At 42.0% G+C, this 123,423-nt stretch overlaps 4 protein-coding genes and 1 long non-coding RNA gene across 6 annotated transcripts in view; 1 reads left to right on the top strand and 4 right to left on the bottom strand.

The window, feature by feature from the left end:
- Positions 1–7,637: 7,637 nt before the first annotated feature.
- Positions 7,638–8,224, bottom strand: LOC130134742 (uncharacterized). The gene is made up of 2 exons (XR_008814270.1): positions 8,057–8,224; positions 7,638–7,932 (listed from the first exon to the last, which is right to left on the bottom strand). It is a non-coding gene; the product is annotated as an uncharacterized LOC130134742 (long non-coding RNA).
- A 34,075-nt stretch (positions 8,225–42,299) lies between these two features.
- On the bottom strand, positions 42,300–93,623 carry LOC130134779 ((+)-alpha-terpineol synthase-like). Its single transcript, XM_056302459.1, has 7 exons — positions 93,381–93,623; positions 92,242–92,503; positions 43,741–44,116; positions 43,400–43,615; positions 42,955–43,093; positions 42,591–42,839; positions 42,300–42,458 (listed from the first exon to the last, which is right to left on the bottom strand). Exons 1-7 carry the CDS (start codon positions 93,621–93,623, stop codon positions 42,300–42,302), a joined length of 1,644 nt encoding a protein of 547 aa, XP_056158434.1.
- On the bottom strand, positions 57,256–58,386 carry LOC130134701 (alpha-terpineol synthase, chloroplastic-like). The gene is made up of 2 exons (XM_056302285.1): positions 58,152–58,386; positions 57,256–57,498 (listed from the first exon to the last, which is right to left on the bottom strand). Exons 1-2 carry the CDS (start codon positions 58,380–58,382, stop codon positions 57,388–57,390), a joined length of 342 nt encoding a protein of 113 aa, XP_056158260.1. The 5' UTR covers positions 58,383–58,386; the 3' UTR covers positions 57,256–57,387.
- A 12,690-nt stretch (positions 93,624–106,313) lies between the features above and the next one.
- Positions 106,314–109,186, bottom strand: LOC130134699 ((+)-alpha-terpineol synthase-like). Its single transcript, XM_056302279.1, has 7 exons — positions 108,947–109,186; positions 108,600–108,858; positions 108,142–108,517; positions 107,801–108,016; positions 107,355–107,493; positions 106,956–107,204; positions 106,314–106,849 (listed from the first exon to the last, which is right to left on the bottom strand). The coding sequence occupies exons 1-7, from the start codon at positions 109,184–109,186 to the stop codon at positions 106,547–106,549; spliced, it is 1,782 nt and encodes a 593-aa protein (XP_056158254.1). The 3' UTR covers positions 106,314–106,546.
- Positions 109,187–115,470: 6,284 nt separating this feature from the next.
- LOC130134700 (GTP-binding protein At2g22870-like) overlaps positions 115,471–123,423 on the top strand; it is an 8,239-nt gene continuing 286 nt past the window's right edge. Inside the window, exons 1-4 of one of the 2 annotated variants that reach the window (XM_056302281.1) lie at positions 115,471–116,043; positions 116,113–116,180; positions 116,794–117,019; positions 117,541–117,725. In XM_056302281.1, coding sequence (XP_056158256.1) covers positions 115,495–116,043; positions 116,113–116,180; positions 116,794–116,797 — 621 coding nt within the window. In that variant the 5' untranslated portion in view covers positions 115,471–115,494 and the 3' untranslated portion in view covers positions 116,798–117,019; positions 117,541–117,725. Of the gene's footprint in view, positions 116,044–116,112; positions 116,181–116,793; positions 117,020–117,540; positions 117,726–123,312 lie in introns of those variants that run through there. The other variant, XM_056302280.1, reaches the window with a different exon arrangement.

Below are 123,423 nucleotides of genomic sequence, written 5' to 3'. Positions count from 1 at the left end.
CGAATGAAATGTGAAATTTTTACTGAGATGAATGGCGTTTTGGCTATCGCAATGCACAACATACTCATCTTGCTTGTGCCCCAACTCTTGTAGAAATCTCTTCATTCACAAATCTCTTTGCTAGCTTCGGTGGTGGCTATGTACTCAACCTTCGTTGTGGATAATGCAAAGCACTTTTGCAATCTTGATTGCCAAGAGACAGCTCCACCTGCAAAAATCATCAAATAACATGACGTAGATCGCTTGTAATCTACATCTCCTGCTATGTCTGCATTGGTGAACCCTTCGAGCATCGGTTTTCCATCACCAAAATACAAACACAAACTAAATGTCCATTTAAGATACCTAAGTATCCACTTGATAGCCTCCCAATGTTGTTTGCCGGGGTTTGACATGTATCGGCTAACAATTCCAATAGCATACCCAATAACCGGTCGTGTGCACATCATCGCATACATGAGGCTTCCAACGGCAAAGGCATAAGGAATCTTTAGCATCTTTCCATTCTCCTTTTCACTTGAGGGAAACTGCCTCGTGTTAAGCTGAAAATAATTAGCCAAAGGCGAGCTGACTGCTCTGGCGTAGCTCATGTTGAATCTTTGCACAACTTTCTCTACATATCTCTCTTGGGATAATCACAACTTTTCACAAGCTTTATCGCGCAGTATCCTCATCCCAAGTATTTGCTTTGCTTGTCCAAGGTCCTTCATGGAAAATTCCTTGCTCAACTCCTCCTTGAGCTTCATGATTTTTTTGATATCATTACCCACAATTAGCATATCATCAACATATAATAATAATAAAAAAAATCAGAAAATCACTGTCATGGAACTTTGTGATGAACACGCAATGATCTCCCGTTGTCTTCTTGTATTCATTCCTCTCCATGAATGAATCAAATTTCTTGTACCATTGCCTTGGAGCTTGTTTGAGCTCATAGAGACTCTTCTTCGACTTGCATACAAGATTTTCTTTCCCTTTGGTCACAAAATCTTCGAGTTGCTCCATATATATCTCATCATCAAGATTGCCATGTAAGAATGCTATTTTTACGTCGAGTTGCTCGACCTCCAAGTTCAAGGTTGCGGCCAAACCAAGAACAACTAGAATGGATGGCATCTTTACAACAGGAGAGAAAATCTCCTCCTAATTAATTGCCTTTTGCTAACGAAACCCTTCATCACCAATCTTGCTTCGTAACGTGGTTTGGGGCTGTTTTTTGTAGCCTTTAACCTAAACACCCATTTGTTCTTGAGTGTTTTTTGGCCTTTTGGTAGCTTCACCAAAGCATAGGTGTGATTATCATGCAGGGATTGCATCTCTTATTGCATTGCTTTCATCCATTCCTTCTTGTGGATATCAATTTCCACTTCTTGTAAATTCTCGGGTTCTCCCCCATCAGTGAGAAACACATACTTTAGCGAGTATTTTATGTTAGGTTGCCTTTCTCTCGTTGATCTCCTTGGCTGCTCTTAAGGAACATCATCAACATCAATCGTTTCCTCCTCAACCTCATCATCAACTTCTGCTTCTTCTGCTTCTCCTTCTTCTTGAGCTTCCGCTCCAGCATCTCCACCATCTTCATTACTAATCTTGGCCTCAACTCCTTCGGCAGCCTCATCATTGGCTGCTGTCTCGGTTTGTGCTTGCTCAGTCGAATCATTCTCAACCTCTTTTTGTGTTTCTGCACCAACAGAATTTTGATGAGTCTATAGGCTCCAAGTCAACTAACTCTTCCTCCACACTTTGAGGTTCTTCGTACTTCTTGAGGTCTTTGATAGTTTGATCTTCAAAGAATACCACATCTCGGCTTCGAAACGCCTTCTTACTTTCGGGATCCCACAATCTATAGCCAAATCCTCGTGAGCATATCCCAAGAATATGCACTCCTTGGCCTTTCCATCTAGCTTGGCTCGTTCATCTCTTGGTATGTGTGAGAATGCCCTACAACCAAACACTCTCAAGTGACTGTAAGATGAATTCTTACCATTCTATACACTTTGTGGTGTCTCACCTTTGAGTGGAATCGAAGGTGACAAATTTATCAAATCTACCACCGTCCTCATTGCCTCCCCCGAAAAAGAGTTTGACAACTTCGCATGGGAGAGCATACACCTTATCCTCTCACATATTGTTCAATTCATCCTCTCGGCAACACCGTTGTGTTGGTGTCTTATGCACTATTTTCTCGAGCTTTATGCCATTAACTCTACAGTAATCCTCAAATGGCCCTCGGTATTCCCGCCATTGTTAGCCCTCACACTTCAATTTTCTGCCGGTCTCCCTTTCTAGTTTCGCGTGCAAACCCTTGAAGGTATCAAGAACTTAATCCTTTGTCTTCAATGCAGTAGCCCACACCTTCCTTGAAAAATCATCTATGAAGGTAACATAATAGAAAGCACCATCAGCAGTTCTCAAAGTCATAGCATAAACATCGGTATGTAACAAATCAAGTCGATTGGCCTTTTTCAATGGTGAAATTGATTTAAAGGCAACTCTATTATTTTTTCCTACCAATACAGTCTTCACAAGGATTTATAGAGGTACCTTTTATGTCCGGGAGTAAATTCTTCAATGTGAGAAACTTCATTCCATTCTCACTAATATGTCCAAGTCTTTTATGCCAAAGCTCGATAGATACCTCTCTCAATGCATTAACATCTCTGCCGCATAACTTCACTTGTATGGTATAGAGTGATATATTTTTCACTCCTCTTGCTACCACCAAGTTACCCTTGGTTAACTTCCACTTCCCTTTGCCGAAGTGACTCACATAACCATCATCATCTAGCTTTCCTATGGAGATCAGATTAAGGTGAATATCAGGGACATGCCTTAACTCTTTCAAGATCAGCTTGCATCCATTGTTAGTCTCGATCTCAACACTTCCTATGCCAACAATCTTTGACGAGCCATCATTATCCTTTCTCACGAGACCGAAATCTCCAGCTGTATATGAAGAGAAAAATTCTCTCTTGGGAGCTACATGAAAGAAGGCTCTGGAATCAACTACCCAAGTGGTATCCTGACATGTTAAGTTGATGCTCTTATCAGTGCAGATTGTTAAGAAAACTTCCTAATAGATTTTGATGATGACAAAACTATCCATGAGTAAAGTCTGATATATACTTTGAAGTAATGCTTTTGAAGTATTCTAAGTCCAAACAGTTATATTCTGAAAGTCCAGACTTTAAGTTTATCAGAAGAAGTAATCCAGGTTCTGCATTGCAGAAGACAAAGTTCAGACTTTGTGCAAAGAAGTAGAAGTATCGCAGTTTATATATTGGAATCAATATATTCAGAATTTACCAACAAACCACTCTGACTTCAAGTTCTGAGCGCAAAGACCTTATCCAGACGTTATCGCTTACTCAGAACGTAAACAACGACTAGTAATCTGGCTTGGATTTCACTAATAAAAAGAATTGATTGATTCGATCTTAAAAGGCTATTTTGCAAGGAATATTTATATAGCAAGATATCCTAAGTTGATTGACAATCAAATCTCACGACAAGTTTATTTCTAAATGGAGAAGCTCTACTTGTGAAAACCAAATCTCTGGTTATATTGGCAACCGGATTTAGCGAGATTATGATTTTATCACTCAACGGCTACTCAATCCTTTATATACAAATCTATCCAAGATGAAGATTGGAAGATGATCCTCTAAAGACTGTCCAGCGGCTAGTTTGAAAGTGGAGGAGTATAAAAGGAGACAAATCGTCGAAGAGCAGTAGTAGATAGACGAATCCAGAATTATCCATTTCAAAGTCTGAGCAAACTCTGACAAGTTTTTTACTTGTCTTTCTCGAGCTTAAATCTGTGATCTTGAGAGACTGGTTATAAGAGAGATAGAGTGATCCTTCTGAATATTACTCATAACTTGTAATCTCTTGATCGATCAGCTAGTGGAATCCAGCTAGTAAACTGTTAGTGTGGGAGAGTGGACGTAGGCTTGATCTAAGCCGAATCACTATACATATCTGTGTGCATATTCTCTGTTCCCTAAATCTCTTTATTGCTCATTTGTCTGTTTGCCATTCAAAATCTGACTAAAATCTGAATGTTGTTCAGACTTTGCTTGAGTCAATTATTTCCGCATTAAAATTGATCAATTTGAATTCAATTCACCTATTCACCCCCCTCTAGGTGATATTTGCTAGTCTCATCATGGATAACCATCATGTCTTCATAAACTATAGTGACATTTGTAGCTTGTGCTTCAACTTGCTTCTTAGCTGCCTTCGATCGACAATCTCTAATGAGATGCTCGGTTTTTCCACAATGAAAACAAGCCCTCTTCTCAACCCTTGGCCTTGAGGTTGAATGACCTTTAAGTCCACGGCTTTTGCTCCTCCCACAATCTACTTTCTTCCCTTGTTAATTGAAACAAGAGTTTTATCACCATGGTTATAGTAACCATCATCCTTGCGCCTTTGCTCTTCACTTAGCAATCTGTTCTTCACTAACTCCATGGTCAAGGCTCCATGGAATTGTGAATTGACACAAATTAAGGTGTCCTAGTTTTTTGGCATAGAACCTGTCAGGAAGTGTGCATGCAATTTCAGAGTGATCATCCTCTCCATTGCATTGATTTGATTTACCAGCCCTTCCGTAGTGCCTACGTGTTCAGACACACTTGTTCCATCTTTGTACTCCATACGCGACACCTTCTTTATCAGGGTTGCTATGTTTCGAGATGCATTCCTCGCATATGTCCGCTCTAGATTTTTCCACAAATCATAAGCATTGTCTTCTTGGGTGAAGTTTTGAAAGATGCTTTGATCGAACCACCTTGTAATGGTGCCAACACATCTTTTGTTGAGGATAGTCCACTCATCCTCCTTCTCCTCCTCTTCTTCTAGTGTTAATATTGGGGCTTTTGAGGAATCTTCTCCTTCCTCTCCAGGTTTTGCTAATTTAGGAACTAGTGCTAGAGTCTTTACCATGCCCTTTGGAGGCATTCTTGTCTTGATTGGTATTTCCAAGCCTTAGATATAGAGATGATCCTCCATCTTGCACTCCACATTGTATAATTCGTAGCCGTGGGCATGATCATGTTGACCTTGTCTTCTGATATCTTTTACAACCTCTGCTTTGATACCACTTTGTTGAAAATTAAGTCAGATCGCAATCAATCGCAGCAAAATTCTAACTGTCAAAATCGCGCAAGATGTCATCGTATATTCTCTTCGTAGAAAAACGTAAGTAGCACAGTAAAAGAACAATGATACACCAGAAGTTTTTACATGGAAAACCCAATATGAGAAAAATCGCGGGACGTTGGTCTAGAAACTGCTCCACTATAATCAAAGGATTACAATTAACACTCTAATGGTGTTTCTCTAACAATAAATCCTTACAATTGTCACAAAACACATCTTCACTTGAACTCTCAAGATATCTCGTGTTTACATACATTGTTGAAGACTCTTGTGATATCTCTAGAGTATTTTCTGGTGCACACAAAAAAAAACCTCCACCCAAGCCCTTCTGTTTATAGCGGTAGATCTCCACCCAAGTTAGGAATCCACCCTAATTGATTGACAATCACCTCCTAATTAGAAATCTCCCCCGATTTATTAGAATTCCACTAATTGGGCAATCGCTAAAATTGATTCCATCCTGGTATTCTTTCTAAATAAGGCTTTTTATTTAGATTTTTTCCTTTTTAGCATCCTCCTATAATAGGACTCCTTCTTATTAGGTATTTGTGATGAGCAATCTTCGGATATTTCAAATCGACTCCCGAATATGTTGGGCTGCTCCCCACAAAAAGAAAATGCTTTATATAGAAGAAAAGAAAAATCGATCAACTTTGACCAACGTTGGTTCAATGCAATTTGAAACGGTGGCTGTGTAGAAAGTTTTCTTCTACCATTGAGTTTTATTGAAATGGTGTCACAAAGGATTCTCCAAGGTTCAGAATGGCGCGAGGCTATTTCAGAAGGTTGAAATGTCGATGAATTAAATTGGATTGCGTATTTTCTTCTTCTCGAACAATACTACTATCTTTCTATATATTTTTTTTTTCGGATCACTTAAGGGTTACTTTTTAAAAAAAACGATCATTTAAGTGCCAATTCCAATTTGGTTGCCGGAAATCCGACGTGGCCATATTTTATTAATTTCTTAGATTGACGTGGCTTGCCGGCGTGCCTAGTCAGCATATATTTCCCTAAACGACGTCGTCTACAAGTTTGCCCAAATATAAACCCTTAATCGCCAATTGAAGGAAATTCCCAAATTTGAAACTCTAATGACTATTCAATCGAAAATTGAAACCCTAATTCGGTTTGCCCCCAAAATTAACAGCTTAATTTTGCAAATGGAGAGCAGTAGCATGAGGAGTGGCTCAAATTTGTTTCAACGAAGCGAAGAAGATAAATATTATTGTTATTGTTGGCGATTGTAACTGGGCTGCATCAGATGACCGAGTAATGAGCTTCAGTCACAATGACGCTGCATATGCGAGGCCAAAACACTACAAATCAGGCCAGAGATGCTGGGGTATTCCTATAACTGCCTGGATTTGATCGGCCGCCGGTGTTGCTAGAATGGGGGTGATATCACAGGAGCAACTGGACCAGGCTGATTTACTGTGGCAGGGACCGATTTAAAGGGTTGGAGCCCTACCGGGATTGCTGAATCTCGTCTATTGGTTGCTGATGTTATTGGAAATTTGTTGCTGTGTCAGTGGTGGCAGGGGATGCACGAACAAGTATTGACGAATGTGAGGACGAAACTGAGGTTCTGCAAAACGATGTCCGGGCAAAGTGCGGATGGAAATCGAAACTCGCTGGTGCAGTGGTAACCAAACGTAGTGGCAGGGCGACAGCGAGCGAATGATAGTGACAGGGAGTCGTTTGGCTTGGGAGTCGAGCGTTGAACGATGGTGGACCCTCCGAGCCCCATTTTGAGAGTTTCAAGGGCGACGTTGTTTTTCACCTAGGAGAGTGGTGCGATGTCGCTTTTACACAACCCAGCCACGTTGGATGGTGCTGCGTCATTTTTATTATTCACGTGGATGGACGAAGGATAGTAGAAGTGTCAAAAGTTATGTTTATTATTCACGTGGATGGAAGAAGGATAGTAGAAGTGTCAAAAGTTATGTACGACGCTCATTTTAGTGCAAAAAGTTTTTTTTCGGATCACTCAAGTGCCATTTTTTAAAAAACACGATCACTTAAGTGCAAACTCCGATTTGGATCGTCGAAAATCCGACGTGGCTATATTTTATTATTTTCTCAGTCTTCCGTGGCTCGTCGACGTGTCTAGTCAGCATATAGCCTCTAAACGACGTCGTTTAAAAGTTGTAAATAGTGATCATTTGAGTGGCAATTTTTTTTAAAAGAGATCACTTAAGTGTCAGTCGTTGTTAAAAAGTGATCACTTCAGTGCCAATCGTTGTTAAAAAGTGATCGTTTCAGTGCCAAACACCGGCCCAAACAAGCAGCAACTAGCTGCACCACCTTGTGTAGCTCGACCAATAAGCACTAGCACTAACTTTGCACCAACAGCACATAGCTGGTGAATCTTGTGCTTGCACTAGCACATACAATAGTTGGTGCAAGCAAAACCAGCAAAACTAACACACCAGCACAACCAAAAGCAATATATAGAAATGGCAAAAACATAGACAAAATAAAGTCCATTGAAATTAAACTTAGTCTTTACATTTGGTCAATTTGAATAACGCACTAAAACATCTCAACATCCAGGGGTTGGCTTCCCACCAAACAAAAATATTCAACTCAACACTTAACAATATCAACCCCATCAATCTCTGCATCAACGCTTCTCTTCCCTAGGCCAAGACCCTCCGCTTCAAGGAACGGCTATTGCCGCTGTTGCTGCGCTTTGCCTTCTTAATCTCCACTCTGATCTTGTTCAGGCCAATCACGACTTGCCTCTTCTTCCTGCTCCTGATCCTGCATGCATTGCATAGAGATTGCAGGACCAAAGCACAAATCGATCATAAGCTGCGTCAAAATCAAAACAACTATCGAGCGGTGAAGTAATCTTTGCTGGCTTATCATTCTCCATCACATTGACAAACTCAACCTCAAGGGGAGCTTCACTAGTGTCAGAATCATTCAAGTCTTGAGATGAAACATTTTGAATGCATTTTCCCTCCATGTTGACCTTCCTCGTGATCTTTTCTTCTACAAGTCTCCCACAAAATCCCAAATATACTATATTAAAAGGGATTAAACAAAGTATTATCTCCAGGATAGAATCATTGCCAAAGACAACTCCAGAGGGCCTTTTTGCCCCTTTTTAGGCCAAAACTGACAGAGGCCCCAGTTACAAGTATAGAACTAATAATAACATGACAGATCAAAAGCCCGTTGTAGGCCAATGAAACTCCATATTAGCAGAAAAGTTAAAGAGCTCAAAAAAGAAATTGCTTATAAAGCTTCCTTAATTGTGAAATGGAATATTAGCCAACTTAAGCTAACATAATTCAAAAAAATTTCAAAGGGCGTAAATTTTCTTCTTCGAAAGCAATAAGAGACACTGTTTTATGAAAGAGATGAAGTTAGAAACACGCATTGGAGCAACCTAACCAATGCAAACCAAATCGAGTGATTTCAGCTGCCTAACCAATGCAAGAATTTCGAGATCTTGATGAGATGGTCTCGCATGAAGTCCCGATCAATGCGGCCACTAACCTTTTCACCCATATCTGGCATTTGTGTCAACTCTTCGTAAGATCTAGTAGCTCTTCGAAGTCGGCGAAGTACGACAAACCTTTGCGATTGCCGAGAGACAACCCCCAAGCATCGGGATTGGGGGTGAAGAAGCGATCGCACTGTGAAATCTACTGAACTGAAGTAGGAAGAAGGAGGCTGAAGCGAATCAAACCCATAATGATGGATCAAGAGAGAGAGGTCAGTGATGATCTTGAGGAAGCTAAAAATGGAGCCGAAAAGCACACACAAAGCAAGAGAGAGAGCGAAACTCTATAGAGAGAGGGGCAAAAATCCACGTGGATTGGATTTTTTTAACAAATATGCCAACTCAGCTTATTTTTTTAATTATAAAAGCCACGTAATTATTTTGGCTAGAATTTCTCGCCGTTGGCACTTAAGTGATTGTTTTTCTCTGATTTGACACTTAAGTGAGTCGGTGAGAACTTTTGGCACTAAAGTGAGCGCCGTACACAACTTTTGACACTTCTAGTGTCCTTCTTCCCAAGTTTAATTATAAAAGCCACGTAATATTTTTGATCGAAATTTCTCGCCGAAGGTACTTAAGTGATTGTTTTTTCTCCAATTTGGCATTTGAGCGAGTTGGCAAAAACTTTTAGTACTAAAGTGAGCGCCATATGAAACTTTTGGCGCTTTTTGTGTCCTTATGCAAAAAAAGAGAGTGGGTCATTGTCTTCTTATGTGAGACATTATATCTTAAAGTCAATACTTCCATTAAAGCCAATAATAGAAATATAACTATCTTGTAGAAACTTTCTTGAAAAGAAGGCAGAAGGATACTAGAAGTGTCAAAAGTTGTGCTCGGCGCTCACTTTAGTGTCAAAAGTTTTCGACGGATCACTTAAGTGCCAAATCGGACATAAAACGATTACCTAAGTGCCTCCGACGAGAAATTCCGATCAAAATGATTCCGTGGCTTTTATAATTAATTTTTTTTATCCAACTTTGGCATTTTTATATTACAAATGAGTCCATGTCAGATTTTTATATTAAAGACTGAGTCGCCTATCTCCCCCTCCTTGCTGGTTTTCATGTTGCTCTTAATCGCATAGTTGAGCTTTGATCGCCGGATCCCGCCGATCCGCTCTAATCAGCATCACATCCGGCGACCTCGTCTTCTCTCCCAGTAGGAACATCATATCCTTGAACCTCATTTTTCTGCAACAGCATCGAATCAGGTCTCTCAAGGGAAACGCTGCTACTGGGGTCTGCTTCTCGGTGTCTCTTGCCCTTCAGCGATATCCAACTCTTCTTTCTCACTCGTCTTTGCGTTCACAACTCTCCTCATCGTCAATTTGAGTCTAGTTCGAGCTGTTATGGTTGCCGTTGAACACCATCCAACGCCATTTTTCTTCATTACCTTATTTCGCCATTTGGTATGGATTTCTACTAATGTCATATTATGCAATCAAAAACTTACTCTAGTTTTGCATATAAGATCCTCACCTAAGACACTCATCATGTGTTCGACGGAATGCCGAAACCAGATTTGCATAAATTTGGGCAAAAGAACACTACAAGTGCCATAACTTGTGTACGGCGCTCACTTTTGTGCCATAAGTTTTTTTTGGATCACTTTAGTGCTAAAATTTTTTAAAAACGATCACTTAAGTGCCAACTCCAGTGCCGTACACAATTTTTCGCCGGAAATCCGACGTGGCATTTTTTTTATGGGAAAAAACCATCAAAAACCCCAAACTTTGCCATCTGCGACACATTTACCCCGAACTTTTTTTTGTGACACCAAAAATCCCGAACTTTGCTTTTTGTGACACATTTACCCCAATGTATTTAGTCCATGGGCATTTTCGTCTTTTTTGCTTTTTCTTTTTTTTTTTCTTTTTTTTTCCTTTCCGGCGAGGGGGGGCCTCGCCGGCGTCGGGCGAGGGCTGCCCTCGCCGGATCCGGCGAGGGGGGCCCTCGTCGGCGTCGAGCGAGGGCGGCCCTCGCCAGATCCGGCGAGGGCGGCCCTCGCCGGCGTCGAGCGAGGTTCGCCCTCGCTTGGCGAGCGAGGCGGCCTCGCCCGACTCGAGCGAAGTCGACTGTCGCCGGCGTCGGGTGAGGGTCGACCTCGCTCAGCCGGCGAGGCCGCCCTCGCTCGCCCCGGCGAGGGCCGCCCGTCGCTCGCCGGCGAGGGCGACCCTCGCCGGCGTCGGCGAGGTCCGCCGCGCGGGCGAGCGAGGGCGGCCTCACCCGATCTGGTGAGGTCGACCTCGCCGGCGGCCGATCGAGGGCGGCCCTCGCCGGCGTCGGGCGAGGTCGCCCTCGCTCGGGCGAACGAGGGCGGCCCTCGCCGATCCGGCGAGGGCGGCCCTCGCCGGCGTCGGCGAGGGTCGCCTCGCCCGGGCGAGCGAGGGCGGCCTCGCCCGATCTGGCGAGGTCGACCCTCGCCGGCATCGGCGAGGGTCGCCCGCCGGGCGAGCGAGGGCGGCCCCGCCCGACGCCGGCGAGGACCGCCTCGCCGGATCGGGCGAGGACGGCCCTCGCCGGCGCCGAGCGAGGGTCGCTCGCCCGATCCGGCGAGGGCCGCCCTCGCCGACGCCGGCGAGGGCCGCCCTCGCTCGACGCCGGCGAGGGTCGACCTCGCCGGATCGGGCGAGGGCCGCCCTCGCTCGACGCCGGCGAGGGTCGACCTCGCCGATCGGGCGAGGGCCCCCTCGCCGATGCCGGCGAGGTCGACCTCGTCGATCGGGCGAGGCCGCCCTCGCTCGTCCAAGCGAGGGCGGACCTCGCCCGACGCCGGCGAGTGTCGCCGTCGCCCGGGCGAGCGAGGGCGGCCCTCGCCCGACTCAGCGAGGTCGACCCTCGCCCGACGCCAGCGAGGGTCGACCTCGCCTGAGTAGGGCGAGGGCCCCCCTCGCTCTCCCAGGCGAGGACGAACCTCGGTCGACGCCAGCGAGGGCCGCCCTCGTCGGATCTGGCGAGGGCCGCCCTCGCTCAACGCCGGCGAGGGCCAAATGAGGCGCGCACTATAATCCACATTTGAACCCGAAATTAACCCCAAACTCGGGCCGAATCATTCCAATACTTTCAGCCTTCATGCAGCACATTCCAAGTCATTACACCTCATTAAAATGATCCCGTTAGACCACCAAAACCGCCATGAAAACAGCCGCTATTCGGTCTTCAATTTACACCCGCCAAATTCACAATTTCGCCCAATTTGAGGCACCTATGCACAGCCACTTCACAGCACTATACGGGTCATTAAACCTCAACTAAATCATCACACTAAGCCCGTAAAATAGCCACAAGATTAGTACGAAAACAGCCACCATTTAGCTCGCAAATTTCACTCGCCAAAACCACAATTTTTGTCCAAATCACAACTCTCGTGATCAGCCACCACGCAGCACGTTATGGACCGCCAAACCTCAGTCAAATTATCAGTCTAGGTCACCAAATGCGCCACAAAATCAGCCCCTAACAGCCACCGTTTGGATCACAAGTTTCTCCCGCCAAGTCCACAATTTCTATCCGAATCGAAGCGCCCAAGCTCAGCCGACTCACAGCACAATACGGGACTCTAAATCTCAATTAAATCATCATGATTAACCACCAAAACAGCCACGATAACAGCCCTTAACAGCCTCCACCATTTAACCCCTAAATTAACCTAATTAACCCCTAAAACCCATCTAGAAACACACATTAGTCTAATTAGGATTTAGGGTTGTACTCACTTAGAATCCTAAGCTTTAATCAAGGCTGAATAAGCAGCAAGGGTGGTCAAGGCAGCAGTGGATCCGCGCCGGAACAGTGATGGCGAGCGGTGGCTCTGGTGAAGCCCTAGAGCGGCTGAGAAAGAGAGAGAGAGCAGGTGGGGGAGAGACACGGCGAGAGGGAGAGGGAGAGAGACGGAATGGTGATGGTGGTGAGGCGTGGGGCGGTGGCACCGACGGCGGCGAGCTGGTCGAGCGCGCAGCCGACGAGCTAGGGCGGCGGAGACTCGGCCAGAACAGGGGAGGAGTCGGGCGAAGAAAACAGGGGAAGGGAAAAGAGAGGGGGGTCGCGGCGGCGACGGCGCGGTCGGCGGCTGGGCGAGCGGCGGCGCAACTCGGTAGGAGCAACGGCGGCGCGAGGCGGTCGGCTTGGTGCGGCCAGGCGGAGGAAGAAGCAGAAGCGAAGCAGGAGTCGGGGCGAAGATACGAAGAAGAAAAGAAAAGGAAGAGGAAGAAAAGAAAAGAAAAGAAGAGAAGAGAGAGAGAGAAGGAAACGTGAGCGAAAAGTAGGGGAGGGGGTGTCTGAGGCATGGGCAGACGTGCGCAGACACGGCAGAGGGAGGAGAGAGAGAGAGAGAGAGGGGGAATAAATTTAAATGTTCAATCAAATAAATAATGCAATTCAACGGCCCATAATTAAAACCAACAACGTTCCGACGGTCCAAATTAATCCTAGAATATAATAAGGGACAAAGGCCAAGTTAATTAAATCAACTACCACGAGGGAGGTCTACTAGTCCAAATTCGCACCCGGTCAAAAACTCCCCTTTTTCCATTATTCCTGACAATCTCAACGCTGGCCACAACAATATCGACACCATCCAATTTATTTCATCCAGAAACTTCCGAAAATCGACTGCCAAGTTCGGGGTCTAAATAACGATCAAATTCGATCGAGTGCGATTCTAGCGAAATCTCTAATTTAAAAATAATAACCGAGAGTGATCAGTTCTCGGCGAGATTTTACTATAAGCACACTGACAAATTACACATTTTATAAATCACAAAAATGGGCCGAAATTCGGAATGTCACACAATGGAAAGCGGCAGCAGTGGCTGTCTTCTGGCTACTTGAGAATCAGGTGAGTCTACATAGGACCCGTGCAATGTAAGAAATCACACCCATTGAGAGCAAGTGATGTAAGAATAATTGTGACCCACGTGATGTTATTAATTAATGGTTTAATAAATTAAGTGCCAAAACATCTTGGTTATGAAAAAGATCAAAAGATGCATTTTTATTAAGAAGTTCCAGTTCCTCCGAAGAGGTGCGACTTTTATGAAATGGAACATGCTTTTATGGAAGACACCTATTGATAACCCATATAAATAGAGTCTGGTCCTCTCTCCATCCAAGAAGAACGAACGGTTGTATTCTATCCCCCATCAGATAAAATACGTTAGAGAGAAAAGTGGATTAAGAGAGAGATATCAAATTTCTACGTTTCTTCTATTTCTGCGACAATTATCTTCAAGGGCAACGCTATAGATAAATGTATGTCTTCATTCTTCTTATTGTGAAAATAATTAAGATATAATATCCTGGATTTCAGAATTTTTTCGCATAAAAGAATTACGTTATCTCTAACAGTTGGTATCTGAGCCATAGTTTAGGATCTTATGATTTTTCCAATTATTAAAAATATGTATGGTTTATGGATAAAGTTCGCCGAAGCTTGGACCTGCGTGGTTGTGCTAGTGTGGTCTCCAAAACCCACAGATTAATTTGGTCAAAGATGGGCTGTCGGAGGAGACCCGGGCGGAAGAAGGTTGGGCGGAAGCGGAAAATGGCCAATCACCCAATAAAGGCCTTAGGCAGGTAAGACCCACGTGCCACGTGCGAGGAGAGACGGGGGCGTGGAATCCACGCGCTCGCTCAGTAGTTGAGGCGCGTGCTGCCCCTTTGTGCTAAAGTAAGGTTATGCCCCTTTTGTGTAAATTTACGTTTCTGCCCTTGGCTGGTGATTTCTATTTCTGCCATTTATGAATTATTTATTGTTTTGCCATTGACCGAATTATTTACCATTTTGCCCTTGGTTGCTAAATTTTCGGTTCTGCCCCTAATGAATTCTGATTTTATAGTTTTGCTCTTATGCATTAATTTACGATTTTTCCCTAAGCATGCAATTTGGTGAATGTTTGTGAATGAAACAATTATTGTGCTTTACAATTTTAATAAATTCAATTATGAATGGTTTGTTAGTCACCAAAGTGGCCAAACCTTAAGGTATCTTGAATTTTTGAAATTGTATAAAGTTTCATTCAATTATCCATGATTAATTGATGCTTTGACTGATATTGATATATTACATATCCTTATTTGTGTCACGGGTATATTGAAGTTCATTTATTATAAGACTTTAGGGATTCACCCAAAAGTTAATGAATTTCTTATAATTTATGAATGTAATAGTTGGTAATTAATATGTCTTGTTAGATTTATTTGTATATCCAAAGATATCAAATAAATTTTAATGAGGTGTATTTATAATTACAAAATAAAAGTTATTAGCATCATTATGGTTTATTGTATGTTTGTCTACTGTAGGATCAACCAAAGGAGAATTATGATGTACATGTATTGTTTAATTTGAATATGATTATGTGATATTCTCAAAGCATTAATGTATGAGTATTGTCTTGCATATTTGTAGTATCTGTACCTGTTTCTCTTCATTCGCATGCTTCATCTGTTCCTTTATTCAATAGAATGAGTTTCCCTACTTGGAGTGAACAAGTCCAATTTCACCCAAGTGTCCTGGATCTTGATTTAGTAGTTCAAGTTGAGGAACCGGCTGCTATTACTAATGAGAGCATCGATAATGAAAAGTCTTTCTATAAAGCTTGGGAAAGATCGAACAGATTAAGCTTAATATTTATGCGGATAACAGTTGCGAACAACTTAAAGACCACTCTTCCCACAACTGTTGATAAGTCACTTGCTGGTACATTGATGAGTACTTTGATCACCATGAAATATGATGTTCACGTACCATGCATGAACATGTACTTGAGATGACAAACTTAGCGGCAAAATTAAGGACTATATGAATGAACGTGGATGAGTACTTTTTAGTATAGTTCATACTTAATTCATTGCCTCATGAACAATATGGACCATTTCAAGTAAATTACAACACCATAAATGACAAGTGGAATGTAAATAAATTGGCCAGTATGCTTGTTCAAGAGGAAACAGGGATAAAGAATCAAAAGACTCATTATGTTCATCTCTTAAGTCATTAAGAAGTTGAAAAGAATTCCAAAAGGATAGGTGGAAGGAGCAAGAAGAAATGTTTACACAACATGAATGACTCTTCTAAGCTGAAATCCACAAGAAGGAACGCAATATTATCGAATGTCACTTTTGTAATAAAATTGGACAATTCAAGAATGATTACCGGAAGCGTAAAGCTTGGTTTGAAAAGAAAGGTAAGCCTTGTGCTTTAGTATGTTTTGAATCAAACTTTATCGAAGTTCCTCATAATACTTGGTGGACTAATTCTAGTGCCACCACTCATGTTTCAAATATGTTGTAGGGATTTCTTTCGATCCAAACCATAAAGCCAAATGAGAAGTATGTGTTCACGGTTAATGGAAACAAAGCTCCAGTTGAAGGTATTGGCACTTATCGTTTGATCTTTGATAATGGGCATTATTTGGATTTGTTTCAAACCCTTTATGTACCTACATTTTCCCGCAATTTAGTTTCTTTGCCAAAACTTGATGTAGCGGGATTCTCTTTTAAGTTTGGTTGTGGATCTTTCAGTTTATATAAGAATAATAATTCTATTGGAACTGGAAATTTATGTGATGGTCTCTACAAGTTTAAACTTGATAATGCTTTTGTTGAAACTTTAATGACCTTGCATCATAATGTTGGCACTAAACGTAGTTTAATTGATGAGAATTCTGCCTACTTGTGGCATAAATGTTTGGGTCACGTATCCAAAGAAAGAATGTAAAGATTAGTGAAGAATGAAATTCTTCCGAATTTGGATCTTACTGATCTTGGAGTGTGTATTGATTGTATTAAAGGTAAACAAACAAAACACACTAAGAAAGGTGTCACAAGAAGCACAAAGCTTCTTCAAATTATACACAGTGATATATGTAGTCCTTTTGATGTTCCATCTTTTGGTGGAGAATGTTATTTTGTCATCTTTATTGATGATTTTTCATGTTATGGTTATATTTATCTATTGCATGATAAATCTCATTCAGTGAATGCACTTGAAGTATATATTAAAGAAGTCAAGAGGCAATTAGATAAAAAAATTGAAACTAGTAAGGTCGGATAGAGGTGGTGAATATTATGGAAAGTATGATGAATCGGAAAATATCTGGGTCCATTTGCTAAATTCCTTGAAAGACATGGTATTTTTGCTCAATACATGATGCCAGGTACATCACAACAAAATAGTGTAACAGAAAGGCATAATCGTACTTTAATGGAAATGGTTAGGAGTGTGATGAGTTATTCATATCGACCCTTATCATTGTGGATGTATGCATTAAAGACTTCTATATATTTATTAAACAGGGTTCCTAGTAAGGTAGTTCCAAAGACTCCCTTTGAACTGTGGATAGGAAGGAAACCTAGTTTACGACACTTGCATGTTTGGGGTTGTCCAACAGAAGTAAGAATTTACAATTCACATGAAAAGAAATTGGATTTAAGAACAACCAGTGGTTACTTCATTGGTTATGTAGAGAAATCTAAAGGGTATAGATTTTACTGTCATAATCATAGTACAAGAATTGTTGAATCTGGAAATGCTAGGTTCGTCGAAGATGTTGACATCAGTGGGAGTGAAAGAATGCGTGATGTTTGCATTCAAGATGCTAGGGTGAAAGTTCCTATACCTAAAACTTCTAAAGTTGTTCCTAGTATTATAGTTCAACCCGACAATAATCAAGAACAACAAATAAATGATCAAATACTCTATAAAAAAATTAACGTTATTGCTAATAGTGTGATTCTAAGACCACACAATAAACGTAACAGATATTCAAGTACATTTTGGCATCCATGATTATTATTGAACATTCAATATCCACTAAGAACTTGATCGGTTAATTTTAGTGATTGAATCAACTGTGGTGCCTGCCTTCTTCTCAATCATTTTCATGTCCTTTGTTCTCAACACAATTGAAATGGTTTGCATATTTTTCCTCGGAAAGTTTCCGTGTCATGGAAAGCTTTAAGGACCACGCGAGAGGAAAAGATGTGTTGCATCTTTAAAAGACGTGGAAGGAGCAGGTTCATTAATCATTTCTCTTCATATCCACGGTTATTATTAAACATTCAATTTCCACGAAAAACTTGATAGGTTTAATTTTAGTGATTGAATCAAATGTGATTCCTGCCTTCTTCTCTATGATTTTCATCTCCTTCTTTCCCAACATAATTGAAATGGTTTGCATACTTTTACTTGGAAAGTTTCCAGGTCACGAGAAGCTTTAAGGACTACGCGAGAGGGAAAGATGTGTCGCATCTTTACAAAACATCAAAGGAACAGGAACTCCATCATATCTCTCTTCATAGCAACTCAATTTAGACCTTAAAGAAGATTAGACGTGAGTTTGCAAAAAGAAAGGGATCGAAAGAATCATCCGGCGACTCTTAAAAGGACAATAATACCCAATAAAGTTAATGAATAAATTACTAAATTATGAAAACCAAATTTTATATTATAGAAATTGCTCTCGAGAGTAATTGCACATCCTTTGTACACAACAACCTTCTATGTATACATCTATCAATATTTAGATAATTCTTAGAAAAACTTAGTATCGGCCTAATAATGAAAAAAACTCTCCTATAATTGCAAACCTTTTTCAGATTTATAAGAATACACACGCACACACATATATAACTTTTGAGTCTCGAACCTTTTTCCGTTTGTTTTTTTTGGACTCTTTCAACAAATCGTGCGTCACGGGAAGCTTAAAGGACTACGTGAGAGGGAAAGATGCGTCGCATCTTTACAAAACATCAAAGAAACAGGAACTCCATCATATCTCTCTTCATATCAACTCAATTCAGACCTTAAAGAAGATTAGACGTAAATTTGCAAAAAGAAAAGGATCGAAAGAATCATCCGATGACTCTTGAAAGGACAATAATACCCAATAAAGTTAATGAATAAATTACTAAATTATGAAAACCAAATTTTATATTATAGAAATTACTCTCGACAGTAATTGCACATCCTTTGTACATGACAACCTTCTATGTATACATCTATCAATATTAAGATAATTCTTAGAAAAACTCAATATCGGCCTAATAATGAAAAAAACTCTCCTATAATTGCAAACCTTTTTCAGATTTATATATATATATAATACTTTTGAGTCTCGAACCTTTTTCTGTTTTTTTTTGGACTCCTTCGACAAATCGTGTGTCACGGGAAGCTTTAAGGACTACGTGAGAGGGAAAGATGCGTCACATCTTTACAAAACATCAAAGGAACAGGAACTCCATCATATCTCTCTTCATATCAACTCAATTCAGACCTTAAAGAAGATTAGACGTAAATTTGCAAAAAGAAAGGGATCAAAAGAATCATCCGATGACTCTTAAAAGGACAATAATGATAACATATCATCCTAAAATCTTTTAGGATAATCTCATATCATCCTAAAATCTTTTAGGATAATTTCCTCGATTTGAATTTAAAATTCTTTCCTCAATTTGAGGATACTTTCCTTGATTTAAGGAATCAATTTTGCCCTCATCATGTAACTATGTATCTATTTAAACGTATTTTGTATATCAATAGAAGAACAAGGAAAATCTAAAAAAATTCAAAGCTTCTTTTACTTTCTTTATGGTATCAGAGCATTCTGCATAATAGTATTATTTGTGATCCTGCTTCTTCTTCCTCGTGGCTGCCTCCAACAATTCTGAAGCTACTAGCGCTATCAGTACCCTAGTTCAATCCCCACCTATTGTGATTTCAAACATTTATAGCCTTGTCCCAATCAAACTGAATGCCTCCAATTATCTCCTTTGGAAATCCTTGTTCATGCCTATTTTGCATGGTCATCGCCTGATGTATCATGTTGATGGCTCTGTTTCTCCACCTTCATCTGATGATCCCACATATCCAACTTGGTTTGAAAAAGACCAGCTGCTATTATCGTGGATCAATGCCACATTAAGCGACTCTGCTCTTCCATATATCATCGAACTTACTTCTCCCAAGCAAGCATGGGATCTGCTCAATAATAAATATGCCTCTACAGCACCTGCCTATGTGATGTCCCTCAAACGGTTGCTTACTCGACTCAAGAAGGGCACTCAATCTATGGCTGATTATCTCCAGCAATTTAAGGTCATTTCTGACTAGCTGGCAGCCTGTGGCTCTCTCAAGCGAGGATGATTTGTTTATTCACATCCTCGATGGGCTACCAACATCATATCGACAATTCTGTTCCTCGGTTTGTATTCGTGCTAGGATATCGACCCTATCTTTTGAAGAACTTCATACCCTGTTAATCTGTGAGGATCTTTCTTTGACTAACGATACACCGCCTGCGGTTTCAGCTCAGTCTACTGCATTGATGGCTTCCAAACCTTTCAGGCCCAACAACTCTCGTCAATTCTCTCAGGGCCGCGGCCATGCACCATCTCATGGAACATTTCCTCCACGCCAGCAGTCCTCCACCTCCTCTGGAACGATGCAACAACGACCATCACCCCAAAGCCAACAAATCTCAAATTTTGGGTGTTCATTCACAATGTCAGATCTGCAATCGTATGAGTCATATTGCCATCGACTATTATCACCGAATGGACTATACCTATCAAGGCCGCCATCCACCAGAAAAACTTGCAGCAAATGGCTGCCACTGCCTCGACCCCACCCAACACTTGGTACACTGACACCGGAGCCATCCATCATCTCACCCCGGAACTCGAAAATCTCCAAATTTCAACTGCTTATGATGGTAATGACACTGTTAAGATAGGTAATGGCCACGGTATGCCCATTGCACATGTTGGTTCCACTACCCTTTCATCCTCTTCATCACCTCTTCACCTTAAATCTATATTTCATTGTCTCACAGCTTTACACAATTTACTCTCTGTTTATCGATTTTCCAAAGATAACAATTGTCTCTTTAACTTCGATGCCTCTAGTTTTTGTATTAAGGATAAGGTCACGGGGAGGATACTATATCAAGGGCCAGTTGAGAACGGCTTGTACCCACTTCACACTCCACCATCCTCCACCACCCCAAAAGCTCATTACAATTCCTCCATCACCTCGGACCAATGGCATGCTCGTCTCGGCCATCCCTCTAATGACATTCAACGGGCGATTTTCTCAGTCGCTTCTATTTCCAATAAATCGGGATCTCGCATTTGCTCTTCATGTCAGCGGGCGAAGAGTCACAAGCTTCCTTTTTTCAAGTCTTATTCTACCTCTAGACGTCCTCTAGAATTTTTACATTGTGATGTTTGGGGCCCTGCTCCCACATTATCTTGTTCTAATTATTCCTATTATGTTCTCTTTGTCGATGATTTTTCCAAATATTCATGGTTATTTCCTATGAGATTAAAATCTCACTTTTATGACATCTTTGTTAGTTTTAAAAAGCAAGTTGAAAATCTTTTGCGTCACACCATCACCATATTTCGCTTGGACGGTGTCACGCCCCGTACCCCACGAAGCGCGAGCATCCCATCTCCGGTCGTTTGTGATGCAACGCTCCCAGGATGGGTCGCCGACCCAACGCCCAATCAGAGATAAGTCACATGCGGAAACAACGTATATAAATATATATATACACCCGTACAAAACAACACACGTGAGACCAAGGTAGAACAGCCATCAAACAAGAATATACACTTGTACTATTATAGTGAAAGCCTTTTTCCACTATCCATTTGTACAACTCCAAAAACCTCAACATCAGTATTGAACTGCCACTATATCAAAAAGGGTAGGTGGCACAGGTGGTTAGGTTAACTAGGATATGAATGCTATTCAAAAAGAGACGGTCTTCGCTTCCCATGGTACCGGCCTGCTCTAGGGCTCCCAGTCAGGGTCGAACGACTCGATAGAATCATCTGGCAACTCCTCGGAGGCATCTTTACGGCTGGGGGTCTGAAAAGTTTCGATTTTCACAACCGTGAGACGAATCTCAGTGAGTTCAACCCCTAAACCTAGGCTAGGCTAGCATGCAATCTCCTGACCGGAAATGAATATTTGAAACCATAATGCAACAACAATCAAATAATTCTCTGACCCTGCAGGTTAGGCAGTTCGATATATAATAATCACGGCACGTACGTGGCACACATTATCACACGTACACCAATCACATGCTCATGCACCGAGTCTCACACACTCGCATGCCAGTCCATGCATGTTCATGCATGCAAATGTCGTCGACATGTCACGTGTATTTCCCGGCCCACTGGCCCACACTAGCACACTTGCCCAATTCATTATTATTACGATTCGAGTCATCAATTTTTCACGGCCCGGTGCGTCTAGCCTGCTTCAAAGTGCATGAGGCGCAGCAACCGATATGGCCCAGTGTCTCTAGCCTGCTTCAAAGTGCATGAGGCGCAACACTGTTCTCCTTGCGAACCAGAGCCTGCTTCAAAGTGCATGAGGATGGTCGCCTTCCGGACGTACCGGGCATCGTCCTGCTTCAAAGTGCATGAGGACGGTATCGACCCGAAGGTCCTTAGGTGATCACACAACTCATTATTATCTGAACCCAGCATATAACGCTTCAGGGTATTTTAGGTGATCACATGCTCATGGCAGACACGCATTCTCGCACAATTTCATCACATGCCTCACTCTTGGCATACGTAATGCGTGTCCATGTTATGCAATGCAATGCACCACGAGCACCAATATAATTCAGACACCCAATGTCTCAACACGTGCTTAATTGGCCCAATTAATACCGTGTGGCCTAACGTGCGATTCACAAATCAGTAATTCATTGTAAACCAAACAATGGCCAATCGCACTCCATAAAATCAGCCACACCACATACGACATAGCAGTACGAAATCAACCACAATTAAGCACAATTGACGTACAATCAGTCAACCCGGGCATACCCGGCAATTTCACTAACGAGCTCCTAAATTGGTCATTAAACCCCATTATCCTCCCCAATAATTTCTCATTGATCTACTACATTTTTCCTGATAACAATTTCTATCAAACAGTACACTAATTTTCCTCTGCCAGTACTAGCATTCCTAAACCAGTCCAGAAAAATGCACTATCAATCCTAATCCGGGTTTAGAAATTTTACTCACTTAATCCGAGGTCACGACGACGGGGAACGGCGGTCGATCACTGATGAACAGTGAAACCGACGGCGGAATTCCCGGCGACGGCGTGAACAGCGACCGTATGGACGCGGTGAACAGTACTCCGCACGGACTGCTACAGTACTTCCGTACGGACACTGTACAGACAGGTACGACCCGGCGTCGTACGGCGAGGTTGGATGGCTGGGTGTCGACGAAATGGCAATCGGAGCTCCGGCGAAGCTCCGGCGGCCCTATTTGCTGGACGGGAAAGAGAGAAAAAGAGGGAGAAAGAGAGAGAAAGGGAGACGGGGTGAGGGTGGTGATGCTGGTGGGTGATCGAACGAGGCAGCAACAGCGACGACCGGCGACCAGCAGCTCCGGCGGCGGTCCGACAAGCTCCGGCATGAACGGGCAAAAGAAAGAGAGAACGGTGGATGAGGAGGAAACGTGGGGGAGGGGCTGCTCTTGGGGTTGATCTGCCGAACGACGGAGGAGAGAGAGAGCTGGTCAGATCTTGTCAAAAATAGGGGCTTAGGTGGACACGTGTCGCCGATCCGAGCAATATGAGTAAAATGCCCCTAATCTAACGGTCTAAAATCAGCCTAATCTAATAATGGATGGGCAAAAAGGTCAATAGCCCTAATAATTCAGCTGATAAGCACTCTTGAATATCCCAAATAATTTTCCCAAAATTCGGAACTGAAAACGGCCCAGGGGCAAAACCGTCATTTTTCCGGTCCCGGGGCGAAATTCCAATTTTCGCACATACGTGTTCCATATGTGCGTGGCCAACATAATATGGCGTCGGATTCACGAAATTCACTTTCTAAGCCCTCGAAAATTGACTGCGAAGTTTCGGGAATAAAATAATATTATTTTCCAATTTTTGTCGAAATTCCAATTTTTGGCCATAACTACTCCTGGTATGCGTGGCCACCCAAAAATGGCGTCGGCCTCGAAAAATAACCTCATTTGGCCTCGAAAAGCAACGCTGGCGTCCCGAGAGGCAAAATCGTAATTTTTCACCCCCGGACCGAAATTCCAATTTTTACTCGTACTAACTCCAAACGTGTGTGGCCAGCGTAATACGACGTCAGATTCCCAAAAATAGTCTCTTAAGCCTTCGAAAATCGGCATCGAAATCCGGGCCCAATTCCGTGAACAAAACTCGCTAAAATTTCAATTTCAGGGTCTCTCACTAACGGGCGGCTGTTTAGGATCTACGCGTATCGACCTAGGGTTATTCGACTTACGACAGTCCCGATCATTGAGAGAATGATAAATCATCACTAGTTCCAGAGGTCGCGATCGTTCGGTTCAGGTTCAGGACTGGTTGGTCACGTGCACTTTCGGTCTTGCAGAATCACCTGCGATCCGATTGTACATCGTTGGCCTTGGCCAAACCAAATCCATCACCTTTCCTAAGATCGGCTCACGTTGGCCCAAAATATTCCCTCATCATATCTTGAGATCGGTGTCCCGTTCACTATCGAGTCCCTGGTCCACGTACCGTTTCCTAGTTAGCCATACCCCATTGGTTAGTATCCCAAGAGTGATCAGCTCCGGGCGAGACTTACAAAAATGAAATGCGAAATATTGTCAATTTTATTGATCCCGGAATTACATCGAAATTCGGGCTGTTACAGACGGTGGTGGCAAATTCACAAGTAATGCCTTCCACAATTTTCTTCAATCATATGGCATTACACATGAATATTCTTGCCCTCACACACCAGAACAAAATGGTGTTGTGGAACGCAAACACCATCACATCATCGAAACTGGCTTAGCTATGATGGCCCATGCTCATATGCCTTCTAAATTTTGGTTGGAAGCCTTCACCACAGCTATTTATTTGATTAACCGCATGCCCATACTTCAACATCACACTTGTTCTCCATATCAAGCTTTATTTCACACCCCTCTAGATTATTCACACTTACGAACATTTGGTTCTCTTTGCTTCCTATAGCTCCGACCTTACAAGGCTAACAAATTGGAACTTCGATCAACCCCTTGCTGTTTTATAGGCTATAGCCCCAATCATAAAGGTTATCGTTGTTTGGATCTCTTATCTGGTCGAGTATATATTTCTCGTCATGTGGTCTTTGATGAAATTAAGTTTTCTCACTCCCATATCACTCCCACTCGTTCTTCACATCTTCCACCTTATAGTCTTGATTTTTTTGGAGTAATTCAAACCGAGCATGCTCATTGTGATCCCTCCACCACTTTACAAGTCATTCTCAAATCCAACAACACCTCCCTGGTATCTTCTTCATCAACTACTGAACATATCGTGCAGACCTCTAGCCACTCCCTTCCTCCACCTATTGATAATCAACCTGTCCCTTCTTCTTCCACTCACCCAATGCAAACAAGATCTAAGTTTGGTATTACCAAACGAAAGGCCTTTTCCCATACCCTTCACCCACTTCCGATTGCATTTACTACCAACCATATCTCCGAACCAACATGTTACTCTCAAGCGGTTAAGGAACCTTAATGGCGTCATGCCATGGATTAAGAATTTACCTCTCTTCAATAGCAACAAACATGGTGTTTGGTCCCTTATGATCCTACTATGAACGTAGTGGGCTGCAAATGGGTGTTTCAAGTTAAACGAAATCCGGATGGCTCTATTAGTCGCTACAAGGCTCGCCTTGTTGCTAAAGGTTTCCATCAACAACCGGGTGTTGACTTGATCGATACCTTCAGTCCTGTGGTGAAACCTACCACCATTCAAATTATTTTATCTCTTGCAATCTTTCACAATTGGCCACTTTGACAATTGGATGTCGAATGTGCATTTTTACATGGTGATTTGCAAGAAACAGTGTTCATGTCCCAGCCTCCATGCTGTGTTGATCCGGGCAAACCTAATCATGTCAGTCGCATGAAAAAATCCATTTATGGCCTTCGTCAAGCCCCTCGAGCCTGGTATGAAAAGTTTAATTCAAAACTTCATGATTTTGGATTCGCCGTCTCCAACTCCGATCCATCATTATTCATCTTCCACCAAGGGCATATAACCGTATATCTCCTCTTGTACGTTGATGATATCATACTCACTGGCAATGATACTTCAGCGTTGCAGCAATTGATCTCACATCTTGGCCATCATTTCCGTATGAAGGATCTCGGACCTCTTTCTCATTTTCTTGGTGTTCAAATAACATGTAATTCGGAAGGCCTACAACTTAATCAGTCAAAGTATATTATGGGTGTTCTAAAGTGTGCAAATATGGACGGATGTAAACCAGTCCCAATGCATGCTGTGTCTCAAAAACTTGGCTACAATGATGACCCTCCATTATCGGATCCCACTCTTTATCGGAGTCTTGTTGGAGAACTGCAGTATGTTACTTTGACGCGTCCTGACATTTCCTTTGCCGTCAATCAAGTTTGCCAATTCCTAAAGTCTCCCACCGAGGATCGTCTTGTGGCGGTCAAACAAATTTTGCGTTATTTGAAAGGTACAATCACTTACAATCTTCACTTTCGTCCAGGCTAACACCAGTTTACTGCTTATTGCGACACCGACTGGGCAGGTTGCCCCATTGATCGACACTCTACTGGTGGGTTTTGTGTTTTCTTCGGTTCTAACCCCATTTCCTGGAGTGCAAAGAAACAGGCCATGGTGGCACGTTCTTCATCTGAAGCTGAGTACCGGTGTCTAGCTCACACTGCAGCTGAATTAGTTTGGCTATGTTCCTTGTTACATGAATTGCATTGCCCACTCCTTACGCCACTCACCATCTGGTGTGATAACGTTTCAGCAATCTCTCTCGCCTACAATCCAGTTTTCCATTCAAGAACGAAACATGTCCCTATCGATTTTCATTATGTCCGGGAACTAGTTGGGTGTAAGATTCTCACTGTTGAGTTCATCTCCAGCAAAGATCAAATTGCAGATTTGTTCACAAAAGGTCTAAGTTCTAATCGCATCAGATTTTTGCAGAGCAAGCTTCACCTTCAGCCAACCGTGCTCAGCTTGAGGGGGGATGATAACATATCATCCTAAAATCTTTTAGGATAATCTCATATCATCCTAAAATCTTTTAGGATAATTTCCTCGATTTGAATTTAAATTCTTTCCTCAATTTGAGGATACTTTCCTTGATTTAAGGAATCAATTTTGCCCTCATCATATAACTATGTATCTATTTAAACGTATTTTGTACGTCAACAGAAGAACAAGGAAAATTTAAAAAAATTCAAAGCTTCTTTTACTTTCTTTAAATAATAGCCAATAAAGTTAATGAATAAATTACTAAATTATGAAAGCCAAATTTTATATTATAGAAATTGCTCTCGAGAGTAATTGCACATCCTTTGTACACGACAACCTTCTATGTATACATCTATCAATATTCAGATAATTCTTAGAAAAACTCAGTATCGGTCTAATAATGAAAAAAACTCTCCTATAATTGCAAACCTTTTTCAGATTTATAAGAATATATATATAACTTTTGAGTCTCGAACCTTTTTCCATTTTTTTTTACTCCTTCGACAAATCGTGTGTCACAGGAAGCTTTAAGGACTACGAGAGAGGGAACAATGTGTCGCATCTTTACAAAACATCAAAAGAACAGGAACTCCATCATATCTCTCTTCATATCAACTCAATTCAGACCTTAAAGAAGATTAGATGTAAATTTGCAAAAAGCAAGGGATCGAAAGAATCATCCGGTGACTCTTAAAAGGACAATAATACCCAATAAAATTAATGAATAAATTACTAAATTATGAAAACCAAATTTTATATTATAGAAATTGCTCTCGAGAGTAATTGCGCATCCTTTGTACATGACAACCTTCTATGTATATATCTATCAATATTCAGATAATAGCTAGAAAAACTAGTATCGGCCTAATAATGAGAAAAACTCTCCTATAATTGCAAACCTTTTTCAGATTTATATATATAACTTTTGAGTCTCGAACCTTTTTCCGTTTTTTTTGGACTCCTTCGACAAATCGTGTGTCACGGGATGCTTTAAGAACTACGAGAGAGGGAAAGATGTGTCCAATCTTTACAAAACATCAAAGGAACATGAACTCCATCACATCTCTCTTCATATCAACTCAATTTAGACCTTAAAGAAGATTAGACGTTAATTTCCAAAAAGAAAGGGATTGAAAGAATCATCCGGTGACTCTTAAAAGGACAATAATACCCAATTAAGTTAATAAATAAATTACTAAATTATGAAAACCAAATTTTATATTATAGAAATTGCTCTCGAGAGTAATTGCACATCCTTTGTACACGACAACCTTTTATGTATACATCTATCAATATTCAGATAATTCTTAGAAAAACTCAGTATCGGCCTAATAATGAAAAAAACTCACCTATGATTGCAAAACTTTTTCAGATTTATAAGATTATATATATATAACTTTTGAGTCTCGAACCTTTTTCCGTTTTTTTTTGGACTCCTTCGACAAATCGTGTCTCACAGGAAGCTTTAAGGACTATGTGAGAGGGAAAGATGTGTCGAATCTTTACAAAACATCAAAGGAACAGGAACTCCATCATATCTCTCTTCATATCAACTCAATTCAGACCTTAAAGAAGATTAGACGTGAATTTGCAAAAAGAAAGGGATTGAAAGAATCATCCGGTGACTCTTAAAAGGACAATAATACCCAATTAAGTTAATGAATAAATTACTAAATTATGAAAACCAAATTTTATATTATAGAAATTGCTCTCGAGAGTAATTGCACATCCTTTGTACACGACAACCTTCTATGTATACATCTATCAATATTCAGATAATTCTTAGAAAAACTTAGTATCGGTCTAATAATGAAAAAAACTCTCCTATAATTGCAAACCTTTTTCAGATTTATAAGATTATATATATATATTTATATATATAAATATAACTTTTGAGTCTCGAACCTTTTTCCGTTTTTTTTGGCCTCCTTCGACAAATCGTGTGTCACGGGAAGCTTTAAAAACTACGCGAGAGGGAAAGATGTGTCGAATCTTTACAAAACATCAAAGGAACAGGAACTCCATCATATCTCTCTTCATATCAACTCAATTTAGACTTTAAAGAAGATTAGACGTGAATTTGCAAAAAGCAAGGGATCGAAAGAATCATCCGATGACTCTTAAAAGGACAATAATACCCAATAAAGTTAATGAATAAATTATTAAATTATGAAAACCAAATTTTATATTATAGAAATTGCTCTCAAGAGTAATTGCACATCCTTTGTACACAACAATCTTCTATGTATACATCTATCAATATCCAGATAATTCTTAGAAAAACTCAGTATCGGCCTGATAATGAAAAAAAACTCTCCTATAATTGCAAACCTTTTTCAGATTTATAAGATTATATATATAACTTTTGAGTCTCGAACCTTTTTTCCGTTTTGTTTTTGGACTCCTTCGACAAATTGTCATCACACTACTTTTAATTCATGATTGCTTTGGATGCTTGCTTGGGAGTTTGAGAGGTTGCGCATAAAGACAACATTCGAAAGTGGAGGATTTGGCATGGAGTTAGGCCCCATTGGGAACGCGAGGACAACCTAAATTCCTCGTCCCCTAAAGAGATGCTTCATAATCTCTCTTGTCCACGACTCCCATGTGCGACCTAAATTCCTAAGTACTTTCTTCCCTCCTTTTTTGGAGGAATGCGGGATATTTGCTAGGCCCTTGAGAAAAAAGAAAAGAAAATTTTGCTTTGTCGAGCCATGCATTTTCGTTCACATAATGGACTCTCACGCTTTCAAATATCGCATGACTTTAAGAGATCAATTGAAAAATTCTGACACTTAGGGTGCGCTCGTTTCGCAGAAAACGAATGATTTGGAAAATATTTTCCAAAAAATAATTGCTTGTATCGCTTACAAAACTAAATGAATGGAAAAAAATTTCATCGCCTACTAAAATAGTCAGGTATAGATTGTTATCGATAATGAAAATATTTTTCGTTGACTAATTTTTCTAAACAATATAATCAACCATTTTTCGGAAAATGTTTGAGAGTTATACTTATAGTTGTGTGCTTTTCCGAAGGTCGCGACTAGTGTTTTGTGAGTGAATGCTGTTGCTTGTTTCTTTTTCAACAAAAATCGGCTCAAAAAAGTCTCGGTGCTTATAGGCCTGCGCAATTAGTCCTTAATTGGACGAGCTCCTAATAGTTTTGTGAGGCCCAATCAAATATCAATTGGTCCAATTCTGGGGAGAATATAATCGAGTCGGTTATAGATTCTAAAAACTTTTGAATCGGGTTCAGGTAGGACTATTTCATTTTGGGTTCGGACCTATGCGCGAGAATCAAATTTTGGCCGATTGCGGGGAAACAGTTTAAAACATGGTTTTTCTTTGGGATAATGAAACAAACAGTCCATAAACTTTGTCCCAAGGTGCAACATCATCTTTGAATTTTTTATTTGTTCAATATAGTCATTTCCTAAATATTCTGTTTTCTCCCCGAACTGTCAATTAGTTCAATCTAGTCCCTCAATTTTTCATGAAAAAGTCAAAATTTTTCATAGTTACGCTATAGCCTGAATTCTAGAATATCTTTTCATTTCAATCCAATTCCTATATCGACAAAAATTTTGGCTATGCTTTTTGATTTTCATTAGTGTTGTACCAGGTTGATGTTCCTGTTATTTTAATTTACTAATTTACAGATTTAACAAAATTTAATTAAGAAACGTGAAACACAACAAATTAAAAATCTTATCTATCTAAAAAATCAGGAACATGATTTAGATTAATATAAGTATGGGAAATCTATAAATTAATTATTATAGTTATTAAATATTCTTATGAAAACACTTATATTAAAATGGAAGGAATATGAACTAAACCTAATATAACTCTAAATGAAGTTATATTTTTATAAAGATCATAAATTAAAATATACTTGAATGAAACTATAGTAATGTTTAAATTTCATATCGTTAAATGGACTGATATGAAATTTCTTGCTGGGGTGTTTAATTAAATAAGCAAAATGGAAAGATTGGAGTAAAAAAAAGAAAAAAAAAAGAGATATAACAATCACGAACGTTAGATATGGTCGTTGGGTCCAAAATCAAGAATTAAAAGAAGGGCACAAACAAATGCTCTTCACATGCAACGAGCTCTTGCAATTTTGTAGGACGGTTGTCATGACCTTCCTAGAGTTGAAACACCAAAGAAAAATTATTGGATTGTTAAGCAAATACTTAGCATGGCCTCTTCCAAGCCCATACTAATCGCAACTTTGAGTTTGTGATTTAATTAATGAAACATACAAATCAATTCAATTTGGAGTCGCCAATAATCTATTACAGATCGATTAGAGATGCTCTTGCAATTAGGTACATTTTCTCTTTATTTCAAAAATAATTGTTGACACCTAAATTTCGACCGACCATTTAATAACAATTTGCATAGAAAATTAGAGATTAAATTTTAACCCCTAAACAAAAATATTAAAATTGCATAGCATATAGTTTAAGTTCATATAGGTTAGTTACATTCCGTATCGGACCGGTGGTGGCCAGAAAGCTGAAAATTCATCGCGTAAACTGAGCTCGAGCACTCGGCTCACTCAAGGAATTGGGGGCCAAAATTCACAAGTCTAAAAGGCTTTGGTTGTTTTAATTTGAGCTTAAATCAGCCTGAATTAATTTACCCCATTTGGAATTAAAATAAAATTAAATGATAAAGCCTAAGTCTAAGCCCATTAGGATTATGAAGCCCAGTTAATTAACCTAGGGTTGCGATATAAATATGTCGTTATGCGTCATAATCAAACGGCTCTCATAATTTTCAGAGAACACAATTTTTGAGAGCAAGGAGGGCCATATAGTAGAACACACGGCCACAGGAAAGCGAGAAAGAAAAATCGCAGAGAGAGAGAGAGAGAGATTATTTCTGTTCTTTCCGCAGGAGGCTCAACTCACGAGGGTCAAGGTGGAGAGCAAAAGGTCTCCACGTTCTGCACTCACAGAGAAGCCAAAAGAAAAAAAAGCAGAGGATAATACAGAAAAGTGAGAAAAGGGAGAGTGTCATCTTCTTCCTTTGGCGTTCCCGCTTGGAGCTTCGATTTGCAACTCACCGGCGCCGACGAAGCCCAACGGAGCACCTGCACGACTACCGCGACACCTGCTTTCTTTGTCTTGGCGCTACCTGCCTACGCCGAAGACCAGCTGCATATGATGCACCCGACGACTCGTTGCAACCTCGGCACCTTCACAACAGGGCCGACACTTCCAGTGAGCACTTTCAAGCGAGATCTCGATTTTGCAGAGCAGTCCCGACACTAGCCACTGCTCAGTGTCCAGTTCCTTCCAAAAAAAGAAAAATCTCAGCAACCCAGCAAACGTCCAGCAAATCGGCTCCAACGTCTCGTCCGGCGAGGCCTCGTCGTGCCCAGTCCGCAAGCCAGCTGCCACGCCGCATCGACGCAGGCGAGACCCCAGTGACTACCCTTTTCGCTGTCTTTATTGCAGGTTTTGAGTTGCTCCCAGTAAGTCCATCCCAGCTTAGAGTCATTCGGTGGTCAAAGAAAAGGCATCCAACCAAGAGAGGTGGAAGTGAAAACCGTGAGCTAAGGTGTTGGGTTGCATGGCCAAAGTAAAACAGAGAGTTTCATCAGTGAATAGAGAATCCCAAGGTGTTGACCAGTGAGTTGTTGCTTTGTTACCTCACTTCGACGCCGATGAGCCAATTGTGACCCACCGCAAGCTTGACGCCAAGCCTGGTCACCGCCGATCCCGTGCAGTCCGTCCCACCGCCGCTCGTCCCGATCTGTAATCCCGATCCGCGAGTCCAAATTTGGAAATATCTCGAAATTAGGTAAGGATGTTATTCAATATTTTCAGAATATTTGGTTTCTTAATTTTCGGATGTTAGAATATTTTGTGAATATTGTGTGGATATTTAGATATCTTAGGATATTGTTTGCTCTATCTGCAATATTCTAAAACACTCAAAACGTATCTGGATGACTATCCGACCTTATCCATAAGGTACGATATGCGGTGATACGGAAATTGTTATCTCATCCATAACTACTTGGATGTGATAATCGATTTTATCTACTTTCCAAATTCGAGCAATCAGCTTTCCGTCGATATCTATAACCCTATAGATATGACCGTTAGTTCGATTCTCTTTCCTAATTCGAATTTGATAAGAAGAATATTGCGGATTGCGTGGATCGTTTGAATGTGATTGTTATCTTTGTTTGATTGCTCTTTTTTTTAAATAAAGAAAATCCAAAAATTTGTTAGTTAGATTTAAATTAGAAATTTTGCATGCTTAAAGAATCCTAAATATATCCAAGAGAGTAAGGTAATTATTTGATTTAAATTGGGATTTAGAGTAGCATATTTCCTGGTTTAAATTAGAAATTGTTTTAATCTTTGTGGATTATTTAGGATATTTAGATTTCGAATTTTAATAAAAATCCCAAAAAAAAGAATCACTTTAGGATAGATTGCATGTTGATTTGAGTATTTTTAATTCCGAATTTCATTGAAAAAAATACCAAAAATAAATCATTTGTCCGTCATTAGAATTAGGTCACGTCGTCGCATGACATATAGTTCGCATGCTAGGTTGCATTAATTGCATGTCATTTTTTGCACGTCATTGCATATAGGTTAGTTTGTATTTTAATAAAGCGCAAAACCCTAAAGAACACTTTGAGTGCCTTGCTTTGTTAATTAGAAATCATATTAGAATTGTCTGTGTGATTTTCTACTAATAATGCAGACGCTTGCGTTGTTTTAAGGTACGTCATTCTCCCAATCTTGCAATTTATTTACTGTTTTCTTAGGTGTTAAATTGGTGGTTTGCGCACCAGCATGAACACCTCACATGTTAGTGATTAGGTAATAAAATGGATCCAGACTGCCTACATAAATATTTTTGAAAAGAAAAGGTACGGAAAGGGCGTTAGACTAGATCTAGCGTAACCAAGTCCCCGAGCTTAGAATCTCTGGTTCGTAGGAATAAAACATATCTTCCTATGTTTTATTTAGGTTTCTAATCGACCTACCACAAATAGATTAGTGGCGACTCCAAGTATGAAAACTTTTGCATATTAAAAACTTAAACCCTAAGTCGCGAATTGGTAGAGCTTGGGAGGGCCCGAGTTAGGCTTAGTCTTAATAATCCATTAGCCTGAGAAATTTTAGGTCACGACAATAATCTTATAAATAGTCTTGGTCAATTTTATTCTTACACCACAACATGTGAGAGGTTTTTATGCGGGTGCACAATTATGAATGTAAAACTCAACAAATCAATGCGATAAATAAATTGCTAGAAAAAGACAAACAACCCTGATACATTCGTATCAAAGCAAAAGCGAGACTTTATTATCGTCCAGTACACCAAGTATTCAGCAAGATGTTAACTGAAAACCAAACAATAATGCATGACCTAAACATGATTCCTAAATGCAATGCCAATTAGTTATTTTTGGATTTTTCTTTCATAACGAGCATGATTTAATTTAAATTATAATAACATGCATTAATGAATTAGAATGAAATTCTAAATGACGTGCAAGCTATATCAATGACTTAAATGTAACCTACATGCTATCTTAATGACACTAGTTAGGATTAACTACGAATTAACCCTATTATTTAATTAGGTGAGATTTTTTTTTCATTTTAATTAAAATTAAATTATATGCAATGCATGAGATGCAATAATTAATTTACATGACATGGCCCTACAGTATATGATTACTAAATAATATGTAATATATGACATAGGAATTATAAAACTATTTCTATATGAGATATGCATGCTATTTTTTGTAGATTTTCTTTAAAAGCTAAAATAGAAAACTGCCTAAAAAATATGATGACCTAAATTTAATTAGGAAATAATTTATATTAAATCTCAGTCTAATCAGGTAATTTCCTAATTACTACATGATTTCCTAAAATATGTAATTCTATAGGAAACTTAGGTGGTGCAATATATTATCCTAAATGCAATGTAATATTTTTTTTTGTATTTTTATTATATGAATGTTTGCTAAATGAACAGAAAAACTTTTCACTCATCCTCGGGCACTGTTCATAGCAGGCGCCCAAGTTCTCTCTTGGTCTGGTTCTCGTTTACTGTACACCCGTCTGAATCTTCTGTGATTCTGGGTGTCTTGCTGGTCCGATTCGTCTGGAATTTGGAGGATAGGGGCGCAAGGTGATCCTCCCCATATACTCCTTGGATTTCTCGTACAGTGCTTTCTCTGGGTTGCACGAGCAGATCTGAGTTTGCTCGTTTGAGGATACTGTTCACCCGTCTGGGTTTGATGCGTTTCTGGTGTTCTGCTGGTTCAATTCTTCTGGAAATCGAAGGCTAGGGTCGCCGGGTAACACTTCTAAATATACTCCTCTGGCTCACCGTGCGGTGCACTCGTTTGTCTGGGCAAACAGATCTGGGTTTGCTCGACTATTTCTGCTGTCGGTACTGTTCATTGCCATTGAGTGCGATTGTTCACCCGAAAGGGTTCTGGAATTGCGGGGAGGTTAAGCTGCTGGCTGTGAGTTGCTAGATAGGAGTTTTCCTCTTTCCATTGCTATATGGATTTCTTGATATGAGGATTCCATGGCTGGGCAACTCGTTCCTATAGAGCCTCCTCGGCACTCGCAATCCTTGCCTTTGGCAAGCACCAAGCAATCAAAGACCCCAGTGCTCGGGTCCAATGTTCCGCCTGGTAATCTAATGCAGCCCACTTCGGGGGCTATAGTTAAACAGAAATCTCAATTGCCTGATGCTAATGTAGGGGGCTCTGCTTCTGCACATCCGGTTCATCCAAAACAGCGCCAACGAAGTAGAGGGCGTAGTAGGGTGAGGCATGCATCCAACTTGGCTCGGGCTGATTCCACTAGTGGGGGATCAGCAAGCCACCAGCAAGGCAGAGCCTTGGAAAGGCAAAGCCAAAATGATGGGCAATCACCAGCTAAAGTTCCTTCCCGGGAACCAATTCCGCAGACTACCCAAAGATCTTGGGCGGCTGTGGCAAAATCTGCAGAGAAAGGCTACAATCTCTCTTTCATCCCACCTACTATTGTAGATGGGAAACCAATTGTTAGAATTTCTCCGGAGATTCTTAGAGACACAAACCCAAAATGACAGGAATGCCTGGTGGGCTATTTTGTTGGGAAGAAACGCCCATTCAAGATGACTGAATCTGCAATCAAAAACATTTGGGGAGCACAAGTGGTGGATGTTCTTGCAAATGGAGATGGCTTTTTCTTCTTCCATATCCCGGATAGCACCTTTCGCCGGAAAATACTCGACAGCGGTCCTCTAACGATTCTTAGAGTTCCCATGATCCTACAGCAATGGCATCCGGATCTCAAGATGCAGAAAGACCAGCATGAGTCTCTCCCCGTTTGGGTCAAGCTGAGAAACATCCCCTATGCCCTTTGGTCCTCGTCTGGCATCAGTGCCGTGGCTAGTGCCATTGGCAAGCCCCTATATGTTGATGTCCAAACTGAGAAGATGAGGATGATCTCATTTGCCCGAGTTTGCATCCAGATCAAAGCAACTCAGAAGCTGATCGACTCAGTCGACGTCATTCTCAATGATGATACCTGGTCCATTAAGATCGAGTATGAATGGCGACCTATAGCTTGCTCAATATGTGGAACGTTTGGCCACAAGTGTGCGCTTCCCAGTCAAGATGTTTCTGGTGTTCAGAAGCCTCCAGCTCAAGATTTTCAGACAGAGGATGACCCTACTCCAGGCGAAGGTAAATGGGAAACTGTTGGCAAAAGACAAGTTGGGGTGCAATTAAAAGGCTCCGTTAAGGCATCTTCCTCAAACCAAGGACAGAGTTCCCCTCCCCCCAGGAACATTGTTGCCCCATTGGCTTCTCAACCTCCTCCCAATCCAGCTTTGAACTCCCTCGCTTCTTCGGACGATCTCGCTGATTCAGAGGAATCTGAAGCAGGTACAGCCAGTGATGTGGGTAGCGATGCAGACGATGATTCCCCATCGCATTCCCCTGTCCCTCAACCAGGAGCCCCTCAAGCCCCTCCCATGCCTGAATCGATGGTGCCTGTTCCTCGAAGTAGTCCTAATTCATCTAAGAAGGCCAACCCTAAAGCTCGAAAACGGGGTCTCCCTAAGAAGAGGTAACCTCGCCTCTTCCTGAACATATGTTTTTTGCCGTCTGGAATATTAGGGGCCTTATGGCCCCCTTGAAACAGGCTGAGATTAGATCATTAGTTAGATCTAAAAACCTTTTTTGCATTGGGATCCTGGAAACTAAGGTCAACCCAAACTCTTTTGATGCCATCTCGATGGGGCTACTTCCGGGTTGGTCTTGGACATCTAATTATAATTCCTCTCCTCGGGGTAGAATTTGGATTGGCTGGGACCCCCAGGTGGTACAAATAGATGTTCGCTCAGAATCCTCTCAGACTATTCACTTGGGCATGTGTATGTTGGCAATGAACATCTCTTTTCATGTGTCTATAATTTATGGTGAGCATACTTTTACTGCTCGTCGGGCCCTCTGGACTGATCTTGTTCAGACAAGTATGACTCTTGCTGATGAGCCTTGGCTAGTGGCTGGTGACTTCAACGCCATTCGGGACCACTCGGATAGAATGGGCAGCTCCAATGCTTGGATCCCAGTTTTTGATGAACTTGCATTGTGTTTAGATCAAGCTGGATTGGATGATCTTAGATATGTTGGCCATCGCTTTACTTGGTCGACATCTTCTGGTGCATCCTGTAAACAGAGAAAGATTGATAGAGTTCTTGTCAATGATAAGTGGAGTAGCACCTTCTCCTATTCGGAGGCTTCCTTTTTGGCTCCAGGAGTGTCCGATCACACTCCAATGATCGTTCGGATTATGATTCCATCTCCGTCCAAGAAGCCCTTCAAGTTTTTTAATTATTGGGTGTCTCACCCTTCCTTTCGGTCTATTGTTTCGCAGACATGGGAATCCCGGATCACTGGAACTCCTATGTTCATCTTGTGCCGCAAGCTGAAGACACTCAAAGTAAGACTCAAACAGCTTAATAAGGACTCGTTTTCAGATATTTCGGGCCGCACTACATAGGCAAGAGTGGCTTTGTCTGTAACTCAAGATGCTCTGGTTATTGACCCGTTAAACCTGTCCCTAGCTGAGTTGGAGAAGGATCAGCTTCAGGAATTCACGGCCCTTAGGCTCCAGGAGGAATCGTTCTTTAAACAAAAATCCAGGATCAAATGGCTGAAGGAAGGTAATAGGAATACCAAGTATTTCCACCATTATGTCAACAGAAGACATATCCTTAACCGTATAATCTCGGTTTCAGATGACAATGGAGCTACCCTTACTGATCCGACTCTTGTCCACAATCATATTGTTAATCACTTCTAGGATTTACTTGCTCCCAGCTCTTCGTGTGAGCTGCCTTCTTCCTTGGATATCCAGGAAGTGATTGGTCGGTCGCTCACTAAGGACCAGGTACAGTTTCTTACCCAGCAGGTCACTGAATTGGAAATCAAAAACACATTCTTCTCCCTTCCTAAGGGCAAAGCCCCGGGACCATATGGGTTTAATGTGGAATTCTTTCTAGAATCCTGGGAAATAGTTGGACCTTCGGTCATATTGGCGATTAATGATTTTTTCATTTCTGGCTCCCTTCTTAAGGAGACCAATGCCACCATCCTTACACTGGTGCCTAAGGTTCCCAATGCTTCGGCCTTGAATGACTTTAGGCCTATTGCTTGTTGCAATACGATTTACAAGTGCATTACCAAGATACTGGCTAACAGAATTGCATCGGTTTTGCCTTCGATAATTAGCCCTCCGCAGAATGCGTTCGTTAAAAAACGGAGAATAGGGGACAACATACTTATTGCCCAAGAGTTGTTTGCCGGATTCCATCACCAACCTTATTCGCCCAAGTGTGCTATCAAGGTAGATTTTCAAAAGGCATACGATACTGTTGACTGGGATTTCTTGCAGCGAACCTTACAAACATTTGGATTTCCCCGAGTGTTTATCAAGCTCCTAATGGAGTGTGTAACCACCCCGAAGTTCTCAGTTGCCATCAATGGGACTCTCAATGGTTTCTTCTCTAGTGGTAGAGGCATACGCCAAGGGGACCCCATATCTCCTTACTTATTTACACTAGTCATGGGAGTATTCACTGGCATTTTCAATGCTCAAACTCAGCTCCCAGGCTTCAAATTTTTCTGGCGGTGTAAGGCAACCAGACTTACGCATTTATTTTTTGCCGATGATGTCCTCTTGTTCGCGGAAGCAAACCTGGTATCGACCGCACTTCTGAAGGACGCCCTTGACCAGTTCTCTCGGTGGTCGGGTCTCCAGCCGATGTCAACAAGAGCGAAATCTTCTTCTCGGGAGGGACACCCCAATTGCGGGACCAAATACTGCAATCTTTCGGTTACCACAAAGGTACATTACCTTTTCGATATCTTGGTGTTCCTATATCTGCCTCTAGGTTGAGTAAGGCCGATTGTACATTACTTGTCAATTCCATTACGGCTCGCGCTCGATCCTGGGCCCATCGGTTTCTCTCTTTTGCGGGACGCCTACAGCTGATTAAATGCTTCTCAACACCATACATGTTTTTTGGGCTTCCATTTTCACTCTCCCCCGTTCGGTCATAGCGAGGATAGAACTGATTCTCAGACAGTTCCTTTGGAAAGGTCCTGATTTAGGGGTTGGTGGGGCCAAGGTATCCTGGAGTCGGGTATGCCTTCCCAAGCAAGAAGGCGGATTGGGCATTCGTAGACTCATTGATTGCAATCAAGCGGCTATGCTCAAACATATTTGGATCCTCTTCACGGACAAAGAATCCCTATGGTGTAAACGGATTCACTCAAATTTCCTCAAATCAAAGAATTTATGGGTTGTGTCCAAACCGACATTCTGCTCCTGGACGTGGAAAAAGATATTGGATTTACGCCAGACATTCCAATCGCAATTCAAATGGTGAATAGGTAATGGCAAGACCGCTTCTTTCTGGTTTGATTCTTGGCATCCAAAAGGCCCACTTCATTTGATCTTCTCGGATAGGGATATTTTCTATTCGGGTATCCCACGTTCGGCCTCGGTTTGTGAGTTCCTTTCTTCGGATTGGCACCATTCGAATGTATTGCAATCATTCAACTCTTGGGCATCTCCTCTCCCAATACTTAATACTGATACACCAGACCACTTTGTCTGGCTCGAACATTCGTCTGGTATTTTCTCTATTACCTCGGCTTGGGAATTGGTTCGGGCAAGAGGACAAGCGATTTTCTGGGACACCTTCATCTGGGACTGTCATATTGTACCGCGCCATGGTTTTTTGATGTGGTTGATGACCCTTAATAGGCTTCCCACGCAAGTATTCCTTCTGAACTATCATAGAATATCTGAAGGTCTATGCGTCTTCTGTCGCATTAGACCTGATTCGGTCGACCATCTGTTCTTTGGATGCAATGTTACGGGCTCCCTAGCGCAATATTGGGATTCTAATTGTCATCTTTCATGGCGTAATGGGTCCTGGAAAGAGAACCTCCGATGGGGTATGCGTTTCATTGGTGGAGATAGCTTTTATCACCGTATCTCTCGATTTGCTCTTGGGGCATTGTGCCATCTCATTTGGGTTGAACGGAATAATATCCTTTTCAGAAATAGCACCCTTTTTATGCCTGCTCTCCGCAATCATCTTGCCAAGGTAGTTAGAGACAAAGGCCTTTCTCTCAAGCCGGTTCAAGACAATCCTCGGAACAGAACGATTCAAGCCAGTTGGGGCATATTTGATTCTATATTCAGCTGACCCTCTTTTGTAGTCTTTGTTGGTGTTTTATGTTGGCTGCCGGGTAGCCTTCTCTGTATAGCGCTTCTTGTGCTTCCTTTGTTTGCCGCAACACCTTTCTAACTGTCGGGACACCTTTGTCTCTTCAGGTACGAGGTTTTTGTGTTCGGCCTCACTTGCTGTAAAATGCGCGTTGAAAAGTTATATACTACTTGCTTTAACCAAAAAAAAAATGTTTGCTAAATGAATAACATATGACATATAAGGCCTACATGATTGATGATATATTAAGACTTCGTTTATTTCTCGGAAAATGTGACATTTATGGAAAACGACAATATTTTTTGGTATTTCGCTGAAACCTGAAAATGAACTGGAAAATATTTTTCATTGTTTGGTAAGGAAAATTTGATTTGATTTTCTAAATAGACACAAATTATCGGGTGCTAGTGACTTGCACATAGGCAGCTGAAGAACTGGCTATGAGCACTTGGGTTTCGAGTCCGACCTCGATGAACTTCGACTCAGGTGCCAGGACTCGAGCCTAGCCTCGATAAACCCGGGCTCTAAGGTCTTGATCCTGGCCTCATTGGACCCGAGCACAAGAGTTGGGGGCTTGGGCTTGGGGACTATGGTCCTGGTCTCAACCTCAATGGACAAGGATCCAGCCTCGATGGACTTGGTTGCGGGCACTGGGGTCTCAAGCCTAGCTTTGATTGACTTGGGCAGGCGCCGGCATCTAAAACTTAGCCTAGATGGAATTGACCTGGGCCCAAGACTAGGGACTTGGGTCGGGATGTCGTCTCAAGTCCAAGTGCCGGGGTCCCAGGCGTGGGCACTGAGGTCCCGGACCCATACTCAATGGATACGGGAATGGGGCGTCGGGGACCCAAGCCCAGCCTTGATGGACTTGAGCCCGGGTGTGACCTCGATGGACACCGGCCCGGGCGCGGCCTCCATGGATGAGGGCCTAGGTGCTAGGGACCCGGACACTAGCACCGGGGTCATGAATCTGGGTTTGGGCGTTAGGTCTTGGGCCCAGGCGCTGTGGACTTGAGCCTGACCTCAATGGACCCGAGCTCGGGTGTTAGAGATTCGGGCATGAGCATCGTGGTTTAGGTGTATATCAAAGTGTTTTTCGATTATTAACTTAAACCAAAGGACGATATAGAAATATAGCACTATTGTTCATAATTATCAACATTTCAACCTTTTTGATGGTTTAGTGGACGAGCTGCAACTTCAACCGTCGTAGTCCAACGAGTACGAAATAGCCTCGCGCTGTTCTGGATATTGCGGCACCGTTTTGACCGAAACTCGATCCCACCGTTTCAAATTGCATTGTTTCGTCGTTGGTCAAAGCTGACCGGTTTTCTTTGTCGCTATATATTCATTTTCTTTCCAATTTTTTCTCCAATATAAAATATTCGACATATTTAGCATAATAATGAAGATAATCACAACAAATATTATTATCAATTACGTATATCAGCCACAACACAAAGCACGGAATAGCACGTGCTTCTCCGGCGAATTTTATGGAGCTCGTACAACGAACATCAATAGACTTCAATTACAACAATTTCAATGTCTTACAGCTTCCGGAGCCACCCCGAAAGCTAATAATAACACGTAAGATTATAGGCTCTCTCCAACAGCGACACCTTTGTAGTAATGCATCCCTAATCAAGGGGCACGGGTTCGAATAAAGCCGTAACAAGATGGTCCTTGGTTTCGTTATCGGGAAGGCCGTGTCCGTGTCCATATTGGTAAGCTCGTGCCAAGTTCAAACAAGCGCCGAGAAAAGGCGCGAACCCAGAAAATGGGTACTCCAGGTCTCGTGCACCAAATGCCACACGTGTTCCCGCGTGGCCTCTTCCGAAGCGCCGGTTTCATTTATGTAGCATTCGAGCACCTTGAAGTTGTCTCCTCGTGCCAATTCATACTGTGCATGGACGACATTGATGTTTTACAAACATAAGTCTCAAGAATAGCACGTCATTCTGAACACATCGATGATGTACTTTCTCTTCATAAGCGATTAATTACAAGAAGGATAAACGAAAAAGTAAGTTACCGATGAGGTACTGAGATCATTGTTGAGTCGAAGGATCTTGGCAGAACAATGCATGACACTCGGGATTTTCGACACGTAATCAAGTCCCTCTTCGGTCAATTTTTCCGTGGTTAGGAAATAGCTGCCCAACAGCATAATGAGCCCTCCGATTGAATCCACCGCATTGTCCATGTACTCCTTCAGTGTCGGTTTAATCCCCTTGTTGTACCAATTGACCTCCTTTATGTAGGCCTTGCATTCATCCGCCCACTGTAGGATTAAAATTCGAAAAGTGAGTTTCATTACGAAAGTTAGAAGTAGAAAAGCGAGTTGCCCTCCACGGGCTAGAAATTATTAGGCGAAAGATTTAGCAAATCGAGATTACCACTTTTCGCATGTAAGGAATGGTGTTGATCCCTAGCTCTCTCATCATCCAATACCCAATTTCGTTGGTTGTATTGTACAAGGCCATGAAACTATCCCTTATTGTTGGAGGAAGCTTATCGATGTCTGTGATGTCCCACCTAAATAAGATATCACCATTTCAACATTTTGTAAATTTTATCATCACTCGATACGTTTTTAGTGATAACAATGAAGGTTAAGTGCTTACTATTACTTTATTTGCCCAAACCAATCAATTAATTAGAGGGAAAAAAAAGCTACTTTAAAAAGTGATATTTTCAAAATACATCGGAGAATTTATATCATATAATTTTCAGGATTTGTTTTATCCCTCGCGTCATTCAAAGACTAATTAATCGCCTACCATTTCTCTTGGCAATAATAGTTACAAAAGAAAATGATGATGGTAATCATATTACACTAACCTGACAATGAAATCTGTTAAGAGTTCAAGTTCTTCCAGCGTCCCATATACATCATAAACGTCATCAATAAGTGTCACCATACAAAGGAGCTTCGTCGTCATTTCCCTGTAAGCTGAATATTGAGGTTCGAAAACCAGTGCGCAGCACCAAAAATAGTGTTCCACTAGCCTGTCTCTAAAGAAGGTCATCTTGTTCGCGCCAAGTTCAACCCACCACCTGAAAAATTTGCCATACAATGACTAAGTCGATCCGAATGCGCTCCTATATGTTTGGTATTTGCATGAATTTGTATCCTCACGTCAAATGCATCTATCAACTATATGTAGAGTGCTTACGCATACCTTGCCATATTGCTAACTTCCTTCTTGTGGACTGATTGCACTAAATTGAAGTCTATTTTAGCCAATCGTAGTAAAGAGGGGATCATATCACCCTGTTTCTCGTACATGTCCATGAACCACCGAGCCTCCAACCTGTTTGGCCTCCAGTGGATCGGCATATCTAATGCATGACTCATGTGGCTCGCTAATATAGCGGGAACTTCGTCGAGGTTTAGATCTTTCAGATGCTTGGAAGCAAAGTTCCTAGCTTCATCAAGTATGGTTTCACCTTCCAATTCATGAAAAGAAGCTTCATAAAGACCAAGAAGCCCCTTCACATCCTTATTGAGCGAGTCGTTGAACGTGCCCATCTTGTTCATAGACCTTTGAAACACATCTATACGTCCAACAAAAGGAACGGTAAGGTAACTTTTGATACATCAACATGATTCACGAAAGGGTAATAGGTGGCGACTACCTTGTTGTACGTTGTATCTGATGTAGCTAGCAAGGATCACCTAGAGGGGGTGAATAGGTGATCTTAACTAATTTTTAATAATTTATGCGGAAACAAAATAAATCACAGAAGAGTCTGAATAAAATTCAGATTCAAGACAGATTATATAGACGGTGCTCTTGATGTGCAGAATGTAAAGTAAGAGATAAGGAATAGAGAATCTGTACACAAGTTTATAGTGGTTCGGCTTATAGCAAGCCTACGTCCACTCTCCCATGCTTACAGCCTACCGGCTGGATTTCACTATGTAATCAAGAGGAATTACAACTTCTGAGTGTTAACACTCTTGTGTATGATAGGACTCTCTATCTCACACAATCACTCTTACAAAGTGTCCCTCAAGATCTTAATGTTTTGCTCAGAACGACAAGAGAAATGATTGGAGTATGCTCAGACTTTGGACTTGTTGATTCTTGATTCTGTGTACCTTCTGCTGCTCGTTGATCTCCTTAAATACTCCTCTACTAGCCGTTGGACAGCTTTCAGAGGATCATCTTCCAATCTTTACTTTGGACAGATTTGTATAATAAGGATTGAGTAGCCGTTGGATGACAGATTCTGAATCCCGCTGATTATGGTCGCCCATACAATCAGAATCTTGGTTTCCATAAGTAGAGCTTTGTCCGTTGTAATGCATTCTTGTCATGATGTTTGATTGTCAATCAATTTGATTGAGATTGAGACAATCAGAACATTCCTTCTGTGAAATCCATGCCAGATCACTAGCTGTTGTGTTTCGTTCTGAATTCTACGTCTGAAGAAATTCTGCGTCTGCGTCTGCATCTGAATAACTTCTGCTTCTGCATCTGCATCTGAATAACTTCTGCTTCTGCATCTGCATCTGAATAACTTCTGCGTCTGAATCTCAGAACCTAGATTATGTGGGTCTTCAAAAACATACTTGACAGTTTGTAAAGTCTGAATAATTTCCTTTTGAGTTTCCAGAACATAAATACCTGGAATAAATTAGTTCAGAATAAGTATCAAACTTATAATTATGTGGAAGGTTTTGTCAACTTCAAAATTAATAGGAGTTTTCCTCAACAATCTCCCCCTTTTTGATGGTGACAAAACTTTCCTGCAGATTGAATTATTTTGAAATTGATATGAAATTAAATAAACATATTAAGCTCATGAAGCACAGATTGAAAGAGCAAACTCTGTTGATATCTGTATCTTTTTTTCTTCCTTTGTAAATGGCAAAAGGACACTATAAGTGCCATAACTTGTGTACGAAGATCACTTTGGTGCCATAACTTTTTTTCGAATCACTTTGGTGCCAAGTCGGAGGAAAAACGATCACTTAAGTGTCATAAGTTTTTTTTGGATCACTTCAGTGCTAAAATTTTTTAAAAACGATCACTTAAGTGCTAAAATTTTTTTAAAACGATCATTTAAGTGCTAACATTTTTTAAAAACGATCACTTAAGTGCCAATCTCCGGCGAGCCACGTCAGCTTCAGAAATTAATAAAAAAAATGTCACGTCAGATTTCCGGTGAAAAATTGTGTACGGCACCGGAGTTGGCACTTAAGTGATCGTTTTTCAAAAATTTTAGCACTTAAGTGATCGTTTTTCAAAAATTTTAGCACTAAAGTGATCCAAAAAAAAGCTTATGGCACCAAAGTGAGCACCGTACACAAGTTATGGCACTTGTAGTGTTCTTTTGCCCTTTGTAAATAACATGCAAATCTGCACATAATTTCTCCCCCTTTTTGTCATCAGCAAAAAGATAATAATAGAGAGAATAAGTCACTGAGATTAAGTAATCAACCAGTCTAACAATAATTGTGAGATATATTACAGACCAACAAAAAAATGAATTTGGAGAGAAATGTTGAAAAACAGGCTATTTTTTAGGAGTACGAATCAGTTGAAAATTGTCCAATATTGAGACAGCCTCCTCAATCTTCGAACTGCATTGACCTATGGCCTTATCCATGTTGGATGAGCACATAGTAATGGCTTCCTCTAATGCTGCTTTATCTCTGCTGCCTGAAGTTGTTGAGCCTTGTTGTTTTCCTCAACAATTTTATGTAGATTCTGCATATTTTGTTCTAGAGCAGCTTGCTTGTCTTTAATCTCGAGCAGAATAGAAAGAATGTTCTGATTTTCGGATGGCTGACCTTGGACATTAGCTTCCTCAGACTGATTGTACCCTGTGGCTGATTCTGGTGGAATCTCCCCCTGAACAGGTGCTTGATCTTCAGAAACATGTTCTTCATGAATTGATTCTGAAACCTTGGAAGCTGGTTCAGGAACATGTTCTGGGCCTCCTGTTTTAAAGTGTTCGGCTTCTGCTTCATCATTTTCATCATGCAGAAGAATTCTACGTTTCTTGCTGTACACTTTTAGTGGGGTAGGAGAATCAGGCTGCTTGCTGGTTGAACTGGTTCTTTTCTTTTGCTCTTTGTCTTTCTCCAATTTCTTTCCAGCAGATTTAGCCGCCGACTGTTGAGCCTCTTTTCCTCTTACTCTGTCCCTTACATCTTCAAATTTCTTCATTTTGGAAAGCATTCTTTCTCCAACAAACATAAGAGGTAGCATGGTTTCGCGTAACTCATCAGGAATAGATAGTCTTAAAAACATGAATATTCTAGTGATAAGTGCACCATATGGAAGATGACCCTTATCCTTCTGTAATGCCCTGTACATATGGAATATGATGAGGTGAGGGAGAGAGAAGGATTGACCTTTTAAGATAGCCCAAATGAGCTTGACTTCTGATTTTGAAAGGTCAGTTTTTGAGGTATCTTTGGGCTTCAAACAGTTGATTATGATCTTATGCAAGATCACAGATCGTCTGGATAAGTCAGAATATGAGAGATGGCGCTTGGATCCTTGAGCAAAGTTTGGATTTTCAGAAGCCACCTGTGAAGTTTCTTCAAGATTCACTGCCAACGGAGTAAAATTGGAGTGTGTGGCTCCAATTATCCTTGCCAATTCATGCGCTTTTAAATCAACCTTCTTGTCACCAAGAGTAAACTGAATCCAATTTGGTGACAGAATTGAAAGATTGGAATAGAAGTAGGCAGTTAATTCAGCATAAGTATTGGCAGATTGAAGGCAAAATTCATAAATCCCTAACTTCTCAAACAGGTGCTTTACAGAAATGCCAACCTTCTCCAGGTATTCGAAATCCACAGTCCTATTGTTCATTACTCCTCTAGCAAGTAACAACTTGTAGCACATGTGATGCGCAGTGCTTCTGAACAAACCTCCTGTTCCAGGCAAACCAAATGCTATTCCCACCTTTATCTCAAAAGTCTCAAAAAATGGTGCATCATCATCAGGAATAACAAATTTCGAGGCACTTGTGGACTTAGGGCTTATATGAACAGATTTCTTTTCAGAAGGAGTGGAAGTTTCTCCAACCTTTTCTTTGCCCTTTTTGGAAGACGGTTCTGTTGGGATAGAGCTGGCTGGAACTTTGTCAGTTTTACAACAAAACTCAGAGTAGGTTTCAACGAGATGTTCTTCAGAGAGTAAATTATTATCTTTAAGACAGTCACGCAGAACCGATTCAGAGGCATTGCTTCTCTTTAACAGCTGATAAGCATTCCATACAAGCTTGATGCTTCGAAAACGAAAATTTGTTTTACCGGATGATTTTGGTGGCGACGATCACTGAGGAGGTGTTGCTTCAGAACGGTCTTCATGATGGTCGGATTCTGAGTCCTCCAAATATTCCGCCGGTGCTGTAGACTTTGAGTCTTGGTCGAGAATACATGAAGATCTTCTACGGGCCACCATCTTGAACGGCATTATGATCACTTTTGGAGAGGAAAGTTTCGATCTTTGGAAGAAGAAGAGGCGAGTCTCTGAATATCGGAAGGGTTTTGAGAGTAAAAGATCGTACTGATAGGGTTTTGAAAAGAAGAGGACGGGTTTATAAAGGAAGTGGATAAGTTTTGGAAGGAAAAGTTACTTTTAGAAAATAAAAAGATATCCCAAGCAAGTAGGAAGAAAATATACTCTTTGAAGCTTAACCAAACATGATGATATCATAACAATATATTAAGCACAATTTATCAGATAAATTAGAATACATACCTGATTTGCTTCCAAAAGTAACGATTATAAAAATATCCTGCCAAAAATATACCCGCCAAAATTTGAATAAGGAACGTACCTTTCTTTGTGAGTTTGAAAAATGTTCAGACTGAGAATACTTGAGTTTGAAAAATTCCTATCTATCAAACACTTCAAGAAAATGGATAAGTGATGCATAGTTTGTTTCTTATGAATTCAAATGAAGATTTATCAAGAGATTTTGTAAATATATCAGCTAATTGATTCTTAGAATCAATGAATTGAATATTCACATCACCTTTTTGAACATGATCTCGAATAAAGTGATGCTCGATTTCAATATGCTTAGCTCGAGAATGAAGAATGGGGTTCTTTGTCAAATTGATTGCACTTGTGTTGTCATATTTGATTGCAACACTTGATTCTTCAATAGCAAAGTCTAGTAATTGCTGCTTCATCCACAGAATCTGTGCACAGCAACTTCCCAATGCTACATATTCTGCTTCTGCTGTAGAAAGTGCAACTGTATTTTGCTTCTTTGAGTACCAGGATACCAACATATTCCCAAGCAGTTGACATGTACCTGAAGTACTTTTCCTGTCCACTTTACATCCAGCTAAATCAGCATCAGAATATCCAGTAAGAGTAAAATTTGAATCTTTGGAATACCAAAGGCCTAACATTGGATATGTTCCAATGTATTTGATTATTCTCTTTACTGCAGAAAAATGAGATTCCCTTGGGTCTGATTGAAATCTTGCACACATGTAGACACTAAATAGAATGTCAGGTCTAGATGCAGTTAGATACAATAATGAACCTATCATGCTTCTATATACCTTCTGATCAACCTTTTTACCATTTTCATCTTTGTCCAGTTTGGATGAATGAGACATGGGGATGTCTGTCTTCTTGCAATTCTGTAATCCAAACTTCTTGATAATCTCCTTTGCATACTTCTCTTGGCAAAAGAATGTACCATCTTTGGTTTGTTTCACTTGAAGGCCAAGGAAGAATGTTAATTCTCCCATCATACTCATCTCGAATTCATTCTACATATTCTTTGAGAATTCCTTGCAAAGCAATTCATTAGAGGATCCAAAGATTATATCATCAACATAAATTTGAACAAGTAGGAAATCCTTACCCTTTCTCTTAACAAATAAAGTTGTGTCAACCTTACCTTTGGTGAAATCATTTTGCAGAAGGAAGTTACTTAACATTTCGTACCAAGCTCTGGGTGCTTGTTTCAGACCGTAAAGAGCCTTTTTGAGTCTGTAGACATAATCAGTCTTCCTTGGTTCTTCAAAACTAGGCGGTTGTTCCACATATACTTCTTCTTTGATATATCCATTCAGAAATGTACTTTTCACGTCCATCTGAAACAATTTAAAGTTATGGAAACAAGCATAAGCTAATAGTAGCCGAATGGCTTCTAATCTTGCAACTGGTGCATATGTTTCATCATAATCTATGCCTTCTTCTTGAGAATAGCCTTTTGCAACCAGTCTTGCTTTGTTTCTGGTAACTTTCCTTTTGTCATCCAGTTTGTTTCTGAATACCCATTTTGTTCCAATGACTGGATGATTTTTGGGTCTTGGCACAAGCTCCCAAACTTTATTGATTCTGAACTGCTGAAGTTCCTCCTGTATAGCTTCGATCCAGCTTTCATCTGATAATGCTTCACCAACTTCTTTTGGTTCTATTTCTGATATCAAGGCCAAGTTGTTGATGTTCTCCTTGTGTTTGGATCTAGTCTTGATACCATCTTCTATTTCTCCAATGATAAGGTTCTTCGGATGACTGGATTTATGTTTCCAGTTTTTGTCAAATCTTTCTTTGTGAATATCTGCAGACTCTGAACTTTCTGGTTGAGTCTGTATTGTATCTTCTTTTCCTTCTTTTCCTTCTGATACTAATTGTTGATGATCTTCTGATAACTCTTGAATGTTGGGAGATAGTTCAGATTCATCTCTGTGAATTTGAATGTTTTCTTCAAACTTTACATTCATGGATTCTTCCACAGTCTGAGACTTTTTGTTGAAGACTCTGTATGCTTTACTTGTAGTAGAATATCCAAGGAAGAATCCTTCATCTGCTTTCTCATCAAACCTACCAGTGCGGTCATTTGGATTTTTCAGAATAAAGCATTTACAACCAAACACACGAAAATATGAAATGTTGGGCTTTCTACCTTTGTAAAGCTCATAGGGGGTTTTCTCAAGAATGGGTCTGAGAAAAGCTCTGTTAATGATATAACATGTTGTAAAAACTGCATCGGCCCAGAAATGAAAAGGAATTTTGCTTTCAATCAACAGAGTTCTTGCCATTTCTTGCAAAGAACGATTTTTCCTCTCCACAACACCATTTTGTTCTGGTGTATAAGGAGTAGAAAAATTGTGTTGAAAGCCATTTTCCTCACAAAAATCTGAAAAACTTTGATTTTCAAATTCTCCCCCATAATCAGTTTTAATGCTGAAAATGGAATAGCCCTTTTCATTCTGAACTCTTTTTGCAAAATTTGAAAAATATGAAAATGCTTCATTTTTATGAGCAAGGAAGAACACCCAAGTAAATCTTGTGAAGTCATCAACAATAACTAAACAATATTTCTTACCACCAATACTTTGTGTTCTGGTTGGTCCAAATAGATCTATATGAAGAAGCTGCAAAGCACGATTAGTGGAAACATGATGTATAGACTTGAAAGAGCTCCTTACTTGCTTTCCTAGTGTGCAGGCATTGCATAACTCTGTTTTCTTGTATTTCAAATTTGGTAGACCTCGAACCAGTTTCTTGTTTGAGATCTTTGAGATTTGTTTCATACTAATATGCCCCAATCTTCTATACCATAGATCTTCATCCTCTTTGATTGAGATCAAGCAATGAGGGGAGTTTGGATTGACATCTAGAAGATAGATATTACCATGTTTTCTTCCTGTAAATGTTTGAGAAGAATCTTTGCTTGTCCCTGAGCATGTATCTTCTTGAAAGTTGATTCTGAAACCTGTATCACATAGTTGGCTTATGCTTATCAAGTTGTAGTTGAGTCCTTTCACCAAAGAGACATCATTGATTGTAAGTCCTCCAATTTCAACTGTTCCTTTGCCAACGATTTTTCCTTTGGTATTTCCTCAAAAGGAAACTTTTCCACCATTCAGATTGTGTAGATCAACGAATATACTTGGATCTCCTGTCATATGTCTAGAGCATCCACTGTCTAGGTACCACTTCCTTTTTCTCTTCGTGGTAACCTGCAAAAATCACAACATCTCAAGTTTTCTTTGGTACCCAAATTTGTTTGGGTCCTTGAGCATTAGTATAAGCTGTCTTAACAAAATCTCTTCTAACAGGTCTCCAGACCTTAGGACATTCATTCTCAAAATGTTGTGGATCTCCACATTTTGAGCACCTGAGTGCACTTCGGCCAACAGGTTTTGCAAAATTCCTTTTGAAATGGTTTTTATAAGCTTGTCGAAGAGGTCTTTGTTTTAATCTCTCCTTGACCTTTGGAAAATCAATCAAGCTATCACTTTCCTTCACAAATCCGAGACCAGATTTGTTGTAGTAAGGAATTTGGATAGAAAGGATATGCTTCAAGGTTTCTGAACCCTTTGAAAACTTGGAAGTAATTTCTGAAACTTGCTTTTTCAAAACCGCATTTTCTTTGGAAAGAAAGTCTCGACTTTCCTTGACCTGATGAAATTCTTTTTGACGGAAATCGATTTTTCTTTTTGTGAAACATCCTGTTGCCTCAGTGATGAATTTTCCTTTTTCAAAGAAGAGATGCATTTAAGAGCAGTCTTGAATTCAAAGCATAATTCATCAATGTAATTTGATACTTCAATAGGCATGTCAGAATGTTTTACCTCAATCTCCACTTTGGGATCAGAATCTGAATCTGAGTCTGAGTCTGACTTAGCCATTAGACAGAAATTTGAGATATCTTCATCACTGTCTTCACACTCGTATCACCCAGTGTTTCGCTTTTAAGGCCTTCTTTGCTTTCTCAAACTCGGTCTTCTTTTTCAGAAGTGGACAATTTGGCTTGATATGTCCACGTTTCTTACAGTGAAAGCATATAACATCCTTTGATCTCTTTGTTTCATCGAAAGACTTCTTCTTCTCAAAAGGCTTCTTACCTTTGAGGTTTCTTCCTTTGATCTTCATTTTCTTATACTTCTTTATAAAGAGAGCTAGTTCTTCATTGTCAACATCTTCATCTTCAGAATCTGCATCAGAATCAATGTTAGTCTTTAAAGCAATTGACTTATTACCTCTGGATTCATTCTCCTCATTCCGTTTCTCAGTCTCATATGATTGAAGAGTTCCAATTAACTCATTCACTGATAGAGGCTTGATCCTTTGTGTCTCTCGGAGAGATGTTTTGATGTTATCCCACTGATTTGTCAGTCCTCTCAGAAGTTTGTTGACTTTCATTGCATCTGGAACTGGTTGTCCTTGATAAGCAAGACCGTTTACTATATCAGTAAACCTGTCATACAAATCAGCAATTGATTCTCCAGGCTTCATTTTGAAGGATTCATATTGACCAAGCAAAAGATTGATTTGAGTTTCCTTGGCTCGATCTGTTCCTTCATAAGTGACAAGGAGAGTATCCCAGATTTCCTTAGCTGATTCACAAGCAGCAATTTTTTTATATTCAATAGGTGATAAAGCACAATAGAGAGAATAAATTGCTTTGGAATCTAAGGTTTCTCTTTTGGATATCTCAGTTTGAGATAATGGAGGATCTGCTGCTTTGCTTGCATCTGCCTTTTCTTTTGAATCAGAAGATTTTGGATTGACTCCTATGATGATGACATCCCATTGCATGTGATCGATTGACTTTATGAATGCCTTCATCTTATTCTTCCAGACACTATATTCTTTGCCATCGAAATATGGTGGTCTGTTGTTGCTCCGTCCTTCAATGAGCCCTGGAGCACCATAGCTAGGCATGTAGATCGTTAGCTCAGAAGTAAGACACTTCAATAAATGAGCAACCTGCTCTGATACCAATTGATGTAGCTAGCAAGGATAACCTAGAGGGGGGTGAATAGGTGATCTTAACCAATTTTTAATAATTTATGCGGAAACAAAATAAATCACAGAAGAGTCTGAATAAAATTCAGATTCAAGACAGATTATATAGACGGTGCTCTTGATGTGCAGAATGTAAAGTAAGAGATAAGGGATAGAGAATCTGCACACAAGTTTACAGTGGTTCGGATTATAGCAAGCCTACGTCCACTCTCCCACGCTTACAGCCTACCGGCTGGATTTCACTATGTAATCAAGAGGAATTACAACTTCTGAGTGTTAACACTTGTCACGCCCCGAACCCTACGAGCGCGCGATCATCCCTTTGTGGTCGTAATGTACGCGACAGCCCAGGACTTGTCGTCGACCCAATCGAAACACTAACGAGTAACGCATGCGGAAGCAACCTCGAACTCTCCGTACAACATATAAACAACGGGATAGTAGAGAGACAAAGAATACACATCAACAAGACACTTTTATAAACATAACATCGATTATAACACATACATTTGCAAGCCTTCTACAAGGCCACTATCTACGAACCACGCACAATAACATGGATCTGGTGGTTGGTAAGCTTAACTCCTCTACAAAAAGGTGTACTCAAAAGACGGGGTAACTCGACCTATCCTCAATCCCCGTAGTATCCTGGCAGCGTCTCCGGATCAATCACGGTCGCGGGTCTGAAATGGTTTGGTTATACAACCATGAGAACACTTCTCAATAAGCAACTACCTAAGCCTCGCTTAGGCCAAAGCGTACTTCCGAACAATTCTAAACATGCGATTCAAACAATCGACGTGCCATAAACAATCACAAGCGTCCTTACCTCGCCTTGGCGCATACACAAGCCCTGCACATTAGAATATCGCCATAACATGGCCAATTGCCCATCAAGCACGCGCAAAGCAATTCATGGCATGATCAAGCATAACATGGTTAATAATCCAGACGTGCTCATCAATTAACTCAGGCAAAGCATTCCCCAATGCAAATCACACTCATTAAGTCCAGATTATTAACGACCCCTCGGGCCACCGAACTCCCGCCGGTCTTCTGGCGTAACCAGGCATCGTCCCACTACTTCGGCGACAGAAACGTCCGAAACCCCCGCCCAGACGGCATTCCACAAAGGAGCATCGATCCGGCCTCTACCGCGATCGGCAACGTCTAGAACCCCCGCCTAGACGGCATCCGAACTCCCGCCTAGACGGAACGTGTCGTGACCATGCACACACCTCAACAATCATTACCAATTCTTATCTTTGTAAATTAGCCCAATGTCAACTAAATCCACCAAAATGTCATGGTAACACCGATCAGTTCCCGAGAGAGAGAAAAACCGAGTATGCACAGAATCGGGGCCAAACTGGGCACTAACATAGTCACCGAATTTCCTTTAAAATAAATAGTAAATCAACTCCAAAAATTCTGAAATTTGGATATGTTGCATAAAACATCTTGGTAAACATTTTCCGTGAGAACTCAAAACCCAGTTCCTACTGTAAGCACCTCTTTTTGTCACTTGAAGTCAGACAAAATTCAACCCGTCCGGTCAGGCCGCCTGACCATCAAAATGCATCTCATCCAGTACCCAAATCATTTTGAAAAGCCTTCAAATTTTTATATGTCATAGAAACAAATATTATTAACAATTTTTGTGAAGGAAGTTTGTTGAAACGAGGTCTGGAAAAATTTTTAGAAAATCGGAGAGACCAGATGGTCGGATGAACAGTAAATCCGGCAGACTGAATTCGGTCCAAAAATGGACTTACGAATGGAACTAAATGATCTCTAAAAATTCCAGATTTAATATATGTCAAACTTCAAGATGTTATGAACAACTTTCATGAAGAACACTTCCTCAAATTCGTCCCACACAAGTCACAGTAAAAATAGAAAAATCCAGCGACGCAGCAGCAACCTTACCGGAAATTAACCAACAAGCACCACCAAGCAAACCAAGCACAACCAGCCACTAAACCAACTATCCACAGCCCTTAAACCATCCCTAACATGTCCATTAGTCACCCCTTAGCCTAGTCAAGGGTTAGGAAGCCACTTACACTTAGCCTAAGCAAGAAAACCGAGCGAAAGGAGCAGCTCGATCCACGGCAAAGCAAGGCGAACGCCAGGAGCAGCAGCAGCCTCGGCGGACAAAGCGCAGCTCACGGCAGAGTCGGGTGGAGATGGGGACTGAACGGTGGTGCTGGTCGGGCTGGAATGGAGGGCGAGAAGCAGCAGAAACTAGAGGAAGCAGAATGAAGAAGCAAGTAGCAGCGGCAAAGAAGCAGAAAATGAAGTAGAAGCAAGAGGCGTGGGGGTGGTCAAGAAAGAAACAATGTAGGGGGAAGTTAGCAGCAGCATAGTAGTGACAGAAACAACGTGGGGCAGCATGGGCAGCTTGAGGAGTCAGTGGATGCAGCGGTAAGAAGCGAAGCAAGCCGAAATGGCATGGGCGGAGCAGAAGCAACACGGCAGCGAAGCGCAGGAAGTCTATCATGGCAGCTGCATGGGGAGGTCAGCAACGTGGGAGAGTCACCTGAAGTATGGGGGAGTGATGATGGCTGGTGGAGTTGATGGAAGAAGTCAGGCAAGACGGCAAAGGCGTAAGCGTAAACGTAAGCAAAGCGTAAGCATGGGTGGAGCAGCGTGAGATGAGGAGTCAACAACGTGGAGGAGGGCAGCGGGGAAAGAGGAGGAAGTCAGCGGCGTGGGGCAGCAGCGACGTGAGGGAGGAGACAGAGAAGAGAAGAGAGAGAAAGTCAAACGCACTTAAGTGCGATTCGACGACCATCGTTCAAATCTGAAAATGATCCAACGGCCCACGAAAAACCCTAAATATAAATTAGGAAAAGGCCAAAAGATAATAACTAAACACACTACGAGGGAGGTCTACTAGTCCAAATTCGCACCCGGTCAAAATTTCACTTTTCGCATATCCCGGGCAATATCGAGGCTCGCCACAATAATATCGACACCGTCCAATTAAATTCGTCACAAAACTCCGAGAAATTCGACACCAAAGTTCGGGCTCTAAATAACGGCCAAATTCGATCGAGTGCGATTCTAGCGAATCTCAATTTTAAAAACAATAACCGAGAGTGATCAGTTCCCGGGCAAGATTTTACTATAAGCACACTGACGAATTACACGTTTTATAAATCCCAAAAATGGGCCGAAATTCGGAATGTCACAACACTCTTGTGTATGATAGGACTCTCTATCTCACACAATCACTCTTACAAAGTGTCCCTCAAGATCTTAATGTTTTGCTCAGAACGACAAGAGAAATGATTGGAGTATGCTCAGACTTTGGACTTGTTGATTCTTGATTCTGTGTACCTTCTGCTTCTGCTGCTCGTTGATCTCCTTAAATACTCCTCTACTAGCCGTTGGACAGCTTTCAGAGGATCATCTTCCAATCTTCACTTTGGACAAATTTGTATAATAAGGATTGAGTAGCCGTTGGATGACATATTCTGAATCCCGCTGATTCTGGTCGCCCATACAATCAGAATCTTGGTTTCCATAAGTAGAGTTTTGTCCGTTGTAATGCATTCTTGTCGTGATGTTTGATTGTCAATCAATTTGATTCAGATTGAGACAATCAGAACATTCCTTCGTGAAATCCATGCCGATCACTAGCCGTTGTGTTTCGTTCGGATTCTAAGGCTCAAGAAATTCTGCATCCGCGTCGCATCCGAATAACTTCGCTTCGCATCCGCATCTCGAATAACTTCTGCGTCCGAATCTCGTAACCTAGATTATGTGGGTCTTCAAAAACATACTTGACAGTTTGTAAAGTCTGAATAATTTCCTTCTGAGTTTCCAGAACATAAATACCTGGAATAAATTAGTTCAGAATAAGTATCAGACTTATAATTATGTGGAAGGTTTTGTCAACTTCAAAATTAATAGGAGTTTTCCTCTATAGTATCCATGTTGTCTGAGTAGCCGGAATCGAAGGGAAGCGGCATAGGGATTGTGCGAAAGCTGAGCATCTCCAGCGTTGTTATAGATGGAACTAAGAGCGTTTTTTATCTCCGTCTGGAAATGGTATCCTAGTCCTAGTCATTGAACTGCGTCAATGAACTCGAGCTTGGCCACCTGGTTCGTCTCCCAATCGAATAGACCCCTGACTTCTTCCATCAACCTTTGGACTTGCTCGGTATATTTATCCTCCTAGGCATGTGAAAAATTCAGAAAATTGAGATCTTAATCAAAGTTGATGCACACGTAGAGTTGAATATTGCCTCTCGTATTGAAACAGATTGATTCTCATTTTATTTGCAAACACATTTGAGAAGGAATTGTTGTGCTCGTGCCTATATGCTGAGAATATGCCATTTTGACCAGGTTTATTGATATCTCTTACAGAATATTGTTGGGGTTGGTCGTATATATAATAGAGTGGCAGTGGATGAATGTGTAAATTCTTATTACATAGCTCCAATGTCGTATATAAAGCATATGCAAAAGTACACGAGAAGCATACATCCTTATATCTAATTCAAAATACAGTTTTCTTTTGTTTCTATTTCCTTTTGGGTGTTGTGGACTCTATCTACGATCCACAACTTATGTTGTTTTTGTTCTCAACATGGTCCTTGAACTCGAAACTTGTACCGAGTTTTCCACATCATACTTTCAGCTAGCATTGGCACGCGCATGAGCTTCAATTTGCCAGAACCATAGACCATGAAATTTGATGGGAAATTTCCACTAGTTTAAGGACAAAATTGGAAAAGGAATACAAATTCAGGATCAAATGTGAAACGTTTTCCATAGAACCCAGCCAGGCTGGGTATTATGCTGAACCAAAAAGCAATCATTACCGTGTAATCTACGGTGAGTGACTGTAGAAACCCATAGTCCCACACATTAGGTTTCCAATTCGCCGAACGTCTCACAGTCTCTTGATTTTCAATCGTCAAGGCACATGTCGCAGATTTAGCGCCGGCGGAGGAGAAGGAGGAGCAGCGAGGGTGTCTGAAGAATGAGAGAGAGGGTTGGCTATGGCTGATCGAGGAGGGGACGAAGCTTGTGAACAAAGCAGGAAGAGCCATTGCGAAATTTCCTGCAATCTTTTAGTGGGCTAACCACCCTTTATATAGGCGTTGTTGTTGAGCACCGGTCGTGGAAAAAGTTTATAGCCTTCGACATGCGATTATTGATTTGCAGAAACAAGTATCTTGTGCTTTGGAATTACTCAAAAAATCTCTAATGATCCCACGCATGCATTCAAATATCATCGCAATTACAAAACTCTATACATCTTTCGACTAGAATGTTTATCTAAATTGAGACAATAAAACCGGTTGTCTCCTAATAAAAGGAAATTAGCAAAGTAGTAGACAAATTAGAAATAGTTTGAAGGCCAAATATCATGAAAAGATTCGAACTTTTTACTATTTTCTTAATACAAAACAGGAAAAATTTATTTAAAAAATTATAAACCTATTGTATGGCGCTATTTCAGTATTAAAATTGTCAATTTGGCTAATTTTTTTGTCAAAATTTGGCTAATTTTATGTTAGGATTTTTTACGATTTTCTATTTTAGTACTCCTGGCTAATATAGGTTGGAAGTCGCTGACGTGGCTGTCATTGTCCTACATTTGTAATTTTTTTTAGGTTTTCTTATCTTTTTATAATTTTTTTTAATGTTGCGTAGGACATCGTCGAGGCCCTATTGGCCTCTGCTGGCCCTTTTAGGAAGATGAACAGTGGAAAAGAAAATAAAAGAAACAAAAAAAATTATGAAAAATACCAAAATTTAAAAAATTGCAAAAAAATCGTCCACGTTAGCGTTGGTCGTACCATGTAGGACGGCCAGCGCTGATTGGATGGCCACGTTATTTATTTTTGGCCAAAATAGACTACATTAAAAAATCATCAAAAGTTTTAAAACTAAAACGGCCTAATATCCAAAAAAACCCCAAACTTTAGCCTTTGTCCCAATTATATCCTAAACTTTTTTTTGTCCCATAAAAAACCCCAAACTTTTACTTTTCTCCCAAATCTACCACCGTTAACTTTTCCGTCCAATATTACCGTTAATAATTATTTTAATATTTATTTTTTCGAATTTTTTTTTATTTTTTTATTTTTTCTTTTCTTTTCTTTTCTTTTTCCTTTCCTTTTCTTTTTTTTTTTCCCTTCACCTTCAACCTCTGGCCGGTCGCCGGTCCAGCGACCGGCCAGAGGCGGGGGCCGACGAGGCTCGACCTCGCCGGTGTTGGGCGAGGTCGGCCTCGCCCGCCCCTGGCGAGGTTCGTCCTCGCCGTGGCTGGCGAGGCTCGAACTCACCGGCAACTGGCGAGGGCGAGCCCCCGCCAGCCGTGGCGAGCCCCCCGCCAGCCGTGGCGAGGACGAGGCCGGCGGGGGCTCGCCCTCGCCAGCCACGGCGAGGACGAACCTTGCCGGGGGCGGGCGAGGTTCGTCCTTATCGTGGCCAACGAGGCTCGAACTCGCCGGCTACTTGCGAGGGCGAGCTCGCGAGGACGAGGCCGGCAGGGCCGAGCCCTCGCTAGCCACGGCGAGGACGAACCTCGCCGGGGGCGGGCGAGGTCGACCTCGCCCAACGCCAGCGAGGTGGAGCCTCGCCCGCCCCTGGCAAGGTTCGTCCTCGCCGTGGCTGGCGAGGCTTGGTCCCGTCGACTAGTGGCGAGGTCGAGCCTCGTCGCGGCCGGCGAGGACGAGGCCGACGGGACTGAGCCCTCGCAGGCGTTGGGCGAGGCCGAGCCTCGCTAGATGTCACGCCCCGCACCCTACGAGCGCGCGATCACCCCTCGATGGTCGATCATTGAACGCGACGTCCCAGGACGCGTCGCCGACCCAAACGAACTACGCAAGCGGAAGCAAAATAAAACAACCCGGACAATAAAATATGACGAAGGGATAGCACAAAACAATAATTCCAAATACACAACATCAAAACGGAGTAGTGGTTTGGATATCCTACTTCACTATACAAAAGAGGGGCACACAAAAATATGGGGCAACTTGACCCGTTCTCCACTCCCGAGATACCCTGGTGGCGTCTCCAATCAATCACTGTCGCAGATCTGAAAATGGTTATATAATAACCGTGAGAACGAGTCTCAATAAGCAACCCCCTATACCCCACATAGGCCAATGCGTACCCAGACAAGTCGTACATGCAATCTACCCCATAACATATAAAATAAAATCGCATCCTTATACTTACCTCACCATCGAACCCATGCTAACACTGCACGTTAGTCATAACATGGTAATGCAGTAATAGTAACTAAATAGCACATCGCAATTGCTCAAACGCCAACCACACTTGCACGCAATTCATCTTACTAATTCGACCACACATTCAACCAGCCAATTCAATCACACTCAACCAGACATTTCAATCACACTCAAATCGCATGCGTGGCCGAACATCTTTCTCACGACCCGCGCCACCGCCCTCGTGTCCATTCTCACGCCGCGCCCACTCGCGCCTCAAGCCCATCTCGCACACCGGCCATTCATGCTTTCACACGGACCGCCGTCAACACGTCCCAAGTCCGTAGCCCTCCGATCAATTCGGGCTCAATTCTAATGACCGACGTAAACACGTCCCGGTCCAACACACCTTTAACGGGCCACCGTCAACACGTCTCAAGCCCGCATCCATTTGGCACACCGGCCATTCATGCTTTCACACGGACCGCCGTCAACACGTCCCAAGTCCGTAGCCCTCCGATCAATCCGGGCTTGTCTCATGCACATGCACCACAACACAATTCAAAATTCTCACAAGCCGTACTAATCAAACTCAAGGCATGCTCACCACAATATTCCACCAACCCGACCTTCAAGTCGGTCACATTCAGCTGTCAATTCCACTCACAACCGCCACGATAAGCCAATCATTGACTCACCACAATAGCCACAAATATGCACCCACATTCATCCCAATTTCAAATTACAAGCTCACGATTCCGACATTCAAGTCAACACATTCAATTAATCCAATTCACCCACAAGCGCCACGACAATTCAGTCATGCTATTTATCTCAGTCAATCACCAAATTAACCACACAATTACCACCACAATAATTCACAAATTGAGCACAATCAGTCAAATTAGCCCACTCCTAATTTAATTCCTAACCCGGTACCAAGCACATCCTAAACAAGTCTAAAAATACCCATAGTCCTAAATAAGGAATAGGAGGTCACTTACTTCAATTTGGCTCGGGAAAAACCCGCACGGGCTCAAAACGGGCCGGATGAACAGTAATGGCGAGGGCGCGATGGGCGCGGGGCTCGGCCACGGCTTGGCACACGGCCCGGCGACTCGGCCACGGCCCGGGGCAGTCCGGCCACGGCCTGGGCACACTCGGGCTGGCTGGGCAGCGGCTAGGCTAGCTCGGCCACGGCTCGGGACGCTCGGGCGACGACGACGACAACGGCGGTTGGACTGGTCCCGGCGAGCACAGCGGCTGCAAGTGGCTGGGCAAGGTCGCCGGGGGCCGGGTGGTGGCGGACGGAGCAGCGGCAGAGACCGGAACGGCGGCGCGCAGCGGCTGGCCGAGGCGGCGCCGGAGAGAGCCCAAAACAGGGAAGGCGTCGGGGAGGATGAAAAACAGGGGAATGGGAGGTGGCGGCGGCCGAGGGGGAGCGGCAGGTCGGCGGAGGTGGCTGAGGGGAGAGACTGGGTGGCAGAGGCGGAGCGGCCGCACGCGGCGGCGGCGAAGCCTGGAGCCCAAACAGGGGAAAGCACCGAGGAAGAAAGAAACAGGGGAAGAGGAGGTCGCGCGGTGGCCGGAGGTGGCACGGCGGCGTCTCGGGTGGCCGGGCGATGGAGGACAAGCCGGCGGACGGCTGGACGACGCCGGACCGTGGCGGATGCAGCGGTAAGCTGCTGCTCGTGTGCAACGCGGGCAGGATCGGCGACAGGCGAGCAAGGCCAGTGAGCGGCGGTCGCGGGCGACGAGCGGCGGCGCGGCTCAGTCGGGCGACGGCGGCGCGAGGTGAACGGCAGACGGTGGCTCGGCTGGTCCTGGTGAGCAGCAAGCAGGAGGCCAGAGCAGTCGCGACCGGAAGAGAAGACCCACGGAGAAGAAGAAGAAGAGAGGAAGAAAAGAAAAGAAGAAGAAAGAAAGAAAAGGAAGAGAGAGAGAGAGAGGAGTGGATGGGTCTGACAAGGGGGGACAGACGTGCGAAGGGGGTAAAGTGACCGGAGAGAGAGAAAGAGAGAGAGAGAAAGAGAGAGAGAGACGCGAAATAAATAAATAAAGATTCAAATAATAATTGCGATCCGATGGCCCATATTTAAAACTGAAAACGATCTAAAGGTCCAAATTAATCCTAGAATATAATAAGGGACAAAAGCCAAATTAATTAAATCAAACTACCACGAGGGAGGTCTACTAGTCCAAATTCGCACCCGGTCAAAAATCCACTTTTCACATATTTCGAGCAATCTCGAGGCTGACCACAATAATATCGACACCGTCCAATTAAATTCATCCCGAAACTCCGAGAAATTCGACACCAAAGTTTGGGCTCTAAATAACGGCAAAATTCGATCGAATGCGATTCTAGCGAAATCTCAAATTTAAAACAATAACCGGGAGTGATTAGTTCCCGGGCGAGATTTTACTATAAGCACATTGACGAATTACACGTTTTATAAATCCCAAAAATGGGCCGAAATTCAGAATGTCACAACTCTTCCCCCCTTACAAAAATTTCGTCCTCGAAATTTACAATCTAACCCAGCTATCCAAATAAATGGGGGTACTGGTGTCGCATCAACTCTTCGCGTTCCCATGTCGCACCTTCGGTTCTATGGTGCTCCCAAATCACCTTGACCGTTTCAACTGACTGCTGAGCCAACTCGGGACCCGTGATACTCTTCTCACCCATTTCATCCCAACAAACCGGCGTTCTACAAGCTCTGCCATACAACGCTTCAAACAGGGCCATTCCGATACTCTGTTGATAGCTATTGTTGTAGGCAAATTCAACCAAATGCAACTGTTCCTCCCAGCTACCTTTAAAATCCAATACACATGCCCGTAGCATATCTTCTAAGGTCTAAATTGTCCTTTCAGACTGGCCATCCGTTTGGGGGTGATAGGCTGTGCTAAACTGTAACTTTGTCCCTAACGCCGTATGAAAACTTTTCCAAAAAGCGCCAGTGAATTTGGGATCACGGTCCGAGGTAATCGTCACTGGCACTACGTGCAAACGGACTATTTGTCGCACGTAAATCTCGGCATACCTTTCTAAAGCGAAGTCCTTTCGCACTGGCAGGAAATGTGCTGACTTTGTCAACCGATCAACTATCACCCAAATCGAATCATGGCCCCTTTGACTCCTCGGTAATCCCATGACAAAGTCCATCGTGATGTGTTCCCATTTCCATTCGGGGATTTCCAATGGCTGCAACATTCCACCCGGCTTGCAATGTTGCGCCTTCACTTGTTGGCATGTTAAACACTTAGCCACATGCTTGGCCACGTCCACTTTCATGCCTTTCCACCAATAATGTTGCCGTAGGTTCTGACGCATTTTCGTACTACCTGGGTGAATATTGTAATTACTACGGTGAGCTTTTGACAAAATCTCCTCCTTAAGCTCTGCATTACAGGGTACACACAACTGTCCACAAAACTTCAGTATCCCATCCTCGGATACCTGAAAGTCCAATTTCCTTTTTGTGACATCCATACTCAGAATCTTTTGAATCTCTGGGTCCGTCGACTGTAAGGCCTTGATCTTAGTCTGAATTTCTGGCTCAATCCTTAATGCGGCAAGTAGACTTGAGACCCGACTCACCTCAAACTTAAATTTCGAATCCCGAATTCCCCCCCAACAGAGTCCATTCCTTGACCATTATATGCGCGACGTTCGATTTCCGGCTCAGTACATCTGCTACTCTGTTAGCCTTTCCGGGATGATACATAATCTCGCAGTCATAGTCCTTAAGGAGTTCCATCCAATGGCGCTGTCTCATGTTCAATTCCTTATGGGAGAACAAGTACCTTAAACTTTGATGGTCCATATAAATCTGAAATTAGTGTCTCCAAATCTTAAGAGCGAAAATAATCGCGGCCAACTCCAAGTCATGCGTCGGATAATTCTGCTCATGTGGCCTCAATTGTCGCGATGCGTATGCCACTACTCTTCCGTGTTGTATTAGCACGCATCCCAATCCTCTTAACGACGCGTCACTATAAATCTCATATCCTTCCGGACCTGATGGGATCGTCAACACTGGCGCTGTCGTCAACCTCTGTTTTAATTCTTGGAAGCTCCTTTCGCACTTATCCGTCCATTCAAACCTCGTCTCCTTCTTTAATAACCGCGTCAACGGCGTTGCTAATGCCGAAAACTTTTCCACGAAGCGTCTATAATAACTTGCCAGGCCCAAGAAGCTCCGAATCTCGGTTACTGTTGTCGACATCGGCCAATTCGTGACGGCTTCAATCTTTGTCGGGTCCACTGCAATTCCTTCTCCGGATACCACATGTCCTAAAAATGCCACTCGATGAAGCCAGAACTCACACTTGCTGAACTTAGCGTAGAGCGCATGTTCCCTTAGGGTCTGTAGAACCTTTTCCAAATGTACCTCATGCTCGGCGGAACTCTTCAAATACACCAGAATATCATCTATGAACACGATCACAAACTGATCCAGAAATTCCTTGAATACCCGATTTATTAAATCCATAAAGGCTGCAGGGGCGTTCGTCAGTACAAACGGCATTATCGTAAACTCATAGTGCTCATACCTCGTCCTAAATGCCGACTTCGGCACGTCCTCCTTCTTGATCCTCAATTGGTGATAGCCAGTCCTCAAATCGATCTTAGAAAACACTGACGCCCCTTGCAACTGATCAAAAAGGTCATCAATCCGAGACAACGGGTACTTATTGTTAATAGTCACCTGATTCAGTTGTCTATAGTCAATGCACAACCTTAATGATCCATCCTTTTTCCTCACGAACAACACTAGCGCTCCCCATGGAGACGCACTAGGCGAATAACACCTTTATCCAATAACTCTTGCGTTTGGACCTTCAATAACTTCAATTCCGATAATGACATCCTATAGGGCACTTTCAAAATCGGTTTTATCCCTGGGGCTAATTCAACCACAAACTCCACTTCTCTATCAGGTGGCAATCCCGGCAATTCCTGAGTAAAGACATCGGGAAGATTACACACCTCGGCTATGTCCTCTAGCCTTGACTCCTTAACCAACGAGTTAATCACAAGATAGTTATCTTTCCACACCTCAAAGACAATGCTTAATCCATCCAATTTCAATCCAACAGTCTCCCAAATTAAATTACCCCGGTTCTTTACAAAATCCGAAATTTCCAAGCATAACTCATCCTTCCAAACTCGTCCAAGAATGTCCTTAGTAAATAAGAAATCCTCAAAATGATTGCGCCTATTCACCATAAGTGATTATAAGTCTTACATGACCATTCAAGTAATAACTTCAAAATCATCTCCTATTGTACCCAATACCATCTCATAACGCATCTAGACTTTCAAGGCACATCCTTCACTTCTTTCTCAGCCACAACATACACTTTTCCTTACGTCCTTAGCCGATTCTGATTAATCTGCGGGGCAGCTCTCGCTTAATGTCCTACCTGCGGTCGCTGCGATTGCATCAGTGACCTAACCTGTCGGTTCAACAATTTCTCACTTGGTGGCCTTACTGTCCACATCCACAACATGCTCCACTTCTACCTTGGCAATAGTCATTCCTATACCCCTTATTGAATCGGTTTTCCAAAATTCTTTCTTACTAAAGGGACAAATCTTCGATTCTCTATCATAGGCTTCTTTCCAAAGTTCCTATTGTCCCTAGCCGGCGCGTACCGCGATCCAGAAGCGGCAGCCCTTTCAATCATATCCGTGTCAATCATCGAGCTCTCTCATACAACTCATTGTAATCCCTTAAGACTCAAAAGTACTAATTGATTGCGGACTTTTGGTTCCAATCCATCTCGAAACCTCCTTGTCCTATCCACATGGTCCTTGACTATCCTTGGTGCGTACTTAGACAACCTTACAAGCTCGACCTCGTACTGATTGGCTGACATCCGATTTTAGCGAAGCCGAAGAAACTATGTCATCTTCTGTCCTTACGCACTCTCTACAAGTACTTCTCGTTAAAGACCTCAATAACGACACCCCGGTTTAGAAAATATGCCCTCTGAAATATCCTACTTCGGGGGTCCTCTTATCAATCACTTGCATTTCCTTGGAGTTGATATACAGCCAGGGTCACTTTCTCCTCATCAGTGCACCCGAATACCTCAAAAGACTTTTTCTAAGTCCTCTATCCAAAGTAATGTAGCCTCAGGGTCACTTTTCCCATCGAACCTTGCAGGTTTAAATTTCAAAAATTTTCTAACCAGCTGACGCATCTATCTGACTGCATTAACTTGCCATTGACCTTGATTCCCGACATTTCCATTATGCCCATGATTCCCGTCATTTCCATTAGCGGCGGCAACAGCGGCCTCAACATCAGTAGCAACAGTCGCATTTCGCTCCTCAGTCTGTCTTCCCATTAAAATTTCAACTTCCTCGAGTGCCCTCAAAATCTCATCCCATCTGGGATCTCTCACAACTCTAACTTGCGGACTTACACGACCTCGACCTTCACCTCGACCTCGGCTACTCTTACTCACAGGGTTCACACCACCCACTTACCTACTATAATTCCCCTTGGGAATTAAAGACCTAGGCCAACTATTCCGGTCTAAGTTATAGACAGTGAATCACAACAATTCACTAAGCAGGCAGTCAATCACAACACCACTCAATCACAAAGAACAGGGATCGTACACTAACCTCAAGTCCTGACACACCTGCATTTCACGGATTATCACAAAATACCACTCAGCAATCACAATCACACAGTCTGGGGTACGCATGTCACACAAGTCTCCCTAACTAGCTACCCCAAAGTCATCGCTCCTTATCACTCCAGGTTTCGACCAACTTGGATCGAGCTGACCTTGCTCTGATACCAAATCAACTAGGATGTCACGCCCCGCACCCTACGAGTGCGCGATCACCCCTCGATGGTCGATCATTGAACGCGACGTCCGAGGACACGTCACCGACCCAAACGAACTACGCAAGCGGAAGCGAAATAAAACAACCCGGACAATAAAATATGATGAAGGGATAGCACAAAACAATAATTCCAAATACACAACATCAAAACGGAGTAGTGGTTTGGATATCCTACTTCACTATACAAAAGAGGGGCACACAAAAATATGGGGCAACTTGACCCGTTCTCCACTCCCGAGATACCCTGATGGCATCTCCAGTCAATCACTGTCGCAGATCTGAAAATGGTTATATAATAACCGTGAGAACGAGTCTCAATAAGCAACCCTCTATACCCCACATAGGCCAATGCGTATCCAGACAAGTCGTACATGCAATCTACCCCATAACATATAAAATAAAATCGCATCCTTATACTTACCTCACCATCGAACCCATGCTAACACTGCACGTTAGTCATAACATGGTAATGCAGTAATAGTAACTAAATAGCACATCGCAATTGCTCAAACGCCAACCACACTTGCACGCAATTCATCTTACTAATTCGACCACACATTCAACCAGCCAATTCAATCACACTCAAATCGCATGCGTGGCCAAACATCTTTCTCACGACCCGCGCCACTGCGCCTCAGGTCCATTCTCACTGCCCGCGCCACTGCGCCTCAGGCCCATCTGGCACACCGGCCATTCATGCTTTCACACGGACCGCCTTCAACACGTTCCAAGTCCGTAGCCCTCCGATCAATCCGGGCTCAATTCTATTGACCGACGTAAACACGTCCCAGTCCAACACACCTTTAACGGGCCACCGTCAACACGTCTCAAGCCCGCATCCATTTGGTACACCGGCCATTCATGCCTTCACACGGACCGCCGTCAACACGTCCCAAGTCCGTAGCCCTCCGATCAATCCGGGCTTGTCTCATGCACATGCACCACAACACAATTCAAAATTCTCACAAGCCGTACTAATCAAACTCAAGGCAATTTCACCACAATATTCCACCAACCCGACCTTCAAGTCGGTCACATTCAGCTGTCAATTCCACTCACAACCGCCACGATAAGCCAATCATTGACTCACCACAATAGCCACAAATATGCACCCACATTCATCCCAATTTCAAATCACAAGCTCACGATTCCGACATTCAAGTCAACACATTCAATTAATCCAATTCACCCACAAGCGTCACGACAATTCAGTCATGCTATTTATCTCAGTCAATCACTAAATTAACCACACAATTACCGCCACAATAATTCACAAATTGAGCACAATCAGTCAAATTAGCCCACGCCTAATTTAATTCCTAACCCGGTACCAAGCACATCCTAAACAAGTCTAAAAATACCCATAGTCCTAAATAAGGAATAGCAGGTCACTTACTTCAATTTGGCTCGGGAAAAACCCGCACGGGCTCAAAACGGGCCGGATGAACAGTAACAGCCAGGGCGCGATGGGCCCGGGGCTCGGCCACGGCTTGGCACACGGCCTAGCGACTCGGTCACGGCCCGGGGTAGTCCAGCCACGGCCTGGGCACGCTCGGGCTGGCTGGGCAGCGGCTAGGCGAGCTCGGCCACGGCTCGGGACGCTCGGGCGACGACGACAACAACGGCGGTTGGACTGGTGCCGGCGAGCACAGCGGCTGCAAGTGGCTGGGCAAGGTCGCCGTGGTCGGGTTGTGACGCCCCGACCTCGGGGTCATTAACGTGACGTCCCGTTCATTATTATCTTTCATAATACACAAGCGGAAGCATTTCTCGGGATAATCACGTTAAAAACAACAGCGGGATTAAGAAAAACAGCATCATGAGCAAACCTTATGTTCACAGTGCATGCAAACATGTTTTAACAAGCCCTTCGGGCCATGGCAAATAACACGTTTTTCATAGCCGACTACAAATGGCAAAACTTGACTTGGGTTATCCTATACCCACTATGGCTTCTCACTACTCGCTTCTTCACCTCCACCCCGGTCCCGTCCGCCTGGCCATCTCACATCCCACCCGTGGCTTTATCCCGGAGCCGGCCCGCCCTGAGGCACCAAGTCCGTTAGGCCCTCATCGAACGTCTCAAGCGTCGTGATTCGACGGTAGGCGCGTTCTTTACTGACATCTATCACGGTGAGCACTTCGGCTCTCTGCTCCACGGGATTGCCAACGCGGGCTGGGGGAGACGCCATCCTACGGACCTGAAAAAGGGGAAAACAACGGGGGATGAGTCGGGGAGACTCAGCAAGTAAACCTACTAATATCAAGCGAGGACGAGGGGATCGCCATTAGCACAAGTCAGCCGTTACCGCACCCGCATCAATGGCAGATCAATAGCAAAGTTCATACAAGAGAACATCAAGCATGGCTATAACATGTGCACCTTGCCATCCAAGTCTCGGTTCTATCTCCAAAACAAACGTCAAACATGAAACATGATTAAATCGAGAAATGAACCAACCAAATGACCGAGAAACGGTCCAAGCAAACCGTGTCACAACGTATCACAACTTCCTTTCCCGATATTAGGAAGTTTACTTACTCTTAACGAAACCAGAACTAGAGAGTAGAAAATGGATGGGAAAGACGACGGCCTCGGGATCTCGGCAACTCACGGTGTCGACCCCTTTCTTTTCTTTCCCTTGACTTTCTCTCTCTCGGTTTTCTCTCTCTTTCTTTCTCTTTCTCTCTCTATTTCGGCTCTTTCTCTCTCTCCCTATCTCGGCACTCTCTCTCTCTCTCTCTCTCTCTCGCCGCTTTGTGTGTGTGAGAGTGGGTGTGTCATTTTCTTCCTAATGGCTTCTATTTATAGAGGAATTGGCTTGGCTAAGAAGTCAATGATGTAAGCGCACGTGTCACGTGGGGGTGTGAGGTAAGCGTACGCATCATCAAAGTACGTGGTAAGCGCACGTGTCATCCAAAAAGTCATAATGGCCCATTTATTCTTCCTTTCTCTCTCCTCACTCATTGGCCGTGACTTCCTCTCTCTCTCCCCCCTTCCTTGCCGTGGCCTCCTCTTTCCTCTTGGCCAATACTTGATGACCAAGCTTCATAATTGGCTTCATAAATGCTTGTGGAAAAAGAAGACCAAGCATTAATTACAAGCAATAATGAAGGGGATAAGGTTTGACTTTGTCAAACTTTCTAGGGTCTTCTCCAATCAAAGTATAAAATATCTCATTTGAAAGCTCAGAACGTGTACTTTAAATCACCAGAAGACACCAAGTCCAAATTCCAACGTTCTCATATAGAAAATGCCGAATCTTTGAAATCTGACAAAACCGGACAGTTTTGCACTGTTTACGAAATTGGACTTAAAAACATAGTAAATGAACTCCGAAAATTCTCAAATTCGGATATGTCATAAACAAGATCTTAAAAAACATTTTTTATGAAGAATACTAAATCTGAATCTCTCTGTAAACACTATTTTTAGTAGCTCAAAGACAGACTAAAAACAGATCACTGGAACAGAATTCGTGTTTCTCAAAGTAAGCTCTGTCCAGAATCCAAATCATCTTATAAAATTCCCAAATTTATACACTTTATAGAAAAGGAAGTTCTCAACAACTTTAGTGAAGGAAACTTTTCCAAAATCGGCCCAGAAAAGCTTGTAGAAAATAAATACGGTGTGAACATCACCGAAATACCCATTCTGGGCAGTTTCACACGGTCCGAAAATCAGTCCATCGTACCACTCATATCAACTCCAAAAATTCTGAAATTAAAGTATGTAAAACTTCAAGATGTTTGGAATAACTTTCAAGAAGGAAGTATTCTGAAATTCGGATCACAAAAGTCTCCCCAAAAATAACAAAAAGAAGGGATACAAAGGATCCGAAACTGGGTTTTCCAAAACAAGAGAAAATAATTTAGTTCCGATTGGAAAACCATCAAACTTAAACCATAGCCAACTCCCAGGGACTAAAATTGAGGATAATACAATTTACCTGCGGCTTCCCAGGCCCAAATCGGGATGTGACACGGGTGGTGGCGGACGGAGCAGCAGCAGCGACCGGAACGGCGGCGCGCGGCGGCTGGCCGAGGCGGCGCCGGGAAGAGCCCAAAACAAGGGAGGCATCGGGGAGGATGAAAAACAGGGGAAGGGGAGGTGGAGGCGGCCGAGGGGGAACGGCAGGTCGGCGGAGGTGGCTGAGGGAAGAGACTGGGAGGCAGAGGCGGAGCGGCGGCGGCCGGAACGGCGGCACGCGGCGGCGGCGAAGCCTGGAGCCCAAACAGGGGAAAGCACCGGGGAAGAGAGAAACAGGGGAAGAGGAGGTCACGCGGTGGCCGAAGGCGGCACGGCGGTGTCTCGGGTGGCCGGGCGACGGAGGACAAGCCGGCGGACAGCTAGATGACGTCGGACCGCGGCGGATGCAGCGGCGAGCTGCTGCTCGTGTGCAACGCGGGCAGGACCGGCGACAGGCGCGCAGGGCCGGTGAGCGGCGGTCGCGGGCGGCGAGCGGCGGCGCGGCTCGGTCGGGCGACGGCAGCGCGAGGCGAACGGCGAACGGTGGCTGTGCTGGTCCTGGTGAGCAGCAAGCAGAAGGCCAGAGCAGTCGCGACCGGAAGAGAAGACCCATGGAGAAGAAGAAGAAGAGAGGAAGAAAAGAAAAGAAGAAGAAAGAAAGAAAAGGAAGAGAGAGAGAGAGGAGTGGATGGATCTGACAAGGGGGGACACACGTGTGAAGGGGGGAAAGTGACCGGAGAGAGAGAAAGAGAGAGAGAAAGAGAGAGAAAGAGAGAGAGAGACGCGAAATAAATAAATAAAGATTCAAATAATAATTGCGATCCGATGGCCCATATTTAAAACTGAAAACGATCTAAAGGTCCAAATTAATCCTAGAATATAATAAGGGACAAAAGCCAAATTAATTAAATCAAACTACCACGAGGGAGGTCTACTAGTCCAAATTCGCACCCGGTCAAAAATCCACTTTTCACATATTTCGAGCAATCTCGAGGCCGACCACAATAATATCGACACCGTCCAATTAAATTCGTCCCGAAACTCCGAGAAATTCGACACCAAAGTTTGGGCTCTAAATAACGGCAAAATTCGATCGAATGCGATTCTAGCGAAATCTCAAATTTAAAACAATAACCGGGAGTGATCAGTTCCCGGGCGAGATTTTACTATAAGCACATTGACGAATTACACGTTTTATAAATCCCAAAAATGGGCCGAAATTCAGAATGTCACACTAGCCATGGCAAGGATGAACCTCGCCAGGGGCGGGCGAGGCCGAGCCTCGCTAGCCATGGCGAGGACGAACCTCGCCAGGGGCGGGCGAGGCCGACCTCGCCCAACGCCGGCGAGGTCGAGCCTCGCCGGCCAGAAGTTGAAGGTGAAGGGGAAAAAAAAAGAAAAGAAAAGAAAAAATCAAAAAATTCGAAAAAATAAAAAATATTATTAAAATAATTATTAACGGTAATATTGGACGGAAAAGTTAACGGTGATAGATTTGGGACAAAACTAAAAGTTTGGGGTTTTTTATGAGACAAAAAAAGTTTAGGATATAATTGGGACAAAGGCTAAAGTTTGGGGTTTTTTTGGGTATTAGGCCAATTAAAACTGAAAAGTTTAGGACTAAATTGATCACCATTAAATAGTTTATGACTTTTTAGACAATTGTCTCTCAAAAACTGTCTAGTATTATAACACAATCTCTTGAAGACCCTTGAATTTATTTATTTTCGTATAAAAAGTGTTCTCCATGAGTCAGCATGTCGTTATGTCCGCCATAAAAAATGCTTAAACTGCAATTTTTACTATGAAATTTATAAATAAATTAAATAACGATCAATTTTAAATAGGGAAAAAGCCACAAAAACTCTCAAATTATATCTACTATGACACATCTAGATCGAACTTTGTTTTGGGACATCAAAAATCTTAAAACTATGTCCACTATAATATATTTACCCTAAACTTTTTATTGTGATGTCAAAAATCCCAAACTTGCACCCATATGATACATTTACACTCCATCAAAATTCCGTCGAATGATTTTCCAGGCAAAATGACAACATTTTTGTTTCACTTATGTCACGTGAGCGCCATGTCAATACCGGTTGCCTTTCATCGTCTATATAGACAATTTTTTAGCGATATTTTTTGACGGAACGTTAATGAAGGCTAAAGGTCATTCACTATCGATTGCAAATATCACAAAAATTGCGTGTAGCAACTGTTTATGGGAGACACACCCCCTAAATAAGCAAAAACTAATGACCCAAAATGCGGCTGAGCCTAATTAATAGGGCGTCGCTAATACTACAAAATCAATATAAGTTTGGTTAGGGTGGCTTGGAATTATAGGACACGTCTCACGTTCAACTAGACCGCACCAACTCCCTTTCCCTATACGTGGTCTCCTGCGTTACAAATAGAAAATCTGCTTTTGATATGGACTTAATGATGGTTGTTGTTTATTAAGGCTGAGAAATCATAATCACAACGCAAGTCGTTGTAAATGAATTGAGCTCTAGGTGGAGCTTCCATTATTAATTCGTTGAATGAAGGGGTCCTATACCTAAGTCACAATCTTAATGGGACAGATCTAGGACAATCGTTCTTGTCAATTTAGTGAAATTACATCTACTAATGATAAAGTCAGATTTTATCAAAACTTTCAAATCTCTCACAAAAGAACTCAAAGTTTGGCTTCCAACCCAAAAAGTCCTCCCTCTTTTAGCTTCCATCTATAGTAGTTGTTAGAGATTCGACACGTCGATCTAAATATACTGTTAGCCTCGCGGATTTAGATGACATGGATTGAGGGGAGGCAAAAGGACGCGGGATCACTCCATAGATTGCTTCATAAATGTGAGAAAATATTTGGTAGTATTAGCTTTCCGTGTCAGCCATAGGCCATCCTACTCATTGATCGCCACGTGTTTAGATACGTCTCACTTGTCAAAGTTTTCAAATTTCCTCTCTTCTCTCTCTGTTGCTCTCTTTCCCCCTCCTTTCCTGTGGAAGCAGGCTTCCTTACTGACACGGTCTCTCTCTCTCTCCCTCTCCCTCTCCGTCTTCCTCTTCTCCTTTCTTCTCTTCCTCGACTGCCCCTTTGAGAAAAGCAAATCATCTCTCTCCGACAATGGCAATTACACTGCGAAATCGCGTATTCACTCTGCACGCAACCTCTCTTCGTCAACCCTCACTTCGGCCATGTCCGAATGCCCCACTCTTCTTGCTCTCTATCAACCTTTCGCCGCCCACCCACCACGGCCGAAGTTTCCATGCCTCCACTTCCAAAACCGCGAGCCCAGCAGCTTCAGACTCGGCCCGGATCATCCAGAAAGTTTTCTGCATCCCACCTGGGGTCGATCAGGTCGAGGTCTACGAAGACATGGTGCTTCCCGGGTCGAACGTCATCGCCGGACCCTACGTGGGTCATGCCCAGATTAAGGAAGTGGAGTTGGTGAAGAGCAGTGGGAGGGCCAAGGACTGTCCCAAAGTTGGGAGGCCCGAGTTTGCCATTCTGGGTCGGTCTAAGGTGTGCAAGCCTTCGCTTATCAATACTCTGGTTCTGAAGAAGGAAGCTGCAGTCACATCCAAGAAACCAGGTCCTTTTTTCCCATATTTATAGTTGTCGCCAAATGATGTTGTTTCGTATGGTTTTAGTTTGGTCGCAAGGGATGGGCTGACTGATTGATGTATTTTGCAGGTAAGACTCAGCTTATAAATCACTTCTTGGTGAACAAGAGTTGGTACATTGTGGATTTCCTTAAATTTCTCATCTATGTGGCAGCTTATAAATGCAAAAAAATCGCAGAATGTGAGCTAATATGTAAGTTTTGTTTCTTAGAATGCTGCAACTAAGCCTGAATGATAACCATTCTATTCAAGAAATACAATTTTCTATTTCTATTCCATGATAGAGTTTCTGAGCAAAAATACGCGTTTAATAACGACACAAAATTTCTATTTTCCAAATAAAAATTCGTTTGATAATGGCACAAAATTTCTCCCTCCCGGATGGCTAGCTGGTGGACGGTGGGAGGTAGTTGGTGGCGGAGGACAGTGGACGACAGCAGGAGGCGGACGGCAGTCGCTGTGCGGAGGATGGTGGCAGGAGGCGGCTGGCACGAAGGATGGTGGCAGGAGGTGGTCGGCACGAAGGACGGTGGCGGGAGGTGGCCGGCATCGAGCGGCGGCCGGAGGCGGGCGACGAGCGGCGATCGGCAGCGGGCGATGGCGACAATCGGCAGCGGGAGGCGGCAGATGGCGGTGCGAGGCAGGTGGCGGGAGACGGCGGCCGATGTTGGGTGGCAGCAAGAGACAGCGGCCGCGAACGGCAAGGCGGCGGCAGGAGGTGACAAACGGTTAGCGGCTGGTGGTGGGCGGTCAGCTAGTAGTGAGGGCGAGCGATGAGAAAAATTTTTATTTCTCATTTCTGTTCCAGAAATAGAAAAATAGAAAATTTTTACTTTTCAATTTTTTTCCAAACCTATTTTTGAAATCAAAATTTGTTCCAGAAATAGAAAAAAAAATTGCATTACCAAATGGATTTCTGTTTCAAACCTGTTCCCAGGAACAGAAAAATAGAATGGTTATCATTCGCAGCCTAATTGAATGAATTACGTCGATTCGAAGTTATTAAGAGTGGGAAATTGAAAAATCATTGGATTCCAACTTGTTGTTCGAGACAATCTACTCTATGTCTTTAACTTAGTAATTCATTAGCTTTTCCTTAGTGTTTCACCTCGAAGAAGGTCGCAACAGTTTGTTGAGGAGAAACATCGCAAGTGAAAGTAAGAGATGTGGAATTGATTTTGCAGTGTCCCCATGAACCTGGGACGTTCGCCCTGGACGCTTGCAGCAATGAACCTCGAATCAACCCAGAGATCCAAGGTCGACTGAGTCCCCAAATCAACCCTCAGTGAAATTACATCTACTAATAATAAAGTCAGGTTCTATCCGAATTTTCAAGTATCTCAATAACGAACATAAAGTTTGGCTTCCAGCCCTAAAAGTCCCCCTTTTAGCTTCCATTTATAGTACTGTTAATGATTCGATGTGTCGACCGAAATAGAACACACGCCTCTCGGATTTAGGTGATGCGGATTGATGGGAGGTGAAAAGATACTGTATCACTCCATAAATTGCTTTAGAAAAGTGAGAAAATATTGGGTATAATTGGGTTTCCATGTCAACCATTAGCCACTCTACTCACTAATCGCCACTTGTCTAGATGGATCTCACTAGTCAGTTTTCAAAATTTCCTTCTTCTCTCTCTTATACTCTCTCTTTCCCCCTCCGTTGAGAAAGCAGGCTTCCTCACTGACACGCTCTCTCTTTCCCTCTCCCTCTTCGCTTCTTCTTCTCTTTTCTTCGCATCCTCAGCTGCCCCTTTGAGCAAAGCAAATCGTCTGTCTACACTCTGCACTCGACCTCTCTTCTTCAACCCTCACTTCGGCCATCTCCGAATGCTCCACTCTTCTCGCTCTCTCTCAAGACCCCCTCCTCTCTCGTGGCGCACCCACCACGGCCCAAGCTTCCATGCCTCCGCTTCCAAAACCGTGAGCCCATCAGCCTCACACTAGGCCGGGATCATCCGGAAATTTTTCTTCATCCCGCCCGGGGTCGATCAGGCCGAGGTCTCCGAAGACATGGTGCTTCTCGGGTCGAACATCAACGTCGGACCCTACGTGGGTCATGCCCAGATTAAGGAAGTGGAGGTCGTGAAGACAAGAGCAGTGGGAGAGCCAAGGACTATCCCAAAGATGGGAGGCCCAAGTTTGCCATTCTGGGTCGGTCTAATGTGGGTAAGTCGTCGCTTATCAATGCTTATCAAGAAACCAGGTCCTTTTTTCCCGTATTTGTAGTTGTCGCCAAATGATGCTGTTTCGTATGGTTTTGCTTTCGTTGCGAGGGATAGGCTGATTGATTGATGTATTTTGCAAGCAAGACTCGGCCTATCAATCACTTATTGGTGAGCAAGAGTTGGTATATTGTGGATTTTCCGGGTTATGGTTGAGCTCTAAGCACTTGGCTTTTGGCTTGCTTAAATTTCTGGCAGCTTATAAATGCAACAAATCGCAGAATGGGAGCTAATATGGAAGTCCTGTTTCTTGGAATGCTCCAACTAATTGAGTGAGGTAAGCCGATTGGAAGTTGTTAGATTGGGGAACTGAAAAATCGTTGGATCACAACTTGTTGACGAGCTTCCAAAACTTGATTAATTGGGCTTAAATGGTTTAGGCTTTTTTTACCTGTGACTTTGGAAACGCCAAGGTAGTAATTCTTTCAGCTAAGATGTAGACGCTGGGAATTCCGTCTTCAATTTACGGTCTTTCTGTTCCTCTAGTTTCCATATTTTGATATGATCGTGATGTGGAAGAAGTAAATTTGTACATTCTTAAAAGTCTTCATGCTATACTTTTCATTGCTGCTCCCAGTTCCATGGAAGGAGTAGAATGAAAATAAACAGTTAAAACGATTCTTCGAGCTAAAGGATTAGTTTTGCTAGTTAACTCTCCCATAAAAATAGCGCTCCGTTCCATCTTTTCAATCTTAATTTCTTAAAAAGTGCACCAACTTTAGGTTGAGTTCTAATTTTGGCTTGAACTTTTTTTATCTCGTAAAAAATCTATAATTTTCACTTACAGCCCCCAAATCTAACCACCATTAACTAACCGTCCAAAGTCACCAGCAGAGATTGGATGTGGCGATTCCATGTCATCAATTAATTTACATTAGCTGTTCATCACCCCAACCTCATTGTGCAACGCCTTATCCGAATCTAGTCAAACTCCACCCATGACAACTGTCTGGCCAACTCCACAGCTGTTGAGTCGAGTTCCATGGCCGTCCCCAACTCATTGTTTCCATGGCTGTCCCTGTCCAGATCACAACAATGAACTCCATGATTGTCCAACTTCACCGTTGTCAAGTCGAGCTCCATGGTCGTCCCCAACTCAATGTGTCCATGACTGTCCCTATCCAGATCTCAACAACGAACTCCATGATTGTCAAGTGGAGCTCCTAGCAGAATCAAGATACCTTCACATGGGGATATTGCCAAGAGAGAGCCCAAGTGCAAGCTCGTTAACATATCCAGTTAAACATACATTCGCTCAAAAGTTTAAATTATGAGTTATGGACCAACTAATATATATTAACTGCTCTAAACCACATTAATTCTTCGACGTAAGACTTTTCAACAATCTCCCTCTCACGTGTGAGCTCAATGTTAAGTTTGTTATGTTGAGAAAACCTCTTGATAAATTTTGAAATTGACAAAACTATCCATGTGTTTCTTATAAGTCTAATAAATGCCTTGAAGTATTTTGATTCAGGAACTTATTCTTGGAAGAGAAGAATATGGTAATCTTAATCCTACTCAAATTGTGGAATTTACTTCAAATAAAAAAGGTTCAGACTTTATACTAGAGATGAAGAACTTCAGATTTAGAGAACTACTTATGTTCCCATCCTAACGCAAGTTCAGATCGTAACAATGTTCAGAACATAACACAAGTTCAAAACGTGACACAAGTTCAGAACGTATATAATGGCTAGTGATTTGGTTCGGATTTCACATTTGGAATGAATTGATTAACTCAATCTTAAAGATTGTTTTTGCAATAGTTTAATATACAAAACATTTTAAATGATTGGCAAATCAATCTCGAGAAAAGTCACTTTATAAACGGAGAAACTCTACTTATGGAAAGCAAGACTTTTGTTGTATGGGCGATCAGAATCAGCGGAGATTCAGATTTTGTCCCTCAATGGTACTCAATCTTCTTAATACAGATCCGTCCAACTGTTGACACCTAAATTTTGGCGACATGTTTAGTCATTTATTGCATAAAAAAATTAAGGGTCAATCCCGACTCTTAAACGAAAAAACATCAATCAAATTGCATTTCTCATAAGCATTAGACCCACATGCATTTTAATTGAGCGAATGTGAAACAAATTCAATGAAGGAACGCACGAGCATAATTGAAATAGCAAGAAATCATGGAGGGGAGCTCGTAATAGAGAGAGATCAAAATAGGTGAGAAACAAAAGAGTTCTTTTCTGTGGCTATTGTTCCACCACATCCCTCTCCTCAGTGATTTGTAGCAAATTCCTTTGTTCCTGTGAGCCTAGTTGCGTCGCTCTTGCTGCTAATTGCTATTATGTCGCTGTTGTTCGCTGCTGTTTGCTGCTGCATGCTGTTGTTTGTCACTGTTCGCTGTTGTTTACTGTTGTTCGTCACTGTTCGCTGCTGTGTTGCTGCTGTTCGTTGCTGTTTGCTGCTGTTCGCTGCTGCTACGTCCTTGTTGCCACTGTTCGCCGCTACCACTGCTGCTGCTCATCATCGCTGCTCGCTGCTGATTGCTGCGTTGTTGCTGTTCGTCGTTGTTTTCTGTTCATCACTGCTGTTTGTTGTTCGCAATTGCTGTTGCGCCACCGTTCTCTTGTTTGCTCTTGTTTGCTTGCCGTTCATTGCTTTTCACTGTTGTTGCATACCTCCGGTTGCTTTCCACGATTTTGTGTCTTCGGTATCAATTTCTTGTGGTTAACTCTAACCAAGGTGAGGGTGAGGTCGGTTTTAATTCGTGGATTGTCAGTACATGATTTTAACTACATGTCATTAGTAAGTAAAACCTTAGGTTATATAGTTGTATTTTTTATTTTATTTTTGCATTAACCAAGATATATTATGGCATTTGGACCTTTAGACACTAAGGTCAAACCCTTAATATTATCTTAGTGTGACTCCTTGATCCAGTTTGTGCATGATATTTTATGAATTTTGGTTGTTGATGAATCTTGTGAATAACACACATTTTTAAAGCTCAATGAAATTTATTACTTATCGCGTATATAGGACATATTCGTAATTCATATTTTTAATTTTTTATATAGTTAGGTCAACACGTGTTAATTAGAATGTGTGTAGATTTAGGGTAATCCTTAGTTTTCATTAAACAAAAATCAATCAAATAAATTGTCATTAGGATCATGGAGCCTGCATGTAGGTGTAAAGTTGATTAGGCTCATAGCATGCATAGCATTCTTGCACGTCATCTAGTAATTAGTTCATATAAATCATTTTTTAATACATAACTCTAGAATTTATCCATGTTTTATTTCTTAAATTAGACATGATAATAATAAAAAAATAGAAAAATTAGTATAGATTGCACGTTAATTAGTCATAATTTCATGCACATTCATGCGTGACAATCATGCATTCGGCTTGCATATTTTTCTAAAGCAATAGTTTGCAAAAATCTTGTGATTATGGATAAAGATATGCTTCGCTTGCTTAGTGCGTTTAGGTTCTTAAAATCTTCCGCAATATATTTATTGTTTAATTATTGGGTGCTACTTTCCTGAGTACGTACCTGCATGATCAGCCCATATATGTTAGTGGTATAGGGTGAAAATGGATAAAGACTGCACGTAAAATATTTTCGAAATAAAAAGAAAAGGTACCGAAAGGGCGTTAGATTAATCTAGCGTAACCAAGTCTTCGTACTCATAAATCTCTGATTCGCAGAAGTAAAATATACTCCCACATTTTACTTGGGTGTTTAATCGATAAAAGACTGATTAGTGCTGGCTCTAAAAGGTAAGATAAATTTCATGATTGAATCGAGTATCAAGTTGTGGTCGGATGGGCTTGGGAGAGTCTGCACTAAATGCGAGCAATTGTCTCATGAGAGGAACCTTTGTTCCCGTTTAGTAAATCCGTTAGCCGTCCCCTAGTGGTTCACCTCCGGGAAGGTCGCGACACCAATGGGTAGATTGGAAGACGATCCCCAAAGACTATCCAACGGTTAAACTAGAAATAGAGGAGTATAAAAGGAAACCAAAGTACCGAGGAGCAGAAGCAAGAGACAAAGTCCATAATCTACAATTCCAAAGTCTGAGCGTACTTCAAACATATATACTTGTCTTCTGTGTGACAAAATTCATGATATTGAGAGAAGTACTGAAAGAGTGATTGAGTGAGATAATGAGATCTATCATACACTGAGTGTTATCACTCGTAATTGTAATTTCTTAATTAATCATCTAGTGGAATCCAATTAGTTGGCTATCAGCGTAAGAGAGTAGACGTAGGTTTGATCTAAGCCGAACCACTATACGTCTTGTGTTTAGATTTTCTCATCCCTTAAAGCTCCTTTTATTGATTACATTCTACTGCACACTTGCACAATTGCTTCCAAAGATTGTTTAAAATCTGAAATTTGCACTCTAAGTTCAACCATACTCTTTTTCTCTAGATCGAACTAGACTGAACCATGAGGGTACTATCAAAATCATGTTGCTACACCATAGGGCCCACTACTTAGAAACCACATTGGTCATGAGATTCACTTCTTGAGATATTCATCAAACATTCGAATAGATTGGGGGTATAGCATTAATCAACTATCAGCTCTATTACCATTCATTGGAAGCACATAGTAGAAGTTCGATACCTTCACTTGGAAACATCACTAAAAGAGAACCAAACTCCGAGCTTGTCAACAAATCACGCCGAACCTACCTTCACTCAAAAGCTTAAGTTAATAAGTTATATACCAACTAGGATGTATAAACCGCTCCAAACCACACTAATTCTCCGACGTGGGACTTTTTTAACACAGTTCACATAAGCATCTCAATACTGCAGATGTTCTCATGGGACTCTTTTGAGGTCAAGTCAAGCTTGAGATGGAGGAACTCCAGATCTGGAAGTCAAGCTCCTCCATAGCTGCCACCATGGCCATCCCCAACCTCGTCGTTCCATAGCTGTCCAGATCTCAGGCGAGCTTCATGACTATCGACTTGAGCTCGTCCCCCGTTTTGGTGGACCTTCGCCGCCTGCTTGTTGACCAAGTGTCCTTTGATTGCGCCCCCACAAGTTCCACGACGAGGACCGAAGCCACCAACTGCATGGGTTTAGCTCGAGGAATCTCGATGCGGTGATTGTGGGCTTGCCAGGTGCGATCAACAGGCTCCACAACTGAATCTTGATGCTCCGGGTAGTTTCTGAACTCGAAATTGAGTGGGTCGTCATTTCAAACCACCAATCATATAGTGGTTTGTGATAGTAAGAGGTTGTCGATTGAGAAATAATATGAGGGTTTGGCGTTCTCGGGGATTGCGAAACTTTTAGTCGCTAGCGAGAGCGATTAGTCGCCCAATTGTGCTTCAGGAGTTTGTGAATCACGGTGGTGTCGTGTTCAAGGTGTACGTGGTTGGTGAGAATGTGCAGTGTGTGAAATGCATGCCGTTGCTTGACGTTTCAGAGAAGGAGGTTTTTGGAAGGGATGGTGTCATTCTCGCAGGCGTTGAATTCGGCAATCCGCGAGGGCAAAGATGAGTCTTGGGAGCTCCGGGTGACCCCCGATCTATGGTCACTGGAGCCCGGTGACACGCTCACAGTAATGATGAGCTGAGGTCGCGGCGGGGTTGTCGGAGGTCGATTGCATGGAGTCGAAGATCTAAGTGGCGCTGGGTGAGCACCAATGAAGCCGTGGCCAAGTGAGACCATGCGTAGAAGATGGTGAACAGTGAAATTTGGTGCCTTGAATCTGAAAATAAGGCGAAGAAAAAGATGAACAGTGAAAGTTGTGCCTCGAATTTGTCGAGAAGAATATGAACAGTGAAAGTTGGTTGGGGTGATCAGTTCCGATCTGCTCCAATCCTATCCCACCTAGGAACTGAGAACCGGACTAGGAAGACCAGTTCCCAATTTCTGGAACCGAGAACCAGACCAACCGGTCCGATGCAATTCCTGAGCGGTCCAAAGAAACCGGTGGAGTTTCAACAAGCCAACCTTCTCCTCTCTCAACTTCATGGAAGACACTTGAGAAACCTAAGCAAAACAAACCCCATCACCACCACTCTACAATCTCACTCAAAGGACACTTCAATTCAGCTCAAGATTTGGTGGGCGTAGCGTGATTTATCCTCAAGAAAGCTCTCCCTAGTGAAGTTCATGCCCACCAGCATCATTCAAGCAAGAATTGACGACAATAAAAGATACAAGGCAGTTTTGGATTCTAAATTATTTGTGTGGAAAAGTTTAATAATTCATCAAGTGGTATTTTGAGCTAACACAAAAGAGTTACCGCAAGGAAAGCCAGGAAAAGAAATGGATCCAGTAACAGCACATGGGCGTCCTCTTCCACTTCCTTTCCTCAGCCGAGACCTCCACAGCTTACTCATCATCACCAATTCCAATCCCACCACCACCAGCAGAACTCTGAGGATGACAACCTCAGTAACAACAGCAGCTTCGGCCACTGCCTGAAACGGGATCGCGACGACTACTCCTCCACCTCCGCCGTTGCTACTTCCCCCACTTCCAATGGGAAACAAGTTGTTGTAGGAGGAGGTATAGAGGTGTCGAGGAGGCCAAGGGGGCAGCCAGCGGGTTATAAGAACGAGCCAAAGGCCCCCATCATCATAACCCGGGACAGCCCCAACACCCTTCGCTCCCACGTCGTGGAGGTCGCGGGTGGCACCGACATCGTGGAGAGTATGTCGGCCTTCCGTGAGGAGCTGAGATGGAAAGAGGGTCACTGCTGAGAGTCAAGAGAGAAAGAGAGGGAAAGAGGAGGCGTGAGATACTGAGAGGCGAACAAGGAGAGAGCTAATTATTAGGTTTACACTTTACACTAAGTTGTTCTTTAAGAAATAAATAAAAAAATTCAATCCGGTCCAATTGGTCCAATTCCCACCCTAAAATCGGGAACTAGACCGCCCGTCACCGGTTCCAATTTTTTGTAATTGGGGACCAGAACGGCACCCCTAGGATCCGCCCAGAATCGGTCGGTTCAATCCGGTCCGAGTAGCCCCCAGTTCGGGTGGTTCCTATTGCACACCCCTAAAAGTTGGTACCTTAAATCCATGTGAGCAATAGGGGTGAAAACGATTCGATTCAATTCGGGTTTCCATGATACTCAAACCGAAATGGAAGTATGCTTGACGCGACCCGCACTGCATATAGCTCAAGTCATCGGGTCGGGTTTTGTGTTTCGATATTTTTCTGTAGCATATAGAAAGGTAAAAGCAGCATAAACGATAGGTAGAGACTAAGATTTCTGTGCCGTTTCAGGAAAAAGATTTTCATCCTTTACTTAGGTAGAGACTACTGAGCTGAAATTATTCTCTAAAGTCTAAACAAACTAATTGCAGAACTCCATAAAAACTACTTCAGCACGTACAGTAACCAGAAGGACCCCTGCAGGCAACACAAGATGCAAATACAGCCAAATGTAAGGCAGGTTTTAACCGAGGTAAGACATATAAGAACAATATAAGTGTTTCTTGTTCATATTGACCGCACACACACCGGAAAGGAAGAGAAAAGAGAAACAAAACAATCAATGTGGCAACTCTGAAGGCCCAATGATTCCAGGAGCTTACATGAGGGAAGCTATCTATGACAGTTCTGGCTTAATAGGACTGGAGTTGCCGTATTTATATGGGCATGATAAACTAGAACGCCCGGAAAAGCATACAAGACTGTAAATTGAAAAATGGATTGATCTAAAAAGATTCGGTAGCTGTCATCAACATATTCAACAAAGGAACTTTAGGCGCGAATGATATCCATTCTGTTCTCTATTTTTTATTTTGTTTGTTCCCGCGAACAGATTTGGAATAGAAATCGATTTGGCAATGCAATTTCTTTTTTTTTTTAGGACAAATTTGTAGCCTAGAAATAGGTTTGGAATAGAAATGAGAAGTAGATTTTTTTTACTTTTCTATTTCTGGAATAGAAACAAAGATAATGAGTCTTTTCTATTGCTCGCCCTCGTCGCCTGCCGTTGCCCACCCGTTGGTCGTCCACCGCCGCTCACCAACCGTCCGCCACCGCTCGGCCATCGCCGCCCGGTGCCGTCGCTGCCTACTCGTTGTTCGCCGTCGTCCGCCTGTCAGTACCTGCCAACCGTTCGCCTGCCCTGTCCGTCGTCTACTCGCCGAGAATAGAAATTTAAGAATAACCTATCAAACAAATTTCTATTTCAAGAAAAAAAAATTTGTGTCATTATCAAATACTACTTTTTGCTTAGAAACTCGTATGAGGAAGAGAAAGTTTATCATTCGCAAGTGGAACAAAATCATCAAAGCTCTTTCAGATCATATATACCCTTGAGGAATCAAATTTGCTATCAATCACTAAATGTCTAATACAAATATGAAGAAGTAAATTCGCAATAAAAATAACTAATTTGTTTAACAAGTCTCAATCTCCGACTTCATCTATCATCAAGAGAAACCAAAATCGAGTTTGGCTCCATGGTCGTAGTTAACTACTCTACATTAAATTCACAATGAAAATGAGAACTGGAGCATCCATTGTAATATAGTAGGGTATAAATATTCCACAATAATACTTTCTCACCTGACTCAAAATATTCAAGTTCTTATAAGTCATCCTCAATCAAAAGTGAAAGTGGTGCAGATCGTAGCCAATCTTGAGCACATATAAGAGCCTCCGCCATGCTTGGGGTCAAGGAGCTACGAAACACATTGAGTACACGACCTCCTGTGCTGAATGCGGCCTCTTATGCAACAGTCGAGACGGGCATTGCCAAAATATCGGGAGCAATGGAAGAGATGATAGGATATCTCGAAGAATTTCACTTTCAACCAATTCAAGATATCAAAGTTTGGGCTATAACATTCACATCCTTCTCCGAAATATTTGTCTAATTCAGATTTTTTTTCCAAATATTGTTGTCCCATTTGGTTGAGATATTTTTCAGTTATAATGTCTGCACCAACCACATGGGACTTTAACACGCTCATTGTCCTTGTGCCCTTTAACCTTAAGTTGCTTTGAGGGGCATATACCAATGCAGTATTGTTCGAACAATAGCTTTAGAGATGTTATTACTTTGTCTCGTAAAATTTCCGCCCGCTTACTTTCATAAACATCACTAATCATCCAATTCACATACTCCCACTTATGTCGAGGGTCAAGTATACAGGCAATAAGCAAAGTCAGATTGATGTTGTTCACATTACCAAAATACTTCTTAAATTTGGTCTTCATTCTCTTGGCCATTTCCTACAAACTTTTGTCCTCATTCTTACAATGCCCATCAATCATCGTACAAACCTCAAGACATCTTTCGCCTTATCATTACTGGTGACACAAGAAGAGACTGATACTTTTAAAAATATATCATATAACAACTTTAGGAAAGGAAGAAATTGACAGGCATACTCGCAATCATCACTCGTAGGCAACCCTTTCACCTTGGAAATTTCTTCAACAAATTTGCTATCATGAATATCCAATAAGGTAAAAGCTTTTTGAAGCTTTAAAGCCGCTTTCAACACCATGTTTGTCGAGTTCCAATGAGTCTCCACATCCAAACATAGAAGACTCTTGGAGTCAATATTCTCTAATTTAGTGCACCTCTTAAACCGTTGCAACCTCGCAAGAAAAGACCTCACATAATGCACAATCAAGCATAATCTAACTATAGAATCATCTATATCTTTCAAGCCCTCTTTCACAATAAAACTCAATATATGAGGACAATATCTCACGTGGAGTAATTCACCTGTCAATACTAAAGAGTTCCAAGAATTAAGTCTCTTTTTCAAGTATTAAACTCCCAAGTCATTTGAACTTGCATTATCTACGGTAATAGAAAAAACTCCTTTAATCCCCTAACTAGTTAAGCATTTCTCAACCGATTTTCCTATAAGCTTAGCATAATGACCCCGGGATTAGACAAAAGTTCAAAATTTTCTTTTGCAACTTCCAATTATGGTCAACAAAACGAGCAATGTGACATGTAACTCAAATTCTAACAAGAGGTCCATGTGTTACTTGTAAGACAAACTCTTAGAGATATCTTAGAAAAATAATTTTTCAATTTGCTTCTTTCCTTCAAGTATAACTCATAACAGCCGTGCCTCAATGTGTTACGTGATTGGATTAAAAATTTCGGCAGGATTCTATTCACAAATCGTCAAAATCCCTCATTTTCTATGAACTTGAAAGGTAATTCACCAAGAATAAACATGGCCGCCGGGTCTTTTCAACTAGCATCTTGGTAAAATTTTCATGGACCCAAAGAACTACCGATCCCAATAAGTTGACCTGAGGCACTTTTCTGCCTTTTCATGATGTTCACATATGGGTCTTCCTAACATTTAGTTAAATGATGATGTATCGAACTGGTCTCTTAACCACTAGGACAACCAATAGGGGCCCCACAATATAAAAATTAAGCCTTTTCTTGATCAGAAATCTTTTTAAAGTGTTCCCACGCTATAGGTCTGCTCTTCAATATGTGACACTAGAATCATTTGCTGAAGATATCTAGCAATCGTACTATCTATGACACTTAGAACTTGCAAATTATTGTCACAATAAAAAATGTAGTCCTTAACACACTCTTGACAAGTACAAGAAAAGCTGGCAAGCACCAGCTCATTAACAAGAGTTTATACATAAATTACTAATCAAATTCAGTCACACGACCAGGTGAGACATGGAGCAAAAGTTACAAATGGAGCACCGCAAGGACAGATTATAAATAAAATCAGATACTAACCAAGATGACTGAAAAGTGGCATCTATATCTTAAGTTCTAAAATTGATACCTTCACTAGATGTTATGACAACTTGTCACGATATTTATTGATAAGTGCATTAAGTACAAATAGCAAACGGTAGATTCAGGGCATAGTATTTATCGATATGACAGGAAAAGTGAGAAGAGGTGAAATTGGAGCAGGCACCAGAATGACTAGAAATTTTTTTTTTTTTTGGTAAGTCGAATGACTAGAATTTCGACACAACCAAACAGATAAATTCTACGGTTGTTCCTAGTGAATGTAATGTATTATTGGTCATTGACAGATTGATATCACTGTGCAAAATCGATGATTCGCATGTGTTTCAGCATATAGAATGGACTCATCTGACAGTAATACTGAACTAGCAGCTTATTCACCTTGTGATTGACGAGGAATTCCTAAATAACTAGTTCTTTTGACGACAAACCTTTGCCTATTAAAGCAGCTAAATTCTAAATTACAGGCCTTAATTCTGAGATACACAAGATTTCTTCCAGTCTAAAGCATAACTTACCAAACAGCTTTTCCGGAGATGCACGGAAGTGTTTGTCCCAGGGTTGAGAATGTCAGCCTGAAGCCCTGATGCTGTTATGGCCTTAATATACCTTCGAAGTGCAACTGGAACTAGATCCTCAATGCATAAGCAGAACTGCGAGAATACTCAAAGCAGTCCAAGTACAAAAGAAGAAATTCAAATGTTCGGATCAGCAGAGAAGATTTACCAGGATAAATTTTGTTGACACCTCAATTTTCCTACTGGTAATGCTATCGACATAGGATGGTGAAGGGGTGAGGTTGTAACTTGCTATTTGAATATTAATCGTTTATAAAGAGTTACACATTGTAATTGTTGAGAAACACGTGTGAGTTGTGTTAGAGAAATCCCACATTGGATAATTGATGTAGTGTTGAACAGTTAATATATCATAGTTGACCCATAACTCATTAACTTAAGCTTTTGAGTGAAGGTGGGTTCAACTGGATATGTTGACGGGCTCGAACTTAAGTTCCCTCTTGGCAATCTCCTCAGGTGAAGGTATCGGGCTTCTGCTACGCGCTCCCAACAGTAATAGACTATATGAGAGTCGTGCTTAATCATTATAAAGGATCCGCAATTATCAACACTTACGTATCTTTTTTATTCCAGTCTATCGATTTATCAATTTATTAGTTTCCTATACTTGCGTTTTACTTTACTCTAGATTTATTTGTCCACCATTAGTAACTTCATGTTCGAATCTCCACTGAACCCGATTAAATAAAAACCAAAGATCCATCTTTGTGAAAGGCATTTCACCATGTGCATCAATACCAACAAAGTTGTGGAGAAATACAAGCGAATGTAACCCATAGTTCGAATGAATGCAACTCTAATGTAGAGAAATATTAAGGAAATCACAATGCAAAGTTGTATTCAACATGTCTCCTAAATGGGACATGCCAAAATTTAATTTAATATGAATTATTTTACTATGGGCCAGATTTCGATGGCATGAACGAGTTCAATTCCTAATGCGAAAAGAGACATTAGGGCGAAAATTCAGATGTTAACGGACTGCACGGCGACCGTTTCCAATTGCACGGAGCCAGCGTCGGTCAAAGTTGACCGGTTTTTCTTTTCTGTCGCATTCTCTCTTTCTTTTCAATATTTCTCCAATATAAAATGCTATATTTTTTTACATAAAATAGAAATAGATCACCACAAATACCATCAGCAATTACGTAATCGGCCACAACACAAAGCACGGAATAGCATGTGCTTCTCTGCCGAATTTTGTGAAGCTTGTACGAACACCCCTCAATAGACTTCAATTGCAATAGTTTCAATATCTTAGAGCTCACAGAGCCGCCCCAAAGGCTAATAATAACACATAACATCAGAGGCTCTCTCCAATAGCAAGACCTTGGTCAATGATGCATCCTTAATCAATGGGCACGGATTCGAATATGGTCCACATAACATGGTCCTTGGTTTGGTGACCGGGAAGGCCGTGTCCGTCTCCATAATCGTAAAAGCACTGAGACGCTCGTGCCAAGTTGAGACAGGCATTGAGAAAAGGCCTGAACCCGGAGAATGGGTAGTCCTCAAAAACTTCTTTGTTCATCCTCTTCCAGGTCTCACGCACCAGATGCCTGATATGTTCCCGCGCGGCCTCTTCCAAAGCGCCGGTTTCATTCATGTAGCATTCTAGCGCCTTGTAGTTGTCTCCTCGTGCCAATTCATGCTAAGCATGGACGATAAAGATGGGTCACTAACGTAAGTCCCTAGATTCATCTCACATTTGTATCAAAGAAATAAAAAAAATAATGGAACATCACTGTGAATAATTCGATAATGTGCAGTTTTTATAAGAGATGATTAACAAGGAAAGGACAACTATCAAAGTAAGTTACCGATGATGTACTGAGATCATCGTTGAATCGAAGGATCTTGGCGGAAGAATGCATGACGCCCGGGATTTTCGACACGTTATCAAGTCCCTCTTCCGTCGAGAAAAGTGCCAAAAAAGTCTTAAACCTTTTGCATTTGTGCCAATTTAGTCCTAAACCTTTTGTATTTGTGCCAATTCAGCCCTAAACTTTTTTGTCTTTGTGCCAATTCAGTCCTTCCAGCCCGATTTTGGCCCGATTTTGTTGACGTGGACATCGGCCGGCCGGCAGCCAATCACCGGCGCTGATGTGGATAACTTTTAATAATATTTTAATATTTTTTTGAATTTTTATTTATTTTCTTTTCTTTTTTTCCCTCCCCTCCCTTCTTCCTCCAACGATCGTTGGACCGGCGACCGGCTAGAGGCCAACGAGGTCCTCGCTGGCCATTGGCGAGGCTCGCCCTCGCCGCGATGGTGAAGGCGAGCCTCGCCCGGCCCGCCGGCAAGGTCAACCTCGCTCGGCCCCGAGGCTTGCCCTCGCCAAAGAACGATGAAGGCGAGCCTCGCCATGGCTGGGCGAGGTCGTGCCTCGCCCAGCCATGGCAAGGCTTGCCAGTGGCCAGCGAGGTCGACCTCACCGGCCTTTGGCCTCTGGCCGATCACCGGTCCGGTGATCAGCTGGAGAAAGGAGGGAGGGAAAAAAGAAAAGAATAAAAAAATTAATAAAATTTCAAAAAATTATTAAAATATTATTAAAAATTGTCCACGTCAGCGCCAGTGACCGGTCGGCGTCCACGTCAGCAAAATTCTGCCAAAATTAATCGGAAGGACTGAATTGGCACAAATGCAAAAGGTTTAGGACTGAATTGGCACCCAAAAAAAGTTTAGGACTAAATTGACATCAATGCAAAAGGTTTATGACTTTTTTGACACTTTTCCCCTCTTCCGTCACTATGTCTGTGGTTAGGAAGTAGCTATCCAACAGCAAAATCAGCCCTCCGATCGAATCCACCGCAACGTCCATGTACTCCTTCAGTGTCGGTTTAATGCCCTTGTTGTACCAATGGACCTCCTTCATGTACGCCTTGCATTCATCCGCCCACTATTGGATTGAAATTCGAAAAGTGTGTCAATCACCAAGTCGAGGGACGTTCTTTCTCCTACTTTTTCGGGATATACATTATAAGGTGAAAGATTTAGCAAGTCGAGATTACCACTTTTCGCATGTAAGGGATGGGGTTGATTCCTCGCTCTCTCATCGTCCAATACCCAACTTCGTTGGTCGTGTTGTACAAGACCATAAAACTATCTCTTATTGTTGGAGGAAGCTTATTGATGTCCGTGATGTCACACCTAGACAAGTTATCACTATTTCAACGATCTTATAAATTTTACCGTTACTCGAAAATGCGCTCCTACGCTGCCAGATTGCATCTATGAATTATAGAGTGCTTGTGTATACTTCGCCAGATTGCTAAGTTCCTTCCTGTGGACTGACTGCACTAAATTGAAATCTAGTTTAGCCAATCGTAGCAAAGAGGGGATCATGTCATGTTGTTTCTCGTACATGTCCATGAACCACCGAGCCTCCAACCTGTTTGGCCTCCAGTGGATTGGCATACCTAGTGCATGACTCACGTTGCTCGCTAAATTAGTGGGAACTTCGTCGAGGTTTAGATCCTTCAAATGCTTAGAAGCAAAGTTCCAAGCTTCATCAAGTATGGTTTCCCCTTCCAATCCATGAAAAGAAGCTTCATAAAGACCAAGAAGCCCCTTCACATCCTTATTGAGCAATTCGTTGAATGTGCCCGTTTTGTTCATAAACCTTTGAAACACATCTGTACATTTAGCAAAAGGAATGGTAAGGTAAAATTTGATGCGTCAACATGATTCACAAAAGGTTAACTAGTTAGCGACCACCTTGCAGTACTTTGTATCCATGTTGTCTGAGTAGCCGGAATCGAAGGGAAGTGGCATAGAGATCGTCCAAAAGCTGAGCATCTTCAGTCTTGTTATAGATGGAAATTAGAGCGTTCTTGATCTCTGTCTCAAATTGGTAACCTAGTCCTAGTCTTTGAACCACATCAATGAACTCGAGCTTGGCCACCTGGTTCATCTTCCTGCTGAACAGACCCCTGACTTCTTGTTTCAACCTTCGGAGTTGCTCGGTATATTTATCCTCCTAGGCACGTTAAAAATTCATAAAAATTGAGATCTTAATCACAGTTAATACATAAGCATAGTTGCATATTGCCTATCGTATTAAAACAGATCGATTCTCATTTTATTTCCAAAAACATTTGAATAGGCATTGTTGAGCTCGTGCCTATATGTTGAGAATATGCCATTTTGACCAGGTTTATTAATATCTCCTGTAGAATATTGTTGGGGTTGGCCGTATATTTAATAGAGTTGCTGTGGATGGGGTTGTGTAAATTGATGTTACGTATCTCGAATGTCGTATATAAATCATATACAGAAATGGACAAGAAGTATACATCCATATATCAATCTTTTTTGGTCAAACCACATTTCTATTTTAAAGTACAATTTTTCTTTTTCTTTTTTTCTATGTCGTTTTGGGATTTGTGGACTCATCCCATCAAAGTAAATAGAAAATGGGGAAAAAGTGCACTTCGGTCACCAAACTTAAGTTGTTTTTGTTGTCAATGTGGTAACTTAAACTTCGAACATAGCAAAGTGAAGCCGAGGTATTAATCGCTACCGAACAAAAGTCTAATATTCAAATAATCAGTGCCATCATGGAATAAAGTGTTACTGAAATTTGCTTAAATTAAACTTGAGTTACTGTTTTTGTAGTTTGCGAATTGAATATCCACAATAGTGCCGAGTTTTTCCACAGCATACTTTCAGCTACCAATGACATGGACATGAGCTAGCTTCAAATTGTCAAAACCATGGACCAAAAAATATGACAGGAAATTTTTCCAAGTTTCAGGACCAAATGGAAAAAAGATTGCAAATTCAATACTGAATGTGAATATTTTCCATAGTATTTAAGCTAGAGTGGATTTTATGCCGATAAAAAAAATCATTACCGTGTAATCAACACTGAGTGACTGCACAAAGTCATAGTCCCAAACGCTAGGTTGCCAATTTGCTGAACGTCTCACAATCTCTTGATCTTCAATCTTCAAAGCGCATTTCACGAATTGAGCTTCGGAGGAGGTGGAGGAGGACGAGGACAAGGAGGAGCGAAGGCGTCTAGAGAACAAGAGAGAGGGTTGATTATGGCGGATTGAGGAGGGGATGAAGCTTGTGAACAAAGCAGGAAGAGCCATTGCGAAATTTGATGCAAGTGACTCAGTATGCTCACCATCCTTTATATAGGTGTCGCTGTGGAGCCCCAGTCATGGAAAAGTTTGCAGATGCTTTCGGTGCAAATTTTTCTATTTACTCAAGCCATTCTCTAAGCATTGGAATTTATGTTCTTATTTTTTTTTATTTTGTTCCAAAATGGTTGTCCTCGACACACCACGACTGATTTGGATAAATAAAAATGCCGTGCTTCAAAACTAGAGCGGTCAAAATGGATCATAAATCCATTCATTCACTCATTTACAATCAGGTTGTAATGGGTTGCTTAAACATTAAAAATGCCGGGTGAAAATGAGTTTAAAAAATTAATGTTCAATCAAGTTGGGTCTTAATGGAAATTTAGAGTATTTGTTTTGTTTCTACATGCATACGTTTATATTTTGATGCCTCGTCCCACTTCACGTTTCTTGTTAACCACAAAGTAATTTTAGGTGAAAAGCCACCAAAAATCCTAAAACTTCCCAAATTTGTACATGTGTGACATTTTACCCTATATCAAAGTTTTGTCAATGAGAATCATTAAAATTCTGCCTACATGGATGCCAGAAAGCAAACAGGATTGAATGGCACCCACATGGCTTAAGTGAAATAATAACGTCATTGTTTTGGCTTAAAAATCATCTTACGAAAGCTTAACAGATGATAAATGTATCACATAAAGTTTATGGTGTTTATGTGACGAGAAAAAGTTTAGGTTAAATATATAACAAGAAGCACATTTAAAATATTTGGCCGGCACACAACACCAAACTATTACTATAACAATCAATCAATGTTGTGGCCAATAAAAAAGTTTCAAAAACTAAAGGATTAATACCACAAAAAACTCAAATTGGTACACTTGTGATAAATTTACCCAAAACTAATTTCTTGACCACTAAAAATCCCAAACTGGTATACCTATAATAAATTTACCCTTAGTTTTCGATAAATTTTACCATCAAATTGATGAGTTTGATGATACGTGAAAGTTGACAAATGTACTAAGTTGAGGTTTTACCCTTCCGTTTGTCACATGTGTAATAATTTAGTATGGTTTTCCATATTTAAGAGGAAATATTGCTAAAATTTGGAGCTGAGTTGTGTCCAGATCAGGTCCAGTTGGATAGGAGTCGATATAATTGTGTCACATGACAATGGATCAACATGATTTTAATGAACCGGAATATCTCACCAGAGGCACTGTTGAAAATATATCTCGAGTTTGAGCATGAAGATGAAAGTTTCCTATATTAAATAGGTTTCTGATTTTGAATAAATTTTCTAGTTGGAGTAAGTTTCTTAAAAAGAGATTTCCTATGTTGGATCCAATCGTATATCAGAAGTGGATGTTTTTTCTAAAGAGCATCAAAGAAGAGTTCTTGCTTGTCAATTACATCCCTAGTGTTTGAAGCCATGAAAATCTTATGTTAAGATTTTGTGATTTTCTTTGTAAGATTGATAGATTATTTCGTGAAGAATTGTGGAGCTGCTAAGTGAATATTTGGTTGTTCGTGTTATACTTAAGTGAGAGATGGTAAGCTCAATGGAAGGAAAAAAAGTGCATGTTCGTAGGCTATGTACAAGGTAAATGAGACTATCGGTTGTGGTGTCGGAATTAAATCCACCTATTATTAGCAAAAAAGTTACATTTGATGAGTCTCCGATACATTTAGGCAGCAGCGATTGCAATAGTGTTTATACGGATCCGAACGGTATTCAGTTCTAGGTGGAGTGGCAACTAGAAACTCTTAAAGTAGCGGGTGCTAATGTGGTAATCGACATACATGGTGCTTGTAGCAATATGGAGTTGGTAGAGTTAACAATTGCTCTAACTATTGAGTTTAACAAGGTGCATGTTCGATCTCTCGACATATATGGATGCAACGATGGTTTTTCTTTATATGTGATAGATGAAGTTGTGTCTGAAAATCCTTGTGGAGCAGTTAAATCCAGGTAGTTAGTGTTCTAATGAAGTCCAGGATTATGGCGAAGTTCAAGCGAGGCTTGGATTTGGACTTGGAAAATATCTGTGGCGATTGAGCCCATTAGAGCCTGTGGAATAATAGCAGTGAAGTTTGGATTCCAATGAAGCGATTGTGACTTGTTTCAAACGTCAAGCCAAGGTGGAGATTAAGCAAAATATTTATTAAGTTTGAGCATGAAGAGGAAAGTTTCCTATTTTAAATAGGTTTCCTATTTTGAATAAGTTTCCTAGTTGGAATAGATTTCCTAAGAAGAGGTTTCTTATTTTGAATTCAATTATTGCTTGTGTGTGTGTATATATATAAGTGGATGTTTTTTTTTCTGAAGAGCATCAAAGAGGAACTTCTACTTGTAAATTACATCCCTAGTGTTTGAAGCCATGAAAATCTTATGTTAAAATTTTGTGAATTCTTTTGTAAGATTGAAAGATTATTTCGTAAGGAATTGTAAGGCTAAACACTGAGTGATTTATTAGGTGTAATTGAGGACTGAGAAACACTGAGAGTGTTCGAATGATTCAAATATGGTTATAATTTCTTTTGTATCGCTTAATCTATAATGAAATTCTTTGCTGCTCTACCCGTGGACTTGAACCACATAAAATCTATTGTCCAATTTATTTTCTTGCTTTCTTTATTTTATTGTTCGATCGCTTATTTTCGCAACAAGCATTGTAGTGATTGATTTTTCACTAATGTGGTACTCAAGTGATCGAAAAAGTTACATAGCATTTGTGGTGTCCCTTTTCCCACAAAAAGCTCTACACCAAGAAAAGAAACACGCAGAAGAGAGAATTATGTAATTTCTATATGTTTATGTGTAACTTGTAACGAAGAGTATGTGAGCCTAATAAGATTATTCAATTGGAAATATGAACGATCAAAGGAGATATATGCACAATCCTGAGTAATATGAAAAATTAAGCAGATATCCTGATTATCTCTAACTATGCATCTTCTGACTTTAATTTTTACTAAAAAAATCAATAAAATATATTGTTTCCTTTAGCTAAACTAATAAAAGTAAATCAGCAACGGTAGACAAAATAGAAATAATTTAAAGGCCAAAATTATCATGAAAAGCCTATAACTTTTCACTTTTCTTTTTATGAAAACCATTATAAAAAATCATAGAACAATTCTCCCGGAGACCATCGAATACAAACAGAAAAAGAAGAAGAAGAAGCAAAAAGAGGAACGAAAATGAGTGGACTCACTAAGTTTTTCAAGAAGAAACAGTAAGAAAACGTCATAGAACGTTTTTGCGGCGTCCGGTCAGGGATAAATGCAGAGCACTGTAGAAGAAATAGACCGAACGCCGTATAAAACCCCAAAGCTCCAACATCTCCGCTCTCGTAGCCGAAGGTCGCTTGCTGTGGATTGCAAATACCACAAATAATCAGGGGTAGCAACTATGGGAGACACGCCCCCTAAAGAAGCAACATTCAGCCGCCCCTAATGAATAGAGCATCGCCGATACGAAATCGATATGAGTTTGGTTAGGGTGGGCTTTGAATTGTAGGATATGTCTTGCTTTAAAAATTAGACCCCACCAAACTACCTTTCCCTTGTACATTGTGTCGTACAACGCCCACAAATAGAGAATCTGCTTTCGACATGAACTTACGATGGTGGTTGTTTATTATGATTGAGAAATCATCAATCAAAGCGAAAGTCTTTGTACGTGAACGAGCTCTAACTGAACCTTCCATTTTTAATTCGTTGAACGAACTGTCCTATTACCTAAAGCACAATCTTAACAGAACTAGTCGAGGACAATTGTTATTGACCATTTAGTGAAATTATATCTACTGACAATAAAGTCAGATTCTATCTGAATCTTCAAGTATCTCACGAAGGAACACAAAATTTGGCTTACAACCCAAAAAGGCCCCCCTTTTAGCTTCCATCTATAGTGGCCGTTAGAGATTTGACATGACGATCAAAATGTACCATACGCCTCCCACGTTTGGGTGACCTGAATTGAGGGCAGGCGAAAAGACGCCTCAGAAAAGTGAAAAAATATTTGGTAGACTTCACTTTCCGCGTTAGCCATGGGCCGCTCCACTCCCTTACCACGTATCTAGATGGGTCCTGCTCGTCAAAGTTTTCAAAATTCTGTGTCTTCTCTCCCCGTACTCTTCTCTCTCTCCTTCCATCAATGTCGAAGCATGCTTCCTTACCGACAAACACTCTCTCTCCCTCTACCTCTTTGCTTCCTCTTCTCTTTTTCTTCGCTTCCTAGACTGCCCCTTTGGGCAAAGCAAATCATCTCTATTTGACAATCTTCACTCTGCACTTGACCTCTCTTCTTCAACCCTCACTTCCGCCATCTCCGAATGCCACACTCTTCTCACTCGGCAAAAAGACACTATAAGTGTCATAAGTTGTGTACGGAGATCACTTTGATGTCATAACTTTTTTTCGGATCACTTTGATGTCAACTTTTTTGAAAAACGATCACTTTAATGCCAATGCTGACATGGCTGCTGGAAATCTGACGCGGCTTTTTTTTATATTAATTTGCGATGATGACATGGCTCACCGGAAATCTGACGTGGCTCTTTTTTTGGCCGGAATTTTGGCCGGAGTCACTAAAGTGATCTCTTTTCCTCCGACTTGACACCAAAGTGATCCGAAAAAAAGTTATGGCACCAAAGTGATCTCTGTACACAACTTATGGCACTTATAATGTCCTTTTGCCCTTCTCACTCTCTCTCAAGACCCCTCCTCTCTTGCAGCCCACCCACCACGGACCTAGCTTCCATGCCTCAGCTTCCAAAACAGCAAGCCCGACAGCCTCGGACTCGTCCAGAAAGTTTTCTTCTTCCTGCCCGGGGTCGATCCGGCCAAGGGTCACGCCCAGATTATGGAAGTGGAGTTCGTGAAGAGCAGTGGGAGGGCCAAGGGCTGTCCCAAAATGGGAGGCCCCAGTTTGCGATTCTGGGTCCTCTAATTTGGGCAAGTCTTCACATATCAATGCTCTGGTTTAGAGGAAGAAGGAAGTTACGGTTACATTTAAGAAACCAGGTCCTCTTTTTTTCGCTTATGGTTTTGCTTTGGTCGCGAGGGATCGGCTGATTGATTGTATTTTGCAGGCAAGACTCAGTTTATAAATCACTTCTTGGTGAACAAGAGTTGGTACATTGTGGATTTGCCAGATTATGGGTGAGCTTTAGCACCTGGCTTTCGGCTTGCTTAAATTTCTCAGCTGTGTGGCAGCTTATAAATGCAAAAAAAAAAAAAAATCGTAGAATGTGAGCTAATATGTAAGCTTTGTTTCTTGGAATGCTGCAACTAATTGAGTGAGGTAAGTCAATTCGAAGTTATTAGAGTGGGAAACTGGAAAATCGTTGGATCACGACTTGTTGTTTGGGAGAATCTGCGCTGAGCCTTTGGCTTAGTATTCCATTAGCTTCCCTTGGTATTTCACCTCGAGGAAGGTCGCGACAGTTTATTGAGGAGGAACATCGCGAGTGAAGTGAATGTGGAATTAATTTTGCAGCGTTCCCATGAACTTGGGACGTTCGCCCTGGACGCTTGCAGCAGCGAACCTCGAATGAACCCAGAGATCCAAGGTCGACTGAGCCCCCGAATCAACCCTTAGACCTTGCCGGTCCCCATTGCTGCTCATCCCTCGTCCTCGTCAAGCTCTATGAGATGAACATGTTGCCAATAAAGGCTACAAATTCAAAATATACATGAAATTGAAAGAGGAAAATGGAGAAAACTAAATTGAAAAAGAATTAAAGACAAAAGATGCAACGAGTCAAGACACTTTCCAGGAAACTTTCTACAAGATAGTTATATTTCTATTATTGTGCAAACGGCTTCAATGAAAGTATTGACTTTAAGATATAATGTCTCGCATAAGAAAATGATAACGAACCTTATTTTTTTGGTCTGTACAATAATGTACTTGAAGGTGTTCTTTGATTATGAATTCAAACCCAAAGAACGATATAGAAAGCTAGTAGTATTATTGGAGCAGAAGAAAATACTCGTTCCAATCTAATTGCATTGAATCAGCGTTGGTCAAAGTTGACGATTTTTCTTTGCTTCTATATGATAACTTTTCTTTTCCCTCCTGAGTAAGAGGTTAAATTGCTTCATCTAGGACCTCATGCGGACCTTGACATCCCTTGTATGTAAAACACATAGAGGGTATTCCATCTCCTTAGGGAAGATAAAGATATCTTGTAGAAGCAAGCGATCGAACAATAAAATAGACAGAACAAGAAAATAAATCGGACACCGAATTTACTTGGTTCGGTCATAGTGACCTACATCTACGGGGAAGAGCAGCACGAAATTCTACTATAGATCAAGCGATACAACAGAGATTACAACCACACTCGAATCACTCAAACACTCTAAGTGTTTCCCAAGCCCCAATTACACCCAATAACTCACGCAATGTTTAGCCCAATAATTCCTCACGAAATAATCTCTCAATCTCACGAAGGAATTGACACAAATTCTTACCACAAGAATTTAATCGCTACAAATACTCGGATATCTTCATAGTGTAATTCACTAGCAGAAGTTCCTCTTTGATGATCTTCACAAATAACATCCCCTTCTTATTTATAGGCAAGAATTGGATCCAAATTAGGAAACCTCTTTTTAGGAAACCTTCTCCAATTAAGAAATCTTTTCCGACAAGGAAATCATTCAATTAGAAAATCTATTCAAAATAAGAAACCTACTTGAATTAGGAAACTTTCATTTTTGGACTCAAACTCGAGATATATTTTCAACAAGATACAAGGGGGACAAGAGGGGCCGGGCGTGAGGGCACCAGGAAAGTTAAAATAAGGAACATTGTCCTGTTAGCCCGCTAGGGTTTCCTGGACAGGCGAGGTGGCCCCAGTCGGTGAAGCCTGCTCTGTGGTGAGGATACACCCTAAACACCCAAGGATCCACGGAGTACCCCTGGTCAAAGTTGACGAATTTCTTTTCTTCTATATGATAACTTTTCTTTTCAATTTTTCTCCAATACAAAAAGCTATATATTCAACATAAAATAAAATTCGATCACCACGAATATTGTTTGTAATTACATAATCAGTCTCCACACAAAGCACGGCATAGCATGTGCTTCCATATCTTAGAGCTCACAGAGCCACCCCAAAAGCTAAGGAAGACACATAAGATCAAAGGCTCTCTCCAAAAGCAAGAACTTGGTCAATAATGCATGCCTAATCGAGGGGAACGGCTTTGTATATAGCCGACACAAGATGGTCCTTGGTTTCGTGACTGGGAGAGCCGAATCCGTCTCCATATTGGTAAAAAATCTGAGAAACTCGTGCCAAGTTCAAACAGGCACCAAGAAAAGGCCCGAACCCGGGAACTGGGTAGTCCTCAGACACGACTCTATTCATCCTCTTTTAGGTCTCACACACCATATGCCCGATGTGTTCCCGCACGGCCTCTTCTGAAGCCCCGGTTTCAATCATGTAGCATTCTAGCGCCTTGAAGCTGTCTCCTCGCGCCAATTCATACCAAGCAAGTCCAAATACTCATCTCGCATTCGTATCGAAGAAATAAGAAAGAGTAGTTTGTCACTATGAATATACCAATGATGTACTCTTTTTTTGTTATAAGTCACTATTTACAAGGAGAAAAACAATATAAAAGTAAGTTACCGATGATGTGCTGAGATCATTGGTGAGTCGAAGGATCTCGGCAGAACAATGCACGACACTCGGGATTTTGGAAACGTAATCAAGTCCCTCTTCCATCAATTTATCCGTGGTTAGGAAGTAACTGGCCAACAGCATAACCAGCCCTCCGGCTGAGCTCGCCGCAACGTCCATGTGCTCCTTCAGTGTCGGTTTAATGCCTTGCTGTACCAATGGACCTCCTGCACAACGACCGTTTCCAATTGCACTGAGCCAGCGTCGGTCAAAGTTTTGGCTGGTTTTTCTTTTCTGTCGTAGTCTTTTTCTTTTCAATATTTCTCCAATATAAAATACTATATTTGTTAAAATATGTATCGAGTTTGAGCCCGAAACAAAAATCTGAATATTCCAAATTGATATTTTGCCGACATCCGAAATCGAGCAAAAAAACAAATATTGGAAATTTACTTTCCTAATGTCCAAGAGTTGGCAGCCAACAAAAGAAGGAAAAAAATAAAAGCAAAAGGGGCGCACGGAATATATTTCATGTTGCTCCAAATATGTGCTGGAGTCGGCCAAAAGAAGAGTGACGAGAAAAGTCAAACATTGGACTTTTGCTGACCGAATTCCATTTGATTTAGTTTCCTTCTCCAGTACACGTGGCCATCTTTGACCACGTTATGCTCTTCTTCAGGCGGTGGACATATATGTATTTATAGCTTACACGTTGGTTTTTTAAGTGAGAGCTATTGTTGATGAATCGCTTCAAGCGCCGTTTTGAGTGCTTGATAGTGGAGCAGTGGGCATGCTTTGCTGTGCGAAGAGGTGTAGAGGGACTCTATCATGGGGCTTCAAAGTTTAGATAATTACATCCATGTGCTAGTGTTTTTTAGCTAATTAAATCTCGTGGTAAGATTTGTGAATTCCTTCGCGAGATTGAGAGATTATTTAGTAGAAATTGCGAGGCTAAACACTACGTGAGTTATTGGGTGTACTTGGGGCTTGAGAAACACTTAGAGTATTTAAGTGACTCGAGTGTCGTTGTAATCTCAATTGTATCGCTTGATCTATAGTGGAATTTCGTGCTGCTCTCCCCGTGGACGTAAGTCACTACGACCGAACCATGTAAATCTGGTGTTCAATTTATTTTCTTGTTCTGTCTATTTATTATTCGATCGTTTGGCTTCCATAACAATATTTTCTGCATAAAATAAAACTCGATCAACACAAATACCATTAACAATTAGGTAATCGGCCACAACACAAAGCACGGAATAGCATGTGCTTCTTTGCTGAATTTTATGAAGCTTGTACGAACACCCCTCAATAGACTTCAATTACACTAGTTTCAATATCTTAGAGCTCACAGACCCGCCCCAAAAGCTAATAATAACACGTAAGATCAGAGGCTCTCTCCAATAGCAAGACCTTTGTCAATAATGTATCCCTAATCAAGGGGCACGGATACGAATATGGTAGACATAACATGGCCCTTGGTTTGGTGAATGAGCTTTTGAGTCTTATAACCATTTGAAGGAACAAGAAGGGGTCTTAAACAAGTCACCGGCATATATTACTTGTTAAAAAGACTGTTTATGATATTTCTTACGGAGCTGTTTGATTAAATAAGAAAAATAGAAGGTTGGAGTCAGAAAAAGGAAAAAAAGAAGAAAGAAAGAAATATTACAATCATGAACTTTAGATATGGTGGTTGGGTCCAAAATCAAGAATTAAAAGAAGGGCACGAACAGATGCTCTTCACATGCAACGATCTCTTGCAGTTTTGTAAACGACCTAACCCCATGTAAGAGATGCTCTAAAGTCAACAAAATTTAAATCAAAGCCGCCCAAAATTCAACATCCTCTTAATTAATAGGATGTTACTAAAACAAAATTGATAGGAGCCCTTAAATTCTTGGGGCATCTCTCACAAGAAAAATGGACCCTCATTGAACCTAAGCAGGTCATTAAAAGGCTCCAACTTTAAGGTCTCTCCCTTAGATTTTTTGGGGTTGTAAAACTCTAAAGGGGATACTGCCTGTTGGAAAGGATGAAAAAAAAAAAACAATTCCCCGACAATAGGGGGTCCCTGGATAGTCCGACGGTCAGGACTTAAAACAAGGCATTGTAGCCCAAGAGGGTGTTTCTTCAGTAAATGAGGTTCAATAAACAACACCCCCACAAAAACAAAGAATTCTGCTTTTGACTTCAATTCATGTTTTTTATTTGTTAAGATCTAGAAACCATCATTAAATACGCAAGCTATTGAGCTTTCCCTTTTTTTTTAATCGTCATAACAGTTAATGACCACAAACTACCTATAATTAAATATAACTCACTTAAATTCCATAATGTAGTTTTTGTGAGATTTTGTGAGACTACTGCCAACTATTATAAAAACTTAGGCTATTAGATGAAGGCGTAGTTTATTATTTAAATATTCTAACATTCTCCCTCACGCGTAGGCTAGATTTTATTCGATTGGGGAGGCAAATAGGAGCCTGGAAGATTCGAACTCAGGATGTCCCAGCTCTAATATCATGTGAGATTTTGTAGGACCACTGCCAAGTATTCAAAAAGTTTAAGCTATTAGATGAATACGTGATTTATTATTTAAATATTCTAATAGTTTTAACAATAATTTCCAACTTGAATTGTTAAGTTGGAAATTTAGAACTGCATTCTAGAATTTAGGTGAGTTATATTTAATTATAGGTAGTTTGTGGTCGTTAAGTGTTATGACGCATGGGTTTTTTTTATTGTATCCGCCGCCTGTTTGTAATAGATTTCTCTACATAACTAGCCTTACAGATAAAAGTTTATCAATCAATCAAATTTATAACCAAAAAAAAATCAAATAAATGCAAATACCGACTGCAAACTCATGCACGTACGTCCACTTCTTGTTTGAGAATCTTTCGTGTCTTTTAAATACACAAAAGGGTTATACTTAGGCTCCGTTTGTTTCGCATAAAATGAAATGATTTGGAAAATATTTTCCTAAAATTAATCGTTTATATTGCAATATCAACAATAATTTATGTCTAAACATTTTCTTAAATGATGAAAATATTTTTCGTTCTTTTATTATGTAAGCAACATAAGTAATCAGTTTTAGGAAAATGTTTTCCAAATCATTGAAAAACACTTTGAAGTACACTGTTGTGTTTTTATGTGATTTTCCTCTTTGCTTTATTTTTCAATGTGATTTTCTCCATTTTCCACTTTAAATTTCATGTATATTGTGAATTTGTAGCCTTTATTGGCATCATGTTCTTCTCATAGAGCTCAGTTTGGTTATGTTCATAGAAACTTTTTTTTTTCTATTTTTCAAAAGCAAAAAAATTATTTTTTACATGAAATTATCATTTGGGTGGTTATGGATAAAATCAAAATCAACATTAATCTATTTACTTGAGAGCAACACATTTTTCTTTACATAATCAGAAAAGTGATTTTGGTTATCTCTAATTTCATATAAGTGCAGGAAAACAGTTTCGGATCTCTTTTACTTAATAATTTGTATCTTCTTCTTTGCCACAAGAAAGATGAGAGTTCTCAGTGCTGTTAATATTTTTACGAGGGGTGAAATTACTAATTCCTATGATAGCTGCATACATTATTGTCAATAATAACTTCTCTCATATTCATAGGAACCATTAATGATATTAGTTTGAATTGAGAGTAGTTCTTTTAATGTTTGAAAGGAATGAACGTGCTACCTTGATTAGTTCTAACTAGACCCATTGAACAGGAGAATCAGATCGAAAATGGTCTGAATCAAATTGACCCATTTACCCGTTTTGATTAATTTCCATGCAATACAAATCTAGTAACCCATACCTGATTCGACCCAAACCCAACTCAAACCGACACGAACCATACTGCTAAAACACTTCTATATTTAACCCGATTTAGGAAAACTCATAACCAAACTGAGGTGAGAGCACGGAGTAAACGAGCTTGAAATCGAGTCTGAACGAGAGAGAGTGAAGAGGGAGTCATAGAGGTGGGTTGGGCTAAAGTAAGTTATGAACCTATTTAACACCCATATTATTTTAGGCTTTTCTATTCTAAACCCATTTTGGATCAGATTGAATATGGGTTACTAGATTTATATTGCATGCAAATATCTCAAAACAGATTAAATGTGTCAATTTGGGTCGGATCTTTTTCAACCCAATTCACTCGTTTGACAAGTCTAGTTAGAACTAATGAAAGTAGTGTGTTCATTCCCTTAAAACATTAAAAGAACTACTCTCGATTCAAAATGATATTCTTAATGTTTCTCGGACGGAAAAAAAATTTAGTGATCAAAAGATAAACAAAAGTTTCAAAGATGCTAATAGTTCTTATGACATAATATGAGAGAAGTTACTATCGACAGTAATGTACGCAGCTATCATATGAATTGGTAACTTGAACCCCTCGTAAAAATACTAACGACACCGAGAGCTCTCATCTTTCTTGTAGCAAAGAAGAAGATACAAATTCTTAAGTAAAAGACATCTACAACTGTTTTGCTCCACTTAAATAAAATTAGAGATAACCAAAATCACTTTTCTGATTATGTAAAACAAAATGTGTTGCTCTCAAGAAAATAGATTAATGTTGACTTGATTTTTGAAAAAATTGATTTTATCCATAACCATCCAAATGATAATTTTATGTAAAAAATAAATTTTTCGCTTTTGAAAAATAGAAAAAAAGTGTCTATAAACATAACCAAACGAGCCCTATGAGAAGAACATGATGCCAATAAAGGCTGCAAATTCACAATATACATGTAATTGAAAGAGGAAAATGGAGAAAAACACATTGAAAAAGAAAGCAAAGAGGAAAATCACATAAAAGCACAACAGTGTACTTCGTAGTGTTTTTCGATTATGAACTTAAACCAAAGGACGATATAGAAATATAGCAGTATGGTTCATAATTATCAACATTCAACCTATTTGATGGTTTAGTGGACGAATTGCAACTTCAACCGCTGTACTCCAACGGGTCCGAAATAGCCTCGCACTGTCCGAAATATAAAGAATTCGACATATTTAGCACAATAATAAAGATAATCACCACAAATATTACAATCAATTACGTTTATCAGCCACAACACAGAGCACGGAATAGCATGTGCTTCTCCGGCGAATTTTATGGAGCTCGTACATCGAACTTCGATAGACTTCAATTACAATAGTTTCAATGTCTTAGAGCTTCCGGAGCCACCCCGAAAGCTTATAATAACACGTAAGATTATAGGCTCTCTCCAACAGCGATACCATTGTCAGTAATGCATCCCTAATCGAGGGGCACGGGTTCGAATAAAGCCATCACAAGATGGTCCTTGGTTTTGTTATCGGGAAGGCCGTGTCCGTCTCCATACTGGTAAAAGCTCTGAGAAGCTCGTGCCAAGTTCAAACAAGCACCGAGAAAAGGCGCGAACCCAGGAAATGGGTAGTCCTCAAACACGTCTTTGTTCATTCTCTTCCAGGTCTCGCGCACCAGATGCCTCACGTGTTCCCGCGTGGCCTCTTCCGAAGCGCCGGTTTCATTAATGTAGCATTCGAGCGCCTTGAAGTTGTCTCCTCGTGCCAATTCATACTGTGCATGGACGACATTGATGTTTTACAAACATAAGTCTCAAGATCCGTATAAAATGTTTAAAAAGCGATTATTTACAAGAAGGATAAACGTCAAAGTAAGTTACCGATGAGGTACTGAGATCATTGTTGAGTCGAAGGATTTTGGCAGAACAATGCATGACACTCGGGATTTTCGACACGTAATCAAGTCCCTCTTCCGTCAATTTGTCCGTGGTTAGGAAATAGCTGCCCAACAGCATAATCAGCCCACCGACTGAATCCACCGCAACGTCCATGTACTCCTTCAGTGTTGGTTTAGTGCCCTTGTTGTACCAATTGACCTCCTTTATGTAGGCCTTGCATTCATCCGCCCACTGTAGGATTGAAATTCGGAAAAGTGTGTGAATGACCAAGTCGAGGGACGTTCTTTTCTCCTACTTTTTCGGATTCTCAAACGTTTAAACAGAAGTTTCGTTACAAAAGTAGAAATTGTTAGGTGAAAGATTTTAGCAAATCGAGATTACCACTTTTCGCATGTAAGGAATGGTGTTGATTCCTAGCTCTCTCATCGTCCAATAACCAATTTCGTTGGTCGTGTTGTACAAGGCCATGAAACTATTCTTTATCGTTGGAGGAAGCTTATCAATGTCTGTGATGTCCCACCTAGATAAGATATCACCATTTCAACATTTCGTAAAATTTACCATCACTTGGATACGCTTTTAGTGATACCAGTGAAGGTTAAGTACTTACTATTACTTTATTCGCCCAAAGCAATCAATTATATTGAGGGAAAAAAAAGCTAATTTAAAAAGTGATATGTTCAAAATACATCGGAGAGTTTATATCATATAATTCTCAGGATTTGTTTTATCCCTCGCGTCATTCAGAGACTAATTAACCGCTTACCTTTTCTCTTGGCAATAATAGTTACAAAAGAAAATGATGATGGTAATCATATTACACTAACCTGACAATAAAATCTGTTAAGAGCTCAAGTTCTTCCAGCGTCCCATATACATCATAAACGTCATCAATAAGTGTCACCATACAAAGGAGCTTCGTCGTCATTTCCCTGTAAGCTGAATATTGAGGTTCGAAAACCAGTGCGCAGCACCAAAAATAGTGTTCCACTAGCCTGTCTCTAAAGAAGGTCATCTTGTTCGCGCCAAGTTCAACCCACCACCTGAGAAATTTGCCATACAACGACTAAGTCGATCTGAATGCGCTCCTATATGTTTGGTGTTTGCATGAATTTATATCCTCCCGTCAAATGCATCTATCAACTATATATAGAGTGCTTGCGCATACCTTGCCATATTGCTAACTTCCTTCTTGTGGACTGATTGCACTAAATTGAAGTCTATTTTAGCCAATCGGAGCAAAGAGGGGATCATGTCTGTCTGTTTCTCGTACATGTCCATGAACCACCGAGCCTCCAACCTGTTTGGCCTCCAATGGATCGGCATATCTAATGCGTGACTCACGTGGCTCGCTAATATAGCGGGAACTTTGTCGAGGTGTAGATCCTTTAGATGCTTGGAAGCAAAGTTCCTAGCTTCATCAAGTATGGTTTCACCTTCCAATCCATGGACAGAAGCTTCATAAAGACCAAGAAGCCCCTTCACATCCTTACTGAGCAATTCGATGAATGTGCCCGTCTTGTTCATAAACCTTTGAAACACATCTATACGTCCAGCAAAAGGAATGGTAAGGTAAAATTTGATGCGTCAACATGATTCACAAAAGGTTAAAAAGTTGGCAACTACCTTGCGGTACGGTGTATCCGTGTTGTCTGAGTAGCCGGAATCGAAGGGAAGTGGCATAGAGATCATCCAAAAGTTGAGCAACTTCGGTGTTGTAGATGAAACTTAGAGCGTTCTTGATCTCCGTCTCGAAATGGTATCCTAGTCCTAGTCTTTGAACCGCATCAATGAACTCGAGCTTGGCTACCTGATTCATCTCCCTGTCGAATATACCCTTGACTTCCTTGTTCAACCTTTGGACTTGCTCCGTATATTTATCCTCCTAGGCACATGAAATTCAGGAGCAGATGTGAATATTTTCCGTAGTTCTTAAGCTAGGCCGGATTTTGTGTTGAAAAAAAAATCATTACCGTGTAATCAACACTGAGTGACTGCAAAAGGCCATAGTCCCAAATGTTAGGTTCCCAATTTGCTGAACGTCTCACAATCTCTTTATCTTCAATCTTCAAAGCGCGTGTCACGAATTGAGCGCCGGAAAAGGAGGAGGCGGAGGAGGAGGAGGAGCGAAGGTGTCTAAAGAATAAGAGAGAGGGTTGATTATGGCGGGTTGAGGAGGGGAGGAAGCTTGCGACCAATGCTGGAACAGCCATTGCGAAATTTGTTGCGATTCACTTAGTATGCTAACCATCCTTTATATAGGGGTTGTTGTGGAGGCCCAGTCATGGAAAAGTTTGTAGTTGCTTTCGGCGCAAAATTTTCTATTTACGCAAGCCATTCTCTAAGCATTGTAATTTATGTTCTTATTTTTTTATTTTGCTCCAAAACAGTTGTCCTCGACACACCATATTGATTTGGATGAATAAAAATGTCGCGCTTCAAAAATAGAGGTGTCAACATGGGTCATAAGCCCATTCTTTGACTCATATTTTTACAATCATGTTGTATATAGGTTGTTTAAACACTTAAAAAGGCCAAGTGAAAATGAGTTTAAAAAATTAAAGTTTAATCAGATTGGGCCTTAATAGAATTTTAGATGATTTATTTTTGTTTCTATATGCACACGTTTATATTTCAATTCCTCGAGCATTTTTTGTTTCTTTTAACCACAAATTTATTTTAGGGAAAACGTCACAAAAAGCCCCCAATTATGCCCACCGTGATACATTTACTTTGAACTTTTTTTGTGATATCAAAAACCCCAAACTATACCCACTGTGATGCATTTACCGTGACATTTCTCTTGTGACATAGAAAATCCCAAATTTATATATATGTGACACATTTACCTTCCATCAACATTCTGTCAGATGAATTTTTAGTCAAAATAACGTCGTTGTTATTTCACTTAAGCCACGTGGGCATCATGCCAACACCGTTTGCTTTCCAGCATCCATGTAGGCAAATTTTTAATGGTTCTCATTGACGAAACTTTGACAGCGGGTAAATATGTCACACAGGTACAAGTTTGTTATTTTTAATGTCACAAAAAAATTTAGGATAAATGTGTCAGCATAACTTAGGATTTTCGGTGGTTTTTGCCCTTCATTTTAGGGCTGCGTTTTTTCTACTCTCACCATGGTTAAAACACTCCTTGTTACAGTGCTTTGACAATATTAACCCTTGTGGGTCCCATCTTTTTTAAGGGTCCTTTTTTTTGGCTGTGGTGTCTCATTTGTTTTCTTCTTTATTTTTTCTCGTGGGTCCCATTTTCCTCTTTCTTTACTTCTCTCCCTTTTCCTCCTTCGTTACTTCTCTCCCTAAGTTCTTAAATTCGGTCATGGTTCAAGCATTGGTGGAATATGTAAAAAAAAAAACTCTCTCTTGTGGTAAGTCTCTGTTACTTGTCGTCCAGATCACGTCGCAGTCATCGGTTTTTCAATCGTTAACCGGAGTTTGATATCCTGGCTCCCGCATTGAACTTTACGCCTATCAGAACACGGGGATTTGAACCATTGACGGGCAATAGGGCCACCTCATCGCATAAGGGCTCGGACTTAAGAATTGAGTTCGCAATCACCTCTTCAGTCCTCTTAATCACCAGCGGCGATAGCTTGGTAATTAAGATCGGCGCGGAATTATGAGAGATCGCAAGCACGAGGAGGGGCAAATCCTCGCCGATTGCATTTTTGGTTTGCGTAAACAACTTAGTGGGAGAGGGGAGATTTGAACCACGTATTTGGAGGTGGGTAGGGGATGGCGAATCGGCAATAGCAGTGACAATTATGACCAAGAAGATAAAGACGAAGAAGTAGAGATTGCTTATGAGCTTGAAGAGTTTTTGGGCCAAGGCTTCAACTCTTGGATTTGAATCTTTAATGATTTTTTTCTTGTCTTTTTGATCGATCAATCGAAAATTTTGATGCGAAATAGGATAATTTAAATTTGCCATGAGATGGAAGAAGACTAGTTGGGTGAAGAGGAGGTTTATGCAAATTAGGGCTTCAACACAGATTATTGACATGAGAGAGATATTTTAGAAAGAGAGAACATAGAGAGAAAAAAAATGAGAAGAAGGAAAGTGGCCCTGCCAGAAAAGAGAAAGAAGAGAAGCAGTTGAAGAATGCTTAAAAAAAGTAGAACCCAAAAAGGTTAATATTGTCAAAACATTATAAGAGGAAGTGTTTTAGCCTTAGTAGGAATGAAAAAGCCGCGATCCTCATTTTATTGCACCTTTAATATATATGGCCGGCACACAATACCAAACCAGTACTATGACAATCAATCAATTCTGTGGCCAAGAAAAATGTTTCAAAAACTAAATCTATTGATTGTCAGCTTTTCTTTTTCTTTTGAGGCCTGTAATTAGTATAGGATGTGTAACGAACGGTTCATTTCACGTTGATCTTTTCTCCAACGTGGGTATTTTAAGTGATCACCACCAGAAGGTGTTGGGTGATGACACCTCCAAAAGTTAACTGTTTCAAATATGTGAGGAGCTTTTGACCAAATATATATATGTGAAGAGCTCAACGAGGGAAGTCACTAAAATTTGTTGATTGAGTATCATAGTCATACTCGACGAGGGGTAAAAAGACACTAGATGGAACTCTACATACCTAAAGCTTAAGGATGCTCGTCTTTCCATGTCCATTTTCCCATTTGATGTACCTTCCCGGCCATGGTCTCTTCTTCGAAATTAGATCAAATTTCTAGCACTAGAAGAAATAACAGGAGATTTGTTCTAATAGCTTGTATACCTAAAAATCTTTAGTAATTTCTTATTTGTTAATTGTTTTTCATGTTTAGGCTCTGTTTGCTTCGCAGAAAATGAATCATTTGAAAAATATTTTCCTAAAAATGATTGCTTGTATCATTTATAAAAATTAATATATAGAGCATTTAGGACCCGTGGTCAAGTGATGTAGGACACTACTTCAACACCCCTTCTCACTTGCAAGCCACATTATAAGGGCACGTGGAATTTGACTGATGAGGTAGGATGCACATTCACAAAAGGGATTATACTGCCTCTGATACCATATTAGATTTTATGAGATCAGTGCTAACTGTTCTAAAAAGTTAAGCTATTAGATAAAAGTGTGGTTTAATATCTAAATATTCCAACACATACGATGACATCCATAATTAAGGCAAAATCAGGAAATCTACCATCAATTATCATGGAAACAGATGAAAAAATGTTGAGGGCTAAGCAAGATAGTCACTTTAACTCTCGATATGCTTTCGGTCCTTCTTGTTGGTTAAGACGATCGAAGCTGAAGCTAAAATGGGGTCTTTTTCTTTGGCTCCTTCTCATTTGGCTTCATTTACCCACAAGAGCCATGTCCTCCCGTCCATTGTATAGACTTCAAATTTTTTTTTTAAATGCCACGTTAGACTTAAAAATTCACTAGAAAAGCCACGTAGAACAAATCGCCGGAATATCTCACCAGAGGCATTGTAACGACCCGGTCCGACGAGGGCGGGGAGTGGTCGCCGGGGCCAGAGGGCCTGGACAAGGAGCGGCTCCTGGCAGGCTTCTAGGATGGCAATGGGGGGCATGTCTCTTGTCCCACATCGCTTAGGGGGAGAGTCCTGGGCTAGTTTATAAGGCTTGGGTTCTCTATTCTGTGTAACGCGTTTTAAAGCCGTGAGGGTCAGTGGGCCCAAAGCGGACAATATTACACAGTGTAGATCCCGGGTCCTTACAAATGGTATCAGAGCCGACTCCCGACCGCGTGTGGGGCCACAGCGAGGACGCTGTGCTCGAAGGAGGGGAGAATGTAACGACCCGGTCCGACGAGGGCGTGGAGTGGTCGCCGGGGCCAGAGGGCCTGGACAAGGAGCGGCTCCTGGCAGGCTTCTAGGATGGCAAGGGGGGCATGTCTCTTGTCCCACATCGCTTAGGGGGGGAATCCTGGGCTAGTTTATAAGACTTGGGTTCTCTATTATGTGTAACGCGTTTCACATGGGCTTGCTTCCGCTGCGCATGATGAGAACAAAGCCTTGAGGGGAAGGGCCAGAGAGCGCCCCAAAGAGGACAATATTGGGCTTGGGGGAGGAAGGGCCAGAGAGCGCCTCTACCCAAGTCAACGCGTTTTAAAGCCGTGAGGGTCAGTGGGCCCAAAGCGGACAATATTACACAGTGTAGATCCCGGGTCCTTACAATATTGTAAGGACCCGGGATCTACACTGTGTAATATTGTCCGCTTTGGGCCCACTGACCCTCACGGCTTTAAAACGCGTTGCACAGAATAGAGAACCCAAGCCTTATAAACTAGCCCAGGACTCCCCCCCTAAGCGATGTGGGACAAGAGACATGCCCCCCATTGCCATCCTAGAAGCCTGCCAGGAGCCGCTCCTTGTCCAGGCCCTCTGGCCCCGGCGACCACTCCCCGCCCTCGTCGGACCGAGTCGTTACATTCTCCCCTCCTTCGAGCACAGCGTCCTCGCTGTGGCCCCACACGCGGTCGGGAGTCGGCTCTGATACCATTTGTAAGGACCCGGGATCTACACTGTGTAATATTGTCCGCTTTGGGCCCACTGACCCTCACGGCTTTAAAACGCGTTTCACACAAGCTTCCGCTGTGCTAAGAACAAAGCCTTGAGGGGTGGGTCTGGCCTGTGGGCTTGCGCCCCAAAGAGGACAATATTGGGCTTGGGAGAGGAAGGGCTAGAGAGCGCCTCTGCCCATGATAATGCGTTTTAAAGCCGTGAGGGTCAGTGGGCCCAAAGCGGACAATATTACACAGTGTAGACCCCGGGTCCTTACAGTCATTGTAGTGATCGATTTTCCATTAATGTGGCACTCAAGTGATCAAAAAAGTTATATGGTACTCATGGTGTCCTTTTTTCCCACAAAAAGCTCCACACCAAAAGAAGAAATATGTGGAAGAGAGAATTATGTAATTTATGTATATTTTTGTGTATGTCGTAACGAAGAGTACATGAGCCTAACAAGATTATTCAATCGGAGATATGTACAGTCAAAGAAGATAAATACACAATCTCAAGTGATATGAAATATTAAGGAAATATCATGAATATCTCTAACTATGCATCTTCCGACTTTAATTTTTACTAAAAAATTAAATAAAATATGTTGTCTCGTTTAAGATAACTAATAAAAGTAAATTAGCAATAGTGGACAAAATAGAAACAATTATTAGGCCAATTATCGTGAAAAGCCTAGAATTTTTCACTTTTCTTTTTATCAAATCAGTATCTAAAATAATAAAACAATTCTCCCGGAGACCATCGAATATGAACAGTAAGAAAATTCTCTCGAACGTCTTTGCGACGTCAGGTCAAGAATAAATGCAAAGCACTGTATAAGAAATAGACCGAACGTCGTATAAAATACCCAAGCTCGAAGATCTCCGCTCTCGAAGCCGAAGGTCGTTTGCTGTCGATTGCAAATATCACAAAAATCACGGGTAGCAACTATGGGAGACGCACCACCGAAAAAAGCTACATTCAGGCTATTCAGCTGCCCCTAATGAATAGGGCGTCGCTGATACAAGATCGATATGAGTTTGGTTAGGGTGGCTTTGAATTGTAGGACTTGTCTCACATTCAAACTAAGACACCACCAAACTGCCTTTCCCTCGTACGTTTTGTCGTACCACGCCCACAGATAGAAAATCTGCTATGATGGTTGTTGCACATGAATGAGCTCTAATTGAAGCTTCTATTATTGATTGGTTGAACGAAGGGGTCCCATACCTAAGTCACAATCTAGGACAATAGTTATTCACGATTTAGTGAAATTACTTCTTCTAACAATAAAGTCTAATTATATCCGAACTTCATCAAGTATCTCACAAAAGAACACAAAGTTTGGCTTCCAACCCAAAAAGTCCGCCCTTTTAGCTTCTATCTATAGTAGTTGTTAGAAATTTGACATGTTGATCGGAATGTACTATATGTGTCTCGGATTTAGGTGACATGGAGCGAGGGCAAATAAAAAGACGGCCGCATCACTCCATAAATTGCTAAAGAAAAGTGAGAAATATTAGTTAGTCTTTACTTTCCAACCTAGTGAGAGGCCACTCCACTCACTGATCATCACGTGTCCAAATGGCATCTACTCGTCGGAGCTTTCAAAACCAAAAGAAGAATCACATGGGACGCAAACTTTCTCATTCACAGCATCCAGCAAGGACTTCTGTCGTGGCTCGAGCGTTAGTTAGTGTTCAAATTCATTAATTAATCAAATCTAGCTATTAGCAATAGGTTAGACGAGAATCTTCTCCTTGCTTCTATTGTGTGTACCAACATAGAGAACGCGAGATGTAGCTTTCGACTGACCCATCTAAACCATCTACTAATCATATGATCAATATAGCAAAAATTGGAAGCTACCCAGATGCCACCATAGTCACCAGAACTGATAAATTATAAAGAAAATAGTATGATTAAATTACTTCCCTTGAAGGGTACGTGAGCATCTTCAAAATTTTTCATTTTTAAATTTTATTTTTTGGAATCTCTCCTTTCTCTCTCTCTCCCTCCATTAATGTTGAAGCAGGCTTCCTTACTGATAAAACAATCTCTCTCCCTTTGCTTCTTCGCTTCCTCTTCTCTTTTTCTTCGCTTCCTCGGCTTCCCCTTTAGGCAAAGCAAATCATCTCCGTCCGACAATGGCCTTACACTGCAAAATCACCTCTTCACTCTGCACTTGACCTCTCTTCTTCAACCCTCACTTCAGCCATCTCCGAATGCCCTACTCTTCTCGCTCTCTCTCAAGACCCCTCCTCTCTTGCAGCCCACCCACCACGGCCCTTGCTTCCATGGCTTCGCATTCAAAACAGCGAGCCCGACAGCCTCGGACTCGGCCCGGATCGTTCGGAAAGTTTTCCTCTTCCTGCCCAAGGTCGATCCGGCCGAGGGTCACGCCCAGATTAAGGAAGTGAAGTTCGTGAAGAGCAGTGGGAGGGCCAAGGATTGTCCCGAAATGGGAGGCCCGAGTTTGCAATTATGGGTCCGTCTAATGGGGGCAAGTCTTGGCATATCAATGCTCTGGTTCAGAGGAAGAAGGAAGTTACAGTTAAATCCAAGAAACCAGGTCCTTTCTATTCCTTATGGTTTTACTTTTTTCGCGTGGGATGGGCTGATTGATTGATGTATTTTGCAGGCAAGAGAGCTTATAAATCACTTCTTGGTGAACAAGAGTTGGTACGTTGTGGATTTGCTGGGTTACGGGTGAGCTTTAAGCATCTGGCTTTTGGCTTGCTTAAATTTTTCAGCTGTGTGGCGGCTTATAAATGCAAAAAAAAATCGCAGAATGTGAGCTAATATGTAAGTTTTGTTTCTGGGAATGCTGCAACTAATCGAGTGAGGTAAGTAGTCGATTCAAAGCTGTTAGAGTGGGAAACTGGAAAATCGTTGGATCACAACTTGTTGACGAGCCTTCAAAACTTGATTAATTGCGCTCAAATGGTTTAAGCATTTTTTACCTGTCACTTTGGATATGCCAAGGTAGTAATTCTTTCAGCTAACATGTAGAGGCTGGAAATTCCGTCTCCAACTTAAGGTCTTTCTGTTCCTCACGTAGTGGACCCTTTGACAAGCGGCAAAGGATTAGTTTCCGTCTTTCGATATAAATCGTGAAGTGGAAGAAGTAAATTTTTACATGCTTTGTCTTCATACTATGCTTTTTCATTGTTGCCTTTGTCAATCAACAGTTCCATGGAATGAGTAGAATAAAAATAAACAGTTAAAGGATTCTTCGAGCTAAAAGATTAGTTTTGCTAATTAACTCTCCCACAAAAATAGCTCTCCATTCACTCTTTTCATTGCCGCTTATCTATCATAGCTGACAGAGGATACGAGTAAAAATTACCAAGTCAGTGAGTAGAATGTTGATAAACAAAGGTCGACTCAAGTGACAAAAAGGCTCCGTTGACGGAGTGAGAATGAAGTAACCATCCAAGTATTGAAGCCAACAATTTTGGATGCAACTGCATGAGAGATATTCGTTCAAGGGGGAACTTAAGGCAATCGTAGAGTAGTGAAGCCAAGAAGTTCATGAGCAACCGATAGTGAAAATTGGGCAAAAGGACACTATAAGTGCCATAACTTGTGTACGGAGATCATTTTGGTGCCATAACTTTTTTTCGGATCACTTTGGTGCCAAGTCGGAGGAAAAACGATCACTTAAGTGTCATAAGTTTTTTTTGGATCACTTCAGTTCTAAAATTTTTGAAAAACGATCACTTAAGTGCTAAAATTTTTTAAAAACGATCATTTAAGTGCTAAAAATTTTGAAAAACGATCACTTAAGTGCCAATCTCCGGCGAGCCACGTCAGCTTCAGAAATTAATAAAAAAAATGCCACATCGGATTTCCGACGAAAAATTGTGTACGGCACCGGAGTTGGCACTTAAGTGATCGTTTTTCAAAAATTTTAGCACTTAAGTGATCCAAAAAAAACTTATGGGACCAAAGTGAGCGCCGTACACAAGTTATGGCACTTGTAGTGTTCTTTTGCCGTGAAAATTGTGGAAAAGTGGAAAGGACAACCGTGGAAGTAGCGGAGAAGAAGCAATTATTGAAGTGGTAGAGTGGTTCATTTTTTAGTAACTGTTGGTAATAGAGATTGCTGAATTGTAAGAATTGCATAGGGTATATTCAATTTCTTTTTTAATCGTTGATAACTATCGGTAGTAGATATAAATACTTCAATTGTAGTTTGTAGAAGAGACCGCCAATCAATCAAAGAAAACCAATAGTTCAATTTTTTCTTCCTATTTTTAATATTTCATTACCTTTACATGGTTGACATGATTATCTCCAATCTCACATTTTTAATTTTCTCTTGGTTTGCGTTTCCTGTTTAAGAATTAACAAAGGACTATTTATACCCTTTGTTGAATTACTCATCGATCCATGCTTTGAAATGTATTTCCTCAACACTTTTCGACAAAACAAGTTGATTGGATTACAATTACATCTAGCAAGCTCGTGCTATGCATGGGAATTGATGGATTAATTTCTTGGTTACTCCAAAATCCATTAGATATTATTAGCAATGCGCTAATCTGTGGCAAATCATTAATGAAATTAGACATATAAAGAAATATGAATGATAACTTTGTTGGGAAAATTACCAAAAAAGTCATAAACCTTTTGTAAATGTGCCAATTCAGTCCTAAACCTTTTTTTTTTTGCCATTTCAGTCCTAAACCTTTTACAATTGTGCCAATTCAGTCCACCCGGCCACTTTTGGTCGGCCGGCGCTGACGTGGACGCCGGCCAGCGCCTACCGGCGCCGGCCTGCTGACGTGGCATTATTTTAATATTTTTTTCCTTCTTCCCCCTGGCCGGACCGGCCAGGGGGAGGCTCGCCGGCGAGGTGACCTCACCGGCCATGGCGAAGCCGACCTCGCCGGCCATGGGCGAGGTCGAGCTCGCCCGGCCATGGCGAGGTCGAGCTCGCCGGCCATGGGCGAAGTCGACCTCGCCCGGCCATGGCGAGGTCGAGCTCGCCGGCCATGGGCGACGGCGAGGCCTCGCCCGGATATGGCGAGACCTCGCCGTCGGCCGGGCGAGGTCGAGCTCGCCCGGCGACGGCGAGGTCTCGCTAGATCCGGGCGAGGCCTTGCCTTCGCCGGGCGAGCTCGACTTCGCCCATGGCCGGCGAGCTCGACCTCACCATGGCCGGGCGAGGTCGACCTCGCCCGGCCGACGACGAGGTCTCGCCGGATCCGGCGAGGCCTCGCCGTCGGCCGGGCGAGCTCGAGCTCGCCGGCCATGGGCGAGGTCGAGCTCGCCGGCGACGGCGAGGCCTCGCCCGGATCTGGCGAGACCTCGACGTCGCCGGGCATGCCCAACCTCGCCCAGCAACGGCGAGGTCTCGCCAAATCTGGGCGAGGTCTCGCCAGATCTGGGCGAGGCCTCGCCGTCGCCGGGCGAGCTCGGCCTCGCCCATGGCCGGCGAGCTCAACCTCGCCGTCGCCGGGCGAGCTCGGCCTCGCCCATGGCCGGCGAGGTCGACCTCGCCATGGCCGGGCGAGGTTTTTGAGCGAGGCCTCGCCGTCGCCCATGGCCGGCGAGCTCGACCTCGCCATGGTCGGGCGAGGTTGTAACAGTCTGAATTTTCGATCCTTTTCCCGGGATCTATGAAATGAATATTTTGGCCAATGCACTTGTAGTGAAATCTCACCCGGAAATGCGCATTCACGGGATGCTAACCTTAGGGGTAAGGCCGTTACGGGATCGAGTTCGCACGACCAAAGAACTCGACCTGGGTTCGACTTCGACCATATCGATTGACGAGGAAATGTTTTGAGCCAACCGAGACCGATCTATTTGATTGATCGTGTCCAAAGGGCACTAGTGACAGACCCTCGCAATTATATGACAATCGAGGTCGTCTTGGTTCGAGCAAACTTAAACGTGATTTGACTTAGTGTCGGTCATGGGTCGAGAGCGCGTAATCCCAGAGAGCCACCCGTTAGCCAGAGATAAGCTAAAGTTGCGATTGCTCGATTTTAGTAATTTCTTGGAATTCGGGCCCGGGAATCGAGAATTTTGAAAGTGACAATTTTGGATGGCCGATGACGTTTTTGGCTTGGCCAACCTTGGGGCCACCCATTTCTGCAAAAAAAATGGATTTCGGTCCGGGGCCGGAAAAATTACGGTTTTGCCCCTGTGGGCACCGAGGCTGGATTCGAAGGCCGTTTGAGGTTATTTTTCGCGGCCAAGGTCATTTTGGGGTGGCCACGCACATTCAGAGTGGTTTTGGCCAAAAATTGGAATTTCGACAAAAATTGGAAAAATAATATTATTTTATTCCCGAGACTTTGACGTGGATTTTCGAGGGCTTGCGCGACGAATTTCGCGATTCCGACGCCATATTATGTTGGCCACGCATATATGGAACGCGTATGTGCAAAAATTGGAATTTCGGTTCGGGATCGGAAAATTACGAAAATGCCCCTAGGCCATTTTTGATTAATTCCGAAAATTGGATTTAATTTTGGGATTAACCAAGATGAGTTAAGGCCAAACCAGGTCTGGTCAACCATGGTTAAGAGCAAATGACCATTCTACCCCTAAATTATTGGATTGGATCAAATTTGGGCCCTTGGATTAGGGGCAAAATTGTCCAATGGGCCTAGATTGTGACACTTGGATCCCACTTAAGCTATCTTTGACCTATTTGACCGACCCTCTCTCTCTCCTCTCGGCTATTTGGTTATTTTCCCCGTGCAAGTTCTTCTTCTTCTCGTTTCGGTTCTACGATCCAGTTTACGCCATTTTCGGTCGTTCACGCCGAGAACGATACCGGCGTCTTGCCCATAAGCCAACATCACCGGCAACCATTTCCACCTCGTGCGCCACCACGGCCCAGTTTTTGTCCAAAACAGCCTTGTTTCTCTGTTTTTCTCTTTCCGGTCTGCAACGATCGCCAGGAGCTTCGCCGGAGCTCCGTCGCTGGTCCGTCGACACCCGGCCCGTCCGGCCTCGCCAGTGCGTCGCCGTCCGCGTAGTCCGTACAGCGTCCCGTACGGTACTTTCACCGTCCGTACGGATCACTGTTCACGCCGGACCGTCTTGACGCCGCGGCTATCACCGGCACTCGCCGGCCACCGTCCCGGCCTGTCCGCATGCCGCGGTGTCCGTACGGAGTGTATCGTTCACCGCGTCCGTACGGTACAGCCCATTCTCACGCCTTGTCCGTACATCGCCGGCGACGCTGCTGCCGCTGTCCCGGCCCGTTCCAGCCCCGTTCTGTCTCGCCTTTTTTGGGTAAGTGTCTCCCCCAAAAACTACCTAGGACCTCGGGTATTTCTAGACTCGTTTGAAGTTCGGTTTAAGTGATTTTAGGGACTGTTTGCTGGCTGTGATATGCCGTGTGATGTGCTGTGAGTGGCTGTTCGATACGCAGTTAGTACCATTAGGACCGGCTCGTAATTTTATGAAAGTGCCGTGAAGAGCCGGGAGTGAGATATGGTGATTTTGAGGGCGAAAAAGACTGATTGATGGCTGTGATGTGTGGTTTTAGGTGCTGTGGGGTGCTGTTTGTCGTGTGGTTGGTACTGTTAGGTCCGGCCCGAGATTTTGTGAAATTGTCGTGAAGGGCCTGAACTGATTTGATAACGTTTGGGTGTGGAGAAATGCCAGTTTGTGTGTTGATCGTGTGTGTTGTGATATGACTGTGTGGTTGTGGCTGATTTGGGATTGTGCTTGGGCTGATTGTGGACTGGCCATGTGTCGCGTGTGTGTGGCCGTGAAGTGTGGTGGTGTGATAGTGCATTCGCGTATTGTATTCGCGTGCCAACAATGTGTGATTGGGTGTTCGTGCGGTGTTTGTGTGACGAGGTTGTGTAAATGTGAAATGTGTGTGAAGTGTGTATGTTTGGCAGTGTATTTGTGTGGTGGCGTGGCAAGTGTGGTTTGAGTGGAACGAGGATATGGAAATGTGGTTTGGTTGGAAAGGTCCGTCCTGAGGCGTGTACGTTTACGCGGGACGATGCCGTCCCTGACGAGGTGACGATGCCCGGCCTGACGAGGTGTCGATGCCTGACGTGGTCAGAAGACCGTTGGCCTGATGCGTTTTATGCGGGCGCGGTAGAAGGAAAGTGTGTGTAGGATTCCGTCCTGAGGCGTGTACGTTTACGCGGGACGATGCCGTCCCTGACGAGGTGACGATGCCCGGCCCGACGGGGTGACGATGCCTGACGAGGTCAGAAGACCGTTGGCCTGATGCGTTTTACGCGGGCGCGGTAGTGGTGGAAAGGTTGAGAATGAGTGGGATTTGGCAAGACAAGCGAGAGGATTGTGGAAAGTGACGCATGGTGTGAGTAGCGTGCGAGTGTGTTTGTATCGCGTGATGTGATGCTTAATTATGGGGTAGAAACTGCTAGGCACGGTATGGGACGTGCCCAAGTGGTTTCTGTCTTATAATTGAGGCACGCGCGCGTCTGTGATTCCTTGCTGTGATGTGTTGGCTGTGTTATTGTCTAACGTGCAGGAACGTGCGTGATGGATTCCAGGTAGGGTCGCATGTGATTGTTAGTTTGGCCGATCGTTGTGTGTTATGTGTGTTTTCGTCTGGCGGTACGTGAGTGCCTACGTGGGGTTTGGGGTTGTACACTTATTGAGATTCGTCTCACGGTTGTATAACCGCCACTTTCAAACCCCCGGCCCTAAACCCGGGAAGTGCGCCTTTTCTTTTTGGAAGTCCGGGAGGAGCTGCTTGTTGGTGCCCGGTGGAGGCTGCGGGTGAGTTCCGAGTTTCAAGCCGAGATTCGAAGCGGACGGACGAGGGCGATCCTTAGGTTTTTCCCTAGGGTTTTAGGGGTTGTGTAAATCGGGTTGACCCATAGGGAAGTTAAGTTAACCAGACCTCGATCTTTTGTTTAAACGGTGACTGAGGATGTTAGTCTGTATTTATGTCTGGAATATGATGTTTGTATATTTGGTGTTGTATGAATATGTGGTTGCTTTGGATTGTTCTCGTTGTTCTACCCCGTTGTCGTCATTATTTGTCCGGGGTTTTGTTATTCGCTTCCGCATGTGGCTCTGATGTTTGGGTTGGGTCGGCGACGTTCCTGGGACGTCGCATCATTTCGACCGGAGCAGGGGATGCCGCGAGCTCGTTGGGGTTCGGGGCGTGACAGAGGTCGACCTCGCCCATGGCCGGCGAGGTAGGCCTCGCCGGCGAGCCTCCCCCTGGCCGGTCCGGCCAGGGGGAAGAAGGAAAAGAAAAAGAAAAAAAATATTAAAATAATGCCACGTCAGCCGGCTGGCATCCACGTCAGCGTCGGCCGGCCAAAAGTGGCCGGATGGACTGAATTGACACAATTGTAAAAGGTTTAGGACTGAAATGGCCAAAAAAAAAGGTTTAGAACTGAATTGGCACAATTGCAAAAGGTTTAGGACTTTTTTGGTAATTTTCCCTAACTTTCTTTATACGTAATACATATTTTGCTATTATGAAATGTTTGAAAAGTCAGTCAAGCATGAGTTGCCAGGATTGTGATTATGCAATTTTTCAATAACATGAATTTTAATCTTCATTCAACTATGAGTTAATATGCGCTCTAAATGCCATACTCTTCGAATTTGAAAAGTTACCCTCTCTCCCTCTTTGAATCTTTTTTCATCTCTAGCACTTCTGGAGGGGAGGGATTTGACCTAGATCGCTCCCTCCCCTCCTAGTTGTTTTTCCTTTCATTTCCTTATATTCCTTTTGATCTAGTTTTAGATCTAGGAGCTTTGTTCTCCGGATCTTATATTAGGGAGCTTTTCTCTCCGATCTAATTCTAGATTTTGGAGTTTTAATGATTAAGTTTTCCACCTCCAGTTTTAATGGTGTTCACAGCAGTTTCGGTGTCAAATCTATGCTCATTCAACGTGTTTTAGTTACAAGCTTTGGCGCATCGCATTGGCTACAGAGCTTGCTATCACAGGTATCAAATCTAAGTTTTTTCAACAT

The sequence above is a fragment of the Syzygium oleosum genome, unplaced genomic scaffold (assembly GCF_021117445.2).
Source record: "Syzygium oleosum isolate NSW1041296 unplaced genomic scaffold, Sole_v2.1 Sole_v2.23, whole genome shotgun sequence".
Classification (NCBI taxonomy): Eukaryota; Viridiplantae; Streptophyta; class Magnoliopsida; order Myrtales; family Myrtaceae; genus Syzygium; species Syzygium oleosum.
Note: the sequence above shows the minus strand (reverse complement) of the source record. Positions and strands in the feature narration are given on the sequence as shown.

Excerpts from the sequence above, each read along its gene's own strand:
- LOC130134779 (XM_056302459.1), bottom strand. The coding sequence starts at position 93,623 with ATGGCTCTTCCTGCTTTGTTCACAAGCTTCATCCCCTCCTCAATCCGC. Across the intron at positions 44,117-92,241 it reads TGGATACAAAGTACTGCAAG|ATGTGTTTCAAAGGTCTATG; the intron begins GTGGTCGCTAAC and ends TTGGACGTATAG. Across the intron at positions 43,616-43,740 it reads GAAGTTAGCAATATGGCAAG|GTGGTGGGTTGAACTTGGCG; the intron begins GTATGCGTAAGC and ends CAAATTTTTCAG.
- LOC130134701 (XM_056302285.1), bottom strand. The coding sequence starts at position 58,382 with ATGGCTCTTCCTGCTTTGTTCACAAGCTTCGTCCCCTCCTCGATCAGC. Across the intron at positions 57,499-58,151 it reads CACTCACCGTAGATTACACG|GAGGATAAATATACCGAGCA; the intron begins GTAATGATTGCT and ends TCACATGCCTAG.
- LOC130134699 (XM_056302279.1), bottom strand. The coding sequence starts at position 109,186 with ATGGCTGTTCCAGCATTGGTCGCAAGCTTCCTCCCCTCCTCAACCCGC. Across the intron at positions 107,205-107,354 it reads TTCCTTACATGCGAAAAGTG|TGGGCGGATGAATGCAAGGC; the intron begins GTAATCTCGATT and ends TCAATCCTACAG. Across the intron at positions 106,850-106,955 it reads ATGATCTCAGTACCTCATCG|TATGAATTGGCACGAGGAGA; the intron begins GTAACTTACTTT and ends GTCCATGCACAG.